At 51.3% G+C, this 133,147-nt stretch overlaps 9 protein-coding genes across 13 annotated transcripts in view; 4 read left to right on the plus strand and 5 right to left on the minus strand.

Moving 5' to 3' along the window:
* The window catches only part of LOC111142577 (leucine zipper like transcription regulator 1), a 15,106-nt gene extending 11,223 nt beyond the window's left edge, over positions 1-3,883 (plus strand). The window contains exons 12-21 of the mRNA XM_022495861.1: positions 1-14; positions 199-294; positions 374-539; positions 755-924; positions 1,094-1,250; positions 2,036-2,162; positions 2,259-2,408; positions 3,021-3,126; positions 3,219-3,299; positions 3,553-3,883. The exon at positions 1-14 is cut by the window's left edge and continues 79 nt beyond it. Coding sequence (XP_022351569.1) covers positions 1-14; positions 199-294; positions 374-539; positions 755-924; positions 1,094-1,250; positions 2,036-2,162; positions 2,259-2,408; positions 3,021-3,126; positions 3,219-3,299; positions 3,553-3,669 — 1,184 coding nt within the window. The 3' untranslated portion in view covers positions 3,670-3,883. The remainder of the gene's footprint in view (positions 15-198; positions 295-373; positions 540-754; positions 925-1,093; positions 1,251-2,035; positions 2,163-2,258; positions 2,409-3,020; positions 3,127-3,218; positions 3,300-3,552) is intronic.
* A 1,900-nt stretch (positions 3,884-5,783) lies between these two features.
* LOC111142546 (THAP domain containing 7) lies at positions 5,784-8,258 on the minus strand. The gene is made up of 5 exons (XM_022495808.1): positions 8,200-8,258; positions 7,948-8,027; positions 7,365-7,520; positions 6,684-6,824; positions 5,784-6,494 (listed from the first exon to the last, which is right to left on the minus strand). The coding sequence occupies exons 2-5, from the start codon at positions 8,025-8,027 to the stop codon at positions 5,930-5,932; spliced, it is 942 nt and encodes a 313-aa protein (XP_022351516.1). The 5' UTR covers positions 8,200-8,258; the 3' UTR covers positions 5,784-5,929.
* Positions 8,259-10,135: 1,877 nt separating this feature from the next.
* LOC111142381 (tubulin alpha-3 chain) lies at positions 10,136-20,260 on the minus strand. Its single transcript, XM_022495405.1, has 5 exons — positions 20,192-20,260; positions 15,778-16,000; positions 14,734-14,882; positions 13,745-14,425; positions 10,136-10,520 (listed from the first exon to the last, which is right to left on the minus strand). Exons 1-5 carry the CDS (start codon positions 20,192-20,194, stop codon positions 10,224-10,226), a joined length of 1,353 nt encoding a protein of 450 aa, XP_022351113.1. The 5' UTR covers positions 20,195-20,260; the 3' UTR covers positions 10,136-10,223.
* A 3,969-nt stretch (positions 20,261-24,229) lies between these two features.
* LOC111142761 (leucine rich repeat containing 74B) lies at positions 24,230-40,114 on the minus strand. The gene is made up of 9 exons (XM_022496059.1): positions 39,976-40,114; positions 39,164-39,306; positions 38,596-38,728; positions 37,470-37,676; positions 32,805-32,914; positions 31,741-31,856; positions 30,223-30,301; positions 27,854-27,949; positions 24,230-24,971 (listed from the first exon to the last, which is right to left on the minus strand). The coding sequence occupies exons 1-9, from the start codon at positions 40,112-40,114 to the stop codon at positions 24,816-24,818; spliced, it is 1,179 nt and encodes a 392-aa protein (XP_022351767.1). The 3' UTR covers positions 24,230-24,815.
* A 900-nt stretch (positions 40,115-41,014) lies between these two features.
* LOC111142726 (purinergic receptor P2X 6) lies at positions 41,015-49,186 on the plus strand. The gene is made up of 12 exons (XM_022496005.1): positions 41,015-41,172; positions 41,873-42,023; positions 43,365-43,436; positions 46,375-46,450; positions 46,657-46,750; positions 46,842-46,922; positions 47,004-47,145; positions 47,235-47,344; positions 48,514-48,607; positions 48,694-48,759; positions 48,938-49,015; positions 49,103-49,186. The coding sequence occupies exons 1-12, from the start codon at positions 41,039-41,041 to the stop codon at positions 49,184-49,186; spliced, it is 1,182 nt and encodes a 393-aa protein (XP_022351713.1). The 5' UTR covers positions 41,015-41,038.
* A 2,781-nt stretch (positions 49,187-51,967) lies between these two features.
* On the minus strand, positions 51,968-55,662 carry LOC111142752 (solute carrier family 7 member 4). Its single transcript, XM_022496048.1, has 5 exons — positions 55,645-55,662; positions 53,943-54,964; positions 52,819-53,459; positions 52,439-52,547; positions 51,968-52,330 (listed from the first exon to the last, which is right to left on the minus strand). Exons 2-5 carry the CDS (start codon positions 54,922-54,924, stop codon positions 52,140-52,142), a joined length of 1,923 nt encoding a protein of 640 aa, XP_022351756.1. The 5' UTR covers positions 54,925-54,964; positions 55,645-55,662; the 3' UTR covers positions 51,968-52,139.
* An 11,816-nt stretch (positions 55,663-67,478) lies between these two features.
* Positions 67,479-79,842, plus strand: LOC111142377 (tubulin alpha-3 chain). Its single transcript, XM_022495399.1, has 5 exons — positions 67,479-67,534; positions 75,515-75,737; positions 76,633-76,781; positions 77,090-77,770; positions 79,528-79,842. Exons 1-5 carry the CDS (start codon positions 67,532-67,534, stop codon positions 79,822-79,824), a joined length of 1,353 nt encoding a protein of 450 aa, XP_022351107.1. The 5' UTR covers positions 67,479-67,531; the 3' UTR covers positions 79,825-79,842.
* A 2,041-nt stretch (positions 79,843-81,883) lies between these two features.
* Positions 81,884-89,334, minus strand: LOC111142714 (mitotic-spindle organizing protein 2B). Of its 2 annotated transcripts, XM_022495999.1 has the most exons (4): positions 89,106-89,334; positions 88,747-88,895; positions 87,630-87,809; positions 81,895-82,145 (listed from the first exon to the last, which is right to left on the minus strand). In XM_022495999.1, exons 1-4 carry the CDS (start codon positions 89,267-89,269, stop codon positions 81,988-81,990), a joined length of 651 nt encoding a protein of 216 aa, XP_022351707.1. In that variant the 5' UTR covers positions 89,270-89,334; the 3' UTR covers positions 81,895-81,987. The 2 variants fall into 2 exon arrangements, with proteins under 2 accessions (XP_022351708.1, XP_022351707.1); XM_022496000.1 differs by lacking the exon at positions 87,630-87,809 and having other exon boundaries at positions 81,884-82,145.
* Positions 89,335-90,690: 1,356 nt separating this feature from the next.
* LOC111142501 (sphingomyelin phosphodiesterase 4) lies at positions 90,691-113,652 on the plus strand. 4 transcript variants are annotated; one of them, XM_022495719.1, is made up of 20 exons: positions 90,691-90,836; positions 93,372-93,455; positions 95,079-95,165; positions 95,787-95,929; positions 96,070-96,145; positions 96,709-96,817; positions 96,925-96,977; positions 97,455-97,606; positions 99,334-99,466; positions 101,982-102,053; positions 105,313-105,399; positions 107,922-108,067; positions 108,852-108,942; positions 109,615-109,715; positions 110,130-110,293; positions 110,712-110,917; positions 111,237-111,470; positions 111,708-111,839; positions 111,970-112,098; positions 112,192-113,652. In XM_022495719.1, the coding sequence occupies exons 1-20, from the start codon at positions 90,762-90,764 to the stop codon at positions 112,519-112,521; spliced, it is 2,604 nt and encodes an 867-aa protein (XP_022351427.1). In that variant the 5' UTR covers positions 90,691-90,761; the 3' UTR covers positions 112,522-113,652. The 4 variants fall into 4 exon arrangements, with proteins under 4 accessions (XP_022351427.1, XP_022351429.1, XP_022351428.1 ...); XM_022495720.1 differs by lacking the exon at positions 105,313-105,399 and having other exon boundaries at positions 90,727-90,836; XM_022495721.1 differs by lacking the exons at positions 95,787-95,929; positions 96,070-96,145; positions 105,313-105,399 and having other exon boundaries at positions 90,725-90,836.
* Positions 113,653-133,147: the final 19,495 nt, after the last annotated feature.

A 133,147-nucleotide genomic window follows, 5' to 3' on the forward strand; every position in this document is an offset into this window, starting at 1 on the left:
TTGTGCTGGGCGAGGTGGGTGCTTTCCCTGTGCCCAGCCTGCCTGCCACCCTGTAGGGTGAGGGCTGTGCCCCGAGGCACGACTGGCCTCCCACTCGCTCCTGAAATCCCAGGCCCCCCCAACTGGGGCTGGCGGGGCCTCCATCCCTGCCAGGAGGAGGGTCCCATGTTGCCCACCAAGGTGTCATTCTTGCTATAGAAAGAGGAGTGCGTGCAGGGCCATGTGGCCATCGTCACTGCTCGGAGCCGCTGGCTCCGCAGGAAGATCGTGCAGGCACGGGAACGGCTGGCCCAGGTGAGGTGTGGCCCTGCCCCTCTGGCCAGGGCGCCAGCAGCCCTGGGGCGCCCCTGAGCTCCCCTTCCTCTCCCTGCAGAAACTGGAGGAGGAGGCAGCCCCGGCTCCCAGGGAGGTCCCTGGTGGGGCAGCGGGGGGAGCCCGGCCACCCCTGTTGCACGTGGCCATCCGTGAGGCTGAGGCCCGGCCCTTCGAAGTGCTCATGCAGTTCCTCTACACGGACAAGATCAAGTACCCGCGGAAAGGTGCGGTGGTGAGGGGGTGCGGGGAGCAGGGTGGGCAGGTGGACAGCCTGAGGCTCAGCGGCCATGACCATCTGCGACCACTCGTGTGGTGGAGTTGCTGTCCACTGTCCCGGATGTCCACGGAAGGAGCCCCGGGCCCTGTCCTCCCTTATGCGCTGCCGCGTGCCTCCTCCCTCTCCGTGCGTCCCCGAGGCTCAGGGAGCTCTGGGCTGCAGGCCACGTAGAGGACGTGCTGCTCGTCATGGACGTGTACAAGCTGGCCCTGAGCTTCCAGCTCTGCCGCCTGGAGCAGCTGTGCCGACAGTACATCGAAGCCTCCGTGGACCTGCAGAATGTGCTGGTTGTGTGCGAGAGCGCCGCCAGGCTGCAGCTGGGCCAGTTAAAGGTGCGGCCGGCATGCAGGTCCCACCCCGCCTGCCTACCGCAGCTGGCACTCTGGCAACCCTCCCTCCCCCCATCCCCCCACCCCGCCCCTGGCAAGCCATCCCATCCGGGCTGCTGCCCCTTGGGCCAAGGCCTGACCCTGCCTGCCTGCTCCGGCTTGTGTGTCCCAGGAGCACTGCTTGAACTTCGTGGTGAAGGAGTCCCACTTCAACCAGGTGATCATGATGAAGGAGTTCGAGCGCCTCTCTTCGCCACTGATCGTGGAGATCGTGCGGCGGAAGCAGCAGCCACCTCCCCGCACCCCCTCGGAGCAGCCCATGGACATCGGTAGGGACCCAGGCCCCGTCCCTGAGAGCAGCAGACAGGGATGGATGGCATTCATCTTGGGTAGAGATGGGAGCTGTGGAAGGACCTGCCCGGCCTTCAGGGTGGGGTCTGTGTGCAGGGGACCCAGAGTGCTTCTGGGTCTCAGGGGCATAGGCAGACAGCTCGGGCTCCCTGGAAGGAAGACGCCCCGACCCACAGGGCATCCTGAGAGCGGGAATTCTCCTGAGCCTGTTTCTGAAGGTGGACACAGGGCCCCTGTCTGGCAAGGGTGGCTACCCGGACTAACATCAGGTTTGATGGCTCCCATCCACAGTCACGGTGACTAGTCCCTGAGCTACTCTTCTAGGTGTGCCCACCCTTTGGGGCCTAGTGAGGGGCAAGCACGGTCCGAACACTTCAGATGTTCTGGTGCTTCCCTTGTCCCCACCTAGCCCGGGAAGGGACAGCACAGTCTCATTCATCCCCTGACTCCCCAGGGCCTGTGCTGCCTCTGGCGGTTGGCCCTGAGTGACATGTGTCAGGACACAGTACTTTCCAGGACCAGAGGGAGCTTAATAAGCACAAGGGAAGGGAGGAGGGCTCGCAGGGCTGAGTTGGGGAGATCAGACTCTGGGGGGCAGGCCAGAGTAGGGCTTCTGCCCCCAGGGGTGGTGTTTTCAGGGCAGCAAGATGGGCAAGAAGCAGTGTCCATGGAGCCCTGAGGCCCGAATGGCTCAGGGTCTGCTGGGGGAGCAAGAGGCCTCTGCTCAAGGTCCCCCCACACTACCCCTGGGGCTCCCCACCAGGCACATCTCTGATCCAGGACATGAAGGCATACCTGGAGGGAGCAGGTGCGGAGTTCTGTGACATCACTCTGCTACTGGACGGGCACCCGAGACCGGCCCACAAGGCCATCCTGGCCGCCCGCTCCAGGTGGGTGGAGGGAGTGGTGTGTGGTGGTGGAGCTGGGCAGGCCCGCACCCTGCCTGCATTTGCTGTGAGCCAGGAACCCCCTGCCCCTGTTTGCAGCTACTTTGAGGCCATGTTCCGGTCCTTCATGCCAGAGGACGGCCAGGTGAACATCTCCATCGGGGAGATGGTGCCCAGCAGGCAGGCCTTCGAGTCCATGCTGCGCTACATCTACTACGGGGAGGTCAACATGCCGCCCGAGGACTCTCTGCATCCTCCCCGCCAGGGGGCGCACCCAGGGCCCACCTCAGGCGGCTTTGGAGACTGGCAGACTGGTCCTGGCTGCCCGCTCCAAGGATTCCCTGGTGCTCTCCCGGGGTTCCCTGAAGGGGTTGGTCGGTGGGCACAGAGGGTCTGCAGCCAGGAGGGGTGGGTGGATTCTTGACCCTCATCACTGGCCAGAGGAAGGGGTCGGTCAAGGTCCCATGTGACAGGTGAGTAGATCACCACGGTGGGATTCCTGGTCCTGTCACTCCTTAGGGGTCTGAACTGGGTGCGAGATGCCTTCCAGGGCTCTGAGGCCATGGTCAGTCCTCCAAATGGGAATGTGGGTGTTTTCTTAGGAGAGGCTTTCTGGGATTTTTTTCGGGTCTGGACGAAGCCCTGAGTACTTCAGAGTCTGTATAGAGAGCATGTTGGATGGGAGCCCTGGGCCAGCGCCTGGTGTCAGGGTGGGTTTCCTTGTTCTGAGCAGGCAGGAGGCAGCTCAGGTTTCCTCTGTCTCTGCTGGGCCTGGGGCTCCAGCTGCACCCTCCCCGGGGAGATGGGCAGGTGGCGGGAGGACAAGCTCCTTGGGCCAGCAGCTCCTTAACTAGCCCCCAGCTACCTGTTTGCGGCCCCCTACTATTACGGCTTCTACAACAACCGGCTGCAGGCGTACTGCAAGCAGAACCTGGAGATGAACGTGACTGTGCAGAATGTACTGCAGGTAGCTCACGGGTGCCCATGGGCCTCCTTGAAGCCTCGGGGGGTCGGGTGGCTGAGAGAGGGAGCAGCCCCTCAAGGAACCTGCTGTTCCAGATCCTGGAGGCGGCCGACAAGACGCAGGCGCTGGACATGAAGCGGCACTGCCTGCACATCATCGTGCACCAGTTCACCAAGGTCAGGGTCCTCTCAGCCCTGCACTGGCCACCCGGCCCTTGGCATTGGCCTTGGCCGGGTGCGGGTTGGGGCGCATGGAAGCAGCTTCTCTCCTGCGGCGGTAGGCCCCGGGGGCGGTGTGGGGGGGGCACTCAATCAACCTGTACCCTGGCTCGCGAGAGCTCGGGTGTGTGTGTGGGGGTGGACTCTGAAGGGCACCCTGGCCCTCACGGGAGTCTCGTTCCATCCAGTTCCTTCCAATTGCCTCCCGCAGGTCTCCAAGCTACCCACGCTGCGCTCGCTGAGCCAGCAGCTGCTCCTTGACATCATAGACTCCCTGGCCTCCCACATCTCTGACAAGCAGTGCGCGGAGCTGGGCGCTGACATATGAGGGCCCACGTGGTGCTGGCCCACTCAGGAATCACCGTGCTTGCTCCTGCCCTGCCCACTGCAGACTACTGGACCTGTCAGCCAAGGGGCCGGCTTCCCCGAGCCTTCAAAGGGAAAGGGAACACGGGGTCTCTGCCCCGTTTCACTGCTGAGGACACAGGTCCCACAGGGAGTGGATGTTGAAACAGATACCCTCCCCCCAACCCTGGCCAGAATCCTCTCCACAGATGGAGGTATGGGTGGAAAGCCAGGGCCCAGCAATGGGAGAGCCCATCATGGACCTGGTGTGGGGCCGCCCATCCAGCAGGGACTGCATGGCTTGTGGATTTGGCCGCTGGGTCGTAATGCCAAGGCCCCTCTGACGTGGGAGCTACACAGTACCCCCTCACCTTCACGGAAGTGGCTGTTAAGGGCCCCTACTGCCACCCACAGTTTGTGAATGGGCACATGGAATTGGACTCCAGATGAATTTTGGGGTGTGAAGGGCCCCGAGTCAACACCTAGCCTGAAGGGCCACTCTGGCCAGGGCCTGGCTTCCAGAGGAGTTGCAGGATCCCTCCCCACTGTGTGCACATCAGGGGCCCCCAGCTGCGCCAGGGAGAAGTCAGTGGAGGTGGCCCCCCCCCCGGTCCCCATGTATCCCTAATTATTTATTGTCATAGACATGCCATTAAGACCACAGTAGTGCTAATCTACTAGACACACCTCATGGGCATAGGCCCTCCCTGAGCGGGGGACAGAACATGTGTCCAAAGCGCTTGGGACACGCCAGGACTCGGGGTTGGCAACTCCCCGCCCCATCTGAGGTGTCCCAGTTGTGGGGGTGGGGGAGGGCTGTGCTTCAAGGGGAACCCTGGATTCCCAAGGCTGTCTTGCTCCCACACTGCATTAGAGGCTCCTGCCTAGGCTAGAAAGCTAAGGACTGGCCACCACATTCTTCTCATCTGTCAACAGAAGGCCCTGGGACTCCACACTAACACAGAAAGCACTATTCTGCCTCCTTTCTGGCAGCAAGAACCCCAGGGACCCTCTTGCCCTAGCTATCAGGAAGCTACTTTGGGGGAAACAATCCTTCACACCTTCCTTCCCATTGTGCCCCCATGCAAACATGGCACCTGCCATGCCTCGGCCCTTAATGACAGATGTCATATACAGACAGGTGCCTTATACAGACAGATGGGGAGCCCCAGTGACAGGGAGGCGCCCTTAGGCATGGGGAGTCCATAAGGCCGCCAGCAAACAAGGAAACGGGCCAGTGCAAGACAAGCCTCTCTGAGCCTGGAAACTCCAGGGAATGATGGGCAGACCCTGCTCTATGGTGGACCCTTATAACCAGTTGCTTGACCTCTTCTAAACCCATGAATAAATGAACTTACACACCACGGACCCTAGAAAGCCAATTTCAGGACATTGCGTGGCACTTTCCAGGACTAGGGAGATTTTAGCTATGCTCTTGGGCTATCGTGGCCGAAACCCAGCAGGGAGATTACGTGTGCAGTTAAAACCAGCCAGCACCCTGAGCCATTTGCCCATCACAGGTGTGGGGATGCCTACATTCCAGTCAACTTGAACAACAATGGGGACTCAGGTTGAGGCCAGGGTTGCTATCTGCAAGGGTGCCTCTAAGATTGCCCACCTCCTCCCAAACATCTGGGCCCAGAAGTGTCATTGCTGGGCCCTTACTACTTGCCAAGCATATAGCACCAGGTCAGAAATTGCCATCTTTGTCCGTTTTTCAGATGAGCCCAGCACAGTGGTTAAGGGGGTAGGTAGCTGGTCTGCAGGCTGGGGTTGAGGTGCCATGCTGGGCCGACCGGGCCAGCGGATGGAAGCCATGCAGGTATCCTTGCAAACTGAATCTGGCCTGGGTGTCATGAGTGTTTTTTTCAGAGAGGTGAGACTGCTTAAGTCTGGGCTGTTCAGGTACCAAGAAGAGGGTTCCTAGTGCTGCCCCTGGCCTCTGCTCACACCATCCTGTCCCTCAGAAAACCCTGGGGGGGTGGCTGGAGTTGCAGGAGGAGAGGCAGGAAAGAGTTGGGACTTCTTGCTCTCCGTAGCTGAGAGCTCAGACTCCAGGGGTAGGGCCCCAGCCCCAGCTGAGCCAGATAGCAGGGCCTCCTAGAATCCACTTTATTACATCTGGCAGGTCTGGTGGACACAGCTCAGACTGGGTCCCTTTCCAGGCGGATTCCGAGGGAGGATGAGGCTGAAGCCCCACCAGGCAGCCCTTCATGTCAGCCCTGGGGCCAACAGCCCCTCACTCATGCCATGCTGCTGCTCAGCTGCATGGCAAAGTCCTGCACATGCTCCTTCAGAGTCTGGCGAGCATCTGCCTGTGCCCGCTTCTCCCGTGCCCGCTCCTGTTGCAGTTTGCTGAGCCGTAGCCGCAGGCGCTGCTCTCGCCGCTTGCAGGCCTGCAGCTGGCGCTGGGCCTTGTCCAGGGCATCAAGTGCGGCCTCAGCCCGCCGCTTCCAGAGCAGGGCGCTGCCCACCTGGTAGCTGTGCTCGTTCTGGATGTAGGCGCCGGCCGGGGGTGGGAGGCGCAGCATATAGGCCGAGGGTGAGACAGGCCGTGGCTCAAGCGGGGACGGCTGTCTCTCTGGTTCCCGCTCCGGTGAGGGCTGGGCGCTGCAGCCTGCTTCATCTGCCTGGGCACCCAGGGGCCCCAGGAGGTCTGAGAAGGGGCTGCTGAGGCCAGCCTCCAGCCTCCCAGTAGGGGAGGCAGGCAAAGCAGCAGGGGCCGAAGCCTCTTCCACAGGAAAGCAGGTAACATCAACAGGGGGAGGTGGAGAAAATGGAGTCGTGGGCCCTCGGCCCTCAGAGCAGCTGAGAGGAGAGAGAGAGAGAGATAATAGGCCAGGCCAAGGCCATGCCAGACTCCACTTCACCAGCCCACCGAGCCCACTCTGCTGGCTCAGAACCCTGTCCAGCAAGATTGCTGGCAAACAAACTAAATAAACCCGTCTCTCAGGCTTGGGATGGGAGCAAGGCACCCTCCACCCACAGCACACATACCGCTTCCTGCATCGCCGGAGTCGGCTGACGTCGGGGGGGCCAGGTGGGTAACTGTGCCCCTTGGTCTTGGTTGTCCGGCGTAACTTGGAGAAAGACTCAAATATTGTGGGAACTGCCCCCTCCTTCAGCCTGTGATACCCGCTGTGGGGGAAAGCAGCCTGGATGAGATGGACAACACATCCTGCCACCCAGGGCAACCCGCAGGGCACAGAGCTAGCATGCCCCCAGCGCCCCAGATCGGGCTCTCCCACACTAGCGCTACAGGAGGTGGGTAGGCATGTTGCAAGCACTTAATTTAGGGAAAACCAAGTTAGATAAGAGTGACACCATTCTCTTCCTCGAAATTTCAGTGTGTAGAAAGGCTGCACCAGAGCTAGGCTGACCAGCCAAAAGTGTAATTTCACTGTGGGCTTGCTGGGAGGACTTAGGTCCTAAGGAACAACCTCTGAAAAAGCTAATGTTTTTCTCCCTTGTCACTGGCACAGTTATCCTGAGGGGACGGGTCTTAACTGTCACTGAGGTACAAAGCTGGAAAGATGCAGCCACACTGGGAACCAGGTCTGTCTGTCCCCCAGCGAGTGACTCCAGGATCCTCCTCTCCCGGCCCTAGAGCTGCCCCAATCGGCTAGCCACTCTGATGCTTCAAACCCTGCCCCAGCGATGCTTGCCAAGGAAGCTCACCTGATTCCCACCAGCTCAAAGCAGTTTTCCTCGAAGTGTTTGGAGCAGAAGTAGATGTACTCGGAAGCCGGGTCCCACAGGCCCTGGCCGCTGGGGTCCAGCCGCTGGCAGTTGGCCAGCCACAAGCCTCGCCGCGGGTTGTCCTTCTTGGGAAGTCTGTGGAGCCACAGACCAGTGAGCACCAGGGTGTCTGCAACCCTGGGCTCCAGCTGCCCAAGCTCTCCAGACGGCAAGGGCTGGTCCTGCACACGCCACCACCAGACCTCCCTTCACCTCTCCGGGTAAACACCGTCCTCCCAAGCCCAGATGAGGAAACTGAGGCCTCAAGGAGAGCAACTTCCTTAGTACCACCTAGCAGGTAAGAGTCACAGAACATAAGGCCCCAGGCTGGTGATCTCCCGTGCTTCCTCTCCCACCTAGACTCAGTCGCACCGGCACCGCCCCTTTCACCCTCTCCCATCTACAAGTACAAGCCTCGCGCCAAAGAGAAGATGGCACATGCGCAATCGTGTCTCCACGAAGAGGGGAAAAACGGGTGCATGCGCACGTTAACCTTCCCGCGCCAGCACGCACGCGCGCTGACCTGTGGAAGGAGATGCCGCGGTTGCGCGTCTCGCGCGTGTCCCGTGTGCAGCAGCCGGCGGCGGAGCAGTGACGCGGCATCTGGGGAAGAGGCGGGAGCTTGGTCGTGGGCGGCTGTCCCGGCCCCAAGGGGCCTCGCGCCCCCAGTCGCCGCTCCGCTCCAGGCGGCCCTGGCCTGCCGGGTCTCCCCCGGCCCGATCTCGCCCGAGCCCCGTCCCAGCCCGTTCGCCTGACTCCCGTCAGCGGCACTCACGATCTCGCCATTGCTGCGCCGCCGAAGTCTCGCGAGGAGTGGCGCGCGGTGGAAGTTGGTACCATAGAGACTCGGAAGAGCAGGGCGTTGGCCCGAGGGGCGGGGCGGGCCCCGGAAGCGGCGGGAGCGTAAGATCGCTGCGGGATCTGCGCTGTCCCAGCCTACCTGAACGCGTGCGCCGTCACACACAGGGACCTCTTTTTGTCTTTCCCGCTAGCTCTTGGCTCTTAGCACCTAGGCGCCGAAGGAGCGGTCTCGCTTGGCGGCGCAGAGTCCCGGCCTACAGCTCTGGCGGCGGGGAAGCGGGAAGCCGGCAGGGTCCTGGGACTCACGCTGGCTCCCGGTAAAGACTAGACTGCAAGAAAGTTAACTCCAGCGAGAACAAAGGGACCACGATGCATGATCCAAAGAACCTGACAAAGTCCAGTGCTCATAGCTTACTCCGGGAAAAACATTATAAATTGGATGGGTGTGCGGTGGGCACTGGGTCACATTTTGGGAAAATGTAAATGGGCAGAAGGTTTTCTTGTTCCTTCTGGCAGGGAGGCAGCTGAGTTAGGGATAAAAACAAAGGCTTGGGGGCACCTGGGTGGCTCAGTTGGTTGAGCAGCTGCCTTCGGCTCGGGTCATGATCCTGGACCACATCAGGCCCTCTGCTCATCGGGGAGCCTGCTTCTCCCTCTGCGCATCGACCCTTTCATGCTGTCTCTCTCAAATAAATAAAATCAAAAAAAAAAAAAAAAAAACAAACACAAAGGCTGGGTGCCTGGGTGGCTCAGTTGGTTAAGCGACTGCTTTCAGCTCAGGTCATGATCCCAGAGTCCTGGATGGGGTCCCGCATCAGGCTCCCTGCTCCATGGGAAGTCTCCTTCTCCCTCCGACCTTTTTACCTCTCATACTTTCTCAAATAAAATCTTTAAAAAGAAAAACAAAGGGGGCGCCTGGGTGGCTCAGTGGGTTAAGCCTCTGCCTTCGGCTCAGGTCATGATCTCAGGGTTCTGGGATCGAGCCCCGCATCGGGCTCTCTGCTCGGCAGGGAACCTGCTTCCCCCCCCCTCTCTGCCTGCCTCTCTGCCTACTTGTGATCTCTCTATCAAATAAATAAATTAAAAACAAAAACAAAAACAAAGGCCTTAGGAGCGCCTGGGTAGCCCAGTCAGTTGAGCATTCTGCTCTTGGTTTGGCTTAGGTCATGATCTCAGGATCCTGAGATGGAGCCCCACTTCGGGCTTTGCGGTTAGCGCAGAGTTGGCTTGGGATTTTCCCTCCCCCTTCCTCTGCCCCTCCTGCTTGGAGTCTGTTTGTTTCTGAAGTGAAGATGTATAAATCTTTAAAACAAACAGGGGCACCTGGGTGGCTCCGTCAGTTAAGTATCTGCTTTCAGCTCAGGGCCTGATCTTTGGGCTCCCTGCTCAGTAGGGAGCCTGCTTTTCCCTCTCCCCACCCACCCCCACCTTACCCCTGCTGGTGCTCACTTCCTTGCTCTCAAATAGATAATGTTAAAAAAAAAAAAAAAAAAAAAAAGATTTAAAACAAACCAATTATCCCCCCTCCCCCCTCAAAAAGACCTTGCTGCAAACAGCCTCAGTAAATGCGTTAGCGCTTGGGTGGAGCTGCCTCCTTGGTCCCTCCCACAGGACTGGGTGAAAGTAGGCGCTCCACATTTAGGGGGAAAAAAAAAAAAAACATTACTAGTTCATTCTCCAAAGGAACACCAAGAATAAGTGAAAGATTTAAGAATAACCAAAGCATTTTTCCTAATTCCCTCAGCCATGCCTTTTGAAGCCTTCCTTCGAGGGGTAAAGTGGTAACTAAACATACGAACATGCTTAATTTTTTTGAGAGGAAACATGTTTTTTACACTGGAAATGCACTTTGAAAAGGCAGGTATCTGGATCGGGCATTCTGTCAAGGTGCAGCACAAGGGACACGACCCTTCAATACAGAAACTTTAATAGGTAAACATATCTTGTAATGTTACAGTGGGGGCAATACAAAGGGATGGTAGCCAGATGCACTCCCATTCAGTATTCTTCCCCTTCTTCGGCCTCTGCTTCCACGGAATCCACACCCACCTCTTCATAATCTTTCTCCAGAGCTGCCAGGTCCTCCCGGGCCTCAGAGAACTCCCCTTCCTCCATGCCTTCCCCCACGTACCAGTGCACAAAGGCTCGCTTTGCGTACATGAGGTCAAACTTATGGTCCAGGCGGGCCCAGGCCTCGGCAATGGCGGTCGTGTTGCTCAGCATGCACACGGCCCGCTGCACCTTGGCCAGGTCACCCCCGGGGACGACAGTGGGGGGTTGGTAGTTGATGCCCACCTGCAAGAGAAAGAGAACATATGGCGATTATAATGTGGCCTCAGAAAAGGTAGCTTTTTTTTTTTTTAGATTTTATTTATCTGACAGAGCACACAGGTGGGGGAGCAGCAGGCAGAAGAAGCAGACTCCCCGATGACCAGGGAGCCCAATGTGGGGCTCCGCCAGGACCCTGGGACCACGACCTGAGCCAAAGGCAGATGCTTAACCAACTAAGCCACCCAGACACTCCAGTAGCTTGCTTTTAAAAACGAGCTGTGGACCCAGTTTAAATGATGCCCTGTATAAACTGGTACTTTATTTTTTGATAGTACTGATAAGAATTTAACATCCTTTGACTATATGCTTTCAATTCTTAGATTTACCCACACAAGAGCACAAAGCTACATGTATGAACATTTTTATATATTTAAAGTACTAATGGTGGGTGCCTGGTTGGCTCAGTGGGTTAAGCCTCTGCCTTCTGCTCAGGTCATGATCTCAGGGTCCTGGGATCAAGGCCCGCATCTAGCTCTGCTCAGTTGGGAGCCTGCTTCCCCCCCTCTCTCTGCCTGCCTCTCTGCCTACTTGTGATCTCTGTCTCTGTCAAATAAATAAATAAAATCTTTAAAGTACTAATGGCAGAACTGGAAACAATGTCCATCATGGCAAACTAAATTTTTATAGACCCATTTAGTGAAACACTGTGGTCATGAAAAAGAATGAGAACTGTGTCTTGGCATATAAACATGTTCAAGGTATATATATATATATATATATATATATATATATGTATATATATATTTTTTTTAAGATTTTATTTATTTATTTGACAGAGCAAGACACAGGGAGAGAGGGAACACAGCAGAGGGAGTGGGAGAGAGAGAAGCAGGCTCCCCGTGGAGCAGGGAGCCTGATGCGGAGAGCTTGATCCCAGGACCCTGGCATCATGACCTTAGCTGAAGGCACACACTTAACGACCAAGCCACCCAGGCACCCCTCAAGGTATATTATATACTTGGCAAAAAGACAAGTTGGTTACTATGTGAGTATTTATGCTTAGAAATAACCCTAGGTATTTTTACTCTGGGGTAACAAAACAGTCTAGAGCCATTGATGGCTAAGGCAACATCATTGTGCAGGAGGATAAACACCTGGGAGTATGCTGAGACAGTGTCTTGGTGAGCACACAGGGGGTACGGGTGCCCTCCCACAACTCTTAAGGCCAGGCCAGCTAGTCCCTCCCAAGTGGGAGCGCCACCAATTCCCTGCTTTCTTTGGCTTGTGTGTACTGAGTCAGCTCTGTCACTGACAAGAACTTGCATCCTTTGCCCCTATTGCTGGCCTCTTGACATCACCCAGAACACAAAAAGTATATATTCCCTTGAAAATACACAGAATGAAGAAGAAAGCAAGCTCCAGGGAAGGGGAAGAGGACTTTAGCTTTTCAGCCTTCTATAGTGTTTTAATATTTTGCTACATATATGCATTTTTATAATAAAAAACTGAACACATTTAAGCAGAGAATATTGTGTATCCCTGAGTAAATGGTTAGAGAACACAGAATGTAACCACACTCCAGCTGACAAAGAGCTTAGAGCAATGAGAATGCAATATAGTCCCTCTGAGGCTGGCCTGTCTTCTGCAGGAACAGTAAAAGCTATGGCTTTTACTGAGCCTTACCCAGTAAAGCTATGGCTTTACTGAGCCTGGGTGGCTCAGTGGGTTAAGCTTCTGCCTTTGGCTCAAGTCATGACCTCAGGGTCCTGGGATGGAGCCCCACATGAGGCTTCTCTGCTCAGCAGGGAGCCTGCTTCCCCCCCCTCTCTCTGCCTGCCTCTCTGCTTATGTGATCTCTCTTTGTCAAATAAATAAATAAAATCTTAAAAAAAAAAAAGAGCTATGGCTTTCTGTACCTCCTCACAGACTGGCCTTCATGCTGGTTCACAGGAGCCAGAGATTCAGGAGAGGGAGCTTGGTCACAAGGCAACCCCCACAGTGCCTCCCAGGTGAAGCTGCCTTGGATAACCTTACCTTCTGAAGGTTACAGTGACTGAAAGAGAACTTCTTCCACCCAAGTCAAGAACTTGGCAATTAGATGCATGGAATAGATTTAAACTTTGACCTCTAACTTCTAAGGTCTGTAAACTTCCCATGTAAGATTTGTGGCTATGTCCAGATTGGTGAAGCCTGTCATAAAGTTTACCCTTTCCTGTGAGTCACTTTAAATCCATCATTTTTATGCCATCAGAGATGATCTGTATCAAGTTATCTGACACAGACAAAAGTGGGGGCTGACAGGGCCAGACAGAGTCAACTTCTCTGCAGTTACAGGTAAGCTAAGCCATTCCAAGTGGGACCAGATGACACACATTTCTTCTGCTTCTCATCATTTTCAATCTGAAATGACTGGAATGTACAGCTCTCCAAACACCTTAGGAAATCATCAGGATGTACAAATAGGAGGGTCCGCAGCTTTTTCAAGTGCAGAAGCCCAAGGGTCAACAATCACTTTTAACTACAAAGGGCACAGAGTTCTCAAACCCAGGCATAGTGAGGCACTTAGCTGCATAATCATAATAGATCTAGAGCCTGATAATCTGTTATTTGACTTCCAAGACATGTTCCCTTTTTCTTGGCAGACATTTCACTGTGACACTAAACAGAGTTGAAGGAGCCACCCATTTATCATCAGTGGGGTATTACGTGGGACCCAGCATTCCCAGTGTGGTTTGGAGAAACAAGAGTGAACTCGCCAGCCCCTACAGTAAACTGTGTAACCAATTTAAAATTCTGCTTACAGACCTGTAAGTTTTGCCTAAACTGCAGTGAATAGAGGTGTCTGAAGTTATGTAAAGTCTAAAAAACACGATGTCTAATACAAAACACCACAGACCTAAAAAACTCAGGTAAGCAAAAGAAAAATGTGGAGAGAGCAGATGTACAGTCAGACTGTCTCTGATGCGCTCTGCATCACTTGCCACCCATGGGGCCTTTAAGATACTAACAGCTGCTCCAGCTCAGTCCTTACACTGTAAGATGTCAGTAATACTACCCTGGGAAACTTTATAGGGTGGTTCTAAGATATAAGGATACATGAAGTGGTTGATATGCCCTTAGCAAATTCCTAAACTTGTTTTCCTTGCAGCCCAGCTGCCATGGAACGGGGGTATTCTCCACAAAGGGCATGCTGTGCTGGGTCTGCTGCTGCTGACAGGTAAAAACCACTCTGCATCACCCAGTCCTACCTTAAATCCTGTCGGGCACCAATCCACAAATTGGATGGTGCGCTTGGTCTTGATGGTGGCGATGGCTGCGTTGACATCTTTCGGGACCACGTCCCCCCTGTACAACATGCAGCAGGCCATGTACTTGCCGTGCCGAGGGTCACACTTGACCATCTGGTTGGCCGGCTCGAAGCAGGCATTGGTGATCTCAGCCACGGACAGCTGCTCGTGGTAGGCCTTCTCGGCAGAGATGACCGGGGCGTACGTGGCCAGGGGAAAGTGGATGCGGGGGTACGGGACCAGGTTGGTCTGGAATTCCGTCAAGTCCACGTTCAGGGCCCCATCGAATCGCAGGGAGGCCGTGATGGAGGACACGATCTGCCCGATCAGACGATTGAGGTTGGTGTACGTGGGCCGCTCGATATCCAGGTTGCGCCGACAGATGTCGTAGATGGCTTCGTTGTCCACCATGAAGGCACAGTCGGAATGCTCCAGGGTCGTGTGGGTGGTCAGGATGGAGTTGTAGGGCTCCACCACGGCCGTGGACACCTGGGGAGCTGGGTAAATGGCAAATTCCAGCTTGGACTTCTTGCCGTAGTCCACCGACAGCCGCTCCATGAGCAGAGACGCGAACCCAGAGCCGGTGCCGCCCCCGAAACTGTGGAAGATGAGGAAGCCCTGCAGCCCCGTGCACAGATCCGCCTGAGAGAAATCACAGACCGTGGGTCAGCGCCTGCAGAAGCCACACCGCCGACCTCCAGCGAGCCACGGTCACTCCTCTTTTCCTCTGCAGGACGCTACGCGTTCGAATCGTCCACAGCGCACACGCGGGACACTCAGGAGCAAAGCAAGGCGGACGTTAAGATGGATGGACGATGGATGCACGAAGCCACCCGTGAAGGAAGACGGGGACTCAAGAGTCTGGCCTGGGGTTTGGCCAGAGTGGCCTCACGGTCCCCATCCCCACCCGCCCTCCCGTCCAGGGCAAAGTCCACAGGACGCCCTCTTACCAGTTTTCGGATCCGGTCCAGGACCAGGTCGACGATCTCCTTGCCGATGGTATAATGGCCTCTGGCGTAATTATTGGCTGCGTCCTCCTTCCCCGTGATCAGCTGCTCCGGGTGGAAGAGCTGCCTGTAGGTTCCCGTGCGCACTTCATCTACAAAGAGGATGCGTGGGCCGCGTGTCTTTAAGGCCTGTTGTTAACTCACCAAGAGGGAGGGATTCGGGGACCCACTGCATCTACCACGCACATGCTGGGCCTTGGGGGTCAGCAGTGTCAATGTCTCACAGGAAATGTCTCTCTGTGACATGCGGACCACAACTGCGATCTGTGGCCCTAGCACGAAAAGTCAAGTGGAGGTACAAAGTCCAATCTGACCGGTTCCCAAAGAAGGGAAAAAGCTCACACCTGCACGCACGCGATTATTTCTTCCCAGCTGTAGCTACAGCAACAGTGTGCCTAAGAAGCCCTTACATATGAGATAGTCACCAGGTCAGCGTGACTTCTGCCAGGCAGTCCCGACAGGGCACCCTAGGTGGCCTGAGGCTCACAGACTTCAGGCTGACATTCTGTCTCCTCCTGGGTTGCCACTGAAAGGTGCGTCTCTTTGCAGCTCTCCTTGGCCACCACCTCAGGCTTCTCAGCTGGTAGATCCCAAGGAATGTTCTCTCTTTACCTTCTGCGTCTAAGATGCAGGTCAAGACTCTTGTGCACCAGCAACACCTTGTGGCAGCGTTAACGAAGGACCCGTGACCGGGCACCCTGCACCCTGCTCTACACAACCACCTGCCTGGGTCTGAGAGGGCCTTGAGTGGATCTATTACCAGCCTCTTTTTCCTGGATATTAGGTTCTCCTGCATTAGGAGCCTCGGTGCCAAAGACACTTTAAGCACTCACCCTGTAGTTTCTCACCTAACACAGCCACAGGCATATACTCGCGTGTCCCATCCTTTCTGTGGAAGGATTCAAAGGAGCACAGGGGACGTGGGTGGGGCTTCAGGGAGACTCTCTCACTGTCCCAGGAAAGCTGCCCAAGTGCCCCAGTACCTACCGACCACGGTGGGTTCCAGGTCCACAAACACCGCTCTGGGCACATGCTTGCCAGCCCCAGTCTCGCTGAAGAACGTGTTGAAGGAGTCATCCCCACCGCCTATGGTTTTGTCACTTGGCATCTGACCGTCGGGCTGAATTCCATGTTCAAGGCAGTACAGTTCCCAGCAGGCATTGCCGATCTGGACACCTGCCTGCCCCACGTGGATAGAGATGCACTCGCGCTGGGAACCAGAACACAAACCTTGAGACCTCCTTGTTTTTAAGGCAATCGACACTATATGGCACGCAAAACATAATAACATATATATACATATATATATGTTTCATCATCTAAATCATTTACAAGCCTTTCCCAGAAGGCTTATGTGACCCTTTTGTCACTGTGAAAACTAAGGTGCTCTAAACCACCTAGCTACTAAGTGCCAGACTTAGCCCCTTTACAAAAGTGTTTGCGACTATATGTGTCCTGTCAATAATAAGCTCTGCATTGTCGCTAGTCATACTTAGTCTCTAAAGAACATTAGTTCTTGATGGCGTCCTGCCCAAAGACCGGGTAACAGGTAATATAGACTGAGGGAAGGATAAGTGGACTATCACACAGGTTACCACAGCTCAGGTGCCACTGGTCACTGTATGTGTGTCTTCTATCTACCCATCTACATATATCCTCTATTTTTCTCTGTCTAGGTTTGTGTTCAGGGAGGCTTACCCATGTGGACTACATTAAAAGGACTGCTTTGCCCCTGGCTTCTGGTTGCTTTAGCCAATGGCAGGCATCAGCAGGAGACAGGGAGGTTAGAGGACAGTGTGGTCAGGGTGCTCACTTCCCGGCTCCCTCCTGCCATACTTCCAAGGGTTCCTTGAGTGTTTATCAAGGCCAGGAACTAGCAGACAGTGCTTTTCATAAAGCTACCTTCTTAACTTCCAGTAACCACTCCCTCATTTCACCCTCAAAGCTAGGAGTTAAAGGCTACCAGACATCACAAGTGCTACAACATTGCACTGTCTGTTGGTGGTTTCCTTAGACCCTGCCCATAGCTTTATAGATAGTACCTTTTTAAAGATTTTCTTCAAAGTACATATTTTGACTGCATCATACCTTTCCTGCCAGGAACCTAACTGCACAGTCATTAATCATTGGTTCTATTTTAGACACATTATCCTTACAAATACATAGAAGAAATCAAATTAAATTCAAGGTGTCCTATCTACCCTAAATCCTAATGTACAATACACCAAGAACTTGAAGTCCTGTTTTCTATTACAGGAGCATCATATCTCAAATTAGGGGCACAGAAATTCACACTACGCTGCAATCCCCCAAGAATCTATCCCAGAAGGAAGCATTCAATTCCAGAAAGAACTCCAATGACAAAGAACTCATTCCTTCAGAGAAGGAAGTCAACTACACTCTGGGAAGTCTTGGACTCCACCCAATCACACCATTTGCAAATCCGTATTGTTCACTTTGCCTTACTTAAATCCAAGCAGCCTATACTTCACAGAATGCCTGACTTGGTTTTTCTACTCACTCAGCCCTGCTATGACTGCAGTAAGCTCTGTATCCTGAGAAAATCCCTCAATTTCTTCTTTTATAAAATGGGGACTGACATGGGATACCTAGATGGCTCAGTCAGTTAAGCGGCTGCCTTTGGCTCAGGTCATGATCCCAGGGTCCTGGGATAGAGTCCTGCATCAGGCTCCTTGTTTGGCAGAGAGCCTGTTTCTTCCTCTGCCTGCCACTCCCCCTGCTTGTGCTCATCCATTCACTCTGACAAATACATTTTAAAAATCTTTAAAAAGGCGGGGAGGGCGACCAATGTGCTAGGTGATCTCCAAGGCCACTTTCATCTGATTATCTAACCAATGAAACAAATAAAAAGCAGTCAGGAAATCATTCCTAGCTTTCTTTCTTTTTTTTTTTTTTTAAAGATTTTATTTAATTATTTGACAGACAGAGATCACAAGTAGGCAGAGAGGCAGGCAGAGAGAGAGGAGGGGAAACAGGCTGCTGAGCAGAGAGCCTGACATGCGATGTGTGGTTAGATCCCAGGACCCTGGGATCATTACCTGAGCTGAAAGCAGAGGCTTTAACCCACTGAGCCACCCGGGCGCCTCCATTCCTAGCTTTCAACAGAAAGCCATTATAAATTCATTGCCAACCTCAGCTGGATCATTAAAATTTTACATTTCTTTAGTCAGCTTTATCTCCTCACTGAAAAAAAATACTTGAAACTTCCTGTGTTCTTTACAAGTTCCAGCCCAACTGCTCTCTTCATATTCTTACCAGATAACCTCGTGCCCTACTTACCCAGAAGCTTCAACTTCCAACCAGCAAATGTGCAGAAGCTCTCCTCATTCCTTTACTTTACAATAAAACTATGTTTCCTCCTATAAATGATCTATTGTTTCTATTGATCCCCTACCCAGCAACAGTCCTCAAAGTTATCTGGAGTTGCCAGGCCACTGGAGATCCATACACCTGTTCAGGATACATGGAAATTAAAGCAATATCGTAGTCGGGACTGCTGAGGTGACCAGTCCTTCTCATCATGTTCACAACTGCATTGATGGTGCATAATTAGAGGTGGGTAAAACTGCTGGTGCTTGAGCACAAATCAAGGTAGTGGCACCAAACTGTACCAGTGTTCGTTAGATTTCTCACATTTATGCACTCACAGTAAAAAGACAAAAAAAAGAAGATCAATTGGCCAATTTCATTTAAGAATGTTCATAATGAAGCAAAAATGATTATTGATTTTATAAAATCTCCAACCTTGGGGCACCTGGGTGGCTCAGTTAAGCTTCTCTTTTAAATTTTTAAGCAGATTTTTAAATTTTTCTTTATTTTTTACTTTTATATTTTTAAAAGATTTTATTTATTTGACAGAGAGAGACACAATAAGAGAGGGAACACAAGCAGAGTGGGAGAGGGAGAAACAAACTTCCTGCGGAGCAGGGAGCCCAATGCAGGGCTCAATCCCAGGACCCTGGGATCATGACTGAGCCCAAGACAGACACTTGACGACTGAGCCACCTACGGTCCCATATTTTATTTATTTTAAAAGATTTACTTATTTGTCAGAGAGAGAGCACACACACAAGCAGGGGGAGCAGTAGGCAGAGCAGGCAGAGGGAGAAGCAGGGAGATGGATGTAGGGCTCAATCCCTAGACCTTGGGATCATGACCTGACCCAAAGGCAGCTACTTAACCGACTGAGACACCCAGGTGACCCAAGCATCTGACTCTTTTTTTTTTTTTTATAAAGATTTTATTTGAGAGAGAGAGAGATCACAAGTAGGCAGAGAGGCAGGCAGAGAGAGAGAGGGGTTAGCAGGCTCCCTGCTAAGCAGAGTGCCTGATGTGGGGCTCAATCCCAGGACCCTGAGACCATGACCTGAGCTGAAGGCAGAGACTTAGCCCTCTGAGTCATGCAGGCACCCGCCCCTCCAAAGCGTCTGACTCTTGATTTCAATTCAGGTAATGATCTCAGGGTCCTGGGATCCAGTCCTGTGTTCATCAGGGAGTCTGCTTGAGGAGTCTCTCTCTCCCTCCCCCTGCCACCCGCCCGCCCCTGCTCACATGTTATCTCTCTCTAAAGTTAAATATATTAAAAAAAAAATCTCTATCCTCAAGAACTGTGATAAAATGGAAAATATTCATAAAGTACTTTTGTACCTACTAAAATACAGCTGTCTTTGAGAAACGGCACTTGTGTGTTTTGAGTTGCCAACGGAACTAGCTGCTTTTCCCATGGAATGTTATTTTCCCACAAAGAGTTGACAAACTATGGCTATTCTGACTTGGATACTCGTAATTTATGTTAACATGTGCTGCCTCAAAGTGAACAAATTAGTTTCTCGTTTTAAATTTCTAACATGACAAATGCTTATCGATGTAACCCACATGAAACAAAAGCTCCTTGGAGTCCTGGATCGTTTGTAATACTGTAGGGATGTCCTGGGACCCGAAAATTTGAGAACCACCCCCCAGTCTTCAGAGGCCCAACACTATGGCTGGTCTTCTCAGAGGCTGATTTGAGGCCACCCCAAAAACCCAGCTGCCAGCCTGGCTCCTTCAAGGCACAATTTCTGAGGCGCCACCTGCACCTGCCGGCCCTCCCCCACCCCCAACCTCAGACATTCCCATGATGCAGGTCGCCGCTGCCCTTGAGGCCCACACACCCAGAAGACAAGCGAGAGGATGACGATCTGCTCGTCCCCTCAGCCCCGGACCTCCCGTGTGCACCCCAGCCCCTTCTTCAGCCGACGCCTGCCCCCCCTGCCATGGAACCCAGGTCCCAGCGTCCTTCCTAGTCTTGCCCCTCCCTGTCACCTCACGTGGCGGGCTTCGCCCACAGAGAAAGAGTGGCCGGGGTCCTGCCAATGTAGGCCAGGCCCTGGGGTCTTACCATGGTGAGCTCAGCTGCTGCCCAACGCCGCTACTCGACCTCAACTGCCGCCACAGACGCCACGCGCCCAACTGCCGCCACCGGACTGTGCACACTGCTGGGGATTGGCCCGCCGCTGCGCAGACGCCAATTGGTCGTCAGCACCTCGGGGCGGACCGAAGCCTAGAATCCCGCTTCCGATTGGCCATTGTTTGACTCACGGAGTATGGCGCCTTCAGATTGGATGCGGCTGTGGCGGGAAGGCTGCGGCCGAACCAAAGGCGGAGAGTTCTTGTGTCTCCTCGGCCTTTAGGTTGGAGTGGCCGTGGTTTTCCTTGCGTGGGGCACCTGGACATTTTCATGCGTTTAAGTCCCCAGCGTGCGAATGGCTTCAAGTCAAGATTGTGTCGCCTTCTCACTTGGAGCCTCAGGCTCATTCATCTGCCTGTTCCTGATTCAGGTCTTTGCAAACATGACCACCCTCTTGGAGGTCTTCCCATCATCTACCTGTAACCAATCCAAAGGACAGTTGCTTCACCTTGCCCAGCTAGCCAGTAAAGGACTGGCACCGAGCTTTCGCCATGAAGATAGACTATTTATTGGTGGGGTGCCACCCAGGAGAATGGGAAACCAATGCTCAAAGTCCCGAACTTCCTGATGCCTTATAAGGGAGGATTTTTAAGGGCAAAATTTGGGTCAGGGGTCTCCTGAGAAGGTGGACACTGTTGATCGGAAGCTCATGAAATCATGTTCACAGACGTTACTTTGTTACTTGAGGTGGCTTCCTCCCGTCCACGGAAGTGTGCTCTATCTCGGGGGACTTGGAATCTGAAAAACCTATTTCTTAGGTTAGAGGTTTCATTAGGAGCACCTGGTGATTGTGTGTTTGGGATAGTGCTGATTAGCTGCATCTAGATGCCTAACTGTTCCCTGAGTAAGCTAGTGGGGTCATGATCCTTTGAATAAGTGAACATTCCTGTCTCTTGGGCCTGCTCCATTCCCTAGCAGGTCCAGCTGTGCTTGCGGAGGGTTTTGACCTCTAGTGTTCATTCTTTCATCTGAACTAGCAAGATGGATGCCAGCTTTTTACCTAAAGTCTACACCCTCTTTCTTGTCCACCCCATTTCTGGTGTAGAAAGGCCTTTGCCATCCAGCACCCGGGAACCAGTTAGGATTTGGTTCCTTCTTTAATATGAACTGAGTTTCCAGAAACAAGGGAGTGGAAGGGTATACCCCAGCGTCCCCTACACCAAGAGCTGGGTTGGAGCTCAGTGTCCATTTTGGGGGACTTTGGAATAATTACCTGATTCTTTCATTCTGTAAAGCTTGACTCAACTTTCTTTAGGATCCAATGTGTATTTTTTTTTTTTTTTTTTGAGAAGAGCAGAGTAAGAGGAACTCTGGCGTACTCTCAGTTTGTCACCCAAATGCCACACCCTTTCTGGCGATTCCCCAGAGTGTATTGGAGCAGACCCTTATCTTCTTCTTAGAGAAGGATGGAGAACTCAACCCCTGCAGTGGGACACACCAGACAGAGGAGCTGGAATTTTTCTGTAGGCCTTGGGAACATGCAAACAGTATGATTAGGTCTGCCCTTAAAAAGGCAACTTTGGCAACAGGAAGGAGGGAGATGGAGGGAGGTCAGGGGAGAGTCACAGAAATTAGGAGCAATCTTCCCTGCTTCTCCCCAGGAGAGTGAATCCTTCTATCTTAGCTCACCTGCCATAACAAAACACCATAGACTGGTTAGCTTAAGCACAGAGGTTTATTTTTTCACAGTTCTGGAGGCTAGAAGTGCAATGTCAAGTTCTGGAAGGTTTGGTCTCAAGCAAGGTCTGTCTTCCTGACTTGCTAAAGCCTGCCTTCTTGCTGTATCTGCCCACAGGGGTGGAGGAGAGAGCAAGCTCTCTGGTGTTTCTTTTTTAAGGACACTAATCTTAACAGATTAGGGCCCCACTCTTATGACCTCATTTAAAATCAGTTACCTCCTATCTCCAAATACAGTCACACTTGGGGTTGGGGCTTCAACATAGGAATTGAGGGTGAAGACTCAATTCAGTCTATAGTACCCTCCCGTCTCAGGGCTCCAACTGTACCACAAAAATAATTGAATTATAGCCTCTATCACATTTTATTTTTATTTTTCAAAAAGATTTATTATTTTGGAGAGAAAGAGAGCACAAGCAGAGGGAGAGGGAGATAAGCAGACTTCCAGCTGAGTGGGGAGTCTGACCTGGGGCTCAACCCCAGGGTCATTAATAAACATTTTAATATATCAGGGGTTTTTTTTTTTAGTGTTTTTTTCCTGCATATATACACTTCTACATGTTTTTTACACAATCTGGACCCAACAATAGGGTTTGTTTTGTTTTGGTAACAGCTTTCTTGAGATATAATTCACATACTATACAATTCACCCTTTTTTTAGATTTTTTTTTTTTTAAGTAATTGTGGGGCTTGAACTCACAACCCAGAAATCAAACTCTCCCGACTGAGCCAGCCAGGCACCAGACAATTCACCCATTTAAAGTGGTATACAATCCAGTAGTTCGTAGTATATTCATACTTGTACAACCATCACCACAATCAACTTTAGAACATTTTGATCACCTCCCAAAGGAACCCCTGCCCTTTCACTGTCAGCTCCCAGTCCCTCCCATCTCCCCAACTCTAGGCAACTTCTTTATTTTTTTAAAAAGATTTTTACTTTATTTATTTGACAGAGATCACAAGTAGGCAGAGAAGCAGGCAGAGAGAGAGGGGGAAGCAGGATCCCTGCTAAACAGAGAGCCCGATGTGGGGCTCGATCCCAGGACCCTGAGATCATGACCTGAGCCGAAGGCAGAGGCTTAACCCACTGAGCCACCCAGGCACCCGTATTTTTTTTTTTAAAGATTTTATTTATTTATTTGACAGAGAGATCACAAGTAGGCAGAGAGGCAGGCAGAGAGAGAGGAGGAAGCAGGCTCCCCTAGAGAGCAGAGAGCCCGATGCGGGGCTCGATCCCAGGACTCTGAGATCATGACCTGAGCCGAAGGCAGCGGCTTAACCCACTGAGCCACCCAGGCGCCCCCCGTATTTTTTTTTAATTCATTTTATTTTTTAAAAATAATCTCTACACTCAACATGGAACTCAAACCTACAACCCTGAGATTAAGAGTCAGGCACTCTACGAACTGAGCCAGCCAGGTGGCCCCTGCCCTAGGCAACTTCTAATCTACTTTCTGTCCCTATAGGCCTGCCTATTCTGGACATTTCATATAAACAGAATCATACAATATATGGTTTTTTGTGAATGGCTTCTTTGACTTAACATGATTTCAAGGTTCCTTCATGTTGTAGCATGATACATCCTTCTTAATACATAATACATCCCTGTAGTAGTAACGTGATACCACATTCCTTTTTCTTGTAAACAGCTTTATTGAGCTACAATTCACATATCACACAATTCACCTGTTTAAAGTGTACAAATCAGGGGCACCTGGGTGGCTCAATCGGTTGAGTGTCTGACTCGTTTTTTATTCCGGTCGTGATCTCAGCATCGTGAGATCAAGTCCCTACATTGGGCTCCACACTCAACAGGGAGTCTGCTTGAGATTCTCTCTCCCTCTCCCTTTGTCCCTCCCCACCTCTAAAACAAATAAACATATCTTTTTTTTTTAAAAAGTGTACAATTCAACTACTTTTGGCATATTCAGAGTTGTGTAACCATTACCACAATCAATTTTAGAACATTTTAATCACCCCAAATTTCATGCCCTCTTATGGCCAAATTGGAGGGGTGTTCCATTGTATGGGTATACCGTAATTTATTTATCCATTTATGAGCTGGTGGACATTTGTACTTTGTGGACATTATGACTAAAGCTGTGAACATCTGTGTGCAAGTTTTTGTGTGAACATATGTTTTCCTTTCTCTGTGTTTGGAATTGCTGGGTCTGGAATAAACTACATGTTTGATCTTTTGAGGAACTATTAAACAAACCATGTGATTTTTTTATCCTGATTTTCTCCCTTAACATCAATCATGTGCATTTTCATAAATTACTAGATGGCCTTTGAACACTTGGCTTTTAATGTTCGCAGACTTCCAAATCTTAGTTAACCAATCTCCTGTTAGTGGGCATTTTGATTATTTCCAATTCTCATCATATAAACAGCATTTCATTGAACATCTCTGGGCATTGGTGTTTTTATGCAGCTCTGGTTATTTCTGCAGACCATCAAATCAATGAGCACAGGTGATTTTAAGCCCTGTGTGCATGATGATAAATCGCCTGCCAGAAAAGTTGGGTCGGTTTGCATTCTAGCAAGTTGAGTTTGTACTTTGATTGTCTCTTGAAGTCACCAGAGCAGAGACTTTGGACATCTCTGACCCCATACCCAGCTCAATATGTAGCACACAGTACAAGTTACACAAATTAGCAGGAACGAAGGAAGACCCAGTCTCTGCGCTAACAGAGGCCATGGGATGGAGAGGAGGGTACAGGTATCCAAAATTTCATCAAGATGGGCTCAACAGGACTACTGCCTGGTTGACATGGGGACTCACTGCAGACTCTAGTGGTAATAAGGCATTGTGAGGCCAAGAACCCTCGACGTTGAAGTGGCCAATGTGAGATGAGGAAGCCTCCTACCACAGTCACTTAGGGACAGAGGCTGGTAGGGACGGGGTGAAGACTGATGGTAACTCCTTTTTGTATTTCACTCTGTGGGCAGCAGTCTTTACATGGAGTGCTGGAAGCAGTACCTTCACAGAGCTGGCGAGGTCATCAAACTCTCTGTCCACTTGGATCTCCTGCGGAGAAACCCATTACAAGGCGGTACAGCATCACCTTCCGAGAACGTCACTGTTTTTTACTTATACACACAAGGTTTTGAAGAAACATCTTAGGGCAGCTTCTCTCATATGAATGACAATGTCATTACTCCCCAAAACATTAAAGTAGAAAAGGGAAGTGGTTCCAGGGGAGCTCCTTGGGGCCTGCACTATTTTTTGATCTGGGGGCTGATTGCATAAGGTATGTTCTGTCTGTGGAAATTCACAGCCCTAATCCACCTGCACTTTTCAGGATAGACCTTATTCCTCAATAACAAATGAAAAGCAAGGGTTGTGAGGGGGGAGAAAACTAGCACCAATGGGGTCTTTCTCTACACAGGCCTTTCCTATGGGGTCTGCTAGCTCATCCCCTCTTCACGATGAGCCTGGCTGTAAGATTTTAGCCCCATTTCACCTAAAGACAAGGCTGAAACCTGGGAAGGGTTTTACACGAACTGTCAGGATTCAGAAGTGTTTCCCTTAGGGGCACTTGGGTGGCTCAGTCAGTTAAGCATTTGCTTTTTTTTTTTTTAATATTTTATTTATTTATTTGACAGACAGAGATCACAAGTAGGCAGAGAGGCAGGTGGAGAGAGAGGAGGAAGCAGGTTCCCTGCCGAGCAGAGAGCCCAATGTAGGGCTCGATCCCAGGACCCTGAGATCATGACCTGAGCCGAAGGCAGAGGCTTTAACCCACTGAGCCACCCAGGCGCCCCTATGCATTTGCTTTTGGTTCAGGTCATGATCCCAGGGTCCTGGGATCAAACCCCGAGTTGGGCTCTCTGTTCAGCAAGGAGTCTGCTTGTCTCTCTCCCTCTGCCTGACACTCTGCCTGCTTGTGCTCTCTGTCTCTGTCAAATAAATAAAGAAAATCTTAAAAAAAAAAAGAAAAAGAATTATTTCCCTTAAAGATGAGGAGAAAATCTAGGCTGGGGAGATTATACTAGTAACAGTTAAGGAGTAGGAAAATAGTACATTGCATCTAGACTAGTAATACTCTTCAATTCAGAAGATCCCGTATTGGGGCACCTGGGTGGGTCAGTGGGTTAAAGCCTCTGCCTTCGGCTCAGGTCATGATCCCAGAGTCCTGGGATCAAGCCCTGCATCAGGCTCTCTCCTCAGCGGGGAGCCTGCTTCCTCCTCTCTCTCTGCCCTCCTCTCTGCCTACTTGTGATCTCTCTGTCAAATAAATAAAATAAAAAAATCTTTAAAAAAAAAAAAAAAGGGGGACGCCTGGGTGGCTCAGTTGGTTAAGCAGCTGCCTTCGGCTCAGGTCATGATCCCAGCGTCCTGGGATGGAGTCCCACATCGGGCTCCTTGCTTGGCGGGGAGCCTGCTTCTCCCTCTGTCTCTGCCTGCCATTCTGTCTGCCTGTGCTTGCTCTCTCTCCCTCTCTCTTAAAAAAAAAAAAAAAAAAAAAAGAAGATCTCGTATTGATGCCTCAGGATTTGGTCCCAGGCTTGTCTGATTCTCACCTCTGTGGTGTTTCCATTACATTAAATGCTCCTAATACTAACCATAGGTTATACTGAATAATCACATAGTTTTGCTGAACAGTTTCATATATCATTCCTTTATTAATTTTTAAAAATATTTATTTAAGTGATCTCTGCACCCAATGTGGGGCTCAAACTCACAGCCCCGAGATCAGGAGTCACATGCTCTTCTGACTGAGCCAGCCAGGTGCACCCCCCCTTTTTTTTTTAAATAATAGAAGCCAATGCTAACAGGAATTCTCAGAGCAGGAGGGACATGGTCAAGGCAAGCTAATCTTTGGTTTTGGAGCTGTAGAAACTGGGCAGGCAGAAGGAAGCAATAAGGCTGTTTGACATCAGTTGTTCCAAGCCTGAAGGATTGGAACTGTAAAAAAAAAAAAGTCTCTGGAAAGGTTTTGACTTAAATCTGGGTTGACATCAACCAGAATTAGAATAATCAAATTAGAGGGATGCCTGGGTGGCTTAGTTGGTTAAGCAGCTGCCTTCGGCTCGAGTCATGATCCCAAGATCCTGGGATCAAGTCCCATATCGGGCTCCTTGCTCAGCAGGGAGCCTACTTCTCCCTCTACCTCTGCCTGCCTCTCTGTCTGCCTCTAATCACTCTCTCTGACAAATAAATAAATAAAATCTTAAAAAAAAAAAGAATAATCAGAATTCGAATAAGACTAGACTTCCTTTTAATAACTCATATTTGGGAATTCTCTCCTTAATGTGTAATTGCTTTTAGTTTTCTATATTAAAAAGGCACAAGTGGGGGCACCTGGGTGGCTCAGTGGGTTAAAGCCTCTGCCTTCGGTTCAGGTCACGATCCCAGGGTCTGGGACTGAGTCCCACATCGGGCTCTCTGCTCAGCAGGGAGCCTGCTTCCCCCTCTCTCTCTGCCTGCCTCTCTACCCACTTGTGATCTCTCTGTCAAATAAATAAATAAAATCTTAAAAAAAAGGCACAAGTGAATGAAAAGGAGTCTTAATCTCCCTCAAGGCCACATGAGTGACTCTTCCAGCGCCACGATCTGCCTGCAGAGAGAAGAGACCAGGGGGTGGGGCAGGGACACTTTGTAAGTACTGAACCTGCAAATCCAAACATCAGTGAACAGCAGGCTTTGTGTCCTCTGAGCCACCTATTATCTCGGCCAATGAAGAACCCAGGCAGGGGGTTGGAGGTGAGACCATGGCGGTACCCCCCAGTCTGGAGTGGGAATAGAGCCAGAGTGGCTCTGTGATCCAAATTCTGGCCTGGGGGACTCAGCCACACTAAGCATCTGGGCAGGGCACTTTATTTCTCTAATCCCCACTTTCTTCCTCTAAATGATAACTCATGCAGCTGTTGCGAGGATCACAGATGAGATTAACGAAAAGCTCTTACAGAGAAATCCAGAAGTTCTAGGGCGGACGTTGGATTCTCCCGGACAGACTTTAGAACTCCAAAGCAGCCTTCGCCTCGCATGGGATTCCTGGACATCTGAGAAACACACACACAATTGAGAAAAACTGAGCCCAGGGAGGCTGGTGGGGCAACTCCAAAGGGAAGGTGGGATTCCTTATGTCTGCTGAAGTGACTCAGGACAGCCCCACTGTCTCAGCTCAGAAGTTGTCTCTGCTCACAGAATGCCCTTCAGGAAGCTCTTGGGCCAGGAAAGAGAGGAAGAGAATATACACTGGCTGAGTAGCCCCCCATGCCCAACTCTGCCAGATGTCAAAGATAGGGACACACAGGGCACATCCCTACCTTTATTTATTTACTTTTTTAAAAAAGATCTTTTTATTTATTAGAGATTATTTTATTTATTCATTTGTCAGAGAGAAAGAGAGCACAAGCAGGCAGAGAGAGAAGTCAGCTTCCTGCTGAGCAAGGAGCCCGATGCAAGACTCAATCCCAGGACCCTGGAATCATGACCCTAGCCGAAGGCAGCCACTTAACCGACTGAGCCACCCAGGCGTCCCTATTTGTTTACTTTTTAAATTTATTTATTTGACAGAGGGAGCGAGAGAGCACAAGCAAGGGGGAACAGTAGGGTGAGAGAGGGAGAAGCAGAGCTCTCCCGAACCGAGCAGGGAGCCTGATGCAGAGCTCAATCCCAGGGCCCTGGGATCGAGACCTGAGCCGAAGGCAGACGCCTAACCATCTGAGCCACCCAGGATGTCCCACATCCCTGCCTTTAATGAGCCCACCCATCTTGGGGAAGAGAGGAAAAGGAAACGTCATGAAAACCCAGTGCAGTGAGAGTGTATCACCTCTCCTTGGGAGGTAAAGGTTAGGCAGGGTTAAAACATCTGCCTTGAGCTTTACAGGGGAGGTATGCAGAGCTACATATTTCAGCAAGAAGAGCCGGAGAAGCAAAACAGAGGGAAGAGATTGCACCACGTGTAGAAAATTCAGAGCAGCTTGGGGTAAGAGAATAAGCTTCACAGGTGGAAGGCAGAGGGGTTAAAGCAGAGCTTGGAGCCTAGTGTGTAGGGAATGCCATACAACTAAGCATGGATGTACAACTAAGCCTGGTTTTACCCAGAGAGGAGCCGCCGACAGGTTTAAAGCCAGGAGGGGTGGGAGCAGGTTTCTGGTTTAGAAAGATCACCTGGTGGGTAGGAAGGAGGGGCCAGAGATGGGAAACTAGCAGGTCCACAGAACTTGAGGGGAAGTGAGAAGGAGGAGCAGGGAGCAAGATGAAGGATGGAAGGCATGGGGAAGAAAAGGAGGGGTGCGGCACCTGGGTGGCTCAGTTGGTTAAGCAGTTAAGCAGTTAAGCACCTGCCTTCGGTTGGGGTCAGGATCCTGGGATCAAGCCCCCCCCCCCCAACATTGGGCTTCCTGCTCAGCGGGGAGCCTGCTGCTCCCTCTCTGACTCCCCCTGCTTGCGGTCCCTCTCCCTGTCAAATAATAAATAGAATCTTTAAAAATTTTTCATAAAAAAGGGGGGGTGAGCACTGGGCCCCCACTTCTGACTCCATGAGGAAGTCTTCCCCACCCCCCACCCACAGGAGGCAGTCCTTAGAGAGAGATGATGTCTTCAGATTGTGCTTTGTACCCAGGGACATCCAGGGAACTGTCTAGCAGGTGGCTGGAAAGGGGGATCCAGAGCTTAAGAGAGGTCTGGATTGTAGCGGGGGTTGGGGGGCAGGGGTGGAGGGGTGGGTGGGATGGGAGTGAGTCTCAGGCTGGGGATGGGAGGACTACACCATGGCTCCTCGGCCGGCTGAGGGTGCCGAAAGCCAGGCGGGGCTGGATGCCCCCTGGACCTGGCAGCGCTGTCCACTGAGCACTTGCTGTCGGCAGAGTGGCCCTCACGGACCTGTTCCACCCCCAGTTGCACCCTCCCTTCTCTGTCCTCTGCTGTCAGCCCTGCCTAGCCGCTCCTAGCCCGCTGGCAACCCTGAAGGAAGGGAACCCCTGGTATGCACATGAGGCCTTGGGTAGGTCTGACTATGGCCAATAGTACACCTTGGCTGACCCGATGGGTTGAGAAAGAGGAATGCCAGCTGGGAGGTAGGGTGACACTGCTGGGAGGGAAGGAATGACGAGGGAGGAGTTGGAAGAAGTGCATGGGTCAGGCCAGAGATGGATGAATGAATGGCAAGGAAAAGAAGGGGGTCACAAGAGGAAGCCAGGAGGCCCCCCTCCCTTATCTGGGCTTTAGAACCTGTGCACTCCACTGCCAGAGGAGTGGAGAGATGTGGCAGGGGAGGGATCTGTGTGGATATGTACAGGGGAACCTCCCCCATCAGGCTAGCACTCACAACAAGAATCCTCAGCGTCTGATTGACCCGGAGGCCCAGGCCCAGGCTCAAGGCTCCCACTGCGGAGATGCGGTTGTTGCTGCAACAGAAAGACATGAGCATTTTGCTACTTTCCGAGAAGCTGGGCAGGTGCATGGACCCAGCTGGACTTCACATTCCAGCCTCCACTGATGCTCCAGGGACCCTGGGAAGGTCAGTATGCAAAGACTGGATAGTGACTCTGCTTCACTGGAGGCTCCCAGTGTTCAGGGAGATCACTCAGCAAACACACCTTGAGCACCGCCCCCCTCCCTAGCAGAGGCCAGCTGCTTCCCCCAGGCCCTCAGAGCTTAGCAGGTCCTCCTACATGTCCCCCCCACACCCCCGCCATCAGCACCCCATTCCTATCAGCATGACAGCATCTGTGCTGGAAACCACCCAGCTCCCTCCTCACGTCCTCTCCTCCTGCTTCTCCAGATGGACCTAAACTCTGGCCCCAGCACCTATCTTGGCCACTTTAGCTCTGAGCCAATCCCTCTCTACTCTGACTTCTCAGGCCCCAGCTCTGGCTTCGAATTCCAGCATGTCTCATAGCCTCTTCTGGCCTTAGCTCTTTCCATGGGAAGGACAGAATTGCGTCAGGCAGACCCTGCTCACTCCAGCAGCACCCCCAGTGGAAGTGCTTGGCCACACAGTCCAGGACCTACTGGGCTTCTGCCTCTCTTTTTCCCTGTGGTTTGCTGCCTCTGCTCTGGTTACTTGCCTAGGGCTGGGATGCTGCCTGAGCCTGCAGCAGCAAATCACACAGGGCAGGCCCCCAGCAGTCATCTGCTGAGCAGAACATGAGGACTCCCCCACACCAGTCTCTGCTGAAGATGATTTGTTTGTATACATGTTTGTTTGTTTGTTTTGCTTTGTTTTGAAGTAGGTTCCCAGGCCCAGCATGGAGCCCAATGCGTGGCTTGAACTCACCACCCTGAGATTGAGACCTGAACTGAGATCAAGAATCAGATGCTTAACCAACTGAGCCACCTTGGCACCCCTCTACTGAAGCTGTTTTACATATATGTTTTCAATTCTCAGCCCCTGCCTATGCAGCAGGAATTATGAGACCCAAAGTACAATGCTGAACTTGAGTGAGGGGGCCAGAGCTTGGTGCTCTTGGATTGTGGCTCAAGCCCCATCACGGTTAGATTGTGGTATGTTTGCGGATTAAGGTGGTAAACAGCAGGAAGATCTTGGAGTCCCTGAGCCCTCAGGTGACTTTGGACATGGAGGGTGTGACACAGGGACCACTTTATTTTTCTTTTTTAAAGATTGTATTTATTTATTTGTCAGAGAGAGAGAGAGAGAGAGAGCAAGCAAGCGCACAAGCAGGCAGAGTGGCAGGCAGAGGTGGAGAGAGAAGCAGACTCCCTGCCGAGCAAGGAGCCCAATGTGGGACTTGATCCCAGGACCCCGAGATCATGACCTGAGCCGAAGGCAGTGGCTTAACCGACTGAGCCACCCAGGCGCCAGGGACCATTTTATACACCTCACCTCATGCTGAGTTCCTCCAACACGTTGTTGGTCTTAAGTGCCTCACCCACCGCGGACGCTCCAGGATCTCCAAAGCCATTGTATGAGATGTCCAGGACTCTGAGGAAGATGTTTGCCTGGAATGCAAGAATGAAGCCAGGAGGCCACTCCCCCACCCCCTGCCCCCGGGAAGGTGGCCAGGGATCACAGCCTCACAGCCCAGGAGGCCTGAGGAGCAAAAAAACACGGACTGAGAGCAGAAGGTCAGAGGTTCTAGGTAAGAATCTTGTGGCTGGAATGATGGTGACCAGGAGACCTGAATGACTGGGAGCATAGCACCAAGGGTGGGTGTGGATGACCCTCAGAGACAGACTTGATGATCTGGCTCACGCCCACTTGGGGACCCAAGGGCAGGTTGTCTGAGGCACAGAGCAGGATCCCAAAGGGGCTCCAGGGAAGGGTTGTTGGGGGACTGTGATGGGGAGAAGGGCCTGAACTTGTGGCTGCACTGGGAAGACAAAGCCTGACCTGCCACTTGTGGAGCAGGATCCCCATGTCAGCCCCAGGAGAGTGGGCCAAGCAAGGCAGCTGCTGCCATTTCCTGAGGAGAACCCCACAAAGGGAGCTGGCTCCAGGGACATCCTGGCTGGGGCTAGGAGCCACCCATTCCCAAGACCTACGAACCACAAGATCCAAGGAAGCAAGTGGTATGTTTCAGAGTGTGTGCGGGACCCAAGGGTGCAGGGTGTCACCTCAGAGAAGCATCTGCATATGCCCTCAGTGAGCACCAGACCACACGACGTCCCCCACCAGCCATATTCCTATAATATCTATAATATCCAGAGAAGGTAGGCAACATTCAATCGTAGACCCTTCAGGAAGCATCACGAGAATGAGTATGGTGCTTTGGAGTCGTGAAATGGGGCTGGGAAAATTGAAACCACCAAACAAAATATTTTGCAAGCTCTTCTTAAAAGATCCAAGGCTCATTTCTGAAGATCTGTAAAGACAGGGAGCTGGTACCTGGGAGTCCTGTCCCCACAGGACAGGCCAGAAGGGTAGACAGGTTGTAGGGCTGTTCATACCTCCAATCCCCTAGCAAAGGCTACAGCTCCTGGTCCTCGAAGGTGATTCCAGCTTATATTAAGCTCAGTGAGTCCTGTATTTTCTGCCAGGGCTGGTCCAAGGATCTCCCCTTTAGAAACACCAAGACAGGCCTTACTCATTCTGTTCATTCCTTCAAAAAATGATACTAATGACAGTGGTGTGCCAGGGTCTCTGCTGGGTGGCAGGGTCACCAAGTTGAACCCAATATGGTCCTGCCCTGTCTTCAAGGAATTCACATTTAATAGGGGAGATACAGTTGATTTTATTTATTTATTTGACAGACAGAGATCACAAGTAGGCAGAGAGGAGGGGTGGGGTGGTGCATGGCGGGGAAGCAGGCTCCCTGCTGAGCAGAGAGCCTGATGTGGGGCTCGATCCCAGGACCCTAGAATCAAGACCTGAGCCGTAGGCAGAGGCTTTAACCCACCGAGCCACCCAGGCGCTCCCAGTTGATTCTTGAACAACACGGGGGTTGGGGCACCAAACCCCTGTACAGTTGAAAATCTTCATGTAACTTTGACTCCCCCAAGCCTCAACAACTGACACGTACTGTTGATCAGAAAGAAGACCTTACTGAGAACATTAAGTGTTGATTAACACATTTGGTAAGCTATATATATTAGATGCTATATTCTTAAAATAAAGTAAGCTAAAGAAAATATTATTGAGGGGCGCCTGAGTGGCTCAGTGGGTTAAGCCTCTGCCTTCGGCTCAGGTCGTGGTCCCAGGGTCCTGGGATTGAGCCCCGCATTGGGCTCTCTGTTCAGCAGGGAGCCTGCTTCCCCCTCTCTCTGCCTGCCTCTCTGCCTACTTGTAATCTCTCTCTCTGTCAAATAAAAAAAAAATATTATTGAGAAAATCATAGGGGGGCGCCTAGGTGGCTCAGTTGGTTGAGTGTCCGACCGTTGATTTCAGCTCAGGTCATGATCTCAGGGTCGTGAGATCAAGCCCCATGCCGGGCTCCACACTGGGTGTGGAGCCTGCTTGAGATTCTCTCTCTCCCTTCCCACTGCATGCTCCCAATTTCTCCATCTCTCTCTCTAAAATAAATAAATAAATCTTTAAAAAGAAAATCAACAGAGTAAATACACATATAATACTGTATTTATAAAAAACTTGCATATAAGTGGACCCATGCAGTTCAAATCCATGTCCAACTATAAATACAAATTAATGGAATATGAGCTATCATAGACTACAAACAGGGATATGTTGGAACAGGGTAGGGACAAATCCAACCTTAGCCGGGGGTGTCAGGACAGTGAGGACAGAGAGATAACCTTGAAAATTGAGGGTCTCACCACCTGTGTAGGCACACAACGGCAGAGAACACACACAGGAAACTGCAAATGTGTGGAGGCATGAGGGAGCACGGACCACTTGTGGAAATGCCCACAGGCCTGGCAGGTCGGGGGGAAGCCACTGAAATGAGGTAAGAGTGATGGGCACTAGAGAGAGGCTGAGAGGCTTCAATGCTGGGCCAAGTCTTTGGGGCACCAACCAATTAGTGGTGAGGCTTTAAGAAATGGCAAAGCTGGGGCACCTGGGTGGCTCAGTGGGTTAAGCCTCTGCCTTCAGCTCAGGTCATGATCTCAGGGTCCTGGGATCGAGCCCTGCATCGGGCTCTCTGCTCAGCAGTGAGCCTGCTTCCCTCTCTCTCTGCCTGCCTCTCTGCCTACTTGTGATCTCTCTCTCTCTCTCTCTCTCTCTGTCAAATGAATAAAAATTAAAAAAAAAAAAAGAAATGGCAAAGCTGGGCTCCTCAGTGGCAGGTGTAGGGTATGGACTGAGGTGGGCAGGGGCAGAGAGGTGAGGAGGCTGGTGCAGCTGTGTGGAGAGAAGGCACTTGTAGGAGAGAAAAGGAAGGAGCAGTGCAGGGTAAGAGACCTTGAGAGATTTTTAGCATATAAAAATGGACAGAAGTCCCACCACCCACCATGTTCTCTACTCTGTCAGGATTCAGCCAGTCTGACCTGCTCCCAGTGCTCAAAAGCACCAGCACCAATATGACTCTGGGCTGTCCCCCTGGGTAGAACTCCTGACCCCATCTTCACCTGGATAGCAGCTTCTCGTCCTTCTAACAGGGACTCACAGCAACAGGAAGCCTTGCCTGCCCAGCTGGGTTGTGCTGCCTTGAGCCCCATGTCCAATGTGCTTCCATTCTTCCAGGCCTTGGTCTAATGACCTCTCTTTGCCTGGTCAGTCTCTCCCAACAGCCCAGAAGTCTCTCAAGAATATGAACTGGGGGGCACCTGGGTGGCTCAGTGGGTTAAGGATCTGCCTTCAGCTCAGGTCATGATTCTGGGGTCCTGGGATCAAGCCCCACATCGGGCTCTCTGCTCAGTGGGGAGCCTGTTTCCTCCTCTCTCTCTCTGCCTGCCTCTCTGACTACTTGTGATTTCTGTCAAATAAATAAATAAAATCTTAAAAAAAAAAGAATATGAACTAGAACACTCTCCATGGTCTCAGCTCCTCATGTGGTTTAATAAGGCTGGTTTGAAGAAAGAGGAAAAACAGATGCTCTAACTGAGCAGAACTACCTTGCTCAGGGGTGCCTGCCTGGGTCAGTCAGTAGAGCATGCAACTCTTGATCTCGGGGTTGTGAGTTCAAGCACGAACTTGGGTGCAGAGATCGCTTAAAAATAAATTCTTAGGCTAAGAAAAGAAGAAAAGAAAGGAAAGGAAGGAAGGTAGGAAGAAAGGGAGGGAGGGAGGGAGGGAGAGAGGGAGGGAGGAAGGAAGGAAGAAAAGATAGCCTGCTTGGCCAGAACCCACGGCCGCAAGATGCTTTAGCACCTTGGAGAGCTCCCTGCAAGGCAGCAAGCTGGGACTCTCTGGGCAGCCTCCCTGAGAAGAGGACTCTGGATTCCAAACCCAGCACTGGGTCTGACACCCACAGATTCTCAGGTACAGGTATGTACTTTCCCCCTTCCTCAGATACTTCTAGTACTGGGAGGAGAGGGAGGTAGTTCCCGTTTTGTAGCTAAGCCCCTTCTTTGCTGAACAACTAGAGGGTGAAAAGTTTCCTCTACATACATGAATTGGCCTCTTGAAATTTCAATGCTTAGACTTCATGACCATGACCTCTGTAGCCAACCATGAGGTAGGTGCTACCTTTGCCTTGGATGGGGAGATCGAGACCCAACCTCTTCACCCTTCAAGGGAGTCAGCTCCACCCACAGATCCCCACTTGAGGAAACAAAATGGTCCTGCTGAGTTTGTCTTTTCTGAGCTGAAGACCGCCCTACGACATTGTGTAGCCTTCACAGGGCCTTCACAGGGCCTTAGCTTCCTGCCTTGTCTTTCCTGGTGGCCTCTCCGGTGCTCGCCTTTTCACTGTGAAGGCCCAGGGGAACACCTATACTTAGTTTGTTGGAAGTCTGAAGTGATTTTGTTTATTTATTTGAGAGAGAGAGAGAGAGAGAGAGAGAAAATTAGCAAGGGAGAGGGAGAAGCAGACTCCCCACTAAGCAGGGAATCCAACAAGGGGCTTGATCCCAGGACCCTGGGATCATGACCTGAGCTGAAGCCAGGTGCATAACTGAATGAGCCATCCAGGTCCCCTCAACTTCTTTTTTAATTTCACAGACTTCTCATAGTAATTTTCTTAGAAGGTAAACAGGCTATCTGGCAGTTAAATTCTAAGGCTGATCCTCAAAGGCCAAGGTTGGTACCACCTCTACTCTGAGCTGCTTGAGACAGAACAGTGATTCCCAAACTTTCTTGATCAGTCAAATCTCCTAAGACACCTATTAAAATGTAGATGCATGGGCTCTGCCCACCAAGATTCTGGTTCAGCAGGTTCAGGGCCCAGGAGGAATCCGTGTTCCTAACCTCTGGTTCCAACTGATTCCTATAATTGATTGGAGTGGTTGAAGACAGACAGGTAGAAGTACATGCTCCTGGCAAAGCAGATAGCCTCTGCAAAGGCCCTGGGCATGAAAGTGGTGAGATCAAGGAATCCAATCAATGTCTTCCACAGCACTTGCAATAAGATCTTCATGCCTTTTGCCAAGATTTGTAGGCCTTCAGCCCTCCACCTCTTCACCCAGAGCCCACCAGCCCCTTCACCTCACAGCACAGCCCCTCTCTCCTGGCTCACTAGCCCAGCCACACTGATATCTATCAGTCTGGGAAATAAGCCTTCATGTTCACTCTTCCTCTGCTTGCAATGCTCTCTCCCTGGTCTTGCCATGGCTGATTTTTTCCCACCCTGCACATTTCAGCTGAAATGTTATCTCACAGGGCCCTTCCCAGCCACCTAAGGCAAGGGGTCCCCATTCATCCCCATTCATCTCAATTCATCAGGGCATTCATTCATGCCCTGTTTATTTTGTTGCACCAATAATTATGGAGAATTATCTCATTAATAGGCATTCCTTGAGGCCAGGGACTCTGTCTTATTCACAACCAGGTCACTTGGGGCTAAATCAGCATCCAGCACAAGCAACAGCAGTTCATGGAAATCTGTGGGATGGATGAAGAGTTCTGTGTGGAAGGAGTGGGTTAGGGGCAGGCCAAAGTGGGACATGGGAAACAGGAGCCAGAGCATGAATGTTCAGAGAGGGCCTGTCAACCTCTACCCACCCCTGCCCCAGGAAGATGGGCTCGAGTGCCCCATGGTGGCTCTGGCTAGATGTTACCTGCATGGTCATTCAGCTGGTTATAGCTCAGATCCAAGGATTTCAGTCCTGTGTGAGCCAGCAGGAGTTCAGCAAGGTACTGGGCTGCGTGCTCCTCCAGGCCGTTCCCTGCCAGTTGTACCTTCTGCATGGTTGGGTTCACTGTGAGGGCAGCACAGATCGCCTGGGCTCCCACCACTCCCATCTGGTTCTCCGACAGGTCCACATCTAGGGGTTGGCAGCAGTCCTCCATCAGTGGGATACAAAGCCAGGTACTGCCCTCTTCCCCCTTCCTCTATCCCTGAAATCTCCAGGCCTGAGGCAGCGGAGGAGGCAAGACAGCCAGACGACCCTGGGGTTGCACAGTGACTGGGCCTCACATCAGCTAGATCCATCCCCTCAAGCCCCAGGCAGCTTCTCTGATGCCCACAACCCCTCCATGTATCCACAAGCTTCTTTGCCTCAGGGTTCAAACCGCCTACTTCATGGTCTGTATAGGATACCCGTGATGGCGAGGCGACCACCCATGGATGATTCCTGCCTGACAGCAATGTACCACACCCACAGAAGTCTTCACCGATGCGCTTCTATGAACTGGCAATGACAGCCCAGGTGACCAGTGCACGGAGCACGTACGTGAGCCAGGCTCCTTGCTGAGCCCTTCATATGCAGTTTCATTTCATACTCAGCACAACCCCAGGGGCTAAGTGTTATTGTTGGGGCCATTTCACAGATTGAAAACTAAGGCTCAGCGAGGTGGAGCAGGTTGCCTGGGGCCTCCTAGCTCGTCAGTGGTAGAGATGGCATTTTCATCCAGCCCCACTTCTTTCCACCCAGCCCTCCACTCTCTCACATTGCCCATCGCCTGTGTCTCTGTTAGAGGACCTCTCACCCAGCATTTAGGCAATAGGAGGCCACCATAAGCAGGGAGTTGTTGGCCAGAAGAGGAGGGGGTGAGGGGCAGGCCAGGTCAGGAGGGGAATAATATCCAGCATTGGGGGCACCACAGAGAGTCTAACACCACCCCGGCCCACCCCTGCCCCAGCAGCACCAGGTCATGGGTGAGAAGGCCTGGCTATGGGGGAGCCCACACCCCCAGGAAAGGGAGGACTCAAATCTGCCCACCTGCCCCAGGCTCAGCACCTACCAGAGATAATGCTGGTTTTGCTCAGGGCACCTGCCAGGGCCTCCACGCCGGCCCCACAGAGCCCATTGTCTCGAAGGTCCAGCCGCTTGACATAGGGATTGGAGGTCAATGCTGAAGCCAGAGCCCAGGCACCCTGGGATAAAGAGGAGCCTGAAGGACCTGGTCCTTCCCAGGGGTGAAGGCCCCAGACACAGCTGGCCACTACCCTGGCTCATTTCCAGGGCTCAGTCCATCCAGTGCTCTCCAACTGGATGGCCCTCTCCTCCCCACATGCCCAGGGGACACCTTCTTATCCTTCTAGACTTTACCCAGATCTCACCTTCTGGAATCTTCCCCGACTGCCCCCCCCAGCAGGTTAGGGGGTCCCCTGCAGACCCCCCCAACCATCACACTGAATTCTGTCATAGCCCTGATACCACCTGTCACCCAGATGCAGGGACGGTATATGTGTGACACACAGAAAGGCTGGGGAGTGTGTGGTATGGGCTCAGGAAGGGGCCACTCCCATGGCTGGTGTCTCACGGGTGCTGTCACTTCAAGCCTGGCTCGAGGGTCTCTCCAGGGTTACCTGGGGCCCCAGGCCACGGTGCCGCAGGTTCAGCTCTGTGGTGCTCCCCTGGCGCAGGAAACAGGAGGCCGGCACAACACTATGGGCCTGGCAAGATCTCAGGTAGAGGGTGTCCTTGGTCAGTTCTCCAGGCCCACGGATGTCTGATAGAAGACAGGGAGATGATGAATGTGGGTCCCTCTCCAGGTTGGATCCCTCCCCAGACACAGTTGCCTACTCCCTGCCCTGTGTCACTATGCAGCCTGTGTTTCCCTCTAGAAGTATTTCTTCCCGTGCTAATAGGGACACTGAAAGTCAGACAAAGCAAGTCCTTTCCCTAAAGTCACACAGCTAGTAGTTAATCCTGGCAGAGCCAGAATTAGAACCTTTCCTGTTGGACGTCAAAGTGCATGCTGTTTTTCCACTGGATTACAAAACACATATGTTTTGTGAATATTTTAAGGGGGAAGAAATCGAAACAATTCTAAGTTCTATACATTTATTAGCTTAGCTATTCCTGTGGGTTGGGAAAACGCCCTGATCCTAAACCGGGGTGGGACACCCCTTCTTACACTGTTTGGCGGGTTTAACATCACTCACTTTGGAGGCATTTTCTAAAGGTGGAACTCCTGACACCGCCAGGAGCATTGTGAGGAGGGCACGGGGCTAGCTGGAAGTGCTGCCGGCAGTCCCACAGGTGTCCCACAGAGGGGTGCGCTCCCTGCTGGACAGGGATCTCTTCCCCACTGGGCTCCAGCCTGCCCCCTCCACCCCTGCTATAGAAGCTCCCTAGGTGAGGAGACAGGCCTGCGCTCATCCCTGCCCGAGAGCACCTTCCATCTCCTGGTCGGAGTCTGAATCAACGACCGAACCCTCCTCGGTTTCTGGGGGCCCAGCAAGACGCCCAGAGGCCGCTGCCACCTCTTCCTCCTGCTCTTCCTTCTCCCCAGACCTCTCGCACGGAGCCCTCATGGTTACGCCCATCTCTCAGTCCCTGGCACTGAGGCCGGAACTGTGCCGCACAGCACCTAGAGCGCAGCCCGGGAATATGGGCGGACCCTCCGGCTGAGTTGACCAATCGAATGTGGCGCACAGCGAACAGGCGCCCGCTACAGCCAATAGAGACGCGCCTCCCCGGGAGCCGTCGCCCGGGCAACCCGGTGTTGTTGGTTGCTACAGAAACCGCCGCTGGAGTGAGCCAACCTTTAGCCTACTCAGGCTGGGCAGATGAGAGCGTGCGCCAGGGTTCCAGCATCGCCCTCACACCTTCCGCAGACTGAGGAACATGGCTGACCCCAAAGCCTCTGCTTTTTGTCCCTACGGTCCGCGGGCGCGCTGCACAAGAGAGCCTGGGTCACCCTCCTCTATGGAGCCAGAGTCACGCTCTCACTCTGGCTGCCAGTTCTCTCTCCTGCTCTAGTGTCGCCTATGCTGCTTCCTCCACCAGGACATTCCTCTCCAGCTTTGCTTGTTGAACTTCAGAATCTCCAAGTGTCAGCTCAGAGGTTACTTCTTCCTGAAGCTTTCCTTTGAGTCGTCCTCTGGGTTCCTGCAGCCCCGGTGCTGCCCTCTCACAGTACATATGACACTTGTCATCTCCTCCTCCTCCCCTCCCCCAACGAAGTGAGGCCAGAGGGTAGGGTTGCTGGGCGGGGCTTCTCCTTTCTGTGGGGCCCTGGGCACCCTCAAAGGGAGAGGGTGGGAGGTCCTGGGCAGCTAGGGCTTGGGACTGAACCCAGGGCTGGGGGGGTGGAGGCTGGATCTTGTCCCCAGTGGAAGTGTCCCTTTAATAGCTTGCTGACCTGGTCCGGGTAGGCTGCTGCTGTACCTCCTTCAGCAGTGGCTGCAGCTGTTGTGCTGACTCATGTGCTCCAGCAGCCGGCAGGAGCTGGAAGCATGGGCTCCCCAGGGGCCATGGCGGGCTGGGGGCTTCTGGATTACAAAACGGAGAAGTATGTGATGACAAGGAATTGGCGGGTGGGCGCCCTGCAGAGGCTGCTGCAGCTTGGGGTCATGGCCTACGTGGTGGGGTAAGAGAAAGGCTCCTGGGCCACGCTTGACTGGGGGGATAATGACTGGGCCTGCTGGGCTGAGGGTTGACTGTTTGACTCTTCCGGGTCTGAGCTGGTGGTAGCAGAGGGGAGCAGGTTAGGACAGGAGAGGATCTTTTTCTGCCTAGAGACCAGTGGATACAAGGGCAAGCTGTGTGCTTGTGTCCTCCTGTGTGCCCACCCGCTTCCTTTCCTGGGTCTTGTTTCCAGGCCCATATTGATCTCTGGGCCCAAAGCAAGATGGGTCTCCATCTATACCCAGGAGGCCCCTGGTGGGGCAGGAGATAGTCCTTGATGCTTGGGAGAGTTGTAGCACTAAGGTCCCTATAGGGACACCAATTTTAGCTCGGTCAGGTAAGTCTTTAAGGAGGAGTTGGGCCTAGCCAGGACAGGGGGAGGGAGTTGGTTGGTGAAGGAGCGGGTAGTGGGCATCTCTAAGCCCATGAGGGCCTGATAGGGGCACCCATGAAAGGCACTGGCTCTCCAATCATGGTTGGAGCTTCTTGCCTGTGCAGGGTGTTTGGGTGGGAAATGAGGCTGGAGGGGAGGCAGGGGCCCTAAATGCTGGACTGGAAGCACAGAGGGTATGTGAAGAGAAAGGCCGCGAGGGTGGGGCCCGTGCGGCCACTGCTCACTGTGTACCAGGGAAAGGCCACACTGCCTGTCGCTTCTTCCTAAGGTGGGCTCTCCTCGCCAAAAAAGGATACCAGGAGCGAGATCTGGACCCGCAGATTTCCGTCATCACCAAACTCAAAGGGGTTTCGGTGACTCAGATCAAGGAGCTGGGTAACCGGCTGTGGGACGTGGCGGACTTTGTGAAGCCACCACAGGTAGGTGCCTTGGTCCTGCTGCCAGGCGGTGACACTTCTGACACCCCCCTTGTGGTGAGTGTGTGCATGAGGGGCGTGTGATGCCTGAGCAGGGCGCCCGCACCTCATAGGGCCAGGCTTGGGAAGGGCCTTACAGAGGAGTGGTACCTGGGTGAGGCTTTCCAGGATGTGTAAGAGGTTTCCGGGTGGACAAGGAAAAAGACCAGGAAGCCAGGCCGGAGTAACTTGCCTTTACGAAGGCTGCCCCTGGAAGACTGGAATATTTAGGAACTCAAGGCTGGAGCATGAGGGTGGGGCAGGAGAAGCCCCTAGTGGGCAGGGGCTCAGGGTCTGGAGCTTCCTGAATGCTCCCCTCCCCGGCCTGGGGCACTGCTGTCAGGTGCCCCTCCCGTCCCTTCCACGCAGCACTTCCAGCTCCTTCTCCGACCCAGATTGTCCGTAGCCTCGGTTTCTACCTTTATCCTGCCAATGCCGAAATTGTAGCCCCAGTGACCACCTCCCCCGAGTGCAGCTGCCTCCTGGGTGAACACCTACCATGTCCAAAGAGAAATCATCTCCCTTTCCTGGTGTGGCCTCTTTTCATCCAGTGAGGCCCAGAGCTGGACCTGTGCTTCCCTTCTGTGCATTCTTTCTCCTAGCGGTGTTCACTGCTGCCTGGGTCATACCTGGATGAGGCCATGACCTTCTAGTGGGTCCCCCAGGGCACGCCACCCAACAACCAGCCTGAGCTTTCCTACGATATCAGTCAGAGCCTGCCAGCCCTTGTTTCTACTCTGGGAAGACTCCCTTTCCATGGTGGTGGCCACTAAGTCCAAATCTTGACCACTGTCATACCCACTACCTGCTTTCCTTCCTGGGTGTGCATTGCCCCAAACTTGCAGAGCTCATACACGCAGCACTTGGGTGTCAGCCACCTGTCGTTAGCCACCCTTTGCCCAGGTGGAGCTCATCACCTGCTCCCCTGGTCCCTGACCATGCATGCAATTGAAGGGGTCGAACTACCCCTAACGTGGGCAGGTCCCCTGTCCAGCTCAGCTCTGGATCTTCAGTGCCTAGAAGCAGGAAGAGCTTGGACAATTCTGGGTGAGAGAATGAGTATGAACATGAAAAATACACTCGTCTCAAAGTGGCAGCAGTGGGCTCTCAAAATGGCCAGAACCCCCCCGCCCCCCGCCCAGCCTCTTATCACTGCTTCAACTGGCCTCCCTGGAGACACTTTCCTGGGGCAGAGTTGATGATGTGTTTGGGCCAGGACCCTTTTCCCCCCAAGCTGAGGTGCCAGTTCCAGTCTCTCCTTTTGGGGGAGGGAAGCAGGGACCAACCCTGACACTTGCTTTCTAGGGAGAGAACGTGTTCTTCTTGGTGACCAATTTTCTTGTGACGCCAGAACAAGTTCAGGACAGATGCCCAGAGGTAAGGCTGCCCAGGAGCTTCCCGGCAGGTCCCTAGTTCCTCTGCCAGCCCTGGGTCACCAGCCATGTCCCTCCTTCTCCTTCCCACATAACTGAGGGTTCAGTACGTGCTACCATCTCTCAGGCACTGAGCTAACACCTTTTTCTGAATCATTCCACTTAATCTTCACAAATACCCTGCCTGGTAGGAATCACTGCAGTCCCATTTAAGATGAGAAGACAGGGTCTCAGCAAGGTAGACTCACATGCTCAAGGCTGTCCAGCCTCTGGACCACTGAGCTGTCTTCTGGAGCCTTCCACCATAGCATTCTGTGAGATGTCCAGGCCCTTCCCAACCTGTCCCACCGCTGGGCACCCACCAGCTTGTCAGTATAACACCCAGAACTGGGTATAAGGCTCAGGTGAGCTCCAATAGCAAGAGGCAAGCTTAGAAGAAGATCACCTTCTCTTTCCTTTTTTTTTTTTCTTTTTTTTTTTTTTTTTTTTGCGGGGTGGGGTAAGATTTATTTATTTACTTTTAGAGAGACAGCATGGACATGTGTGAGTTGGGGGTGGGGCACACTGATGCAGAGGGAGAGAAAGAATCCTGAAGCAGACTCGGGGCTGAGCCAGGAGTCCCACTTGGGGCTCAGTTCTAGGACCCTGAGATCATGAATTGAGCCAAAACCAAGAGCCTGCTGCTTCATCAACTGACCCCCCCCGGCGCCCGATTACCTCCTCTTTTCCATGCACAGTCTTTATTAATGTGTCCCAAGTCAGCGTCCATTTCTGTGGGCAAACACAGCACACTCCTGGTGATGCTGAGGTCAGGGTCACTTATAACCTCTGGATATTTTTCACTACAGTTCTGGTCACACCAAAGTCTCTCACTCCCTATTCTTGTCTGCTTCTCATCCGGAATCACAGGTTTTCCACCTGAAATCTCACCTTCTCTCCTTGCCTAAGGATGTCCCACAATTCCAGTGTCTGTCACAGAGCACACTTGCTCTTCTCTCCAACAGTGGGTTTTTTTTTTTCCAAAAATTTTTTTTATTGGGATAAAATGCATAGAACACAAAATTTACCTTCTTACCCATTTTTTAAGTGTCTGGTTTCTAGCTATGGATTTTGTTCGAGCGGTTGGCACCCAGGACATAGCCCTGGAAGCCTAACTCCATGGTGACCCTTTTTAAAAATCAGGATTAACATTTAATTACTTATGAGGCTGGAGAGTGACTGTGGGGTCACCTGTCCCCTGTGTCCTGGTTGTTGGTGGCACCACAGATGTTGGGGGCGTCACATGTCCCAGGTGGGCCCTGTCTGCAAAGGAGGTAAAGTGTGTGCACAAAAGATGTGCAAATGCCCATGATATCCTCCCTTTTCTAAATGTTCAGAAGATATCTAATTAATGTTCAGTGTGTAGGCTGTCCTGAAATTTTGCTGAAGCCATCCTCTGGAATCCGTGTGATTCCTCTTTGCCTTGTGTCCCGGCTTTGCAGCTTCCCATGAAACTTATGGGGCTGGGAAGAAATTCATCAGATCTGACAACATGGCTTCCTTTGATGGTCCAGCGTTCCTGCCAGCTCCTCTTGGGGGTCCTGGTCATCCGGTCCCTCCCACATGCACTGCTCTTCTTGGAGAGTAGAGCCTCTAGCAGACATCTGCTGAGCCTCAGGAGGGTTGTGTGTATGTGGCCATGGTGGGGGGAGGGCAGACCCAATGCCAGGGATGCAAAACTCCACCCCTTGTACCTAGAACAGTTCCTACACAGGGAGCCCAGCCAAGGAGGCAGTTCCTGTGATGCGGGCAGAGGCTGTAGCTGGAGACCCAGGGAAGCGTGTCTGCCAGCCCAGGGCCTCAGGAAGCGTTTCCTGCAGGACTGGAGACTCAAGTGGGCTCTTGAGCATGTCTGAGCTGAGGGAGCTGTGTGAGAGGAGGCACCTCTGGGGTCCCCTGCTGTGGAGTGGGGTTGGAGCCTAGATCTGGATTAAGGGGGCAAGGGGGTAGCCCGACATCTCAGGGGCCCTGTGAACTCTGCTGAGGAGCTGAACTTGATCATAGCAGCATGGCGGAGGCAGAGATGGTCTCTGCTGAATGAAGGGAGGCAGATGAGGCAGAGCCCAGGCCTTGTGGTGGTCATCATGGGGTCTAACTGGAGGAGCTGGTGGTCCAGCTGGGGTGGAGAAGAGGGGTGGACTCAGGACACAGGGGGCCCTACTCTGTCCTCTGCCCACTTATCACAGTCCCAACTCCCCATGGTCCCACTGTCTCATTTGGCTTGGAGTCCCTGAGCCTTTCTTGCTGGCACCGCGTTCCTCCGGCTACCTGAGCCCTGTGACCCCAACAGTGGTGTTTATTGTTGGCCTGGTGTGGAATTGTGTCTGTGAGAGTGTGCCTTCCTCTCCAGGGCTCTAGGGCCCCCAGAAAGCTTGCCACATCCCCCTTCTGACTGATCCCTAGAATATGGTGAGTGTGCAGGCACTAATGTCCCTGCTTTACAGAAGAACAAGCAGGGAAGGGACTAGTCTGTGGTCCTTCAGCAAGTGTGTGCGGTCCTACCTACTTCCCTACCCAGACCCCGCCAACCAGGGTCCTGCCCTTTGTTCCCCACACCCAGTGCCTCCACCCTGGCATGAACTTGCCCTTCCCGGAGTCCCTTCACCTTCCTTGTTCTGTCATCTGAGTTGGACCAGAGGGTCTGGGTCTCTGGCTAGGAGAGAACCATGAGGAAGGAAGGAGGCTTGCTCCGCCTTGGAATACAGCACCTGTATCTCTACCTGGCTGGGGGGGGGGGCTGCTCTTTTTATTTGTATCCCCCCCAGCTTTCCTATGTGCCCCCCCCACCCAGGCATCTTTATGGAGCTTAGGTGGGGAGGGCTGTGTCCCCACAGCCTGCAAGTCTGGGTCACAGAGGGGAGACACACCCCGGGCCCTTGGCAACTCTGCTTTCCCCATCTCAGCACCCCTCCATCCCGCTGGCTAATTGTTTGGCTGATGAGGACTGTCCTGAAGGGGAGACGGGGATCCACAGCCATGGTAACGTGGGCCCTGTCTTCCAGTGCCTCCCCTGGGTGGGGGCTCCAGAGGCTGGACTGGGACCCTGGGTGGCTCTTGAGGGCAGGCCTGGTGGCGCCTCTGTATCTCTCCTTTCTGTCAATGGCCCCCTGCCCCTGCCCGCCCCCCAACCCCAGTCCCCTGACTCTGGAAATTTGAGGGCCTGGAGTTTGTCTTGTGTTTTCAAGGCATAAAAACGGGCCAATGTGTGGAATTCAACGGGACCCACAGGACCTGTGAGATCCAGGGCTGGTGCCCCGTGGAGAGCAGCACTGTGCCCGTGTAAGTGTCCCATCCCCCCACCCCCCCACCTCCAGGGCAGGGCCCCAGAACTGCAGAGTCCGCCCTGCATGAACTTCCCCTCCACCCACAGGAAGCCCCTACTGGTCCAGGCCGAGAACTTCACCCTATTCATCAAGAACACAGTCACCTTCAGCAAGTTCAACTTCTCCAAGTAGGCGTGGGTGGATCTTGCTGGCCCCAGAGCCTGCTGGTGTCCTACCTAACCTGAACCTCCCCCTATTCCCCTCCCCAGGTCCAATGCCTTGGTCACCTGGGATGACACTTACTTCAAGCGCTGCCGCTATGACTCACGCTACAGCCCCTACTGCCCTGTGTTCCGCATTGGGGACCTCGTGGCTGCGGCTGGAGGGGTCTTTGAGGACCTGGCATTGCTGGTGGGTCCATGAGGGGCAGGGCTCCAGGAGGGCTCCGGGAGAGGGTCCGGAGCCTGTGTGCTGGTGAAGCAGTGATGTGCCGTGTGCAGGGAGGTGCCGTGGGTGTCCGAATCCACTGGAATTGTGACCTGGATGCTGGGGGTTCCGACTGCCGGCCCCACTACTCCTTCCAGCTTCAGGAGAGGAGCTACAACTTCAGGTGCAGCCCCCACTGCCCTCCTGCTCCTTGGCCAGGTCCCCCCTCATCTGTCCCCCTGTGGCAGCCAGGACCCACCACACAGCGGCCCACCCCTCCGGGCACCCTGCTGTGTGTCCAAGGAGGGTCCCAGGGACAGGAGGGGAGTTCTCAGCCCCAGGTCCCCCAGCATGGGCTCTGGTCCAGCCTCTCCCCTGATCCAGTCCCCCACTCTGTGACTCTTCACCCCCAGCCCCTCCCCCACGCCATCCCACCTCTATCTAGCATCTCCCTCCTCAGCACACAGGGGGGTTTCTTTTTTACTTTTGCCTTAGGTCTTATCTAAAAGTTCTCAAAAATCTATAGAAAAGTACAGAGATTAGTACTGTGAACACCTATAGCCATCCACCCTTCATCTGTGTCCTCTAAGGGTTTTTTTTTGTGGGGGGGGTGTTGGGTTTTATTTTTTAACATCTTGCCACATTTGCTTTCTGTCTCCCTCTCTAGAGTGAGCTGGATATATTTAGATAGATTTCAAAGGGAACTATTTGAAAGTGAGTGGCAGACATCTGACACTCTTCCTCTCGATACTGTCCTGAGAATGAGGACCTTCCCCACGTGACTGCTGACCCATTGTCACACTCAAGAAATTTAACATTGGCAGAATAAATCTAATATTTAAATTTCCCCAACTGTGCCAGTAACGGTCCTTTATCTTTATTTTTCCAATCCCGGATGGACTCAGGAACCTTGTGTTGCATTTATTGTCACATCTTTGAGTCTCCTAAACAGACCTCCCCCATCCTGCCAGAATCCTCCTGCCACTTCCTGTCACCTGGTCATTGTCACAGATCTGCACCCAACAGTCACTGGGCCTGGAGATGATGCTCCTTGATATCCCTTCCACCCTTTAGACTCACACAGCCCAGGGCCTGCCTCCCTACCTGCCCTCACCCCCACTACCAGTGCCTGTGTAGGGACCCTTTGGTCCCCTCTGCCCCCTCAGCAGGCAAGGAGCTTCCAAGAGGCGGGTAGGTCCCAATTTGTCTTTCCCCTGTGCTCCCAGCCATGACACAGGGCCGAGACAGCCCTTTTATAGAGTCAATAGATGAGTAAGAAGGAGGCCCGGGAGGACCAGGCCAGCCCAGGATTGGCAGCAGAGCAAACCACCCGACTTTCTTTCCTGCCCGCAGGACAGCCACCCACTGGTGGAAGGCCTCAGGTGGGGAGGCCCGGAGTCTGCTCAAGCTCTATGGGATCCGCTTCGACATCCTCGTCACTGGGCAGGTGGGAGGTGTTGGGTGAAGGCAATGGGGGGTAGGGGGTGGGGGAGATAGTCATAGCCCCAGAGGCTCAGTCCAGGTCTGTCTCAGGCAGGGAAGTTTGGGCTCATCCCTACGACCATCACTCTGGGCACTGGAGCAGCTTGGCTGGGCGTGGTGAGTCTGGCCAATGTGGGCTCCCTCTGGCTACAGTGACTGTGAGCCCAGTCCTGCCAGGTGCACACCAAGCACCCCAACCTCCACCGTGCATGATGTTGTTTCTGGGGTGAGGGCTGGGGAGGTGGCCAAAGGGCAGGCTGAGGGCCAAGACACAGGTCTGCCCTGCCTCTCGCAGATCACCTTCTTCTGTGACCTGCTGCTGCTGTACGTGGATGGAGAAGCCCATTTCTACTGGAGTACCAAGTATGAGGAGGTGAGCTGTGGGCCTGTCCAGACCCCGGGCTCTATATTGCTTTGCAGGATATTGACCAGAGCCCTGTTCTGATGTTCTCATCTGCAGGCAAAGGCCCCGAAGGTCACCCGCAGCCCTGAGCAGACAGAGCCAGCTTCTACACCTCTGCACGTGGCTGCCCAGCTGTCTTAGAGGGGACCCAGTCTGGGAACCAGACACCAACACCAGAGTGGCCATGCCTAGGCTCCCTGCCCCCTTGGCCCATTTCTGTGGCTGTTTCCTGCTCTTTGCAGGGTAGGGGCCCCATCTTGGGGACCTACTGGATAAAGTCCCAGCAGGAACAGGGTGGGTGTTAGGGGAGAATTCCATCCTTCCACTCCCAGACAGACTGACCATCCCCTGACTCCAGCTTCAGCAGGGAGCTGCCTGGGTCAGGGGCCACAGAAACCAGTTTTGTATATAGACTTGCAGCAGAACAGGCGCTGCAGAAAAAGGGAGGCTCTGAGGTACCCACATGGCAGGGCAGTGGACCAGTAGGGGTCCTGCTCTGTCTAGGTCTAGAGAACTCTCTCCCAGTCTCTGTCAGTAGTGTTCCCAGTTCTCTGCTTACCAGCTGTCAGCACTGGCCCTCCCACTGGCTTTGGCCAACTCCAGCCCTCCTCCCTCTGCCAGCACCCTACCCTTATTTTAGGTAGAGTGCCCCCATCTCAGTTGCCCTGCACTGGGATCTGTGTAACCCAGGTCTGAAGCAAAGTAGAAAGAAGCCTGGCAAGAGGGATTATCTCCACTGCTCTGGTGTTGGGTCGCCTTGGACATGTTCCTACCCAACTCTGGGCCTCGTCCATAGGACAAAGAGTGGGTCGGCAAATAATCTAACCCCTTGAGAACTCCAGGCAAGGGCAAGGCACCCTTTGGTCTCACACTTGCCCAATTTGTGAGCATCAGCTCATCTCTGGTGGTAACCCTTGGGCTATGGGGTTTGGGATAGGGAGGAGAGGGTAGAGGAGCTGAGATGGTGGTCACTGGGTCCTTTGGGATCTTCTATAAGCTTCCTCATTACCCACCCCCCCAGTCCAACTCCTAGAACCCACACCCTAGAGCCATGGGGGTAGGAAAGCTGTACTCTGGAATTTATTGCTGCCCAACATCATATCTAAGAACCTGTCCAGGCATCTGCTTGTCCCAGCCTGAGGCAACTGCATGCAGGAGACCTTGATCATAACCCCAGGCAGAACCCAGTGGCTAGAAGGAATGTCCCTAACAAAGGACACAAAGGCCCCCAGCAGGCTGCCTTGGTATCTTTCTGGGGTCTGAGTCCCTCCTGCTGGAGAATGTCCCCTGTCCCAGAGTCCCACAGTCAGGAAGGGAGGAACAAGGGCTGCAGGAGCCAAACTCCCTGTGGTCCCAGGGCAGAGGCAGGAATTTGGGAGTACCCACCCGAGGGAGGCGAGGGGCTCCAGGTGTGCTGGTTGCTTGGTGGCAGAACAACGAAGACCAGCTGGGGAGGGCCGGGGCTCGGGCTCAGTCTGGTCTAGCATCTGGAATCATTTGGCTTCTGGAGCCTCAGCAAAGCCTCAGGGTCTCTGCTGCTTCTCAATCCACAGAGCAGTATCCATGGGGAGGCAGGTTCAGGAGAGCCAAGGGGAAAAAACATGGCTCTGAGGCCCGGTTATTGGAGTGGGGTCCCATGTACCTGGTTGTCCTCAGGGGCCAAAAGAAAGCTGTGATAGCTGCGGAAAAAGTCAAGGAGTAAAGCCTGCTAAAGCCAGCAGCTTCCTGTGTTGTCCTTCTAGGCAGGATCGGGGACTTGGAAGCAACTCTGATGGACCTAGTGTGGCTTTAGGGAGATCACTGGGGGAAGGGGCATGGTGGGCCTGGGGACCCCCCAAGGACTGGGGCCTCACAGCCACCAGCTGGGCTTGGAGGTCCCTGGAGGCATGTATCCCATACATGGTGTACCACCCTGAGCCTTTATCGCAAAGCCCTTGAGGGACAGGGGGGAGAGGGAGGAGTGCCAGCTACGACAGACAGCTGTGGCCAGGGCCTGAGGCTGGAAGCAGCTGTTGCCTCGATCTGCCTGTGAGTGCACACCGCCAAGGAAGCTGTGCAGGCCATGTAGGTACACACCTCAGAGGAGCCCTGGGCAGGCCTCGGGGACATGCCATGCTTTCTGGGAGCCTTGGGAACCCAGGAGGACCCTGGAACTCCCCTGCCCTTCCTAGACAACCTTTCTGGGGCCCAGACTTTGCTCTCTAATCTGCCTCCCCCGACCAAGGGACATATGGGGAGAGCCTGGGGTGGGGAGAGCCTGAGTTTGCCCTTTTCAAGCACCCTTCCTCTCTTGGTGTGTGTAGGGGTATATAGAGCTCCCCTCTGAGCTGGGCTGAGGGTACTAGCCCTCCCCTAGGACCCAGGCCATGTGGTGTGTCTGATTCAGGGTAGTCCCAGAGCTGGTGCCTCCCTCTTGCCAAACCTCGGCATCTTTGCTGTGAATTGGAGACAATAACCTGCTTCTTGGGGGCTAAGGGGGTGGGCAGGAAAGCACTCAGCGCCACAAGGAATGAAACAGTGGACACAGGGCGCCTGGGTGGCTCAGTGGGTTAAAGCCTCTGCCTTCAGCTCAGGTCATGATCCCAGGGTCCTGGAATGGAGCCCGGCATGGGGCTCTCTGCTCAGCAGGGAGCCTGCTTCCCTTCCTCTTTCTCTGCCTGCCTCTCTGCCTACTTGTGATCTCTGTCTGTCAAATAAATAAGTAAAATCTTAAAAGAAAAGAAAAGAAACAGTGGACACAGCAGCAGGGCATGTGGCTGGCCAGTGGTTATTATTGTGGCTATCTGGGGCTGCGGGCCACCCCTCCCACAACCCCCCGCCACCCTCATCCACCCCACCTGCTCAGATAGCTAGACTTGCTCATGAACATGAAGGCGCTCGACAAAATATTCACCCCACCAGCAGTGGCCACGGCCCACTTCCCCAAACCCAAAACTAGGCACTTGGGCTAAGGCCCCAAGGTCTCGAGGACCCCCTCAGCATGGACAGGCCTGCAAACCCGAGCTGGGTCCGAGACGAGGGACTCCCTACCCCTCTGGGATCCTAAGGACATGGGGGAGGGGCAGAGCAAGCAAGGACAGGCCTCTTGCTTGATTCATGGACTGGTGGGCTGCTCCATGGGGCTGGGCTCCTGGGCAGGCACCTGGCTGGAGGGCTGCACTGGCTGTACCACCTCCTCTAGGCTGGTGCTGGGGAACACCACGTAACGTGTGGCAGTCAGCTCCGGCGGCTCCCGCTGGTTCTCTTTGCTGTGCCAGATGCCATAGCCAAAATACACGGTGAGTCCTGCAGGAGTTATGGGAGACTGAGGGGCGGGTCCCAGCCCTGCTTGCCCTCCTCGCTTGCCTTCTCCCGGCAGCCCTCCCGGGGCCCCCACCCTGGCCCCCCACTCACCGATCAGCAGCCAGATGGAGAAGCGCAGCCAAGTCAAGTAGCTTAGCTTCAGCATGAGGCTAACGTTGAGGAGGATGCTCAGGGCTGGAGTCAAGGGCACCATGGGGATCTGAGGGGGCAAGAGTGGGGCGGGGCTGGGCTGGGCTGTAGGGAAGGTCTGCTGGCTCAGGGCCTGATTTCTCAAGAGTCCACAGAGCCTTTCTCCATCTCTGGACATCTGGGAAATAAGAGCCCCCTTGTCATGCAGAAAGAGAGAGGGATGGGTGCATGGCCGCCCCCACCCCTGTGAACCCTGGTTCATCCTGGCACAGCAGAGGGGAGGAAGGGGCAAAAAGAGCTAGCTGGGCTGAGAGCCAGTGGCCGTTGGCTGGGGGAGGTACCTGGAAGGTGTCTTGCAGATGCTGTTGCTGGTGGGCCCCCAGGACGAGGAGGCTGAGCAGAAATGTGACAGAGCTGAGCAGGAGCAGCAGGATGTAGCCCCAGTAGGGGAGGTGCAGGGCTGAGTCCCCGAAGACCAGGACACAGGCCAGAGTGATGGCCGAGGCCACCAGGATGCCGAGTGCCCAAGCCACAGCAGCTGAAGGGCTGAACCTGCCTAGGAAGCCCAGGTAGGGCCTCAGGGCTGGCCGCAGCTGCCCGGGCTCAGGGGCTGAGGCCTGCTCAGTGCCCACCAGCTGTATGTGGTCTGAGAAAGAGTGGTACTCTTTGACCCTGGATCCAGGGCTGGCTGGGCCTGGGGAACTGGCTGGAGGGGACTTTTGGAAGCGTAGCACCAGAATGCTGGTGGCCACGAAAGTGTAGGCCAGCAGCGTGCCAATGGACAGGAACTGGACCAATGCCTCGAGGTCCAGCAGCAGCGCCAGTAAACTCATGAGGCCCCCGAATACAACGATGCCTGCCAAGGGCACCTGCGTCCGGGGGTGCACTCGGGCAAACACCTGGAAGAAGAGCCCGTCGACGGCCATGGCATAGACGATGCGTGGCAGGGAGAAGAGGCTGCTGAGCAGGACAGTGTTCATGGCTGTGGCAGAGGGTGGGTGAACTGGTCAGCATAGTGGACAGGCCCACCAGGGGCCCCCACTGGGAGCCAGGACAGGCACAACCCCTTGGGAACATGGGCATGAGTCTGTCTGGGATCTCAAAGTGAGCCTGAGTGTATGTGGGGTGTTGGATTATTACCCTCTCCATCCCTCCAACCCCCGCCACCAGGAATGGGACACCCTAGTTTAGGCGACAGGCCCATCAGAGAATTTGATGAGCGTTGAGCCCTTTTCCCAGCAAAGGACCTAGAAGCACAGGCTCAGAAGTGCTATTTTAGGTATCATTGGGGGAAGGAACAGTGAGGAGGGCCCTTCCAACAAGACTGGAGAGTCTAATGGTTAGCACCTTCTTGGACCTGTTATGCAACTGGTAACAGACTCAGATGGAGAAGTGCTCCCCAGGAAGCTTAGGGTGGGGGCCCCACTGCCCCGTTCACTCCCACTGTGCTGGAAAGGCCCCTTACCGCAGATGGAGCCAGCTGCCACGATGAAGCCAGCCCAGCTATAGCCCCGCCGGTAGAAGGCGTCCGCTAGGGCGGAGTCAGGGTTCAGGCTGTGCCATGGCACCATGAGGGTGAGCACAGTGGAGACGAGGATGTAGGCGCCAGCGGCCAGGCTAAGCGAGATGGAGATGGCTATCGGCACAGCTTGCTTCGGGTTCCTGGCCTCCTCGCTGGAGGCAGCAATGACATCAAAGCCCACGAAGGCGTAGAAGCAGGTGGCGGTGCCAGCCATGATGCCGGAGAAGCCAAAAGGCGCGAAGCCCCCCTCCTCGGCACTCCAGTTGTGCGGGCGGGCCAGGATGAAACCCAGGATGATGATAAAGATGATGAGGACCAGGCTGACCACAGAGAAGGCGTGGTTGAGCCAGGAGGAAACTCGGGCTCCGCAGGAGATGAAGGTAGAGGCCAAAAGGATGATGCCGGCAGCCAGGAAGTCTGGGTAGTGGGCCAGCAGGGGCACCTGCCAGGTTCCAATGTGGGCCTGGGTGAAGTTGTGGATGCGGTGGTTGAACATAGAGTCCAAGTAGCCACTCCAGGCACGGGCCACGGCTGCACCACCAATGAGGTACTCCAGGAGCACGTTCCAGCCGATGAGGAAGGCCCACAGCTCACCCATGGACACGTAGGTGAACAGGTAGGCAGAGCCTGTGCGGGGCAACCGGGCCCCAAATTCCGCATAGCACAGCGCAGACAGCAGGGAGGCCACGGCGGCCACCGCGAAGGACAAGAGCACCGCAGGGCCGGCCATCTCCTTTGCCACAGTGCCCGTGAGCACATAGAGGCCTGAGCCCACCATACCACCCACGCCCAGCAGGGTCAGGTCCAGCGTGGACAGGCAGCGCCGCAGGGATGTCTCCATGGTTGACTCCTCCAGCGGCTTCAGCCGGTTCAGTTTCTGGCAGAAGCGCGCCAGGCCAGCAGCGCTGGGCAACCCCCTGACCATGATGGGCAGCTGAGAGGAGCACCAGGCCAGCTGCTTGCACCTACCAGGGCCAGAGGGGAATGAAAGGTTGCCCAACCAGGTACGGACCAGGCTTCAGCCTGCTCCGTTCATCCCCCTGGGGACCCGAGTGCCTGCATAGCTAGTTTGCCTGGGGGCTGGGATCAGTCAGGAGTGGACAGAAGGTCAAACAGGGAAGAATGGAGATCCTGTCGGCCTCTGGGCAGGTGAGGGAACCTTGTGCTGCTGGACCTGGGCGCTCTAGTGTGGTGGGGGGATTCTGAGGGTGAAAAGGGTGCAGCTCTAGGAAGTGCAGTTGGGAAAGGCTCCTTGGTCGGGTAATCGGAGAGCAGGGTGGAAACCCCAGGCTTCCCGGGAGCTGGGCAGGGCCACCAGGACCCGGAATAGGAGGGGCTCTGCTGTCCTAGGCTGAACCAGGTGGCCTCCTGGGCTCAGACGGTGGCACTCACCACCGCGCGCGCGCACACACACACACACACACCACCCCGAGGGACTTGGTTATCTGCGTACCGAGCGGCCAGGAGGCGGGGCGCTCTTGGCCGAGCACCCCGAAGCCAAAGCTCCATTCCCTGCCCCCGCCCCAACAGGCCACCACCGCCCGCTGCCACTGCCACCGCCTGCGGAGCCAGTTCCACCCGGGAATCCGAGCCTTTGCCTCCTCTCAGGCTCGAGCACGTCCCTGCAGAAGTCGCCGAGACTCACCTGCTGTCACTGCTGCCACTGCTCTGCACGCTGTGCCTGCCTTGCCTGGCTGACGCCGCCTGCGCGCAGAGCCCGCCCCCACCCCTCCTGCGCCGGATCCAGCACGAAGCCCCACCCACCTCGCCGGTCGCTTAAGCACCCACATAGCCCACCATACCCATACCTCACCTGATGGAGCCCCTAAGTCACCAAATCTACGGACGTCCTGTTACTGTGTCTGGTTCACAGATGGGGAAGCCCAGGCCACCAGGTAAGTGGCTAATTCAGATCACCCCCGGGTGGCCCTGGGAGGCAGGCAAGGTTAAGGACCCAGTCTGGAGGGATCTGGAACCCTTCCCTTTGCCACTGCTTCAGTAACCCTCCTTGATTCTTCACCTCTGCACAGGTACTCCGTTCAGCTGGTCACTATTCAAGTTCTCTTTCCCCAACACTGGGGCGTTTTGGAGAGGGGGGAGTCAGGCAAACCTCTGGTAAGATAAAGTGTGGGTTTGGCTGAGTAACCCCAGGCAATCCCTGACCCATCCTGTACAGTGCGATGGCAGTAAGCCACCCTCATACATTGGCGAGGGAGTGCAGAATTTTTGGGAGGGTTCTGTGTGTTTGAAGAACTCATGCCGGATGCTCTGAGCCTTGTCCTAAAAGGCAACAATCTATAGCCTTCCAGTTCAGGGCACTCCCAGGGCCCTGCAGATGCCAGTGACGACCCCTCCTGGCCTAGGAGCACCTGTCAGGCTTGGAGAACCCTGGGGGACCCCAACAGCAGCTTCCCACTTGTGGGTATCAGTGAGAGGTCATATGCTGAGCACTACTCCATGCCACTCCCCACACCACAGGTGGTCCCCATGTCCCATCATGGAGTCCTCGAAAGTTCCCCTCAGGCTTCCTTATTCCTGGAGCTGAGGGGTCTTTGTCCTGCTTTTTTCACTTTTTGAAAATGAAAAATTTGGTGTGACATGGTGTTAACTTGTCAGCAAAATCACGGTAGTCCATGCAAGTAAAGCAAAACCAAAACGGATTTTAGGGGTACCTGCAGCCACTCTGGATCAATGAACTGGTGACAGGGTGGGGGACTCCCAGCAAGATGGCGCCACTTGGAACACTCTGCCTTGGCCAACCCCCTTGATCCCTTCTGATATTCTGTTGACGTTGTCTTGAGGAACTTCAGATGGACTCCCACTTCCTACAGGGATGACATCTCCCTTACCTTGCTCCCCTTGGTCTAAACATAAGTAAGCAGAAATGCCTCCACAAAAATCTAAAAAAATGCATTTCTTTTTAAAAATTTTTTATTTATTTATTCGACAGAGAGAGATCACAAGTAGGCAGAAAGGGAGGCAGAGAGAGATGGGGAAGCAGGCTCCCTGCTGTGCAGAGAACCTGACTGTGGGGCTCGATCCAGGACACTGAGATCATGACCTGAGCTAAAGGCAGAGGCTTAACCCACTGAGCCATCCAGACACCCTAGAAAAATGCATTTCAACCCAGGAGACTGGGGCAGGTTTGTAACAAAAGCTCTCCCCCAGTCTTCATCAACAACCACCTGAGAACTGGCACGCAGTGTTTCAGAGAACTGACTTTTTAACCATCCAGAGAAGGCTCTCCACGTGTATAAGTACATATTTGAGGGCAAACATAGCTGACACAGTGAACTGTAACCTTTGGGGATGTGACAGGGCCAAGTTCTGGGACCCCGCTGAGCAAGGCAGTTACAAAGAGCAACCTGATGAAGACACAGTGACGCTAAAGCACCAAAAAGAGGAGGAAAAAAGAGGAGGAAGAGGAGGAGGAAGGAGAGAGGGGGAGGGAATACCTCACTTATTCTGCAAAGCCAAAGGCATCACAAGAAAGAAAAACTACAGACTACTTTCTCACAAAATAATAGCAAATTGAATCCATCAACATATAAAAAGGGCCAAGTGGAATTTATCCCAGGAATGCAAGGTTTAACATAGGAAAATCAAGCAATGTAACATGCCATGCTAATAAAATAAAGAACCAAACCACATGATCATCTTAACATACACAGAAAAAAAGCACTCACCAAATGAGGAATAAAAGGGAACATCCACAGCCTGCTATGAAAAACCTATGGCTTAAAAAACCAACCAACCAACCAACCAACCAACCAACCAACCAACCAACCAACCAACCTTTGGCTTATATGCTCAATGGTAAAAAACTGAAAGCTTTCCCTTGTGATAACAACATAAGGATGTCTCCTCTCACCACTTGTACTCAACATTTTACTGGAGGTAGTAGCCATAGCAATTAGGCAAGCATGTGCAATAAAAGGAATCCAAACTGGAAAAGAAGTAAAACTATCTCTAGTCCCAGATGAAATGATCTTATGTATAGAAAATCCTAAGGAATCAACCCAATGAAATAAATAATAAGTCCAGAAAAAGTGCAGAATACAAGAGTAATATATATATATAAATCAGAGAATCTAATGTGTAATATGGTGACTATATTTGACAGCACTGTATTACATAATTGAAATTTTTGGAGAGTGGACCTTAAATGTTCTCACACCAAAAAAATAAATATGTGATGCAATGGATGTGTTAATGAACTAGATGGGAAGAAACCTTTCACAGTGTTTAAGTAATCAAATCATTGTGATGTATGCTTTAAATATCTTATAGTTTTGTTAATTATATCTCAATAAAACTGGGGAAAAATTCCAAAATCAATTGTATTCCTATATATTAGCAATGAACTCTCCAGAATGAAATTAAGAAAATAACTCTGCTTACAGAGTCTCAAAAATAAATATATTTATAAAGATATTTAGAATAATACATCAATTATATCTCATTAAAGCTGGGGAAAAGGATGCTTAGAATAAATTTAACTTAAGAAATGCAAGACTTGCACACAATTTAAAGAAGACCTAAATAAGTGGAAAGACATCTCATGTTCATAGACTGGAATACAATATTGTTAAGATGACAGCACTCCCCAAACCTGTCTGCTGATGCAGTGTAATGCCTATCGAAAACCCAACTACCTGTTTGCAGAAATTATCAAGCTGATCCTAAAATTCATATGGAGATGCAAGGGACCCAGAATAGCAAAAACAATTCTGAAAAAGAATAAAGTTGAAGGGGCGCCTTGCTAGCTCAGTTTGTGAAGCATGTGACTCTTGATCTCAGAGTTCTGAAGTGAAACCCCACGTTGGGTGGAGAGATTACTTAAAAAAAAAAAAAAAGGAATCTGGGGCCCCCGGGTGGCTCAGTTGGTTAGGTGTCTGCCTTCTGCTAAGGTCATGATCCCAGGGTCTTGGGATATAGCTCTGCATTGAGCTCCCTGCTCAGCAGCGGGCCTGCTTCTCTCTCTCCCTCTGGCCCCCACTCCTCCTGCTTGTGCTCTCTCTCTTTCTGTCAAATAAATAAATAAAATCTAAAAAATAATAATAATAAAATAATCTTGAAAAAAGAGAACAAAGTTGGGGTACTCCCACTTCTTGATTTCTAAACTGACTACAAAGCTACAGTATTCAATACAGTGTATTACAGAGAAAAGGATAGATATATGAATCAATGGAATAGGGCTGAGAATCCAGAAACATGACCAACTGATATTTTAAAATTTTAATTTTGATCTGTCCAATTTTAATCTATGGCCAATTGACCTTTATTTTTTTAAAGTATTTATTTATTTGACAGAGACAGAGATCACAAGTAGGCAGAGAGGCAAGCAGAGGGCGGGCGGGTGGGAAGCAGGCTCCCTGCTGAGCAGAGGGCCCGATGCAGGGCTCGATCCCAGGACCCTGAGATCATGACCTGAGCTGAAGCAGAGGCTTAACCCACTGAGCCACCCAGGCACCCCAACCTTTAAAATCCTTAAAAAATAGACTTTATTTTTTAGAGCAGTTTTAGGTTCATAACAAAATTGAGCAGATGGTGTAGTTCCTATATACCCCCTATCCTCACACAAGCACAGCAGCCCCCCCAAAAAATCAGTACCCCCTACAGAGTGATACATGTGTTATAATCAGTAAGCCTACATTGACACACCATTATCACTCAGGGTTCATAGTCTACACTCAGTGTCCATAGATGTCCTACATTCTATGGGTTTTGGCAAATGTATAATGTGTATCCACCATTATTATATCATACACAATTGTTTTACTGTCCTAAAAATCCTCTGTGCTTTGCCTGTTCCTCCTTTGCTCCACCCTAACCCCTGGCAACCACTGATTGCCACGGTTTTGCCTTTTCCAGAACGTCACGTAATTGGAATCATACAGTATACAGCCTTTTAAGATTTTTTTCATTTAGTACTATGCATTTAAGATTCCTCCATGTCTTTTCAGGTCTTGATAGCTCATTTCTTTTCAGTGCTGAGTAATATTACATTATCTGGGTGAACCATAGTTTATTTATCCATGCATGTACTGAAGTATATCTGGGTTGCTTCCCAGTTTGGCAATTATGAATAAAGCTACTAGACACATCCATGACCAAGTTTTGGTGTGGACATAAGCTGTCAACTCATTTGCGCAAATATGGGCATATCTTGGAGATATTGCAGGTTGATTCCACTGAATAAAATAACACAATAAAGCAAGGCAAATGAAATTTTTGGTTTCCCGGTGCATATAAAAGTTATGTTTACACTATACTGTAGTCTATTAAGTGTGCAGCAGCATTATGAAAAACAATATACATACATTAATGAAAAAGTACTACGGTGCCTGGGTAGTTCAGTTGGTTAAGCATCTGCCTTTGGCTCAGCTCATGATCGCAACAGCTTGGGATCAAGCCCCATGTTGGGGGGGTGTCCTTGCTCAGTGGGGAGTCGCGTCTCTCTCTGCCTGTTGCTCCCCCTGCTTGTGCTTGCTCTCTCTTTCTCTCTGTCAGATAGATAAATAAAACCTTTTTAAAAATTATAAAATGAAAAAATACTTTATTGCTAAAAAATGCTAAACATTGTGTGAAATTTCAATGAGTCAATCTTTTTGCTGGAGGAGAGGGTCTTGCCTTAATGTTGATGGCTGCTGAGTGACCAGGGTGGTGATTGCTGAAGGCTGGGGTGGCTGTGGCAATTTCTTTCTTTCTTTTTTTTTTTTAAAGATTTTATTTATTTATTTGACAGAGAGAGATCACAAGTAGGCAGAGAGGCAGGCAGAGAGAGAGGGGGAAGCAGGCTCCCCGCTGAGCAGAGAGCCCGATGCGGGGCTCGATCCCAGGACCCTGAGATCACAACCTGAGCCAAAGGCAGAGGCTTAACCCACTGAGCCACCCAGGCACCCCAACTGTGGCAATTTCTTAAAGTAAGACATGAAGTTTCCCGCAATGATGGACTCTTGCTTCCACAAACAATTTGTCTGTAATGTGCAATGCTGTTTGATAACATTTCACCCCCACTAAAACTTCTTTCAAAATTGGAGTGAATCCACTCAAACCCTGCCACCAATTTATCAACTAAGTTTATGATATATTCTAAATCTTTAGTTGTTGTTTCAACAATTTCCTTTTTTAAAGATTTTATTCATTTATTTATTTGAGAGAGAGAGAGAGTGGGGATGGAGGAGGAGTAGAGGGAGAGGGACAAGCAGGCTCCACACTGAGCTCAGAGCCCAGCATGGTGTTCAATCCCATGACCCCGAGATCACGACCCCTGCCAAAATCAAGAGTTGGCCGCCCAACCCACTGAGCCACTCAGTCTTCCTGTCATTTCAACAGTTTTCACAACATCTTCACCAGGAGTAGATTCTATCTCAAGAAACTACTTTCTTTGCTTATCCATAAGCAGCAACTCCTCATCTGTTCAAATGTTATCATGGAATTATAGCAATTCAGTCACATCTTCAGGCGCACTTCTAATTCTAGTTCTGTTGCTATTTCTACCACATCTGCAATTACTTCCCCCTCTGAAGTCTTGAACTCCTCAAAGTTGTGCATAAAGTTTGGAATGTACTTCTAAACTATTGTTGGTATTTTGACCTCTTCCCATGAATCATAAATGTTCTTAGTGATATCTAGGATGGTGGATCTTTTCTACAAGGTTTTCCACTTACTTTGCTTAGATCCATCAAAGGACTATCTATGGCAGTTATAGCCTTATGAAACATATTTTTTAAAAATATTTTATTTATTTATTTGAGAGAGAGACAGAGAGAGCATGAGTAGGGAAAGGGGCAGAGGGAGAGGGAGAGGGACAAGCACACTCCCTGCTGAGAGAGGGAGCCCAATGCAGGGCTTTATCCCAGGATCCTGAGGTCATGACCTGAGCTAAAGTTAGATGCTTGACTAACTGAGGCACCCAAGTGCCCTTATGAAATGTATTTCTTTTCTTTTTAAGATTTTATTAATTTATTTGACAGAGATAGACACAGTGAGAGAGGGAACACAAGCAGGGGGAGTGGGAGAGGGAGACATAGGCTTCCTGCCAAGCAGAGAGCCAGACGTGGGGCTCGATCTCAGGATCCTGATCGCAACCTGAGCCGAAGGCAGATGCTTAATGACTGAGCCACCCAGGTGCCCCATGAAATATATTTCTTAAAATAAGACTTAAAAGTTGAAATTGCTCCTTGATCCATGGGCTGCAGAATGGATGTTGTGTTAGCAGGCGTGAAACCATCATTAACCTCATTGCACACCTCCATCAGAGCTGTTGGATAACCAGGTGCATTGTCAATGAGCAGTAATATTTTGAAAGGAATCCTTTTTTTTCTGATCAGGAGGGCTCAATAGCAGGCTTAAAATATTCAGTAACCCACGTTGTAAATAGCTGTGCTGTCCTCCAGGCTTTGTTGTTCCACTTACAGAGCACAGGGAGGAGAGATTTATCATAATTCTTTTTTTAAAAAGATTTATTTATTTATTTGAGAGAGAGGGAGAGAGAGACTGTGTGTACACGTGTGGGGGAGTGGCAGGGGGAGAGAATCTTCAAGCAGACCCCCCCACTGAGTGCAGAGCCTGATGTGGGGCCCCATCTCACAGCCTGTGAGACCACGACCTGAGCCGAAACCAAGAGTCAGATGCTTAAGTGACTAAGCCACCCAGACACTCCACTTTCTTTCTTTCTTTCTTTTTTTAGTGTAATTCTTAAGGGCCATAGGATTTCTGGAATAGTAAATAAACTTTGGCTTCCACTTAAAGTCACCAGCAGCATTAGCCCCTAATAAAAGAGTCAGCCTGTCCTTTGAAGCGTTGAAGCCAAGCACGACTTCACCGTTCTATCTGTGCAAGTCCTAGAGGTCATCTTCTTCCAATAGAAAGCTGTTCCTGTCTGCATTGAAAACCTGTTGTTTAGTGTATCCCCCTTCATGAATTATCTCAGCTAATCTAGAAAACTTGCTGCAGCTTTTACATCAGCACTTGATGCTTCACCTTGCACTTTAAGTTAAACCTTAAGCCTCATGAAGCAACCTCTACTGGCTTCGAACTTTGCTTCTGCAGCTTCCTCACCTCTCTCAGCCTTCATGGAATTTAAGAGAATTAGGGGATTTCTCTGAATTAGGCTTTGACTTAAGGGAATGCTGTGGCTGGTTTGATCTTCTATCCAGACCACTAAAACTTTCTCCAGATCAGCAATAACGCTGTGTCTTCTTATTTCTCTATCATTCATGTGTCCACTGGAGTAGCACCTTTTTCAAAAAAAGGTTTTTATTTATTTGAGAGAGAGAGAGCGTATGCATGTGTGAGAGCATGAGAGGGGAAGGGCTGGAGGGAGAGGGACAAGTAGACTCCCCAGCTGAGTGGGAAGCCCAATGCATGGCTCAATCCCAGGACCCTGGGATCATGACTTGAGTCGAAGGCAGAGACTTAACTGACCGAGCTCCCAAGTGCTCCTGGAGCAGTACTTTCGACTTCCTTCAAGAACTTTTTTCTCCCACATTCTCAGCTTGGCTAACTATATGCCACAAGAAACCTAAGTTTTGGCCTATCTTGGCCTTGGGCATGACTTGCTTATTAAGCTTACTCATTTCTTCCTTTTGGTTTAAAGTGAGAGCTACATGACTCTTCACTTGAACACTTAGAAGCCATTGCAGGGTTATTAATTGGCCTAATTTCAATATTGTCATGTCTTAGGGAATAGGGAGGCCTGAGGAGAGGGAAAGAGATAGGCAAACAGCCAGTTGGTGGAGTAATCAGAACACACACAATATTTGCCCACAAAGTCTGCCATCATATATGGGCATGGTTTGTGGCACCCCGTAACTATTACAACAGTAACAGCAAAGATCACTCACAGACCACCATAACAGATACAATAATAATTAAAAAGTTTGAAATAGGGGCGCCTGGGTGGCTCAGTGGGTTAAAGCCTCTGCCTTCAGCTCAGGTCATGATCCCAGGGTTCTGGGTTTGAACCCCACATTGGGTTCTCTGCTCGGTGGGAAGCCTGCTTCCTCCTCTCTCTCTCTCTGCCTGCCTCTCTGCCTACTTGTGATCTTTGTCTGGCAAATAAATAAATAAAATCTTTAAAAAAAAGTTTGAAATATTATGAGAATTGCCAAAATGTGACAAAAGACACAAAGCGAGTAAATATGGTTGGAAAAATGACACTGATAGACTTGCTCTGTGATGGGTGGCAATGCACAATGCATTTTATAAGATTTATAAAAAACTCAATAAAGCAAAGTGCAACAAAACAAGGTATGCCTGTACCGAGGAATGTAATTCTTGTATCATATGGTAAGAATATGTTTAGTCTTTGAAGAAGCTGCCAAGCTGTACCATTTCGCATTCCTACTGGCAATGAATGAGTGTTCCTATTGCTCAGTATCCTCAGCAACATTTGGTAACGTCAGCATTTTGGATTTTTGTCATTTTAACGGGTGTGTAGTGGTATCTCATTGTTGTTTTAAGTTGCAGTTCCCTAATGACATATAATGTTGAGGGGCGCCTGTGTGGCTCAGTGGGTTAAGCCTCTGCCTTCTGCTCAGGTCATGGTCTCAGGGTCCTGGGATCGAAACCAGCATTAGGCTCTCTGCTCAGTGGGGAGCTTGCTTTCCCCTCTCTCTCTGCCTGCCTCTCTGCCTACTTATGATCTCTCTCTCTCTCTGTTGAATAAATAAATAAAATCTTTAAAAAATTTCTGTTGACATATAATGTTGAGCATTTTCATATGCATATTTGTCATGTGTATATCTTCTTTGGTAGGTGTCTGTTTGGGTCTTTTGCCCATTTTTAATGTGGTTGTTGGTTTTCTTATTGTTGAGTTTTAAGAGTTCTTTGAATACTTTGTATGATAGTCCTTTATCAGATGGCTCTTGCAAATATTTTCTTCTAGTCTGTGGCTTGTCTTCTCATTCTTTTGATGGCTAATTGATTTTTGGCAATGGTTGTGAGCCAATTCAATGCGGGAAAAGAATAGTCTTTTCAACAAACTGTGCTAGGACAACTGGTTATGCACATGTAAATAATGAAGTTGGCCCCTTACTTCACATCACACACATAAATTAACTCAAAATGGATCGAAGATCTAAATATAAGAGCTGAATTATAAAACTGTCTTGTGACTTTGTTAAACTACATTTTCCAAAAAGATTTATTTATTTATTTGAGAGGGAGAGAGGGACAGTGGGTCATGAGTGTGGCGTGAGGAGAGGGGCAGAGGGAAAGGGAAAGAGAAACTTAAGCAGACTCTAAGCTGAATGCAGAGCCCTGCATGGGGTTCAATATCATGACCTTGAGATCATAACCTGGAAGGAAACCAAGAGTGGGCCACACCACCGAGGCGTCCTTTAACATTTGTTAAGTAGAGCCCTGGAGGCACTGGATGGTGAGCCTACGTTCCACAGAAGACCATAAAAAAGTTGAAATAGAGACGTTTATTACTTACAGGTTCTAGAAGGGATACATAACATACCTTGAAGGGCCACACCAGGAGGTTAGGGCGGGGTTCAGGCAAAGAGCTTGGCAGAACCCGGGGTACATCCCTTTATTAAGGTCTACAGGTGGAGTGCTTTGAGATTCCCAGGCTAAGTCGATTCAAATTCAAAAGAATGGGTTTTGGCAAACTTTGCAGAGGTCTTATCTAAAGAGTGCACAAGGGGAAGGCCCTGGGAGGTGCCCTGAGAATGCTTATCACAAGGACAATTAAGAGTCATATCAGGGATTTACATTTACCTGTGAATCTCTGAGCTGTTATCTAGGGCATATACTCTTGCGACCGGTCAGTATCAGTTTAAGGCCACTGCAGGCTCCTTAGCCACAAAAAAATAGTTGCTGAAGCAGCAACTTTATGGATTAGTTTAGATAAACTCTCAACAAACTCTCAACAAACTCTGAGAAGGAAACAAAAGAGTACATCTTCATGACGGTGGTTTAAGGAATCGTTTTTTAAATATGACATGAAAAGTTCAAGCAACCTAAGAAAAGTATGGATAAACTGGGCTTCAGTAAAATTTAAAACTTTTGTGTTTGGAGGGACACCATCAAGAAAGTGAAAAGGCAATAATCCACAGAATGGAAGAAAATATTTGCAAATCATATATATGGTAAGGGGCTTGTATCCAAAATATATAAAGAGCTCTTACAACCCAATAATAAAAAGACAAGTATGTATTTTATGTTTCTATTACTATACATACTTTGTATTTATTTATTTATATTCTCAGTATTTAACTTCTTTTTGGTCCGGTCTTCCATATGAAAATTCTAGTTCATTCAGGTAGTACTTAGAAGAACCAAGAGAAGGGGCTCTTTTCTTCTGCAGGGTAAATACAGACTCTCCCATGGAGCAATAGCAAGAATGGGGTAGTGAACCGAGCGCATCAAACTCCCTTCCAGGAACCTTGCAAACTCTGTGTGTCCTTTCACTAAGGTGTGTGAGTGGGTGGGTGGGTAATTCTTTGGCTTTCTGCAGTGTGAGGTCTCCTGCCCCTATCCTCACCCTGTGGTCTTATGCACTCCCTAATTGGCCAATCCAGTGTGCACCTGTGGTTGGTTTCCAACCCACCCAGTAAAGCCAAACTCCTTGGTCTGGCCACAGTCATGCTGGCCCCACCCAGAACCTTCCATGCTACCCTCTTCACCGCAGTCTGCGTGCTCCTGGCTGAATCTTGCAACTCTCAGACCTCCTTGTCCCCAGGCCCTCTCTGCCCACGCCATCTAGGTCTCTTTGCTGCTTGGAAAACTCGAGATACTTTTCTTTGAGACCTAGATAAATGCTGTCTCCTAGAAGGCAGAACTAACCTTTCCCTCTTTCCTAGAGCTCCCCAGCCACTTCCCGCAGGGAACCTATCACGTGGTCCACATCATATCCTCTTCTTGCAGAAGTCCTGTTACATCTGCCCCTGAGAGATCCAGGAGTTAAAGATTCTTACCAGCCCAGGTTATTAACATCAGCATCAGTAAAAGGCTGCTAAAGAAAAACAAAAACAAAAACAAAAACAAACCACCCTAAAATGTATCTGCTCGAGCTTAAGTCTGCAAGACCCTTTCACCGTTAACAGCCCTTGTCACTTCCAATACTCCTGTAAAAGTATAAAACTAAAAATGTAGGAAGACTACATTTTACATATGAACATATGGGGCTCGGGCGATGCGAACTACGGTAGCATGGCCTCCACCCCTAACCGGGGCGCCCCGCTGCCACCCCTCTACAGTCATTCATTGGGCATTAGCCCGGCAGCTTCCTGCCAATGTTCCAAGAGACACTCAACCTCTGCATTCCCACCACCAGGTTGCTGCTTCCCGCCCAAAGTGATGACCAGTCAAAAGCGATTTCACAGGTCAAGAAAATAGTCAATCACGATTTAGATCCCGACATGGGACTCGCCCCTTCAAGTGGTCGGAGCCAATGACATTCGCGTGAGCAGTGAGCCAATCAGGACACGCGATGCGGTGTGGAGGGCAGGCAGTTGGGCGCGTGGCATTGCACTGAGAGGAGGTGAAATCCGGCGTGCGACCAGGAGGCAATCACAATGGTATGACGGGAGGCTTCGACGGGGGTGTCGGGGGCCATGGGGCTCTGGGGGGCAGATCTAGGTGGCAGTGGGGCGCGAGGGTGACCCTAACTCCGCAGGTCTGGGATGCTTGTGCTACCAGGAGCGTGCGGGTCCGGGGTTTGCGCCCGCTGCCCTCGCCCTTCCAGACTCTTCCTTCCTTGAGCACCACTAGGTGCTGCATTCGAATTCTCCGACTTGTCTCTGTTACTCTGTGGGCTCATGAGGGCGCTTACAGAAATAGGCAGTATTTACAGCGTCTTGAATTAAGGATCATAGAAAACGCATATATATGCTGAAAAATTTTGCTTCCTTCATTAGATAAGGTATTTATTTATTTATTTAAATTGGTTTATACTTCGAGTTTTCTTAGTGCAAAACCAAGCAAACGAGTAGATAGGCTTACATTCCCCTTTCTTGCACCGGAGGTAGCACACAAGGGGTGCCTGGGTAGCTCAGTGGGTTAAGCCTCTGCCTTATCCTCAAGTCTTGATCTCAGGGTCCTGGAATCGAGCCCTGCATCGGGCCCTTTGCTCGGCGGGAAGCCTGCTTCCCCCTCTCCCTCTGCCTACTTGTGATCTGTCAAATAAATAGATAAAATATATATATTTTTTAAGTAGCACACAGTATACAGTCTTGCACCTTGTTTTTGCATTGTAGAAAAAATCCAGCGCCCTCCGTATCCACCTTCAAAGATCTGCATTGTTGTTTACTGCTGCACAGTATTCTAGTGTGTGGCTCTAGATCATTCAACCTGTTTGGGGTTGCTAGATACTTGGATTTTTTTTCCAGTCTGTGCATGTGCCCTTTCTTACTGGTGTAGGTGTATATGCGATGCCAGAAGTGGATGGCTGTGATTTTGTAGATATTATCAGATGCCCTTTTATTGGCAATATATGTGAATTCCTGACTTCTACAGCAGGCTAAGCTTCTGCCTTTAAGTCATGCATTTTATATCCTCAGCTCATAGATCTACTAGGTAGTTGGTTGAATTAACACGTTAATAGTTTGCACATCGATTGAACCCAGCCAACGCCTCTGTCATTGTGTATTTCTGAACAAGCAGTGCCTAAGAGGACAGCCTTAGGTGGAGAGCAGCCAGAGCAGTCTTCAGACAGGACTTCACGTGGTCCAGTTCAAGTTTCACTTGTTCCCAGTTAACTGAGGCTGAGACTTCATCCTGTTTCCTCTGCCGATTACTGTGGTAGCTTCCAAACTTTGTGTGTGTGTGTGTGTGTGTGTGTGTGTGTGTGTGTGTGTATACAACTATATGTATATATACAAGCTATATAATAATTCACTATATAATAATTCATACTAACCTCTGCATTCTCCCTTTGTAAAAGTTGGTTTTGAGGTGTCTCTTACTGGTCATTGCACAACATGAAATCAAGCTGCTCAAATAAATTCCTTGTAGAGGTGAATTATTCCAAGTATAAAGGAAAGGTATCTTCTGTTACCATACAGGTAAAAGGAAGCTTCAAGATTAGAAGATATTTGCGCATTTCATCATTTTTAGGAGCTATTGTTTTTAGCAAAGGCTTCCTCTTAAGAGAGAAAAACACCATGATTTGTCCGAAGATTTATGATTTATCAGAATCCTGATTTATCAGAAGAGCTATTCCACCATAGTTGCTTGATATGTTACGGTCTTCTCAATTTGAAATGCCTGAAATTTGATTTTTAAAATTCCTAGTACTGGGGCGCCTGGGTGGCTCAGTGGGTTAAGCCTCTACCCAGGTCATAATCCCAGTGTCCTGGGATCGAGCCCAGCATCGGGCTCTCTGCTCAGCGGGGAGCCTGCTTCCCCCTCTCTCTCTGCATGCCTCTCTGCCTACTTGTGATCTCTGTCTGTCAAATAAATAAATAAAATATTTTAAAAAATAAATAAATAAAATTCATAGTACTTAGCTGAACAAACTAGATTGGGAAGCCACTGGGGAGGGGGAGGTGGTGGCAAGTTGGCCATTCTCGGTATTTGTGTTTATTAGAAGGGTTTGTGTCAGAAGATGAATTTATTGGGAATCCCAGCAGCAGAAATTTTGCTTAAAATCCAACTTTGTGCATCCCTGAGCCTCATCACAAAGTTGAGTACCTTCTGGAGAATTTGTCCCTGCCTCTAAAGGTAATTTTTTTTTTTTTGGCTCATTATTGCAGTCTGTTTGGAATCAGAATTAGACTTATCGGCTGTGATATAGTCCCTTGTCTTTCACTTATTAAAAACAAGGCCAAAAGCAGAATTTGGGGTCTCAGACCATCCGTCCTGAAAGCTGGGAGATTACAGTGTGGGGTCAGGAAATTAGAAACAACTTGAAGTGGTTTGAGACTTTTGTTTTAAAAGATTTTATTATTTGACAGAGAGAGAGAGTACAAGAAGGGGGAGCAGCAGGGAGAGGGAGAAGCAGGCTGCCCGCTGAGCAGACACTCAACCAGCTGAGCTACCCAGGCTCCCCTAGTTAGAGATTTCTGAACTATAGTGTGATCATAATTAGATGATGGGAAAATAATACCCATGGTTACAATGATCTGGGCTTGTTGCCAGGAGTGCTGGGGGTGGAGGCAACTGAGGGTCTTGGCCTTGCTCTTCAGGGCTATGGTGATTGTGACTGGTGGCAGGAGCAGGGCTGCTCAGGGGTCTCCTCTCGCCTCCCGCTCAAACTCTTATTTGAATAATTCGGAATTTGTTTAGACTTGTCTTATGGTTGGCGGAGAATATGGTCTGCTTGGCAAATGTTCCCTGTGCGTATGAGAAGAATGTGTATTCTGCTGTGCGGGGTGGAGTGTTTTCTAATGTAATTTAGGTCTGTGTGGTTGATGATGTTGTCCAGGTCTTCTGTGCCCTGACCGATTTCCATCTGATTCAGTTATTGAGAGAATGTTGAAGTCTTTGCCGACTGTCTCACCTTTCAGTTCTGTTTTTCTTTGTACATTTCGAAGTTCTGTATCAAGAAGCGGTGACTCTGATGATACATAACCACTGTGGACTGTTGTGCCTTCCTCTCGATCTGGTCCCCTTTACCATTATGAAATGACCCCCTTTCCTTAGTAAAATTCTTTGCTTTGAAAGCAACAGTGTTGGTCCTGGCCTGCTCTATCCCACACTGTCCCCTCCCAGGCTGAGTGCTCTCTTCTGTCGGGGCTCCTGTGAGCCATGTGCTGTCCAGCCAGGTGTGACCCAGGCAGCCCCCTCACCAGGGACAATACCAGGAACTTTGACACTCTGGGTTCCTGCCCACCGTGGTGCTCTTGGAGAAGTGGGAGACGAGTGGCAGAGTGGAAGGCTCCAGGCTCACCACCTTGTTCCCACGTGCCTGAGGGATGTGACCGCCCTGCCGCGTGCCTGCGCCCTCCTCCCAGCCCTTGTGCCCTGCCTCAGCCAGGGTGGTGTTTCCTCTAAACCTGCTTGGAGGAACACCTGATGGCCCCGTCACATCCATCCTAACTCCCTCCTGCTAGACCAAGGTCAGTCCATATGCTAATAGCAAGCCAGTGTCAGCAGAAAGTAAAATTAAATGGAAACTGCCCTGCTCATCTAGCCACTCTAGCTTGCCTTTGGTTTAGCCTTAGCACAGTATATCATTTTCCATCCTTTACTTTGGAACCTATCTCTGGGCTTCTTGCAGTTAGCTAATAGTTAGGCTTTGCTTTTTCTCTGACAATCTACCTGTTAATCAGGTATTTTCATTTAATTTGTAATGTTGTTTAATGTGATTAGTGGTGTGGTTGGGTTTAAATCTACCAGGTTGCTATTTGTTTTCTGTTTATCTCCTGTTTGTTCCCTCTTTCCTCTCTTTTCCTGCCTCTTTTGGATTGTTTTTATGATTCCATTTTATCTTTTTTATTAGCTTTGTGGCTATACCACTTCATTTAATTTTTTTGTGGTCGTCTTGGGGGTTATAGAGCACATCTTCAGTCTGTCGCAGTCTGCCCTTAAGTGCTATAATACCATGTCCCAGCCATATACTTCCATTCCTCCTTCTTGCCTCTTTGGTACTGCTGGTCATATTTTAATTTTATACAAGCTATAAATCCCACAGTAAATCATTGTTTTTGCTTTAACGTTTGATTCTATTTTTTTTAAAGACTTATTTATTTATTTATTTGACAGACAGATCACAAGTAGGCAGAGAGGCAGGCAGAGAGAGAGAGGAGGAAGCAGGCTCCCTGCTGAGCAGAGAGCCCGATGTGGGGCTCGATCTCAGGACCTTGAGACCATGACCTGAGCCAAAAGCAGAGGCTTTAACCCACTGAGCCACCCAGGCGCCCCTGATTCTATTTTTAAAATTCAACAAAAGTTCTTTTATGTTTGCCCAAGTCTTTAGTAGTTTTGGTATTCTTCGTTGCTTTGCGTAGTTCCAGTTTTCCATCTAATGCTTTCTTTCTGTCTGGTATAATTCTTTTAACATTTCTTGTTGTAATAATCTGCTTATAATTAATTCTCTCAGTTTTCGAATGTCTGACAAAGTCTTTATTTTACCTCTTTTTAGTTTTATTGACTTATCACTGTCATAAAATAAAATAAAATAAAATAAATTCTGTAATTCGATGAGGTTTAACATTTATGAATTTTTTTTAAGATTTTTAAAATTTCTTTATTTAACAGAGAGAGAGATCACAAGTAGGCAAAGAGGCAGGCAGAGAGAGAGGGGGAAGCAGGCTCCCCGCTGAGCAGAGAGCCCGATGCTGGGCTCGATCCCAGGACCCTGGGATTATGACCTGGGTAGAGGCTTAACCCGCTGAGCCACCCAGGTGCCCCTAACATTTATGTATTTTTTATTTTTATGTACCTTTTATGTATTTTTTTAACTCAATAGAATTATATCTGTTGTTGTGTTGTAATTATTTGCCAGTTAGTATTTCTGTAAAATTTTAATTTAGAAAACTGTCAATTACATGATTAAACTTCTGAATGCAGTGAAATCTAGACAGAATTAGAACAAGTCTTTCAAAACACTGATCTTGGGGCGCCTGGGTGGCTCAGTGGGTTAAGCCTCTGCCTTTGGCTCAGGTTATGGTCTCAGGGTCCTGGGATTGAGCCCCAAATCAGGCTCTCTGCTCAGCAGGGATCCTGCTTCCTCCCCCTCTCTCTCTCTGCCTGCCTCTCTGTCTACTTGTGATCTCCTTCTCTCTGTCAAATAAATAAATAAAATCTTTAAAAAAAAAAAAAACACTGATCTTTTAACAGTGCAGAGGCTCTCCCTCTGTTCTTGGTTTTTTGGGTTTTTTTTTTTTAAGGTTTAACATTTAGTAACATACTGATAATCCATGAAACCATCACCTCAGTGAAGAAAAAAAAAAAAACTCCCATTACCCCCAAAAGTTTCCTTCTACTCCTTTGAAAATCCTCCCTCTTGACACTCTTGCTCCACTACTAATCTACTTAGATGTATTTTCTAGAATTTTCTATATATGGGATTATTGAGTTCATATTTTGGTGTTTGAATTCTTTCATAGACTATAATTGTTTTGAGATTCATCCATGTTGCATGTATCAATACGGTTGCTTTTTCTTGCTGAGTATCACTTTTTTTGTGGTTAATTACACATGGCACCAAATTTACCATTTTAACCATTTAAGTATAATTCAGTCACATTAAGTATATTCATATATTCTGTAAGTATTCACTTATATTCTAGAACTTTTATGTTACCTGCACATCTTTTCATCTTTTTTTTTAAGATTTATTTTTTTTAAGATTTATTTATTTATTTGACAGAGAGAGACACAGCGAGAGAGGGAACACAAACAGTGGGAGAGGGAGAGGGAGAAGCAGGCCTCCCGACGAACAGGGAGCCTGATATGGAGCGCCTGATATGCGGCTCTGTTCCAGGACCCTGGGATCACGCGACCTGAGCCGAAGGCAGACGCTCAACCGACTGAGCCATGCAGGCGCCCCACATCTTTTCATCTTTATTATATAATCAGCTATTAATTCCACCCAGTGTATTTTGCATTTCAGGCATTCCTTTTATCATTAGCAGTTTGATATAGGTCTTTTTTATATTTCTCCTCATTGTCTCTTCTACCTTCCTGAGATATGGATACATAATAGCAATTTTTTAGAAAGATTTTATCTATTTACTTGACAGAGACAGAGAGAGACAGCAAGAGAGGGAACACAAGCAGGAGGAGTGGGAAAGGGAGAAGTAGGCTCCCTGCTGAGCAAGGAGCCTGATGCAGGACTTGATCCCAGGACCCCGGGATCATGACCTGAGCCAAAGGCAGATGCTTAACAACTGAGCTACCCAGGTGCCCCTACGTGATAACTGTTTTAATGTCCTCCTTTGCTAGTTCTGTCATCGACTAGTTCAGTCTGTTTGTATCGATTACTTTTTCTTTTCATGTATGGTTATATATTCTGTGTCTCTGTGTGTGTTTATACGTGGTAAGTTTAGATTGACATTATAAATTTTAAATTGTTGGGTGTTAGGGTTTGTTTTATGTTTTTTGCTTTGGGTTTTTTTGGTTTGGTTTGGTTTGGTGTTTTTTTTGTTTTGTTTTGTTTTGTTTTGTTTTTGTATTGACTTAACTATTCTTAGGCTTTCTTCTGGGATGCTATTAAATACCTAGAAATAATTTGATCCTTTTGAGGTGTGCTTTTAAGCTTTAGGTGAGTTCCAAACAGCCTTTAGTATAGGTCTCATTTGGCCCTACTACTGAGGACTCCTTTTGGTGCTTTGTGAGTTAGGAGGCCTTTCCTTCATGACTGACGGGAGCTCAGGAGTCCCTCACACACGGGTGCTGAGTGCCGCTCTACTGTAGACTCAAGTGGGACTCTCTGCTGACATCCTCAAGGCTCCTTGTGCAGCTTTCTCCCCACCACTGTTAGCACCATTTCTAGATGCTTTGGCCTCCCTGAACACTGAATTCTCTCTCAATTCAGGGAGGTCCCAGGGCTTTAGGTTTCTTCACCACACCCCTACTCCCTCATGCAGCCTGGAAACTCCCCATAGTCTTCTGGGGCAGTGCTAAGGCTTACATTGCTTTAATCACTGTCTTGTGCTGCCTTTTGTCCAGTGACTTTAAACTGTTATTTCAGGGGCGCCTGGGTGGCTCATTGGTTAAGCAATTGCCTTTGGCTCAGGTCATGATCCTGGAGTCCTGGGAACGAGTCCCACATGGGGCTCCCTGCTCAGCAGGGAGTCTGCTTCTCCTGCTGACCTCTCTTCTCTCATGCTCTCTCTTCCTCATTCTTTCTCTCTCTCAAATAAATAAATAAAATCTTAAACTGTTATTTCATATATTTTGTCTGATTTTTTAAGCCATGGCTTCTTTTTTTTTTAAGATTTTATTTATTTATTTGACAGAGAAGGACAGTGAGAGAGGGAACACAAGCAGGGGAAGTGGGAGAGGGAGAAGCAGTCTTTCCACCGAGCAGGCAGCCGGATGTGGGGCTTGATCCCAGGACCCTGGGATCATGACCTGAGCTGAAGATAGACACTTAACCAATGAGCCACCCAGGTGCCCCTATAAGCCATGGTTTCTACTTGTTACATTACTTACTGATGGCTTGAAAGACTAATTATAGTGACTCTATTACTATTCACAGTTTAAGTGTATGTCTGTCCATGTTGGATAGATAAGTGTTCAGATATAAAATTATTATTGGAAGCTCATGGGATATAATGTCTGAGGAGATCTTAAGACAACTGAGCCACCCAGGTGCCCACCCACTGGACACCTGGGTGGCTCAGTGGGTGAAGCATCTGCCTTCGGCTCAGCTCATGATCCCAGAGTCCTGGGATCGAGTCCCACATCTGGCTCCTTGCTTAGCAGGAAGCCAGCTGCTCCCCCTGCCTGCTTTCACCCCCCCCCCGACAAATAAATAAATACAATCTAAAAAAAAGACAACAGAATATTTTACAAATACTAACTTATGATATTAGGTCTCATTTCCATGCCATATAGCGTCGATTGCCTTAAAAACAAGGAGGTCTCAAGGTTTGTGTTCTGGTTCCCAGCGCGAGTGCATCTCTATCCACGTGGGGCAGGCAGGTGTCCAGATCGGCAATGCCTGCTGGGAACTGTACTGCCTTGAACATGGAATTCAGCCCGACGGTCAGATGCCAAGTGACAAAACCATCGGCGGTGGGGATGACTCCTTCAACACGTTCTTCAGCGAGACTGGGGCTGGCAAGCATGTGCCCAGAGCGGTGTTTGTGGACCTGGAACCCACCGTGGTCGGTAGGTACTGGGGCACTTGGGCAGCTTTCCTGGGACAGTGAGAGAGTCTCCCTGAAGCCCCACCCACGTCCCCTGTGCTCCTTTGAATCCTTCCACAGAAAGGATGGGACACGCGAGTATATGCCTGTGGCTGTGTTGGGTGAGAAACTACAGGGTGAGTGCTTAAAGTGTCTTTGGCACCGAGGCTCCTAATGCAGGAGAACCTAATATCCAGGAAAAAGAGGCTGGTAATAGAGCCACTCGAGGCCCTCTCAGACCCAGGCAGGTGGTTGTGTAGAGCAGGGTGCAGGGTGCCCGGTCACGGGTCCTTCGTTAACGCTGCCACAAGGTGTTGCTGGTGCACAAGAGTCTTGACCTGCATCTTAGACGCAGAAGGTAAATAGAGAACATTCCTTGGGATCTACCAGCTGAGAAGCCTGAGGTGGTGGCCAAGGAGAGCTGCAAAGAGACGCACCTTTCAGTGGCAACCCAGGAGGAGACAGAATGTCAGCCTGAAGTCTGTGAGCCTCGGGCCACCTAGGGTGCCCTGTCGGGACTGCCTGGCAGAAGTCACGCTGACCTGGTGACTATCTCATATGTAAGGGCTTCTTAGGCACACTGTTGCTGTAGCTACAGCTGGGAAGAAATAATCGCGTGCGTGCAGGTGTGAGCTTTTTCCCTTCTTTGGGAACCGGTCAGATTGGACTTTGTACCTCCACTTGACTTTCCGTGCTAGGGCCACAGATCGCAGTTGTGGTCCGCATGTCACAGAGAGAGATTTCCTGTGAGACACTGACACTGCTGACCCCCAAGGCCCAGCATGTGCGTGGTAGATGCAGCGGGTCCCCGAATCCCTCCCTCTTGGTGAGTTAACAACAGGCCTTAAAGACACGCGGCCCACGCATCCTCTTTGTAGATGAAGTGCGCACGGGGACCTACAGGCAGCTCTTCCACCCGGAGCAGCTGATCACGGGGAAGGAGGACGCAGCCAATAATTACGCCAGAGGCCATTATACCATCGGCAAGGAGATCGTCGACCTGGTCCTGGACCGGATCCGAAAACTGGTAAGAGGGCGTCCTGTGGACTTTGCCCTGGACGGGAGGGCGGGTGGGGATGGGGACTGTGAGGCCACTCTGGCCAAACCCCAGGCCAGACTCTTGAGTCCCCGTCTTCCTTCACGGGTGGCTTCGTGCATCCATCGTCCATCCATCTTAACGTCCGCCTTGCTTTGCTCCTGAGTGTCCCGCGTGTGCGCTGTGGACGATTCGAACGCGTAGCGTCCTGCAGAGGAAAAGAGGAGTGACCGTGGCTCGCTGGAGGTCGGCGGTGTGGCTTCTGCAGGCGCTGACCCACGGTCTGTGATTTCTCTCAGGCGGATCTGTGCACGGGGCTGCAGGGCTTCCTCATCTTCCACAGTTTCGGGGGCGGCACCGGCTCTGGGTTCGCGTCTCTGCTCATGGAGCGGCTGTCGGTGGACTACGGCAAGAAGTCCAAGCTGGAATTTGCCATTTACCCAGCTCCCCAGGTGTCCACGGCCGTGGTGGAGCCCTACAACTCCATCCTGACCACCCACACGACCCTGGAGCATTCCGACTGTGCCTTCATGGTGGACAACGAAGCCATCTACGACATCTGTCGGCGCAACCTGGATATCGAGCGGCCCACGTACACCAACCTCAATCGTCTGATCGGGCAGATCGTGTCCTCCATCACGGCCTCCCTGCGATTCGATGGGGCCCTGAACGTGGACTTGACGGAATTCCAGACCAACCTGGTCCCGTACCCCCGCATCCACTTTCCCCTGGCCACGTACGCCCCGGTCATCTCTGCCGAGAAGGCCTACCACGAGCAGCTGTCCGTGGCTGAGATCACCAATGCCTGCTTCGAGCCGGCCAACCAGATGGTCAAGTGTGACCCTCGGCACGGCAAGTACATGGCCTGCTGCATGTTGTACAGGGGGGACGTGGTCCCGAAAGATGTCAACGCAGCCATCGCCACCATCAAGACCAAGCGCACCATCCAATTTGTGGATTGGTGCCCGACAGGATTTAAGGTAGGACTGGGTGATGCAGAGTGGTTTTTACCTGTCAGCAGCAGCAGACCCAGCACAGCATGCCCTTTGTGGAGAATACCCCCGTTCCATGGCAGCCAGCCCTTTGGTCATAAATTAGCCGGAGTGATAATGTATTCATTGGTCCCTTTTGAACTTCCTTCCTGAGTTATCACACTATAATCTGTGGTGAGAATTTTTTTAAGAGAACAGGACATTTTTGGAACAATCTTTGTTCCTTTTTTGGGTGGCGAATCAGTGTGGGGAAATGTAGTCTGGATTTAGAAATGTAGAAATTTTCAAGGCATTTTGATAATTTTTGTGGATATTTGAAATTGGCATTACTATAAACACTGCTGTTGCTAAAATCTACTTCATTTCACAGGCATATAGAAATTAAACCCAATTTAAATGTCCCATGCAGTCTGATTTAAAGAAAAACTTCCACGAATATTTTTGGGGAAAAAATGGCAACATATTTATTTCTCTTTTGGTAGGCTCAGCAATTTGGCCTGAGTTTGCCTTCCACGTAGTTTTTACCAACCTTCCATTTGATACAGGATAGGAAACTTGTCACTTTGAAGCTTTGTCCAATACTTGAATACTAAGCCCTGTCAAGCTTTCTATCTGGAAAAATGAGCTTCTCTCTGCCTTGCTCTTCATGCCACCTCTGCTGGTTCAGAACTCACTGCTGGTGAGCTTACTGCACTGGGTCCTTTTTTTTTTTTTTTTAAGTTTTTATTTATTTAACAGAGATCACGAGTAGGCAGAGGCAGGCAGAAAGAGAGAGAGAGTGAAGCAGGCTCCTTGCTAAGCAGAGAGCCCAATGTGGGGCTAGATCCCAGGACCCTGTCTGGTGAAAGGCAGAGGCTTTAACCCACTGAGCCACCCAGGCACCTCTGCACTGGGTCCTTAACTAGCACTTTCTACTCTGCATTCAGGGCTCGGCATGGTTGGCAGACCAGCCACCTATCGTAAATAGTTTTATGTGAACACAGGCACACCTGGTGTGTGGTTGGGGCTGCTTTTGTGCTGCAGACAGAATGAGCATTTGTCACCGTGACCATGTGGCCTGCCCAGCTTAGGATATGTGCTGTCTTGACATTTATAGACAAAGTTTGCTGAGCCTGGTTCTAACTGACCCTGTGTATCACTGCCCAAAGCTCTGGGATACATTGTCTCCTGGTTTGGAAACTTGGAATGCCTCCCCTTTGGTCCCAGGTCTTGGATATCACCCCCCTTTCTACTCAGCACACATATAGTCCACCTCTGGTTGCAGTAGTGGCAACAGTCCTCGGACTTCTGACAGCATTCCTGTCATCCTGTGACACACAGGCTCACTCCCTTGATGGGAGATGGGGGGGTGATCTCCCCTCGTGATAAAACCATAGCACTCTGACTTGAGTGGAAGAGGTTTCAGCTACAGAAATGAATCCCCTTCGGTGGAAGCCTATGGAGAAAATTTTATCTGAAGACTAGAAAGCAGTATCCCTTTTTAGAAGAAACAGTCCTGTTACCTGAGTACCTTATGTGGCTCAAGTGCTAGGACAAAGCCCTTCCGGCAGCTTGGACCTGAGCCAGGCTGGCCGGCTCCAGGGCTCCTTTTTCCCCATTGTCCTTGTCCAGAAACCCACAGCCTGCTCACCTGACACCTTGCCTGGCATGAGGAAGGCAACTACGTGTCTTGTTTCCATGAAAGCAGTCACCATTTCTGGGTTTGGCTGAAGCTTCACAGACTTTCTTCCCCTTTTCTCTCGCAGGTGGGCATCAACTACCAACCCCCCACTGTCGTCCCCGGGGGTGACCTGGCCAAGGTGCAGCGGGCCGTGTGCATGCTGAGCAACACGACCGCCATTGCCGAGGCCTGGGCCCGCCTGGACCATAAGTTTGACCTCATGTACGCAAAGCGAGCCTTTGTGCACTGGTACGTGGGGGAAGGCATGGAGGAAGGGGAGTTCTCTGAGGCCCGGGAGGACCTGGCAGCTCTGGAGAAAGATTATGAAGAGGTGGGTGTGGATTCCGTGGAAGCAGAGGCCGAAGAAGGGGAAGAATACTGAATGGGAGTGGGGCTAGCAGGAGTTTCTCTCCCCCCACCCCCTCCTGCCACCCTGCAGCACATCTTGTTCCCAGTTGTTAACAATTAAAGCTTCTGTATGAAACCTCTATTGTGACGCACTGCTGGTACACACTTCTCTGCCTGCAGGGATGGGGGGGGAACCCCAAGGCTGGGCCACACGGAAAGCTGTCCCGGCCTGCACTGCAGGAGTGGGGTACTGCCTTGCTCACATCTGTAAGGAGCCACTGCTTATGTGACATGCCCTGAGGGGAAACAGTGTTTCCTAGATTCTAGGAATCTAGAAATTTCCTAGATTTCCTAGATTCTAGGAAAACTGAGTTCAGTTTTCAATTGTGCTTGTCATTTTTCAGGCTTCTCTGTTAATGGCACTAGGTAAGAGTTTGGAACTGGAGTTTGAACATTTGAGATCCATGGGAAGGGGATGTTGACAAATTCCCTAACACTGTGGGTCACATGTAGGGTGAGAACATTTTTTTTTTAATTTACTTTTATTTTTTTAAGGATTTATTTATTTGTTTGTCAGAGAGTGAGAACGCACATAAGCAGGGGGAGCGGCAGGCAGAGGGAGAAGCAGTGTCCCTGCTTGAGCAGGGAGCCCAATGCGGGATTCGATCTCATGACCCTGGGATCATGACCTGAGCCGAAGGCAGACGGTTAACTGAGCGAGCCACCCAGGCGTCCCTAGGGTGAGGACATTCTGGGTTGGGGGGGAAGGAGTCTTAACTGGATTTTGCTTGGCATCCACAGCTTACAGGGGGAGCTCTAGGTCACAGCACGGTTCATCCTTGACTGTGCTGTGCGGGTACTCTGTAGGACAGCCTCCCCCCTTCGTGCTCAGGCCCTTGCAGCTGAGCACCCTGGAAAGTCTCAGCAAAGGCACTGCCCCTTTCCCTTTAGCAAAACGTGTTGACGGCCGTTTATGAAAGATCTAGGAATACAGTTGACCCTTGAATAACAGGATTGTGCAGGGCCAACTGTACCTGGATTTTTTTTTTTTTTTAAAGATTTTTTTATTTATTCATTTGACAGATAGAGATCACAAGTAGGTAGAGAGACAGGCAGAGAGAGAGGAGGAAGCAGGCTCCCCGCTGAGCAGAGAGCCCGATGCGGGGCTCGATCCCAGGACCCTGGGATCATGACCTGAGCTGAAAGCAGAGGCTTTAACCCACTGAGCCACCCAGGTGCCCCTGTACCTGGATTTTTTACAGTACAGCAGTGTAAATCTGTTTCCCTTATGGGTTTTTTTTTTTTTTTTTTGTCTAGCTTCCTTTTATGGTAAGAAATACGGTATATAATACAAAGCATTTGTTAGTCAACTTTATATTACCGGTAACGCTTCCTGTTGAGAGTGGACTACTAGTAAATAAGATTTGGGGAGGGGTGCCTGGGTGGCTCAGTGGGTTAAGCCGCTGCCTTCGGCTCAGGTCATGATCTCAGAGTCCTGGGATCGAGCCCCGCATCGGGCTCTCTGCTCTCTAGGGGAGCCTGCTTCCTCCTCTCTCTCTGCCTGCTTGTGATCTCTGTGTCAAATAAATAAATAAAATCTTTAAAAAAAAAAAAAAAGATTTGGGGAGTCAAGTTATATTTGGATTTTTCAACAATGCAGGGGGGTTGGTGCCCCTAACCCTTGTGTTGTTCAAGGGCCAACTGTATAGATATTTTCTCTCCAATTTGAAAATAAGGTACAGGAGGGTGAAATCACTGGTTTAAGTCACTTGCTTAGGTCAGCTGTAGCACAGCCAGGCCCACTAGGCAGAACTGATTCTAAATCCTTGTCTTAATATATTCAAAAGGTGATAGAAAACAGCTTGGATGGGGGCACCTGGATGGCTCAGTCGTTAAGCTTCTGGCTCTGGCTCAGGTCATGATCCCAGAGTCCTGGGATCGAGCCCCGCATTGGGCTCCCTGCTCAGTGGGAAGCCTGCTTCTCCCTCTCCTGCTCCCCCTGCTTGTGTTCTCTCTCTCTTGCTGTGTCTCCTTCTGTCAAATAAATGAAATCTTAAAAAAAAAAAAAGAGAGAAAACAGCTTGGATAGACCCTTGGTTTTTCACAAAGCTTTATTACCAACTGGGGGAAGCGCAGATAGCCTCTGCTAGGAGGGTGGCAGAGCCCAGAGCTGGGGGGTATGAGAAGTCTGCCCGTCTCAGGTGCTGCTCCGTGTGGGGCTCTTGCCCGGCCCGCCCCCCTTGGGCAGCCTGGTGGCACTGGGTTGTCGGGGCATCCTTTGGCTGGATCCTTCCCGGCCACTGCGCTCTGCCAGTGCTGGGCCTCCACTCAGAGCCGCGCTGCCTTTGTTTCTCCCTGAGCAGACACAGAACACAATCTTTAGGAACCAGGGCAGACTCCACAGCTGCCACATCGACCACATTTGTGTTCCTGGCACATTACGTCTAGCACATCTCTGTCCGACCTTTCAGCCAGGAACCCTCTGTCAGCCCTGAGTTCTGAGGCTGAGGACTGCCTGGAGATGGCACATCGAAGAGAAATCCTAGGCAGAGTGCAGGGGGCCCTGGAGCATGGGTCCTATGACAGAAGCAGTACAAGGGGCAATGGGGAAAGTCCACAAGGCCCATTTCGGGAAGTGAGCTCAGCTGGTTGATCCTGCCCAGGAAAGCAAGGGACCCGGCTGGCCACCAGCACTGCAGGGGGGCTCACCAGCTGGGCTGCTGCCTCTGGCCCCCCTGGCACTCCCTGCTCCAAATCGCCCACAGCTCAACTGCTTGCAGGGATGGTGCAGGAGGCACAACCCTCAAGAATGGAAATTAGGCTTTTGGATTTGGGTCTTGGAAGCTCTTTCTCACAGGCGTTTCCTGCCTACCTCAAAGTATTTTGCAAACATTTGGTGGTCAAGCCGCTTGCACTTGAGCTCAGCTCCCGGATCCCGTAACCAGGTTCCTGCCCCTGCTGAGGGTTGAGTGCTCAAGGAGACTTGCCCTGACCACAGGTAGTCACATTCAGATGGAGACCACTGCTGCAGATACCTCCTGACTTGTAATTTACTTACCTTACCCTCTTTCTGTGAAGACAGGAAAATCTGTAACCACGCTTGGGCCAGAGCTTTATTTTAAAGGAATGGCTTCCTTGGCCTCAGGGTGTTGACAGCATTCATAAGACTGACAGGACACCAGAGGGGACAAAAGGTGCCCAGAGAGGAGGCTCATCCACTGGGTCACAGTTCCCTCATATCGGGCCTCCATTGGCCAGGGCTCTTCTCCAGTCTGGTGGGGTCCACCCTGCAGACTCTGAACAGGGTATGTGTCCCGTGTTTGACCTCAACCTCAACGTCAGTTAGTAATCAAATAAATAGCCTGCACAGGGGACTTCTAGATTTTTGGAGAAAAGACACCATGAGGTTTCTTAGGGGGCATATTAAGTCATTTCTGTTTTCCTGTCTGTCATGGTGAACAAGGGAGGCCCCTGCATTTGCAACACTGTAGACCCTGGACATCAGACTTGCTTCCCAAGCTCTGTGACACAACTACATTCTCCCCTTCTTACAGAGCATTTCTGAAAAGCTCCTCTCCAGAGAATAGGGCATCTCTGTTGCCCAGTGGGCTGGAAAGGGTGACAGTGGGAGCACATTTGAAATTCTGACAGCTCAGATTTTCCCCTGCTTTGCCACCCTGGGCTTCACACTCAAGTGTTTGCATACAGTTGATTCAACAAAGATGTAATAACAGGTTACCCAGGGCTGAGGGCATGTGGTAGGGTGAAGCCAGGCCAACTCAGCCTGCAAGTGTCTCATGGAAAAGACACAAATCCGAGAGCTGTCACCACACATTTCCTTTCTCCTGTTACAAATGCTGCTACCTGGTCCCCACTGACTGGTCAAGGGGCAAGGATCCTATCTCTTATGGGTGCATGAACCCCACCGCCTTGCAGCTCCCAACATGTTGTTGCCCACTCTGATGCCATGTCCCTCTCCAGGCTGGGCCTGGCTGCCAAGACTCATCTGTAGCACCTGGCCTAGTCCGGGGTACTTAAGTGTCCCGCAAACTCAGCTCGGTGCACTTCTGAAGGACTTGCAAGTACAGTTCACCCCTGACAAATGGCAAGGTGGATCTCAGATGTGGGCCTGAGTCTGAATGTAGCTTTTCTTCAGCACACCACACACTGGAACTTCCTCTCCCTCTCAGTATAGTGACCAGGGCCCTTCTGGAAACTCAAGGATAAGAGAAAAGGAGAAAACAGCAAATAATGCTCATCTTTAACCTTGATGAGGCTCATAATTCCTGGAAATAAGACACCGGTGTAACTTTGAGCCATAAAAGGCATTAAGAGCACTATCGAACAATGAAAGTAGACCATTTATCCAGCTCTGTGCAATTCTTAGAACCTTTGGGAATCATGTGCTCTCAGTGGGGAGACCCATGCAGGCCTCATTTTACGCAGAGCTGGGGAGGTTGAGGAGAGTGACATTCGGGTCTCAGAAGAACGGTGTACAGGGCCTATCGGTGGTCAGACCTGCTCTGCTAAGCCTGACTCAGCCATGTGCCCCTGGGCCCTGCAAGAGACTTTCTGGAGCTGGTCCTATCTGCCCCAGGTCCCTGCATGGGGTAATCAGGGTCAGAGGGAATGGAGGATGGAGCTGAGCCAAAGGTGGGAGGGGTGATATGCTACCCCAGGCCCAAAACCTGAGCGGCCCCCAGACAGTTGAAGATGACCACTGAAGACAATGACCACTGAAGGTTAAAATGTCTGTCACAACAAAATCCCAAACGCAACCCGCAACCCGCAACACATACCCTGGGGCTGGGGAGCTGACTCATTCTGGTGGGACCCACTGTGTCATTTACCTCTGGTGTGGCCCATGTGATCCTGACTCCCCATCCCCTGCGAGCCCTGTCTGCAGAGCTGGAGGGATCGAGGGGTCACAGAAAGCAGCCTGAATGTGGGCTGCTGCTCCCATCCTGCCTACGGTCCCCGGGAGCAGCCTTTCTCCATGATGCCAGTGCTCCCTTGCGCTCAAATGGGCTAATGGGGCTGCTGAGGCCAAATATTAGTGGCCGTGAGTGCACACCAGACGCATGGTGTGAGGAAGGAAAAGAACGGGGTCAACACAGCACAGCAGGCGCCCCAGTATATCCTCAAGGCTGGCTGGCAAGGCTAGTGGCCGGGGTGAGTGAGTGGCCAGGACCATCCCTCACTGCTACCACAGGCAGGTCTGCACCCAGCAGCCAGTCCTGCTGCCCCTTCCAGCCGAGTACACAGGAGCGGCTTGATCTGTGCTTCCAGAACACACACAGAATGCCAAAGACTCATGTGTACCGTGGACATGCATACACGCCTCTTCAACACAAGCCTATGCTTCCTGGGGGGGAGCGACCCCTCCTGCATGTGCACCTGCAGCCCTGATTCAGTGTTTTGGGGAAAGTGTCGCTGTGATTGTCCCTGAGCCATGCTGTCCAGTAGAGATACAATGTGAGCCACACGTGTCATTTTCTAGGAGCCACATTAAAAAGTTTAAAAACCAGGAAATTAATTTAAATAAGGTATTTTAATTAGCTCAAAATGGGCAGTGTTATCACTTCAACATGTAATCAGGATAAAAATTATTTACGAGGTATTCTCTTTTTGTGCCAGTTCTTCGGCATCTGGCCATCTGCTGTGTACTGACCTCGTGCTGAGTCTCAGCTGCCCCAGCCCTGGGGGGCCCAGGGCTTCCCTACTGGACAACGCAGCTCTGTGTAAAGCTCACAGCTTCTGCACACCAGACTTCATCTTACACCTTCTGGAGGAACATCTTTTTAAAGTATACAGTTTCCCAGGATGCCTGGGTGGCTCAGTTGGTTAAGTGTCTGCCTTTGGCTCAGGTCATAATCTCAGCGTCCTGGGATCAAGCCCCACATCGGGCTCTCTGCTCAGTGGGGAGTCTGCTTCTCCCTCAGCCTCTGTAACCCCCGACCCCCACTCATGCTCTCTTTCTCTCAAATAAATATATTTTTAAAAAAATATATATAGTTTCCCTAAACTTCAACAGAGAACACTCCATTGCATTTTATTTTTCTTTAGTGACCACACCCCCACCAAGACAAGCATTTATCCCTGTGTGCTCTTGGGGTCTTCTGCTTCTCCATTTTCTGCCTGGTAAAGGCAGAAATGAGTGAGGTTATCAGTGACAGTCCCCGCAGGCCACTTGGATGGCCAGGGGACAGGGACCCAGATGACCCGCTGTTCCTGTTGCAGCTTACCAGATCGAACTCCCGAGTGGGGCTCCAGCCCCTGGTCTGCAGCAGCTCCACACCCCGATTCCATGGGAAACCTAAGGCCAGTTCACCCCAACAGCCTCAAACCGCCATCACAACGCTAGGCTACCACAGTCCCCCAACTGATCACTCTAATGACTCTCCTCATTTTCTCCCCCCTATACCCTGCCCAAGCTCTGTGTGGAGAGATTCTGTGCACGTGGCCTCAGAGCTTTTGGGTCTCTGATGGCCTCGGCCTCTTCGCCACTGTACACTCCTGTCATGGCCTCTCATGTGCCCAGCTCCCCTTCAGTGCCTCCCCACCAAACCCCCTTCCACGCTGCACTCTCCCCTCACTGGGTATCTCCCCAGGGCCTCTGTGTCCTCATATTCCGGTTGCCATCTGCCCAACCCAGGAGACCCAAGGCCTAAGCACTTGAGAAAACCTCATGGCACCCAGCACTCCACGCACACCACTCCTATCCCTGTGCTTGGGGCTTCCTCCCCACCTCCCTCGGAACCCCTCTATGCCAGTGCTCCTGGTACTAAACCCACAGTACCCCTTGACTCTACCCTCCCCTCTTCTTTCCCCCCAACCCCAAGCTCAGGCCTGTTGCCACAGAGGCCTGGGCCTGCACCTCTCGCTGGAGCCCTCCTCACTCCCCCCCAACTCAAAGGGCTACAGGGAAACAGGACTCTGATTCCGGTTAACACTTGCTGTTCCAGCAAGGCCAGCTACACTGGCTTCCTCCCATCTCTGTCACCTTTGATTGATCCAGCCTTCTCCCTCCCTGGAAGGAAGACTTGTCCATCTCACAGCCCCTGAGTCCTCAGCCCTGAGAGCCAGCTTGGCACCCAGCCACTGGGTGAGCAAGCAGCAACGCCCCTTCAAATGAGGAGGGCTGTCCCCAGTATCTCCCTCCTTCTGTCCACTGATTCTTCAACTCAGCCTTGTAGTCTACGCATGTCTGCCCAGATCTGCCCCTTGGCCCTCCCCCACCTGGCTGGCCTGAGCTCCAGGAGGCATCCAAAACAACAAGGTGGGTGATGTGCAGAGGGACATGGAGAGGACAGCCAGGGAACCTGTGGGATCTCAGGTCCTCACACACCCCTGGCTCTGGGGCTCCAGCCTCATCACACGTGGCAATCCCTGGAAGGTACCCTTGCCTAAGAAACAGGCAGGAAAGGGCAATCACAGGTTATACTCTAAACTACCTGCCCGGGCGGGTGATGGCATCTCAGAGGCCAAGGCATTTCTCACACCTAAGGCTTTACTCTCTATATGAAAGTAAAGGCTCCCGGTCCTCTGCCTCTTGTCCTCCCACGGTGTGAGGGCACCTCCACAGAGCACAAGTCTCACCTAGCAGAGCTGGCCCCTAGGGAGTGGAGGGCTCTGGAAGTACTGCAGGTTGTCTCTAATAAACTGAGCCATGAAATCGCATCCCGGCTTCTAAGTTGTGTGGCAGGAATGGCCCATAAGGTCCTGTCCTAGCAGCTCATCGAAGCTGCTTTAACAAGCTCCCCTGATCTGGGGGCCACAGCAGTTTCCACAGAAACAAGAAAGAGCACCAACCCCCAGAGATAAACCAATAAACGCAACCTGCGAAAGGAGAGAACAGGCAGCAAGAGAACCGGAGGGAACCGGGGGGCCCTGGAGAGAGAGGCGGGTGCGTGGCAGCTGGGCCGTGGAGCAGAACCGGAGAGGCCGCAGGCCGCGGGGCCGAGGAAAAGGAGGGCCTTGCAGGGGGACTACAGTTCTTGGCAGAGAGAAAGGAGGCCTCTGGAGGTCAGAGAGAGACACAAAGAGAGTAGACAGAGCGTGGATCAGTTAGGAAGCCTGCGCTCCAGTGCCCAGGGCCTCTCAGGACAGGGGGCATGGGTACCCAGGGCCCTGGCACTTCCCCCCATGGGGGCCCAGCCTGCGCCCAACCCGAACAACAGCCCCCTCTCAGGACGTCTGTGAGAGCCTGAGGGCTTCTGGCCAAGCATCCAGAGTGTTTCTGAATTTGGGAGCAGATGCGACACACCAAGGGGATGCAGTTGGAGCTCCGCTGTGACTCCCTTGTTAGCAGCACCTGCTTACCCCTCCCCCCCCCGTTGTGACTCTCAAGAGTGAGGAGGCCCCTGAAACTTGCGCCCAGTGCCGTGCCCACTCAGGCCTCTGCACTCCATGTGTCTAGGGCAGCCCAGGGCTGCCACGCGGACCCCTGTCCTGGGATCTGAGGAAGGAAGCTTAGCTGGGTACATTCCTGAGCAGACCTGGGCCCCAGTGGGGTGCAACCAAAGAGGGGGCAGGAAGGCCTCTGCCTGACCTACTCCCTGAGCATTTTTCTGGAGGCTTGTACACACCTTGAGAACAGGAACCCAAACCACCTTGTTCCTGTCTTTGTGGAATGAAAGCACTTCTACCCAAGGAGGTAGGCAGAATCCTAGCCGAGGCCTCGCCTGCTTGGGCCACCCTGGACACCCAGCTTGCAACCGCCTGATCTGGACCTGCACATGTGCACTCTCAAGGGTAGCAACGATGCCAAAGCACTGGGGGACAGGACACCAAGAGGGGAGCCCCTGGGTGGTCCCTGCGGTCCGGGGAGAAGACCCACAGTAGGACTGGGCCACTCAGGGCCAAGTCCGCATTGCGCCTGGCGCTGCGCACTTCCCTCCCCTGCCACCCACCGCCTGAACCGCAGGGGCAAGGGAGCACCAGGCCCAGCTCTGACCTCGGGTCTCGGGCACGCTCGATGTGGGCAGAGACACGGATATAGGATCCTGGGTCTCGCCCGCCAGCCTCTGCCCAGCACACATGGACTTGAGCATCTGGAAGACGGCGAGGGGAGCCACGTTCAGCTTCAGCAGGTCCACCAAGATCCTGGAGAGAACACAGGTGGTGGGCAGTGAGCTCCCCTCGCCCGGGGCCTAGGAGGGCCACCTCCCTCAGGACCCCGATTCTACTCTGGGCACCCAAAGGGGTCCGAAAGGGGCGGGAGGTCTCCTCCAGACCAAAGGCCTGGTCGAGGAGCGGGAGAGCAGGGGCTTCTGGGGGTGGGACGAGCGCGCACTCCCGCCCGCGCGCGCTCACTTGAACACGTCGGGGTCGATGGCACCGCCCGCCGCCTGCGCCAGCTCGTACAGTTCCATCTCCTCGGCGCTCAGCACCTTCTTCCGCCGCAGCGCGAGCTTCTGCAGAGCCGCCTCTAGCCCCGGGGGCGCTCCCGGCCCGGGCCCCGCGCCCGCCGCCGCCATGTAGCCGGCCGGCGGGAAGGTGAGCGCCGCGCTCGCGGTTGTGCCTCGGCCCACGCCGCGCCCTCCGCCGCTCCCACAGCGCCCTCTACTGGCCCCCGCCGGCCCTTCCTCTCCCTGCCTTGCCGCAGAGGGCAGGGACCGGTTTGTCTTCTCTCTGCCATTCGATCTGCATTTACCTGCGGGATGAGAAGGGATACAAGCAGAAAAAATGTTCATCTTTAGCCCCCAAAGCTGACCTGTAACCTGCATAGTTTTGATAAGGATCAAATAAGTACTGGCTGCTACATTCTTAAAGGGTCTCATGATTGCCTGTACATCTCAAAGACAGTTAATAGAGAGCTGAAGGATAAGCAACAGAGTAATCTTGACGAAAGCAGCCTTAGGACTAGAAATTCCAAGAAGACATTTATGACCTATTACTCCCTGCACGGCTCCTACACCTGGAACACTTAGCATATAACCACCAGCTTCATACAGCAAAAGTAGTTTCTGCCTACAAGTCCTGTCCCTGTGCTACTTGAATGAACTTACTAAATTGCAACATAGTCTCAAGAATACTTTCCTGGGGCGCCTGGGTGGCTCAGTGGGTGAAAGCCTCTGCCTTCGGCTCGGGTCATGATCTCAGAGTCCTGGGATCGAGCCCCGCATCGGGCTCTCTGCTCAGCAGGGAGCCTGCTTCCTTCTCTCTCTCTCTCTCTGCCTGCCTCTCTGCCTACTTGTGATCTCTGTCTGTCAAATAAAAAATAAGTGAAATCTTTTTTTTAAAGATTTTATTTTATTTATTTGTCAGAGAGAGAGAGAGGGAGAGAGAGAGCAAGCACAGGCAGACAGAATGGCAGGCAGAGGCAGAGGGAGAAGCAGGCTCCCTGATGAGCAAGGAGCCCGATGTGGGACTCGATCCCAGGACGCTGGGATCATGACCTGAGCCGAAGGCAGCTGCTTAACCAACTGAGCCACCCAGGAGTCCCAAAAATAAGTGAAATCTTAAATAAATAAAAAAAAAATACTTTCCTGACGGCTGCACTCAGTGGTCCCACAATAGGGAGATGTGTTAGGCATGGGGGATACTGAGGCGGGCCGCAGAGACACATTTCTGGGCGTTCAGGGTCAGCCTTCATTGGTCATTCTCACTTGGGCAGCAGCACCCAGCGCAGTGCTTGGAATATAATAGGCGCTCAATAAATGCCTGTCGGAAAGTCAGTCATTGCGGTGTATAATTATTCTGCGCCGGTTCCCCATTAGGGGGCGCGCCTCCAGGACCCTAATAAACAGCTTCTCTTTGCGCGCACGCGCGCTCCTTACAGCTCCCACATTCGGAGAATTCAGGGTTATGGAACACTGCTGCCGCCGCTGCGCACGCGCCTTCGGAGATGTAACCCCCTAAACCCTGCCGGCTTTCATTTTGCGCATGCGCCTTTTGCGATAACTGCCCGCAGAGTTGGAGGTGCGTTTCCCGCCAGGGTAGGGGAGGCGTGATGCCAGGCGCAGCTTGATGACGACATTTCGGCGCCGGGTAGCCGAATGGCGGTCTCCGTCCCTTAGGCACGGGACTTTATGGGTCCCACAGGTGAGTGGTGGGAGCCGCGTGCGGGACGGTCTCATGTCCCGGCGATACCCCGAATCTCCGCCGAAGCCATCTCTGTTCCTACACGAGCCGTAGGCCTCAGACCGGACGTTGGCGTCTGTGCCCCGAGCCTGGCCTGCCGGCCGGCTGGAAACCCAAAAGCCGGGCTGCGCCCTCTTGGCCATCTTCCAGGGCTGCGCCCTCATGCCACCTTTTCGTGCGCCTCGCACACCCCATCCTGGTGGGTGCTCGGTTAACGTTCGTTGAACGGAGTTGGCGGAGGGAGAGATTCGAGTTAAAGTTGAGCCTTGGGCTCAACAAGCTGTGTGGGAGGAAGAGCCGAGTGTGGATTCTCACCCGACTCTTCTTCCCGGTGTGGGTCGAGCTTCCTGAGCCTCAGTTTCTTCTAATATGGAGATCTCGAGGCTCACTTCACAGGGCAGTTGTGAGCGGCAAAAGGGAGCATCTTCTGCTTCTCAGCAGCCAGAGGGAGACCGTGGCAGTAGTGTGATTTGCTTGGCTTGATCGGTGTTGCCACTCCGAGAAGAAACCTCAAAACAAGATCCGAAGCAGCCACTGAATAAAGTGGCCGTGAAGTGGCGGATGAAAGGAACACTTTGTACATAGCGGAGAAGAGTGTGATGGAGGAGCCTGGCTGTGGCAGGGTTAGAGAACAGGCATTAAGAGACACTGCCCTCTCCCGGAAAGACTCCTTGGTTTGGCGCCTCTGGCCCTCAGTCCTTGAGCTGATGCCAGTGTAGGCTTCCACCTCATCATCTCTAAAGCTCTGCCCTTTGCAAACAGGCCAGGATTTTATGCTGCTTTGATTATTTTACTTTGGTCATCTTTATCGCGCTATTCTCTTGGTTCAGGACTGAGGCCTTTTAGGTCTTCCTTAAAACTGAATCTGATAACCAGTGTCATGAAGAATTGAAAAAACCGAGGAGGTTGTTTCTATTGCCAAGAGACAGAGATGCACATCTCTCGGTTCCTCCACTGCCTCACAGCTTCCCTGCACCTGGTCTTTCCTCATCCACATGCACTTCCATTTGCCACCTCAGCACACTTACTCATGCTGTGGGCAGAGCTGTGCCAGGAAGACCATCATCAGTGGGACTCAGCGGTCTCTGTTTCTGTTCATTCACCGTCTGGATAGTTTCAGTTTCTGAACTGGGTGGGCAGAGAGATAGGAATCTAGAGAGTTGCTCCTGATTTTCTGATGGCTTGCTCAAAAACTCCCTCGGCTGCGCTTGCTGATCCCTTCCATTCATTCCATTCATTCTCGTAGAGCACAGTGACGTACTTGTCTTTGTGGAACATGTGTTAAGAGGTCCATGTATTTCAATCTTGGTTCTGCCATTTACCAGCTAAGTGAGGGCATGTGATTTACCTCCTCTTTGCTTCCACTTCTTTTTTTATCCCTGTTGACCTTGCAGGGTTGTTGTGAGGATATATGTTTTCTATTCTTCCTTAGCAAACTTAGCAGCTTGAAACTGCATCCGCTTATTATCTCACAATTATATAGTCCAGAAGTCTACACAGGCTCCACTGGGTTCTCTGCTTAGGATATCACAAGATTGAAATGGAGGTGTTGTTGGCTTTGTTCTTACCTAGAAGCCCTCAGAAATAATCTTTTTCCGAGCTTATTCAAGTTGCTTGCAGAATCTAGTTCCCTCGGGTTGCACAACTAAGGTCCCCGTTTCCTTACTGGCCAGCAGCTGGCACTGCTCTGTATCTTGTGGTCCACCCCCTTGAGACTTCAGTCTCATCTGTCAGATTCCTTCGTAACCCCTACATGAGCGTTTGACTGAATACCCAAGGATAGGAATCTTGGAGGGCTGTCTTTAAAATTCTGCCAACCCCAGAGGATTAAATGAGGAAATATATGGTGGTATCCTAGAAGCAGGTGTGGCCCCTAGCAAGTGCTGTACAAGCGTCACCAAGGATTTGCCACTGCAGGCTTGGCTCTGAAGCTGGCCATTATGGAATGTGTCAAACTGGCATTTCTTTTTTTTTTGTTTAAGATTTTTATTTATTTATTTGAAAGAGAAAGAGAACAAGTTTGGGCACAGAGGGAGAGAGAGAAGCAGAGTCCCCGCTGAGCAGGGAACCTAAGACGGGGCTCCATCCTAGCACCCGGGGATCACGCCCCAAGCCAAAGGCAGATGCTTAATCAACTGAGCCACCCAGGTGCCCCTGGACTGGTATTTCTTTCTTTCTTTTTTTTTTTTTTTTCTTTGACAGAGATCACAAGTAGGCAGAGAGGCAGGCAGAGGGTGGGGGGAAGCAGGCTCCCCACTGAGCAGAGAGCCCGATGCGGGGCCCGATCCCAGGACCCTAGGATCATGACCCGAGCCGAAGGCAGAGGCTTTAACCCACTGAGCCACCCAGGCACCCCTAGACTGGCGTTTCTATAAAACCTGGCATTTGGCAGTGTGGAGTGTGTTGAGTTCTACAAATACTCTCTTGAGCCTTGTGAGGCAATGTAACATTCTGTTTTGTGGCGGACGTTGAGATGTCACCTTTGTTTTTTCACAGTGGTTTCCTAAGACGGCCGTTGTCTGCGGGTCCCGGGAGGTTGCAATGGCGTTCCCTCACCTGCAGCAGCCCAGCTTTCTGCTGGTAAGTACCACCTGCCTCCGGGAACGTCAGCCTGATGATAGGTCTGTAGCCCAGGGACTTTCGAGTTCTTTCCCCTGACCTGAACTGTCTGCTGGTAGTTCTTTGAGGGGATGCCAAGGAAGGTGGCCTGGGGGTTAGAATCCTTAGACTTGACTCTGCCCCCTACTGGGCAGGACATTAGGTTTACTCTACCTCTGAGCCCTGGTTTTCTCACCTACAAGATGAGTTTCTCACCTCCAAGGTAAGTTGATTCAAATGCAGTTTTCATGACTTCCTGGGGCCTGGGAAGGCTCATGTGAAAGGATATACATCAGAATTTTTGCATCTCGTAGGGGCGCCTGGGTGGCTCAGTGGGTTAAGCTGCTGCCTTCGGCTCAGGTCATGATCTCAGGGTCCTGGGATCGAGCCCCACATCGGGCTCTCTGCTCAGCAGGGAGCCTGCTTCCTCCTCTCTCTCTGCCTGCTTGTGATCTCTGTCAAATAAATAAATAAAATCCTTAAAATAAAAAAAAAAAAGAATTTTTGCATCTTGTAAATCTTTACATGCTTCACAAGGTATTCTAATAATCCCAGCTGTTATCCTTAGAAAATGGCGTGACTACACTCTCAGCATTAAACATGATGCTGGGAAGTTATGTTTGAGGCAGATAGCCATGGTGAGGATTCCTTATTTCAGTTCCCGGAAGATAATTTCTATAAACATTCATTCAGAAGGACATGCTTCCTTAGTGCCCCTTCTAGAGTCAACACTTGCAGTGCTCCTGGCATCCAGTGGGTAGAGGCCAGGCATGCGGGGAGTGTTCCCACAGCACGTGGCACAACATCCCAGATCTTTGACCGCGGCACCATCCTCATTTGGAGATGGCTAAGGCCTTCGATTTCCTTGGGCATAGCCGTTTTGGTTCAAATTCTGGCATTTTTTTCCTGATCTTCATCCACACCCCATGATCTTGGATAGATTTCCTTCCTTCTTGTCTTAAATATTTCCTGGCCTGTCCAATGCCTTCACGATTAGTGTCAACATTTGGTTGAAACGGTCTGTCGTTTCTAGCCTGCCTTGTTTCTTAAGGTAATGAATTCATTTGGCCCGTTATCTACTGAACACCGGATTGCTTGGTTAAGAGGGCTTCTGCTCTCTCCCTTGTTTTGTCAGGCATTCTTACTGATGATCACAGTTGTGTCATCACAGGGAAATTTCCAGTTTGTGTGTGTGTACACTCAGGGAGTACTCTGTGGTCTGTGAGCGGTGCCCTACACAATAAGGGTCCTCTTCTGGCTGTGGGGCTGACCCTAGAACTGAGACCCTGCTCTGGATTGGGTGGAAGTCACTTCTGTCGTGAAATTGTGTAGTACCCTGCTGTAACTGGGGATGTCTGACAGAGGGTGCAGGGAAGAAGCCCGAGAGTTGGCTGTCTGGAGAGCAAAGGACCCCTACCTCTCCCAGTTGCATCCTTTAGGCCACTGACACACGCATGACCTGATGCACAAGATGTTGGGGAGCCATGCCCATGGTGTGTCTGACTCCTGCCTTTCATTCAGGTTTCTGTTTTGATTCAAGCCAGTTGGCAGAAAAGCTGCCAACTGAATGTGCTTATGATTTGTTTGGTTTATTCTGTCTTCTAGGCTAGCCTGAAAGCTGACTCTGTAAATAAGCCCTTTGCACAGCGGTGCCAAGACTTGGTTAAAGTCATTGAGGATTTTCCAGCAAAGGTACAGTTCTGCTAGCATCTCTTTGGGTCATGTCTCATATACTCTTTGAAAAAACATTCTTATGGCCCCTGATTCCCAACTCTGAGCACTGCTCTGCACAGAGGCATGACCCAGTATTGTGACTGTCACCTTTATGGACACATTTAAACATGTCAGCATGTACACCAGGGGTTCTAACCCACAGGTGCTTCTGTCCTGCACGGGACATTTGACGACGTCTAGAGATATTTTTGGTTGTCACACAGGGGAGGGTGTTACTGGAATCGAGTGGGCAGAGGCCAGTGATGCTGGTACGTTTCCAAAATTGCACAGGACACTCCACCTCAGCAAAGAAGTATCCAGCCCAAAAGATTGAGAAACCCTGGTTTTCACCCTGAAAATGTGTATTTTATTTAAGTCCTACCCAGAGTTACCAAGTAGTAAGTGTAAGCCCAGGAAGCCAGCCTGGTCAAGGATTCTCACCCTGGAAATTTCCACTTCGTGTGTACACACTCAGTGAAGAAGGAGGACAGCTTGGGGTGTAGGGCTGGACTGGGCAGGAGGCCTGCATCGCACACAGCCCAGCAGTGGGCACTGGGCCTCAGCAAGCCTACCCAAAGCCTCCCCTACACACCGTTTTAGGAGCTGCACGCCATCTTCCCATGGCTGGTGGAGAGCATTTTTGGCAGCCTGGACGGTGTCCTTCTCGGCTGGAACCTCCGCTGTTTGCAGGGACGCATGAGTCCTGTGGAATACAGCATTGTAATGGAATTTCTAGACCCCGGGTAGGTAGGTTTGTCACCTGAGAGGGGCTGGATGTTTCCTCATGGTGATCCCGTTCTTAAAACACTATATTTCTCAAAGTAAGAAGAAAGGTGGTTTACAGCTCATTGCCCTTTTTCTGTTGGTTTAATTTCATGGTCAGTGGCCCAATGATGAAGTTGGTTTATAAGCTTCAGGCCGAAGATTATAAGTTTGACTTTCCTGTCTCCTACCTGCCTGTAAGTAAACCGTGGGATGAGCTTCATGCTCAGGATAGAGTGCCCTGCACAGCGGCTGCAGTGGTGCAGGTGGGGCAGGGCTTGGGGGGCTGCAGCTGTGGGCAGAAGACCGTGGTGTCTGCTCAGGGTCTGGGGGGCATCATTCCCGACTTTGCTCAAGGAGAAGGCACAATGTGACCTGGTTTGTCCCTGGCTGAGTGGCAGGTAGGGCTGTGTGACCAGTTGCTCTGTTTTTCTGAGTTTGCAGTCCTTCGGGGGCAAATTGAGGGGAGGGTGACTTTCTTGGTGGGTATGGAAAGCAAAGAAGAGGGGGAACATGAAGCCTTTGAAGAGGCTCAGAAACTCACCCAGCTGCTGCCCTTGCTGTTTGAGGGTCTTCCTGAGGATAGCGTGAGCAATTCTGAGTGGAGGCCCTCTTACTCCAGCGCTACCCGCAGGACAGCACTGCTCCCCCAGGCAGTGTTTGTGTGCTGGTCGCCCCCGCGGCAGCCTTTCCCAGAGGCTGCACCATGTGGGGGTGCCCTGTGGAGCCTGCCCACAAGCCCAACGCCCTGTCTCCGTAGGGCCCCGTGAAGGCGTCCATCCAGGAGCACGTGCTCCCTGACAGCCCTCTGTACCACAACAAGGTCCAGTTCCCCCCGACAGGGGGCCTTGGCCTGAACTTGGCCCTCAGTATCCTTTGTCAGCTTCCCAGGACTGGGGAGGCCAAGGGGGTCTGGGAGACAGTGCTGGGGGTGGCCCGATAACCCTGCCTGTTTGCCTCCTGACGCCACCATCAGATCCGTTCGAGTACTACATGTTCTTCTTTGCTTTGAGCCTCATCACTCAAAAGGTACAAAAGGGGTGCCCCTGAGCAGCTTTTTCCCAAAGCCCCCGGGGGTGGGGGCTGTGGCTAGGACTTTCTTTACCTTCCATTTCTTCTCCCTTCTCACCTCATTTCTCCGGCTCCTCCTCTGCATCCTTCTCCAGCCTTTGTTCTTCAGACCATCCTCACTTAGGATGACAGGCCGGTGGGCACACTTGACAGGCAACATAGGGTGACCTGTGCACCCCAATTGGTTGGGGGGGCTTCCTACAGGAAGTGCTTGCTGGGCATGGGGCAGAGCAGAGGTGCCCAGGAAGCTTGCATGCTTCCCTGGCCGGGGGGAGGAACTCATCTCCTGGTACTGCCCAGGGTGCTTTGGTCCAGTCCCTGGGATGTAGCCTATGTCTAGAGCTCATGTGCAGTGACTTGAGCCCTGAGGCTGCTGGGGTCCGCAGCCAGGGGTGGCACCCAGAGCCACGCACCAACTCAGATTTGCTTTTCCAGCCGCTCCCTGGGGCTCTCCACATACGAACTTCAGACTGTGCCTATTTCATCCTCGTGGACCGGTACCTGTCATGGTTCCTGCCCACAGAAGGCAGTGTGCTCCCCCCACTCTCCTCCAGTCCTGGGGGGCCCAGCCCCTCACCAGCTCCCAGGTAAGGCTCTCTGGCTGCCCTGGCTCTTGGCCTGGGGTGCCCCATCCCTGCGGCCAGCCTGTAAAGTCTGGCCCTTCCGCAGGGGAATGGCCTGGGCAGCGGGCACTACTCACAGGGACACTAGTACCACTCTTTCTTCAGAGTGCCCCAACCCCAACAGCCCTGGCACAGACCGGAGGAGGGCAGGGTGAGGACGACGTCCGTGCCTGGGTTTTCAGTGAGCAGGTCCTGTGGCCCTATGGACAAGGCCTGGCTTTGGTTTCAGAGTGGGCTGTGTTCTCCCCCTAGCAGCCCTCCCTACAAGTGGCATCCAAGCCCCACAGGGAAGTGGTGGCAGGGGGTTCGAAGCAATGTTGCCAGAGCTGATCAGTGGCACTGAGTGGGTGGTGCTGGAGAGAAAGGGCCTATAGGCAGGTCACCACAGAGCTGACGTGTGGAGGAATAAGAATAGGAGGAATCTGTCAGACCAGGTCTTGGTCTGAGCCAGAGACCCTGGGGTAAAGAGCCTTTTGTGCCCATCCAAGCAGGCTGGGCTGTGGCTGGACCGTGTGCAGGAAGGGCGTGCGCAGCCAGCCTCAGCCCAAGGGGGAACTGAAGCCATGGGCAGCTTTTAGCCAGGAACCAATTGGCCGCCTTTCCCTGGGTGACACTAGTGACCCAGGAGCTGCCCCCTATGCTCTTTACCCTTCTCAGCCTTGCTGGTGGACCTTTTTCCTGGGGAGGTTGGTTCTTCCTGCCAGCACAGGAATGCCCCCGAGGAAAGGGGATTGAAAGGGGGACATGGGGGTGTGGAAGGAGGAGAGGCTGCCCAGGCATTGGTAATGCTGCGGCTGAGAAGGACCCAGGGTGGCCAGGTTCACGCCCTCTCAGAGGCAGGCTTCCGGGCCCGGTTTTGTTGGTTTATTCTAATCTAGAATTTCTGACCCAAGACTTGCCATGAATAACAAAAAACTTCCATAAGGTCCTTCGCCTACATTTCTGAGTTGTTTTACTCTCTATCTCTATGTGTTTTTTCTGGGTCATTTGAGTAGGTTACAGACATGGTGCCTGCTATTTTTTTAACATTTCGGAATATATTTCCTAAAAGCGAGTGCATTCTCGTACACGGCCACTGCGCGTTTATCCGAATCAGGAGATCAGCATTGCTGCCAGGCCACTATCTCATCCTCAGACCCCACTTGGGCTGCCCTGGCTATCTTTCTAGGGTCTGCTGGCCAGCTGGACTGGGGTATGCAGAATGCCCTCATCTTGAGTTCTCTGGTGTTCCCTAGCGAGTAGGCCTGGCAGCCGTGGAGTCTGTGTGCTGGTGACGTTGTCTTGATCACTGGGCCAGGGGCGTGTTGGCCAGGTTTTCCTCCTGTAAAATTAAGTGGGTACTTTGTGCCAAGTTAATTAGCAAGAGGGATTTGTTGGGAAGATAACGCTGAGCCTGTGTGATTATCAGCAGTGTTAGTGTCCCTTGATTATTGCCGGCCAAATCATTATTAATAGGCTGGTTGCCTAAGGGCGATTGTCTGCTTTCATCTCTTTACATTGATCAGGGCACGCTCTGCGGTAGGGAAGTCTTTTCCCGCTCATTGATTGTGTATGTCCATATGGATTTGGGGGCCGTCCTATGATTCAGCAGGTGGTAGTGGCTTCCATTGCCACCAATGTTCACATTCAGATTGCCACTGGTTGTGCCGGCAGGAGCCCCTAACGAAGGCCTGTTTCTGTGTGTCCCTCAGGACGCCAGCCATGCCCTTCGCTTCCTACGGCCTCCACCACACCAGCCTCCTGAAGCGACATGTCTCTCATCAGACGTCTGTGAATGCAGACCCCGCCTCCCATGAGATCTGGAGGTCCGAGACACTACTCCAGGTGAGAATAAGGAGGCTCTTTACGTCTTCTGTTTCCAGATAAACTGCCTGGCCACCTTCTGTCCCAGGAGGCAGAGGCCTAAACACCATCCTCAGCCTGAGAGCACCTCTGAATTGTTGGTGTTTTCCTGCTGTGACATGTAGAAATCAGACTAGAGGAAATGTGCCCACCCCTCTAATCTGAATGTCACTGGTAGTGCTTTCCATCCCAGGATTCACTGGCCTTGGAGTTTTGTCTTTCTCATGGTGGTGTGAGTGCTGCTTCGTTTCTAGTGGATCTGCATGAAGGCTGGCCCCACACCGCACGTCTCCGACCTGCTCTTACGTTGCTGGAGAGGTTTCCTGTGATCACCCTCATTTGGATATGAAGCCCCTGCTCCCGTAGTGTTTTTATAACACTGGCTGGAGAAGGCTTGCAAAGCCTCTCACCTTGGTTGGCCGGCAGCCCCTATCCCTTCCGGGTTGGGGGATCCACATGGGAGGCGGTAGGGCCCCTTGTCTGCCCCTGAGCAGGCTCCTGCCTCTCACACAGGCTTGGGCTGGCTCCCTCCCAGGGTGCAGTGCTGCCCACCTCCCGGGCCAGGCTGTCTCTTCCAAATACACCGTGGAGAGGTTCAGCTGGTTCTGATGCTGAACTCTGCAGCAGAGTTAGTAGCCAGGAGCATCACTTACTGGCAGCCTAGCAGGTGGATAAGATGGGATTCTGTCCTTCCTGCCTTGTACATAACTCCTGGTATGTGGGCTGCTGCACTTTCAGTGGCCTCCATGTCATTGTTAAGACAGCACTAGGAGATCAGACGGCTGGACTCATCGTCCCTGGTCGCAGAGAGGTTTTGGTGCTTCAGATGGGTCCCAGCTAATGTGGACTCTGGGGTTTGCCAGCCCGTGAGGAGGGCTGATGGCCAGGACCCGGGCTTATGGGGCAGAAATGCTGAAGTTTGTTTGTTTGAAGTTGCTTGTTTCCTGGACCAGAACACGAATGCTCTTTCTTTTTTTAATTGAAGAAAAAACTCCTTTGAATTGCAGTGAAATACACAACATAAAATTTGCCGTTTTAACTATTTCTAAGTATGCTGTTCAGAAGCATTACACATGTTCATATTGTTGTGGAAGTAATCTCCAGAACTTTCTCATGTTGTAAAACAAACTGTGCCCATTAAACAGAAGTTTCCCATACCGCCTCTTCCCAGCCCCTGGCCCCCTCCACTCTGCTTTCTGCATCTATGATTTTGATTACCCTAGAATCTCATGGAAACAGAACCATACAATACTTAAGCTTTTTATGGCTGCCTTGTTTCACGCAGCAGAGTGCCATCAAGGTTCATCCATGTGGTAGCACGTTGCCAAATTTCTTTTTAAGGCTCGGTAATGCTGTGTCATATGGATCTACCACTTTCTCTGTTTCCGTTCATCTCTGGGTGGGCACGGGATTGCTTGCACGTTTTAGCCATTGTAAATAGTTGTGTTGTGAACACGGGTGTACAGAAATCTCTTAGATGCTTTGATTTCAACTCTTTTGGGTCTATACCCTGAAGCAGAACTGCTGGATTGCATGGTAATTCTGCTTAATGCTCACCGGCTGCTGTGTTGTACGTTCCCACCAGCAGCGCAGTGTTCCCACCAAGCGTTGGGCGGCCATGCCCACGCTCATGATGTTCTGGTTTTGATTAGAGGCCCCGCCCCCAGTGGATGTGAGGTGGTATCTCCTGGTGCTTTTTTTTTTTTTTTTTTTTAAAGATTTATTTATTTGAAAGACAGAGATCACAAGTAGGCAGAGGCAGACGGAGAGAGAGCAGGAAGCAGGCTCCCCGCTGAGCAGAGAGCCCGATGCGGGGCTCGATCCCAGGACCCTGAAATCATGACCTGAGCTGAAGGCAGAGGCTTTAACCCACTGAGCCACCCAGGCGCCCCCTCCTGGTGCTTTTGATTTGCCCTTCCTTGTGGTTGGTGATGTTGAGCATCTTTTTGTGTCTTTATTGGCCATTTGTATGTCGACTGGTGAAATGTCTGTTCAAGTCCATTGCCCATTTTTTAATTGAGTGGCTTTCTTTACTTGTAGTTGGGTTGTAGGAGTTGTCTGTACATTCTGGATATCAATTCCTCCTCACATTCACAATTTGTAAATACTTTCCCCTATCCTGTGGGTGGTCTTTTTCACTCTGGATGGTGTCTTCTGTGCGCAAAAATTTTTTTAATTTTCATGAAGTCCGATTTACCTGTTTTCTTCTGTTGCCTGTGCTTTTAGAGCCCTAGCTAAGAAATGGTTGCCAAAGCCAATGTCGTAAAACCTTCTCCCCACACTTTCTTCTGAGAGTTCTATAGATTTAGATTTTACATGTAGGTTTCTGATCCATTTTGAATTATTTATTGTTTCTGGTGGAAGGTAAGGGTCCAACTTCATTCTTTTGGATGCAGATGACCAATTTTCCCAGCACTGTTTGTTGAAAAAAACTACCCTTTGAATGGTCACAACATCCTAGATGAAAATCATTTAACCACCCAGTGCTCTCTTGCAGGTTTTTGTTGAAATGTGGCTTCATCATTATTCCTTGGAGATGTACCAAAAGATGCAGTCCCCTCACGCCAAGGTACGTTGCTGTGCTTTTTCGTCCTGTCTGCTCTGGCCCTGGTGTGCCTGGTCCACCTGCTGTTCCTTGTCCTTAATCTCAGCTAGTTTTCAGGGGCTGGTTTTCAGCCACCACCCCTTACTCCAGTGCTGGGCAGTAGGCGGGTTTGGTTCTGTGGTGGGCTCCCACCATGAGGGCTGGAGGCCTGTAATCTCTGGGGTCCTCCTCATGCTCCTTCCAGAGCCCCCTCCCTGGCAGCCGGAATGGATGAGGTTGTGGTGCTCGTGCTCTGGGGGTGGGAGAGTCAGCGAGTGCCTCTGGGAGTCACAACTGGCTCTGTCTGCTCTGCCGTCACGGTGCCTCCTGCTTTCCTGCCGAGGTGGCCCCTGGCAGACTTCGCTCCCCTTGGTCCCCACACTGCCCCCTCCCTCCTTCAGAGCAGCGGCAGGCAGCCCTCTGTGCAGTGGGTGGGATCTGACGCCTTCCTGCATGAGGCCTGGCCTGTCTCCTCCTTTCCTTCCCTTCCCTCCCAGGGCAGCATGCTCATTCGCAGAGGCGTGGAGGCAGCTGTCTCCCCAAAACCTTCCCTGGGTCACTATGCCCAGGGCCAGCTGCCCCCTGGACTTGTCAGGGTAGAACAGCTCTGTCCGTAATAAGAGGCGGGGGGGGGCACCGAGGGTCACACTGCACGAAAAAGCCTGAAACACACAAACTGGGGCCCTGCTGGGAGCAGCACTGGCCTGTAATCAGGTGTGCAGTCCACGGCTTCTGTGCGCTGCTGGGCTGCCTCTTAGACGTCACTTTTGTCAGTGCCAGACAAAAAAAAACCATTCTGTGTGAATGCTTGAGAGATTCCTTAAGAATTGAGAGTCTGGGCCTGAAGTTCATACGGGTGGCCTGTGACCTTTCCTCTGCGAATCCAGCACGGAGCTGGAATTGTTTTCCTGCTGCAGAGTCTCGGCAACCAGCTCTGCTTCCCTGCCCTCCGCTGAGTACCGGTTTGGGGAGCAGCCCCCAACTGCTGCTCTCTTAAAGTGCAGAGTACCTCAGATCTCTGTCCTTGGCACCACGTGGAACGGCGGCAAAGCCAGGACTCCCTCTTGGGCCTCTCGCGTCCCTGAGGACCTGCGCTGCCATTCCTGCTTCCAGGGTGGACTTGCATGTTCCTGGCTGGTGCACGGCAGTTGGGAGGGTGGGGGCTTCCCCCTCGGGTCCCAAGGGCCTTACTCAGCCCCTGTGCATGTGGCTTGGTCTTGCAGAGGCAGAGGCTGCTTTGCTGCTTGCCTTCCAGGCTGCTCATTCTGTCTTCCGAGCTAGCGCAAGCACACTCACTGTGATTTTTAGCAGATCTGCCAGTCACAAAGGTTCTCTAAGCTGTCTTACTTGGGAGGAGTGTTGGCCCGTACCTGCTGGGGCAGGAGGGCCTTCCCCTTCTTCCCCACGTTTGCTTCCTCTTGGCCAGACCACAGGGCAGGTGAGAGCGGCCCAGAATGGCTGGTAGTGGGGGAACAACCAGGAAACCCCCACCAGGTACCCGGAGAGGGTTTGTGTTTTTTTATTGTTTGTTTGGGGTTCTTTGCCTCCTTTTGAGGCTGAACACAGAACCTAAGTAAACCCGGGAAGTGGAGAAAGACAACTGTGGACATCTCCTTCATCCGAGGCTCCTTATCATCTACCCAGGCCTGTGCTGTGCCATGTGGAGTCCTAGCCTTGAGGTCCCTGTTTCCTGACGTTGGAGATGCAAGAAGTGCAGCTCCGAGAGGTCCCGTGGTGCTTCCAGCCCACCTCCTCCCAGGTGACAGGCAGCCTGGGTCCAGAGTGGATGCCCACTCTATAGAGCCTGGGCCTCTGCCCCACCCCAGCTTACTGAGCAGGGCTTCTGGAGAAGCAGATGGTTGCTGAAGTCCACACACTTCTACAGGCCACTGCGGGGCCTGCCAGGTGTTCCTTAGGCTGGGCAGGTCCCCAGCAGGGGAACCATGTGGTCTCTGATTCCTGCCGAGCTGCGGCTGAGCCCAGGGTCTGGCCCAGAGGAAGGCCTTAAAGCGCAGCCCACTCCTTGCTGTGCTCCTTCCTGCCCTTGCTCTGCGTGTCTCTGGCTGCGCCTTTCTCCTCAAAGCCTGGCACCCACATTCTGGCCTCTCCTATGTGTAGCATGGTTCTCAGTAGGAGGCGTGGCCCTCACCGGGCAGGATATATGCCAAGGCCGGCTCTGAACTCTGCTTGGCTGAAGGGGACTGCTTTAGCAGGCCTTGTCATTACGGGGGTGGGGGCGGACAGCTATGCCAATTCAGCTGTCATCCCCCATGTCCCAGGCTGTCCAAGCCTCGGGTTCCAGCTGCCTCTGGGTGTGTGTGGCCATGGTCAGCTTCTTAGGGCCCGTTGGGGCTGGTGAAGGGCTCTGTGAGTCCAGAGTTGGGGAGTCCTGGTAAGGTGGGAGAGATGGGTCTCCCAGAATTTGAACCCATGAGTGTTTGTGCCACCTTTAATGATTTCCGGAATGTGGTTGCAGAGGGTGTCAGGCCTGGTGGACTGAGCTTTGCTTGCTTCTGTGCCACACTGGTAATCATTCCCAACAGAGACAACCATTCAGGAGGGGCCACAGATTAGATCTTTGATTCCTAGGAACTAACCGCATCATGTGTCAATTTGGTAAATTTTTCTCTGGGACAACCCAGGGAAGTCCAATAAATGACATTTTTCTTCCGTGAGCAGAGGGGTCTCCATTAGGAACGGGCTCCTCAAAAGTTTCTTTTTGGAGCCTCGGGGCCTTCAGGGCTTTGGTGGTTGGTGGTGTGTCCCAGCAAGCCTCCCAGGATCCTGGTGGGGTGCAGAGTGCACACACCGCAGCCATGGGAGTCAGGGGTCAGGGAGGGCAGGCCCCTCTGGCAGGAAAGTCAGGCTGACCTCAGGGAGCTAGAAGGACTTTCAGGCCCGGTGACTTGGAGGAGACTGCCCAAGTGTCCTTAAGCATCCGTCTGTCTATGCCTGGCAGGTGGAGGAGCAGCCCTTGGGCCTGGCTCTGGGCTGCCCACTGGGCAGGACCCTTTGGGCTGCTGAGAGGGTGGTGTCCCACTGCCTAAGGCTGCGGGGCTCTGATGGTGTGGATTGTCACTGATGTGCTTTTGTTTTTGTTTTTTGTTTTCTCTCCTTAAACTTCTGGGCTCACTTTTGTCTTTCTCTCCCTACTGTCCCCTCCCCGATCTCTCCCCTCCTGTCCCCTGCCCTGCCCTCCGCCCTCCCTGCCTCTTCTCGGCTTCTCTGCTTTGTTGTCTCTCAGCTGGAGGTTCTGCACTACCGACTCAGTGTCTCCAGCGCCCTCCACAGCCCTGCCCAACCCAGCCTCCAGGCCCTTCACGCCTACCAAGTACTGGCTGCTCTCCTATTGTTGTGTTTCACCCCTGCCCTGTGGTGTGAGCCATGGAGTGCATGACAGTGCAGTGGTAAAGCGAGGGGCCGGCAGGGGTGACTCAGACCAGTTCCAAACTGAGCCAGCCCGTGTGTGTTGGGGATCGTGGCAAGTGTCCTCTCTAGCCTGCGTTGGCCCTCCACTTGGCAAACTAGTGCAGGTTTGGGGGGGTGGAGCTGCCAGATCTGCCCACCCAAGCCCCAAGCCAACCAGAGTTTGCAAGCTCTTGGGAGTTGGTGGCTTCTCTGGCCCTGGTTGGAGGGAGTGGAAACAGTGTGGCCTTTGCAGCGGCCCTCCTCACCCACAGTGTGGGCCTGGCGCTCAGGAGCTGACTGAGCACAGGGAGGCCCCAGGGCTCAGAGTGGCATGGTTCGGCCAACCCCAAGCCTTTGTGAGCCAACGTGCAGGGAGGACAAGGGCTCAGCCCCCCAGCCTGGAGAGGCTGTCGATCCCTAAGCACGCTGGGCTCTGGCCTCTTGTGGACTTGTGCGCACTGCCAGAGGTGGGCAGAGTGGACAAGAGCCTCCTGGAGATGGGTCTGCTTTAGGCAGAGATGACCAGTGTGGGTGGATTTGAGGTTGGTAGGTGGAATTCAGACCTGCAGGCTGTTTCTGGGCTGATGGAGGCTGGTAGCTCACTGATTCATGAGATGAAGGCCAGGAATTCTGGGCAGAAAACAGGCGTCTGGATCCATGCTCAAGGCCAGGGGTCTGTCCAGTTCCCCTCGGTGGGAGCATGCCATAATACTTAACCTGATACTTGAGTACAAGATGAGAAATCAGGTTTCCTGGGATGGGGTGGTGAGCACACACAGGGTCCCCGCCCAGAAGCAGCAGCTGCTGGGTGGAAGGAAGAACATGGCCCAGGAGGGCCGGCAGAGGTGGGCCAAGCACCGAAATGGGTAGCGCTCAGGCCTATGTCGGGGTAGTTCTCACTTGGCTAACAACAGGATCCCTGGAGAAATGTCCATAGCAGGAGGGGCTGCTTAGCTAAGGGCTGGGCCCAGTGAGAAATGCCACAGGCTTTGGGACAGTGTCCCTGAAGGACATGCAGCTGGAGGAGGCCACATACAGCTGTAGCAAGGTTCCTATGGGGAGTTGGCTCTTGACCAGGGGAGGGGAGGTCGGAAGAAAGGTTTGGCTTCCCCCAGCAGGAAGATAGCCCAAGGGGCTTCCAGTGCAGTGGTAAGGGCCTGTGCAGAGGAGGAGGGGACGCAGTTCTGGTTCAACGCAGATGCTCTGTTCTCTGTTACGGAGACAGTGGCGGGGTTGGCAAGGGACCAGGAATGAGAAAGGCGGGGACTCCTGGGGAGGGGGCTCCAGCCTGGCATCAGTGCCTTCCTACTTTCATCATTAGGAAAGTATCTTACGCTTTTTTCTTCAAGAGATGCAAATTCATCACACAAAGATGTAAACATACAGAGAAGTAGCAGCAGGTCTCCTCCCGAAGCCCCGTAGCTCCCTGTGCGGGTGGACTGAGCTGTCGGCTGCGTTGCCTGGGCTCGTGCAGGCAGATCCGTGGCGGGGAGAGCTGAGAGGACAGTTCCGTGAGCAGCAGCGGTGGCTGGGTGCCCGGGCTATGCCAGGAGGCATGGCCTCTGCCAGCCGCAGCATTGCTCAGGATTGGGACTAGGCTTCCGAAAGCTCGTCCATCCAGTCTGTGGAGGCCCCAGGGGCCTGGGGGTGCTGAGTGCGGGCAGAGGAGCGTGCCTGTCTGGGCGCCCCAGAGCTGGGAGCCGGCAAGTGGCGGGGCCCGCTGGTGCTGTCCTCTACCAGTTGGAAGACCACCCTGTTCTCCATCACGGAACAGCCAACAGGCAGCCTGTCTTCTCAGGCCTGAGTCTTAAAGAGCCTACGTGAACTTGGGAATTGGAGCCTCGGCCCACAAGATCAAGAGTGCTCTTGTCTTGGGGGTCATGCTGACCACAGATCCGTCAGCAGTAGAAGGGCTGCCCTGGCCTAGCCCCCAGCTGGCGGGTCCAGGACAGGGAGTGGATGAAAGGGTGGGGGTTGCAGCAGCAGAAGGAACTGGGTAGTGTTTCTGCTTGAAATGGGAAGCCAGGGGCCCCAGGGAGCTGTCTGCACACACCCAGGAGGCCGGCGGGAGACCCCTCTAGATCTGTTGGGGGGGATGTCAGCCTGCCCTCCCCCTGCTGTTCCTCCTCGGGCTGGCCAGGAGGGGATCCCTGAGGACGGGGGCGGGCAGCAGTGACCCAAGTCAGCCACGGAGGGTACAGTAAGGGGTTCGAAGCCCACAGCGAAGCCCTTGACAGGTGTGTTTCCACTCCCCGTGCAGGCTTACTGAGCCACGGGCTATGTCACCTGGGCCTTTGGGTGCCCTGTGCAGGCTATGGTGCTCTCAGTGGGCCTCAGGGCCAGCCAGTAAGGCACAGGGAGGGCCCGGGGGGTGGCCCATGTGGCCCATGGTGGAAGAAACAGTTCTGGCCTGACTGCTGACACCGTACCCCCCCTCAATGTTAGGAGTCATTCACGCCCACCGAGGAGCACGTGCTGGTGGTGCGCCTGCTGCTCAAACACCTGCACGCCTTCTCCAACAGCCTGAAGCCCGAGCAGGTCTCTCCGTCCACCCACTCCCACGCCACCAGCCCCCTGGAGGAGTTCAAACGGTGGGTATGGGCCGTGTGCGCGGCTCCCGCACCCCGGCTACCACTGCCTCATCCCTTAACACACGTTGCCCACTGTGACCTGTCCCTGGAGCCTGAGGGATAGCCTGCAAGGCATCTGCAGGGTGGGCCAGGTGGGAAAGCACCTTGGGGTTTTCTCCCCACCCCCATTCGGGCCTCTCCTTTGGGGCCTAACGTCTTTGGTCGAAAGAGCCAGACTGCCCAGAGAAAGGCCCTGTCTTGTTGCTGCCCGGTCTTGTCCCCTCCTCCTTGGCGGTGGGCAGAGTGGGAGCTCAACAGTGACCGTGTTCCTCGGAATGCCCAGGAAAGCCAGTGGGCTGGGAGCCTCTTCGCTTCCAAGTGGCTTTTTGGTCACTGGAGACTGAGCTCTGTGCTGCGCCATCCCCTTCATCATCTTCTCTGCTCCTCTCCCTCCATCAGAAAGCCAGGGATGGTGGCCCGATTCCTAGGCTGACTGGGGCCAGCAGAGCAGGTGACTTGTATGTGGTGAGCGAAGCAGAGGGGGTCACAGGAGCCTCAGTAGGTCATCCACGTGTAGCAGAGGGGGTCACAGGAGCCTCAGTAGGTCATCCACGTGTATGCTGTGTGTCCTTGGGACATTACCTAACCTCTCTGAACTTTGGTTTCTTCTGAAAAATGGGGCCAGAAACTGGAGGCCTTACCTCCAGGGGGTGCCCACTGCTCACCCTTGGCAGGGCTGGCCCTTGCAAACCAGAGCCACTGGACTCACCTGTGAGGGTCCCCTCCCCCCTCCTCTCCCCTGCAGGGCTGCTGTCCCAAGATTTGTGCAACAGAAGCTCTACCTCTTCCTGCAGCACTGCTTCGGCCACTGGCCCCTGGATGCATCATTCAGAGCCGTGAGTGTCAGCCTCATCTCTCCACCTTTGCCCTTGCCCTGTGTGTGCCTGGTAGCGGAGGTCCCTGTGGGGTGGATGCAGGAGGGAGTCAGCTGTTACTGCCAAGGCCTGGTGAGGAGGCCTTACGGGGTAGGGGGGGTATCACATTCTGGTTGTTTGAATTCCCAAAACCAACCCTCGGGTACAGAAAAGCTCTGTTCTCCCTGGCTCTGACCCCAGGTGTCCGTGGTGGGTGTGTTCCCAGCCTCACTGAGCTGCACCTGACCCACTTGGCCGGGGAAGCATTCCATGTTCCGTGCCTCCGGAAGGCTGGCAGGAGGGCTAAGCATCACGGGCTGGCGCTAACGTAGTGTTGTGTGTCAGCTATGTGCACATTAAAAAATTGTTCTAACAAAATAAGAATTAAAAAATAAAGCTCACGGGAGGGTGTGCAGAGCTCCCTCCTGGGCCCTCTGAGGGTGGTAGGTAGGTGGGAAGAGGCCAGAACCTGGTGGCCGCCCCACCCTCCTCTCACCAGGAACCGAAGCCCCATGGTTAGACTCCCTCCTGCTCACCCACGCTGCCTCCCCGGGACTGGGCTCCAGGCCACCTGAGGATTTGGCCCAAAGCCCCAGACCCACAGCCTACCAGATTGCCAGCCACGAGGCCCTCAGCACATAAGTGTGTTGTCAGGTCCTGGAGATGTGGCTGAGCTACCTGCAGCCCTGGAGGTACGCACCCGAGAAGCCGGCTCCGAGCAGCGACTGCCAGCCCCGGGCTGTGTCAGAGAGATGGTGAGCCCCGGCCCACCGTGCTCCCAGTGCTGGGGGGACAGGCCACCCCCTCTTTGGGCCCTAGGATTGCTCTCCCACGGAAACAGCTGGTGGCCCTTCTCCATGCTGTCCCCTTGCTGCTCTCCACTCACATGTGTGTTCACACCCCATGCCGCCGCTCGACCCCCTCCACCCTCTGTGCCCTGCCACAGAGCCCTTGTCTTCTGAGGAAGGGCCTCAACCCTTGCGGGACTGTGTCCGCAGGAGGCCTGGTTCTCCCCCACCTCCCTTGGCCCTCACCCACCTGGAGGCTGTGGCTGGGGAGAGTCCAGAAGCCCGGGAAGAGCCCGGGTTGGGGGGTTCAGTAGTGGTGTAGCTGCTGATGCACCGCTGATGAGGGCGGTGTAGCCCCTGATGAACCGCCTCGTTCCCCAGGGCGCCCTTTGTGCAGGAGAACCTGCTTATGTACACCAAGCTCTTCGTGGGCTTCCTGAGCCGTGCGCTCCGCACCGACCTGGTCAGCCCCAAGAACGCACTCATGGTGTTCCGAGTGGCCAAAGTCTTTGCCCAGCCCAACCTGGCTGAGATGATCCAAAAAGGTAAGCCCTTAGCCGGCAGGAAGCAGCCCTCAGAAAGGGAACCACAGAGACTGCATGGGCCTTGCCGGCTTAGAGCAGCTCAGCCTCGGTGGCGTGGGGGCTCTGGGTGCACGGTGACGGGGTACAGGTCGGAGGTGGGCAGCACTGTGCCTGCCCTGAGGCCCAGCATGCTAGGTGGGAGCTGGGGGGCCGCTGGAGGGAGTGGAGGCAGAGTTCAGGGTGTCAGAAAGCATTCTGGGGTCCTGTCAGGTCTCAGATGGCTCTGTCGGGCATTAGCTTCTCTGGCTTTCCTTCGTGGACATCAGCCTTCCCGTGGAGACTGTCAGGCTGCAGGGGCCTCAGGAGGTGGGCCCCCGTCCCTCGGGAACCTCCCTAGGCGCCATGGAAGCTGCAACCGGACTGGCATCGTGCTTTCCAGGGGAGCAGTTGTTCCTGGAGCCTGAGCTCGTCATCCCACACCGCCAGCACCGACTCTTCACAGCGCCCCCCTTTACGGGCAGCTTCCTGTCTTCGTGGCCACCGGCCGTCACCGACACCTCCTTCAAGGTGAAGAGCCACGTCTACAGCCTGGAGGGCCAGGACTGCAAGTACACCCCGATGTTTGGGCCCGAGGTCCGGACGCTGGTGAGTTGGGGCTCCCCTGGGCCCCCCAGCTGTCCAGAAGCTGTGGGAGCGGGGTATGGGGCAGGCAGAAGGTTGGGTGTTGCCTGGATGCTGCTCTCCTCCTGCCCTTTTTTTCCATCGAGGTCTAATTTTTTTCTGATAATAAAGACAACATTTGTTGGAAAGCTTTCACATTTAGAATGTGCATGTCTTGGTCTTGAAAACTCCTCGCCCCCTCCCGGCCTGGTGGGGGCTCCCCCAGGGCTGCCTGCCAGCCTCTTGGGGGCCACCTGGGCTGGCTGACCTGCCCTCCCCCCCCCCCCCGCCCCGTGCCCCGCAGGTCCTTCGCCTGGCTCAGCTCATCACGCAGGCCAAGCAGACCGCCAAGTCCATCTCTGACCAGTGTGGGGAGAGCACCCCCGGCCACCCTTTCCTGTCGTGGCTGGGCTTCTACTCCACAGATACGAACGGCTGCTACCCATCCAACGACCTGGACGAGATGGGGCAAGACAGCGTCCGCAAGACGGACGAGTACCTAGAGAAGGCCCTGGAGTACCTGTGCCAGATGTTCCGAGTACGAGCTCTGGGGGCCATCCCCTGCCTGGTGTCTGCTCCTGTGCCCCTACCCCCTGGGGGAGCCCGCGGGAGGCATAGCCTATACTGTCGATGTCAAGTCTTCGTCCCCTTGTACTCGCTGTTCGAGGCCCAGGGGTGTAGCCCTGTCTGCTTCCTCCACCTGGGAAGCGAAAGCAGGATGTGGCACAGCCCCCTCAGAGTGCTCCTCACCCCCTCACCCCCGCTGCCCCGACAGCTCAGCGAGGCCCAGCTCGCCCAGCTCACGCTCGCCCTGGGGACGACGCAAGATGAGAACGGGAAGAAGCAGCTCCCAGACTGCATCGTGGGAGAGGATGGGCTCATCCTTACGCCCCTGGGCCGCTATCAGGTAAGGGCCATGTCCCGGACGGCTCCTCCCCATCCCCTCGTTGCCTCTGTCATGTCCCCATGAGTGCGTCTGCGGGCCTGCCCACTCAGCCCGGGTCTCCCCTTGGGCTCACTTCTCGTCCTGCTTCTAGATCATCAATGGGCTGCGGAGGTTCGACATCGAGTACCAGGGGGACTTGGAGCTGCAGCCCATCCGGAGCTACGAGATCGCCAGCCTGGTCCGCATGCTCTTCCGGCTGTCATCCGCCATCAACCAGAGGGTGAGTGCCGGGGGCAGGGCCGCCCCCGGGGAGAGGCTGGCTGAGTGCGTGGCCCTGCCCACGCCAACTCCCCACGTCTCTGTCCGTCCGCAGTTTGCAGGCCGGATGGCAGCCCTGTGCGCCCGGGCCGACTTCCTCGGCAGCTTTTGCCGCTACCACCTCACGGAGCCCGGGCCGGCGGGCAGGCGCCTGCTGAGCCCTGTGGCGCGGGGCTCTGCAGCCAGCCGGGCCCGGGGTCCGAGGCTCAGCCTGCGCTTCCTGGGCAGCTACCGGACGCTGCTGTCGCTGCTTCTAGCTTTCTTCGTGGCCTCCCTGTTCTGCGTTGGGCCCCTGACCTGTGCCCTGCTCCTCGTGCTGGGCTACCTCCTCTACGCTGTGGCCATGACGCTGCTCACGGAGCGAAGCAGGCTGCACCAGCTCTGACCTCAGGCCACACACGACCCTGGCTAGGCTGGCAGGAGGGACACGTAACCCCTCGCTTGAGCCTGGAGGTCACCTCCAAGCAACAGGGCGTTTTCCCGCAGCCACGGAGCCATGCGTAAGAGAGGCTAAAACAAGGAGGATGTGGGCCAGGCCAGGCGAGGACGAGCGTGGCATCCACTGGCCTGTTAGTCTCACAGGACAGCCCCGGACCCGGCTGCTCGATCTTCCCTGCTCCCCTCAGCCCCGGGCCCTGCCGTGACACGGCACTCGCGGCCTTCCTCTGCTCTGACCATCCTGGGTTGAGCTGTGTGAAGCTTGGGAGGCAGTGCTCCCCAGATGGGGCCTCGCCATCTGTCAGGTTGGCAGGGTGGTACGAGTCTCCTTTCCCTGGTGACAGCAGGACGGGAGCTCAGCCTCTGATTCCAGAGAAGAATCCCAAACCCTGAAGGCTCCTGAGAAAGTTAGAGGGTGGTTCTGGTTCCTGACTGTAAAGCAACGTTCTCCCATCGCATTTGGCAAAGTGAGGGTTATTCTTCACACCTTCCCGGCAGTTCCAAGGCTGGGCCATACGATTCCACTTGGTAGGAGAAAAGACCCTCCAGGAGAACAGATGCTTAGTGGGACGGAGCTTCACCTCTGCCTCCCTCTTCGCCCCCATGCCATTAAGCATGTCACTTGGTGGTGGCCCAGCCTCACTGCCCAGCCGGGACGGGCGCTCATGTCCCAGGGGCAGAGAGGATGCAGCAGGGCCATGGGAGTCGGGCAGCGTCTGGTCTGCAACCAAAGATGGTCACAGGCATTATTTGTATCTTCAGTAAAATCAGGTGCAAAGGCCCTAACTTTTTTATGACATTTAAATGTTCAATTACACATTCACGGTCAGCAGTCATCCCCACAGGGACTCAGGCACTTTTGTTCATCATACGGGTGACACACCAGAGAAAACATCTCAACAGTGATTTTAAACCAAGCCTCTGTTTCTGTTTTTATTTAAATATCAAGTTTTATATTTTTATGTAAATTCAGAATAATGGCATTCTGGGGCCTGTGACCAAAAATCAGACCAAGTTTGTAACTGACCATGGATCTGAATAAAACCTCTTTGGGCTCCTGAGTCTTCTGGTGCTGGGGCTCAGGTCCCAGCACAGTCACCCTTATTGTTCCTTCTGTTGGTTTGGGTATGTCAGCGACCTGGGAAGCCCTGCAGTCCCTACCCAGGGGGACAGCCAGTGGGTTTGTTTACAGCAGCAATAGACCAAGGCAGATGGGAGCAGTGAGGTGGCCATGATGGCAAACGGCAGGCTTCCCAGAGTGCCGACTCCCTGGAGTTGCCTTCAGCCAGCACAGGCCCAAGCTGGGTCAAAGCTGGGAGAATTTTGTCTTCCATTCAGCATATCAGAGTTGGCCTGGATATGAAAAGCAATCCTGGAATGTGAGTCAAATTTTCTGTGGCTTCCGGAAGCTCAGAGGATTGTGTATGCCCCCACCAGCCTCGTTTGGGGTGCTTAGCCAGGCGCAAGTGTCCCATGTCCCCTTGTCCCTGGATGGGATAGTTGCTTTTGTCAGATTGGTGGAAATGAGAGGTCATCATTTCTACAAGTTCATTGGTAACAGAGGAGTGGCTTTTGTCCCCAGACCTGTTAAGGGATGTGAGCACATAAAGATGATGGTCTGGGGTCCAATGTCAGTGGCACCGTCTGATCACAAGGCCTTCCCTGTTTCCCATGACATCCACCCTGCCGCCAGGGATGGGGTGTCCCCGTCACCCTCCACTTTTCCATGGCTTCCCTCGTCCACGTTTCTCTTGTGCCTTGTTTCCACCTGAAAACATTCTCCAGCACCCTAAAAGCAAAAATGGAACACTCCACCCATGTATCCGTGAACTCCGAAACAGCCGCCTGCTGTGTGCACCCTGCACAGTGCTGGGCACCCAGAAGGGACAGGGCAGAGCTCCCGTTGGCCCAGGACTTTGTGGTGCAGTCCAGCAGCCATAATGAAGGTCAAGGAGGGCCTAGTTCCTGTGGTCAGGGCCTAGGAGAGGATACCCAGGGAGCAGGCAGCGTGAGGTCAGCACGGCCCACAGTGCTCTGTGGTTCCCACCGCAGGAGCAGAGCCCATGACTGGGTGGCTGCTGTTCCAGGTCAGGGAGAAGGCTCTCAAGGTCTCAAGGAGACCTTGCCTTCACGAGGACCCCAAGTTCGTTTGCAAAGAGCTCTCACTGCACAGTTTGAGAAAAGGCTATGGGACGAGTAGAGGCTGGAAGCACAGCTGGGGGAACGGGGGCCACCAAGGTGGGGGGGCAGTGGTTCTCTCTGCAGCACAAGGAAAGGGTGAATGACACCTGAGGGCAGAGGCTACAGGGTCTAGATCGGGGGTCAGACATCATGGTTCCTGCCGCCCATTCACTCCTGCCTCCTGGAGCCTCACCTGCTAAATGGCCCCTGCCATGCCTGTTCACCCTTCCACCCCCAGGCCCAGGCCATGCGGACTGAGATGTCTGTTTGGCCCTCTGGCGGCAGTGGGTGCAGGAAGCACAGCTGCGTGATGCTCTAGAGATTTCACTTGCCCTCCTGCGCCTCTGAGACAAAACCAGCCCCTCTGGACATGGTTCCCAGGAGCCCATGCTGACCCCACTGCCTTTTGACACCAAATCCATCAGAGCCCGAGGCTTTAGCCAGCCCCACCCCTGACCCCAGGTGCCCCAGGTGGTTCAGACTCTCGTTGCTCAGTGTGAGTGACTCAAGGACAGAAGCTCTGGGTCTGGGAGGAATCCAGTACTTACTCCCTTTGATGTCCAAAAGCAAGTCAGACCCTCTGGATGACCAGGCTTTGGTGATAATTCGACAATATCAATAGAAATGAGGGGACTCGTGTAGCTTTCACTTTAAAAATTGAGTTAGCCTTGTCTGCCTCTGAAAACCAGAATTCCTAGCATAATTTTCTCAAACATCTAGTGACCAAAATAGATCAAATGATTTCCCAACCTCTCCCTCTTAAGAATTCCGACTTTGTCCCAACTGATATTCCAGCTATGAGAACAGCCAGTGACTTTAATATCCACGTGAACTGCAACTGCTTTTTTTTTAAAAAAGATTTGATTTATTGAGAGAGAAAGCACAGATGTACACAAGCGGGGGGAGGGCAGAGGGAAAAGCAGACTCCCTGCTGGGCAGGGAGCCCCACATGGGGCTCAATCCCAGAACCCTGAGATCATGACCTGGCTTGGGCACCTAGGCAACCCTGCCTCTTTTCTTTTCTTTTTTTTTTTTTAAGATTTATTTTAGAGCGGGGGATAGGGGCAGGGAGAGGGAGAGAGTCTCAAGCAGACTCTGCGCTGAGTGTGGAGCCTGACGAGGGGCTCCATCTCACAACTGTGAGATCATGGCCTGAGCCAAACCCAAGAGTCAGACACAACCTACTGAGCCACGCAGGCACCCCCGTGAGTCACTACTGCCTTAGAAGTCAGAAGGAGGCAAAGAAGCCAGAGAAAGGAGTAAATGCCTTCCAGCCATCATAAAAGGCTGGCACTTGGGAGAGCTAAGGGCTTACCGCACTCAGAACAAATGGGCAGTGGGGGAAGGTGAAGGTCAGTCAACTGGACAACTGCTTTCAGTTTCTCTTTTGGGTCATCTCACCGTTACCATCTGCAGCCGCCTTCCTTCAGCCAGCTGTGTTCACCTCTCAGAGAGCACCCTCTTTAGGGAGAATCGGACCCAGGAGACCTGCCACTTGGCACCCATGCCCCCCGAGTGCCAACATGGCATTTCCCGGTGTGTGCTCAAAGCACAGGTGAAAAGCTCCCAAACCTTCCGGAGCACTGTGGACTTCCCACAGCGGACACGGGCATCTTGTGTTCGATAGAACATGACCTGGGAGGCTCTGATTTGGTGCATCTGACATCTCTTCGTTTAGGGGTCTATGTGCCAGGCCACATAGACTTTACGCAGTAAAGTGGGTGAAGAGAGCCTTCTGCCTGGGATGGCTCCAGACAGCCGGGCACTCACTCTCTGCACCCTACCTTTCCGGGTAGGAGGACTGCTGCTGTGTTCACCCCACACAGCGTGGTGCCCCCGGCTGACGTGGACAGTCTGCTCCTCCGGCCAGGTGTCTGAGGGTCTGCTTGGTCCACACCCTTCCTCAGCCAGCTGACTCCCTCCCTTCCCGGAAGGCCATCAGCCATCGCTTCCTCTAGGAAACCTTGCCTTGCCTCCACCTCCCCTCCTCCTGGGCTGGATTTAGTGCCCTCCTTGGTACTCATCACCACCATTGGGCAAATGAAAGTGAAGAGGGATTTAGTTACCACATGCTTGGTGCCTGACATTTCAGAGTGCTGAATAAATACTTCTGAATGAATCTCTGGCTAGCATGTTTGCCCCTTGCAGACGAGCATATTTTACTCATCTTTCTGGCTCCAGCACCACGTGCGTACACAGCAGCTGCCCAATAAATACGTCTCACAAATACTATACCTATTTTTTTGAGAGGGAGGGGGAGGGGCAGAGGCAGAGGAAGAGAGACTCTTAAGCAGGGTCCACGCCCAGCATGGAGCTCAATCTCTCAAATCTCAGATCCTGACCTGAGCCAAAATCAGGAGTCGGATGTTTCACCAAATGAGCCATCCAGGGGCCCCCAGCAAATACTATACCTATTATATACACATCCAGCCCCTAACACCTCAGGAATCACAATGTAAATGACTTGGATGAATTCATTTCTACATGAGTAGAAAAGTTGGGAGGGAAGGGGCTCTTCAGTCCAAGGTTGAACAGAAATCACTGGGGAAAAACATGATCACTGCGCTGAAAGAGACCTGACCGATCGTTCAGTTCATAGACCCAGATAGAAGACCTAAAATTATAAAGCTGTTAGGAGAAAACAGAGAAGTAAATCTTCACAGCTTTGTGTTAGTCAATAGTATTTTAGTTATGGCACCAAAAGTATAAATGCCAGAAGAAAAAAATATGTAAATGGATTTTATCAAAATTTAAAAATTTTATACTGGCAAAATGACACTTTCAAAGTGAAAAGACGACCTACAGAACGGGAGAAACTGGGCGCCGGGCTGGCGCAGTGGGTTAAGCCGCTGCCTTCGGCTCGGGTCGTGATCTCAGGGTCCTGGGATGGAGCCCCGCATCGGGCTCTCTGCTCGGCGGGGAGCCTGCTTCCCCCCCCCTCTCTCTCTCTCTCTGCCTCTCTGTCTACTTGTGATCTCTCTCTGTCAAATAAATAAATAAAAATCTTTAAAAAAAAAAAGAATGGGAGAAAATATTTCCAAGTCATATATCTGATAAAGTGCTTGTATTTAGAATATGCAAGAAGTTCTGGGGCACCTGGGTGGCTCAGTGGGTTAAAGCCTCTGCCTTGGGCTCAGGTCATGATCTCAGGGTCCTAGGATGGAGCCCCACATCTGGCTCTCTGCTTAGCGGGGAGCCTGCTTCCTCCTCTCTCTCTGCCTGCCTCTCTGCATACTTGAGATCTCTGTCAAATACATAAAATCTTTTTTAAAATTTTTAAAAAAGAATATGCAAAAAGTTCTTAGAATTCAATAATAAAAAGGTAAATAATCCAAATTTAAAATGGGTGAAGGATTTTAATAGATGTCTCTCCAGGGAAGATATACGGATGGCCAAAAAGCACAAGAAAAGATACTCAGCACCAGTAGTCATCAGGAAAATACAAAGCAAAACCACAATAAGATACTACTTCACAGTCACTAGGATGGCTATAATCAAAAAGACAAGCAATAGTAAGAGTTGGTGACACGTGGAAAAGCTGGAACACTCACACGTTGCTGGTGAGATTGTAAAATGGTGCAACATTTTTTGGCAATTCCTCCAAAAGGAAACATATGGCCCAGCAATTTTGCTCCTAGGTATATAACTTGAGAGAATGGAAAATTACACAATGTTCATAGCAACATTGTTCACTGACCTCTCCATCCCGAGCCCACAGTGTCTGTTTCATCCTGACAGTAAATGTCACCGCTGTGTGTTGCTCAGCCCAGTGTGAACCTGGCCAAGCTGCTCTGAGAGCAACGCCCTACCGAATCAGTGGGTGATTTTCCCTGGAGCCTCTCCTGGCACCTTTCATTCCCCTTGGGGTACATCCTCCACTTGTGCAGAAGTTCTCTTTTGCACCTATTTTGGGTAAGGTTCCCTCTAGCCTCATTACTCCATAAATGTGACTCTGTCCGCTTTCCCTCTTTTGTGAATTTCTGTTTCTAGTGTGCTGACAACACTTTTCCACTTTCCGCATTGATGGCTTAGTGAAGTACTGTTAATCCTTGAGCAACACCGGTTTGAACTGTGTAGGTCCACTTACATGTGGATTTTTGAAAAAGATGTTATTTATTTATTTGAGGGAGAGAGAGCACAAGTGGGTGGAGGAGAAGAGGGAGAAGCAGACTCCCCACTGAGAGGAGAGCCCAAGACGGGGCTTGATCCTAGGATTCTGGGATCATGACCTGAGCTGAAAGCACATGCTTAACCTCCTGAGTCGCTCAGGTGCCCCGTGGATTTTTATATATATATATATATATATATATATATATATATATATATACACACAGTACAGTAAATGTATTTTCTCTTCCTTGTGATTTTTGTATTTTTTAAGATTTTATTGTTAAGTTAGCTCTACATCCAACGTGGGGCTTGAAGTCACAACCCCGAGATCGAGTTGCATGGTAGAGCATACAACTCTTGATCTTGGGGTTGTCATTTTGAGCCCCATCTTTGCTGTAGAGATTACTTAAAAATAAAATCTAGAGCACCTGGGTGACTCAGTGGGTTGGGCCTCTACCTTCAGCTCAGGTCATAATCTCAGGGTCCTGGGATTGAGCCCCAAATGGGGCTCTCTGTTTGGCAGGGAACCTGCCTCCCTCTCTCTCTCTGCCTGCCTCTCTGCCTACTTGTGATCTCTGTCAAATAAATAAATAAAATCTTTTAAAAATAAAATAAAATTTTGGGGGGACTCCTGCGGGGGTTGCTCAGATAGTTAATCATCCAGCTCTTGATCTCTGCTCAGGTGGTGATCTCAGCGTTGTGAGATGGAGCCCTGTGTCTGGCTCTGTGCTGGGTGTGGAGCCTGCTTAAGGTCCCTCCTTTCAGGACTCGTGGGTGGCTCAGTTGGTTAAGTGTCTGCCCTCAGCTCAGGTCATGATCCCAGGGTCCTGGAATCGAGTCCCGTGTCAGGCTCCCTGCTCCGTAGGTAGTGTGCTTCTCCCTCTGTTGCTCTTTCTCTTTCTCCCTGAGAATTAATAAATAAAGTCTTTTAAAAAATTATCTCTCTCTGGGGGCGCCTGGGTGGCTCAGTGGGTTAAGCCTCTGCCTTCGGCTCAGGTCATGATCTCAGGGTCCTGGGATCGAGCCCAGTATCAGGCTCTCTGCTCCGCGGGGAGCCTGCTTCCCCCCGCCCGACCCCCGCCTGCCTCTCTATTTACTTGTGATCTCTGTCTGTCAAATAAATAATTAAAATCTTAAAAAAAAAAATCTCTCGGCAACACCTTTTCCTGCCCACGGGTTCTGTCCCCATGCTTTAATAAAATCACCTTTCTTGTAACCCCCAAACCTTTTTTTCTCTCTCTCCCTCTCCCTCTGTTCCTTCCCACCTTTTTCTCTAGAAAAAAAAAAAAGAGAGAGGGAGAGAGACAGAGAAAATAGGATATTTATAGCTAAGTTTTGGGGGTTATATGTGGATTTTGACTGCTCATGGTGTTGGCATGCAGCCCCCCGAACCCTGTGTTGCTCAAAGGTCCACCCTTGTTTTTTCTTCAGCGATTCCAAGAGATTTTGATTGACCGGTGGAGCTAACACCATAATAAACACCATTTAAATTTCCCTTCACGCTATAGAAAAAAGTCTGGACTGTTGTGAATCTTTTGGCTCACCATGTTGACAATCACTTGGAAAGAGTGGCAGGTACTGGAAGCGCCTGGGTGGCCCCATCTGACTCTGGGTTTCAGCTCAGATTGTGATCTCAGGGTCATGAGTTTGAGCCCCACATTGGGCTCAGTGTGGAGTTTGCTTCAGACTCTCTCTCTCCATCTCTCCATCTCCCTCCCCCCTCCTCACTGTGCTCCATCTCTCTCAAATAAATACATCTACAAAAAAGGGGTGGGGGGAGTGGGACACAGCAGTTGATCAAATGGTACCAGAAAGAAAATGTTCTGCCAAAATTAACATGTCCCCTAGGAACTATCCTTGTATGCTTTTCTAGACGAGATTTCTTTGCAACATTTCACTCTAATATTTTCCAGTCTAAAGCTGTTTCTTCTATGTCAATACCCTGAGAATATAGGCTCACAATGAAGAGTTTGGGCAGCCGTTTGAGCAGATTTGATGATCTTTTTGAGAAAGAAGGGGGGAAAATCTCATTTACCTGCTTTAGGCACATAAACACACAAGTCTTTTGTTTTATCAAGAATATAACCCAATTTCTCTCTCTCTCTCTCTCTCTCTCTCTCTCTCTCGTTTTTTTAAAGACTTTATTTATTTGACAGAGGGAGCGAGAAAGCACGAATGGGAGTCGGGGATGGGCAGAGGGATAGGGAGAAGCAGGCTCTCCCCACTGAGCAGGGAGCCTGATGCAGGGCTCCATCCCTGGACCCTGGGATCATGACCTAAGTGAGCCAAATGCAGACACTTACTGACTGAGCCATCCAGGAGCCCCTATAACCCAATCTCTTAAAATGCACGCAGTGTAGCAAGTTTGCCCTCTTCCCATGTGGTACCTAAAGCATTTTGTCCTGTACTTTTAGCCTAAATGAATGCCCGCAGTCTAAGGGACTATGACCAGGGTAACCATACAATTTATTGCCCAAATGAGAACGTTTTGAGAATAAAAGTAGCTGCTGTTTGTAATTACCCCCAGAAAACGGGCAGAAATTGGGACTGCCTCAGACAAACCAGGATGTTCGGTCGCTCTGAACGAGGCCCAGGGCCATTCCAGTCTCTGATGAGAGAAGTCTGGCACGCATCTTACGTATTCTTTCTCCAACTGCCTTTCCACCTGCATCAGTCCGTAGATGAATGGAGATCGGACATCTCTGTGCAGAGCTGAGTCAGGAAACAGGAGAATGTCCTGCCAGTCGGAGGCCTGTTGCCTCTCATGGGGAAATGTTTTTATAATAGGAGTTATCTGCTTATTTATATAAAAGAATGTCAAATGGGAAAATTGCCACTCTCTTTCCAGCCACATCTTGGGGTTGCAATGGAGGTAGCTTTCTTTCTTTCTTTAAGATTTTTATTTATTTATTTGACAAAGAGAGATCACAAGCAGGCAGAGAGGCAGGCAGAGAGAGATGGGGAAGCAGGCTCCCCACTGAGCAGAGAGCCCGATGATGCAGGCCTAGATCCCAGGACCCTGAGATCATGACCTGAGCTGAACGCAGAGGCTTAACCCACTGAGCCACCCAGGCACCCTGGAGGTAGCTTTCTTACCTTTCGTTCCTTTGTGCTCATGTAAACAGTATTTAGAGTTCTCATGCATCATCTCCCTGTGTCCTTGAAATAAATTCTGCCAGGCAAGCGTTATTACGTTTCCAATTTAGTGACAAAACAAGGTGCAGAGAAGTTAAAAAAAATCTCAGCGGCACCTGGGTGGTTCAGTCGGTAAGTGTCTGCCTTTGACACAGGTCATGATCCCAGAGCCCTGGGATCAATCCCCACATCAGGCTCCCTGCTCACCCTCTGCCTCTCCCCTCTGCTTTCACATGCTCTCTCTCTCTCACTCTCTCTCTCTTGCAAAAAAGAAAAAGAAAGAAAGAAAGAAAGAAAGAAAAAGAAATTTTAAAAAAAGAAAACAAGCGAACAAAGAAAAAAAGAGACAGGGGCGCCTGGGTGGCTCAGTGGTTAAAGCCTCTGCCTTTGGCTCAGGTCATGATCCCAGGGTCCTGGGATCGAGCCCCACATCGGGCTCTCTGCTCAGCAGGGAGCCTGCCTCCTCCTCCTCTCTCTCTCTGCCTGCCTCTCTGCCTACTTGTGATCTGTCAAATAAATAAAAATCTTAAAAAAAAAAAAAAAAGAAAAGAAAAGAAAAAAAGAGACAAACACAAAAACCAGACTCTTAAATACAAAGAACAAACTGGTGGTCACCACAGAGGGGGATGCGGGTGGGGACGTGGTGAACTAGGTGAAGATTAATAGCCCACTTCTCGTGAGGACCACTGAATAATGTATAGAACTGTTGAATCACTATATTGTATGCCTGAAACTAATAGAACACTGTTTCTTAATTATATTGGAATTTTAATTTAAAAAATTTTTAATTAAAAAAAAGTCAAATAGTGCTCTGAGATTATAGGGAAAAAATAGCAGTCCAGCCTCCTACAAGCAATCCTTTCAACTCTTTAAACTGTTTCTTCTGATATTTATCTCCAGCTTTCTTTCTTATTTTATTTTTTTAAGTAATCTCTACCCCTATCCTGGGGCTCAAACTTGTGACCCTGAGATCAAGAGTTGCATCCTGTGCCAAATGAGTCAGCCAGGAGTCCCTATCTCTGTATTTCTAAATAATGTTTTTCATTTCTTACTTCTTCCGTATTTTAAATATCCTTTACTGACGTCCGAGGGAACATAAGACATCATCATCATCCCCCTTACAAAAATACCCACTCATCTCCCCGTCTCCCCCCACACTCACCCATGACCCCCTCCTCCACAGCGTGTCATAATCTCTTGTGAAATTAATATCTAGTATTGACATTACTAGAATGATGTAAATACTGGTCACTGATGAGCTATGTAGTGTGGTACAGTTATATTCCCTTCTTTTTCTTTTTTAAAGATTTTATTTATTTATTTGACAGAGAGAGACACAGCGAGAGAGGGAACACAAGCAGGGGGAGTGGGAGAGGGAGAAGCAGGCTTCCCGCTGAGCAGGGAGCCCAATGTGCGGCTCGATCCCAAGACCCTGGGATCATGACCTGAGCCAAAGGCAGAGCCCTAACCCACTGAGCCAACCAGGCACCCCATGTGACAGGAATTTAGTATAGAATTAGGAACCTCCGTGAGCGTTGGAAGAGTCTAAGGAGCAGAGGTCATGGGAGCTATGAGTCTCCAAGTTCAAAGGAGCTGTGCTAGGGATCTCAGCCTGAAGCATCAAGGTTCTTCACAATCTTGGAGAAGCTTCCTCTGCTCATCTCAGAATTCAGTGATGAAGAGGGTAATGCTCCAGGAAGCCTCTGTGAGTCTCTTTTACCCATACACTTGCCTGTGACTGATTCATCTTCATCTTCCAAATCGCAAATGACTTCCTCTCTGGCCTACTCTACCCCAAAATCATATGGGAGGGGTGCCTGGGTGGCTCAGTCGGTTAAGCATCTGACTCTTGGTTTCAGCTCGGATCATGTTCTCAGCATCCTGAGATTGAGCCCCGTGTTGGGCTCCACGCTCAGCTCGGAGTCAGCTTGTCCCTCCCCACCTCCTCTCCCATAAATAAATAAAACCTTAAAAAAAGAACAGTATAGGAAAGGAGATTATGGAAAATATAGTTCTCAGCCTCAAAAATGAATGGTGGTTGTGCTAACAGTGAACCCAGCACAGTCTATCCTTTTGTCAGCTCGGTGTCCAAATGACTCCTTTTCCACATCTCACCTCCAAGTAAAGGTACTCAGAACATCATGCTTTCACACTGTGTGATTCAGCTCTCCTTCCTACAGTCAAACCCAAACAGGAACCCCAGGGTCCTCTTTATCCATCCCTGAGCAGATGTTGCTTTCTTTTCTGATCCTGCTATCCTTTATTTTTAAAAAGATTTATTTATTTTAGAGAGGGAGGGGAGGGGCCGAGGGAGGGAGCAACTCAAGCAGACTCTGCACTGAGCATGGAGCCCAATGCAGGGCTTGATTCTACCACCCTGAGACTATGACCTGAGATGAAACCAAGAGTCAGGTGCTTAACTGACTGTGCCACCCAGGTGCCCCTGATTCTGCTATCCTATGACCTACTAATTTTTTTAAAGATCCTATTTATTTATTTGAGAGAGGGAGAAGGAACATGAGCAGGGGGGGAGTAGGAGAGAGAGAGGCAGTCTCCCTGATGAGCAGGGAGCCCGAGGTGGGGCTCCATCCCAGGACCCTGGGATCATGACCTGAGCCAAAGGCAGATGCTTAACCAACTGAGCCAACCAACTGAGCCACCCAGGAGCCCCTTTATAACCTGCTATTGAGATATAGAAAAAACCATGACTTACATATTAATACTATCAGGTAACAAGAGAATGGGAGAGGCGGAAAAGAAAAGTATCAGGTACAAAAGACGCAGGACATCTTTAACCACTGGCACGCTTGCTTCTGAGATTGGCCACAGGACGTGACTGCTCTTCTTCCACCACCTGTTTTGCCTGTCCCTAGCTGGTCATATTTTGGGGGATGGTGATGGGGGTAATATGGTGGGGTGACCTAGATCTTTATTCTTGACATTTCTGTGCCTTCCTGTTTTAGGTTCTGTGCCTGTTTTAGGTTGTTACGGTTTTCCGTAACTTTTACCACAGACTGTGGGAGTACTAAGTAAGATTACCAAGAGAGTCTCCTGGGTGCCAGGTGTTCTTTCTTGCCCCCATTGTGTAGCAAACCCATCTACCCTTGATCATCAAGACCAGTCATCGCAACCAGTAGGGCAACCCTCTTATTTGCTTGACAAAGTCACCAGGTGGCAGTCTCAGCCTCCTGTTCTGTAGGACCAGTGTGTCCCTTCCCATCCCTAGGAACCAAGACCTCGCAACCAGCAGAACCCAAAGTCGTGGGGATGGGAAGCCAAAACTCTACTGTAGGTCGTTAGATTAGTAACAGTGGAAGGAGCCACTCCCATTTCTACCCCTTGATTCCTGAAATCTTGGGGTATCTTTGCTATGGGGAAATTTCACTCTACATTAGTCCCTGGTTAGAGCACGTCTTGCATCTCGTAGGACATTATGTCAGCTCCACACAGTGATTGCACCCGGCGGGCACCATAACCAGCTCTTCAAAATCCGTTCCACCATCCTATCAGGGCAAGCTTGAGAGCAATGGGAAACACAGTAAGACCGGTGACTTCCAAACAGACGCATTGACAACATCACGCTTTCATGAGTCCGTGGCTACATTTCATTTGCTGCCAAGTAAGGTAAAACCAAAAATGAAAGTGTAAGATTACAAATATAAATAAGAGAGGAGTTAAGAATAATAATAGGACTGTATTGGAATGTGGTTTGGAAGTGAGTTAAATCCTCATCTATAAGAACAGGGAGCCAGTGAATGTGGCTCATTTTGATAAATCAAGAATGGTAGCCAAGCACATCATTGAAAGCTATGGAGAAGAAAGAGTGTCTGGATATGTAGGGTTTATGTTTGGGGAGTTGTGAATAGTGGCAGGGAAGACTGAAGCCTTTCTGTAACTGATTTTTTTTAAAGATTTTATTTATTTATTTGACAGATAGAGATCACAAGTAGGCAGAGAGGCAGGCAGAGAGAGAGAGGAGGAAGCAGGCTCCCTGCTGAGCAGAGAGCCCGATGTGGGGCTTGATCCCAGGACCCTGGGACCATGACCTGAGCCGAAGGCAGAGGCTTTAACCCACTGAGCCACCCCGGCGCCCCTGTAACTGATTTTTTTTTAAAGATCATTATTTATTTGACAGAGAGAGAGCACAAGCAGGGGGAACGGCAGACAGAGGGAGAAGCAGTGTCCCCACTGAGCAGGTAGATGATGCGAGGCTCAATCTTAGGACTCTGGGATCATGACCTGAGCCGAAGGTGGATGTTTAACCGACTGAGCCACTCAGGCACTCTGATTTTTTTTTTTTTTTTTTTAAGTAGACCCCATGCCCAACATGGAGCCCAATGCAGGGCTTGAATGCACAACCTTGAGATCAGGACCTGGGCCAAAATCAAGAATCAGAAGTTTAATCAGATGTTTAGCCACCCAGGTGTCCCACTGTAATAGTAGATTTTAAAAGATCCTCATTGGGGCACCTGGGTGGCCCAGTGGGTTAAAGCCTCTACCTTCGGTTCAGGTCATGATCCCAGGGTCTGGGGATCAAGCCCTGCATCCGGCTCTCTGCTCAGCAAGGAGCCTGCTTCCTCCTCTCTCTCTCTGCCTGCCTCTCTGCCTGCTTGTGCTCTCTGTCTGTCAAATAAATAAATAAAATCGTTAAAAAAAATAAAAGATCTTTGTTATTTCTTAATTTTATTAAAGCAATATGTAAATTTTAAAGGAAAAAAGAGAAAATGAACATCCATCTGGCTTGCCTCTCTTTTAGGAAAATATTCTTGAAGACATCATCCATTTTACTCAATAAATCAATGTTTTGTATCCAAACCACCAAAATACAAAATCCCTCCAATTTGGTTTCTGAAGAATGTACATATTTTATTTGCCAGATAAGGAAAACTCTGTTCCACAATGATTTCCTTTTGCCTTCTTAAAAAACTATAATGTTGGGGCGCCTGGGTGGCTCACTGGGTAAGCCTCTGCCTTTGGCTCGGGTCATGGTCTCAGGGTCCTGGGATCGAGCCCCACATCGGGCTCTCTGCTCAGCAGGGAGCCTGCTTCCCTTCCTCTCTCTCTCTGCCTGCCTCTCTGCCTACTTGTGATCTCTGTCTGTCAAATAAATAAATAAAACCTTTAAAAAAAACACTATAAAAACAGTCAACTGTTTGTGTTGCTTTAATAAGAAGTAAACGTGGGACGCCTGGGTGGCTCAGTTGGTTAAGCTGCTGCCTTCGGCTCAGGTCATGATCCCAGGGTCCTGGGATGGAGTCCCACATCGGGCTCCTTGCTCAGCGGGGAGCCTGCTTCTCTCTCTGCTTCTGCCTGCTGCTCTACCTGCTTGTGTTCTCTCTCTCTCTCTCTCTCTCTCTGACAAATAAATAAATAAATAAATAGAATCTTTAAAAAAAATAAGAAGTAACCTTTCTCAGGTGCCTGATACCATCTTTTTTTTTTTTTAATTTCGTTTATTTATTTGAGATGAAGAGAGCAGGAGTGGGGGGGAGGGGGAGAAGGAGATGGAGGAGAAGCAGACTCCCCACTGAACCATCCAGGTACCCCCCCATTTCTTTTCTAGCTTCTCTTGAACATGATTTCATTCACTTGTTCCTTAATCACTTTATGGGGTTAACTTTTATGTTATCATATTGTTTGTCTCTTAATATATAGGAATCGGTGATGCATTCTAGATATTAATTTTTTCTCCATTATGTATGTTGCAAATATTTTTTTCTAAGTCTGTTATTTATTTGTTTTTTTAATTTTGGACACAGGAAATTTTTATAAAGTCAGAATTATCAGTCTTCTTTGTTATGCTTCCTATCTTATTTAAGAAGATCTTCCCTAACTCAAGGTTAAAAACAAGTTTTAAAATATTTTATCTGTTCTGTACTTTTAAAATATTTTATCCGTTCTGTTCTGTATTGTATCTGTTCTGAAGGGATATTGTGTCCGTTCTTTAAAATATTTTATCCGTTCTGTATCCGTTTCCCTCTGGAAACCACTTTAACTGTATCTCCCACATTTCATTAAGTTGTATTTTCATTTTCATTTAGTTCAAAATATTTCTTTTAAGATTTTATTTATTTATTTGACAGAAGGAGACACAGCGAGAGAGGGAACACAAGCAGGGGTAGTGGGAGAGGGAGAAGCAGGCTTCCCGCTGAGCGGGGGGCCTGAAGCGGGGCTCGATCCCAGGGACCTGGTATCATGACCTGAGCCAAAGGCAGATGCTTAACAACTGAGCCACCCAGGCACCCCTAAGCCTCATTTTTTAAAAAAGATTTTATTTGACAGACAGAGATTACAAGTGGGCAGAGAGGCAGGCAGAGAGAGAGAGGAGGAAGCAGGCTCCTTGCTGAGCAGAGAGCCCGATGTGGGGCTTGATCCCAGGACCCTGGGATCATGACCTGAGCCGAAGGCAGAGGCTTTAACCCACTGAGCCACCCAGGCGCCCCCCTAAGCCTCATTTTTATCATCTACTCTGATGGTCTGTGTCTTTCAATTGGTGTAGTTATGGCATTGGTATTTAATATGATTGTTAAATAGTTGTAATACTATCTACCATATTTGTAATACTATCTACCATATTTGTTACTGTTTTCTGTTCATTGTTCTTTGTTTCTCTTTTCCTCTTCCACTCTTTTCCCATCTTGTCTGGTTTTAACTGGGCCCTTTTTTTTAAGATTATTTATTTTTAAGTACTCTCTCTACACCCAATATGGAACTCAAACTTACAACCCCAAGATCAAGAGTTGCAAGCTCTACCAATTGAGCCAGCCAGGTGTTCCTTTAACTGAGCCTTTTTTTAAAAAAAAATATTTTATTTATTTATTTGACAGACAGAGATCACAATTAGGCAGAGAGGCAGGCAGAGAGAGAGGGGGAAGCAGGCTCCCTGCTGAGCAGAGAGCCCGATGCGGGGGCTCGATTCTAGGACCCTGAGATCATGACCTGAGCCGAAGGCAGAGGCTTAATCTTCTGAGCCACCCAGGTGCCCCTTAACTGGGCCTTTTATATTATTCCATTTCTCTCTTCCCTTCACATATCAATTACACTTTTTATTTAAAACTATTTTAAGTAGTTGCCCTCAATTATACATTTACAGTGAATCCAAGTTCTCTTTAGACTAACACCTACCACTTCAAGGTAGTGCAAAACTTTAGAACATTTCCAATTTCACCCTCCCATCTCTGATAACATTGCTGTCATTCATTTCACTTATCAATAAGCTATAATTACCAAATGCATGGTTGCTATGATTAAACAACCTGGGTTATCTGTTAGATTAATTAAGAATATGGAAAAGAAGGGGCACCTGGCTGGCTCAGTTAGTGGAACATGTGACTCTTGAACTTGGGGTTGTGAGTTTGAGCCCCACATCGGGTGTGGAGCCAACTTAATAAAGTAAAAATTAGGGGCACCTGGGTGGCTCAGTTGGTTGAGTGGCTGCCTCTGGCTCAGGTCGTGATCCCAGGGTCCTGGGATGGAGCTCTACATCGGGCTCTCTGCTCAGCGGGGAGCCTGCTTCCTTCTCTCTCTCTGCCTGCCTCTCCTCCTACTTGTGATCTCTGTCTGTCAAATAAATAAATTTTTTTAAAAATTAAAAAAAATAAAGTAAAAATTAAAAAGTCTTAAGAATATGAAATCGGGGATGCCTGGGTGACTCAGTTGGTTGAGCGGCTGCCTTCAGCTCAGGTCATGATCCCAGCATCCTGGGATGGAGTCCCACATCGGGCTCCTTGCTCAGCAGGGAGCCTGCTTCTCCCTCTGCCACTCTGTCTGCCTGTGCGCTCGCTCTCTCTCTCTTTCTCTCTCTGACAAATAAATAAATAAAATCTTAAAAAAAAAAGAATATGAAAATGAAAAAAAATCTTTTACCTTACTTATTCCTTCTTTAAAGCTCTTCTTTTCTTTATTTAGATCAGAGTTTCTGACCTATGTCATTTTTCTCCTTTGTGAAGAATTTCTTCTAACATTTCTTGCAAAGCAAAGCTACTGGCAACAAAGTTCCTCAATTTTTGTTTGTTTGAGAAAGTCTTTACTATTTCTCCTTCACTTTTGAAGGCACATGTAGCTAGATACAGTACTCTAGGTTTGTGGCATTTTTCTTTCCACATGAACTATCTTCTTTTGCTCTCTCACCGTTTGCATGGTTTCTGAGAAGTCCAATGTAATTCTGTCTTTGCTTCTTTATAGGTAAGGGTTTGTTTGTTTGGGTGTTTTATTTCTCCTCCAGTTTCTTTCAAGATTTTCTCCATCTTTAATTTTCTTTAGTTGGAATATGATATGCCTAGGAGTTTAGATGTTTTATGTGTTTATTCTGCCTAGTGTTCCCCGAAACTCCTGGATCTGTGATTTTCTTTCATTAATTTTTTGAAATTATCAGTCATTATTGTTTTAAGTATTTCTTTTGTACCTTTCTCTCTTCACCTTTTGGTATTCCCAGTATGCCTATGCAACACCTTTCATAATAGTCACAAAATTTGTGGATGTTCTGTTCTGTTCTCTTCATTCATTCTTCTTTTTTTTTTTTTTAAGATTTTATTTATTTATTTGACAGAGGGAGAGAGATCACAAGTAGGCAGAGAGGCAGGCAGAGAGGGAGGAAGAAGCAGGCTCCCTGTTGAGCAGAGAGCCCGACGTGGGGCTCGATCCCAAGACCCTGGGATCATGACCTGAGCTGAAGGCAGAGGCTTAACCCACTGAGCCACCAAGGCGCCCCTTCATTCATTCTTCTATTTACACTTCAGTTTTAGAAGTTTCACAAGTCTTCAAGTTAATTGATTCTTTCCTCTGCCATGTCCAGGTCTACTGCTGAGCCCATCAAAGGTATTCTTCACTTCTGTCACAGTGTTTTTGATTTCTCACATTTCCTTTCCCTTCTGAGACTTTCCATCTCTCTGCTTACATCACCTATCTGTTCTTACATGTTGGCCACTTTTTCCATCAGAGCCATTAGCACATTCATTATAGCTTTTAAAATTCCCAATCTGAGAATCCAACATCTCTGCCAGAGCCAAGTCTAGCTCTGATGCTTGTTGTCTCTTCAAACTGTGTTTTTTGTCTTTTAGTATGCCTTGTAATTTTTTGGTTGAAAGTTGGACAGGATGCATCATGTGGAAGAAACTGAGGTAAATAGACCTTTAGTGTGAAATTTCATATTTACCTTGCTAGGGTTTAGTCCATATTCATTGTTTGCCATAGCCATAAGTGTCAGAGGCAAAATATTCCTCAGGTGCCTTCAATTTGTCTTGGTATCTTTGGGTTTTCCTAGAAACTTCTTTTTAAATTAGGTCTGAGGTGGGCAATTCTTTCACTTGTATCCCATTTTTATCCAGGAGTCCCCACTGATGTGGTGGAAAGGTGTGGAGAAAGGGGAAGGCTAGATGTGGGCTAGAGAGGTATTTCTTTCCCTCCAGGTCCGGTTTGGCATTTAGGGCCATCCTAGTTTCTTTTGAGGGCATTCTCATGAAGGTTAAACTCACAAAGGTGGGAGGATCCCTTAAGATTGGACCCCCCACCTTGTATTTTTTTAAATTTTCAAACTTGTCCACACTGAGCCACACCAGCAATTCATCAATTACAGTTTAGATCTTCCTCCCCTAGTAGTGGTTCTTACGGAGGGTTCTGCTCCAGAAAGCTGAGATTCGTTTTCTGCCTGCCTGCCTCTCCAATTTTGGGGCAAAACTTGTCCTATGATCTCAGTTCTCTGAAGGATCTAAGAAGAGTTGTTGCTTTTCAGCTGGTTGATTTCCAGTGCCAGGCCAGGAAACTAGAAGTCCAGATACATTTGTATCCGGACTGCCCCCCACACCCCCACAATACTTACTTTTTATTTTTATTTAAAAAAAGATTTATTTATTTATTTATTTGAGAGAGAGACAGTGAGAGAGAGCATGAGAGGGGAGAAGGTCAGAGGGAGAAGCAGACTCCCTGCAGAGCCGGGAGCCCAATGTGGGACTGGAGCCTGGGACTCCGGGATCATGACTCGAGCTGAAGGCTGTGGCTTAACTGACTCAGCCACCCAGGCGCCCTTCCGCCCATACTTACTATATCAATCTTTTAAAAAACTCTCCATGATCAATCACTACAGCCATCTTTTTTTTTTCTGTAGATTTTAATCATATTTAGTATAAAGTACTTTCTTATAAATTTATTATCTAGAATAGAATGTGCAGATCTATTTCTGTTGACTGCATCTGAATATTTTTTTGAATTTTTTCTCTTGACTCAGTCACATTTGTCTGTTTCTTGGCATGTTCAGTACTTATTATTTATATCAGGCATTGTGGATGATATGGTGCAGAGATTCTGGGTTCTGTTGTAATTCTCTGAAGAATGTTGAGTTTTGTTCTTCAGGTGGTTGAATTACGGAACATCACCCAAAACTTGTGGAGGCTGGGCTTTAAGTTTCACAAGGGCGGATATATTTTGATTTTGCCCTTAGTTCTAGGGCAGATCTCATCTCTAGAACGTAGTCTTCATTCCCAAGGTGTGGCCCTTTGGGGGAAAACTGGGGCCTTTACCACGCTCCTCTGTCAGACTTCAAACTCATCCCTGGAACTGATAGCAAGTGAATCTCTCCTCAGCTTTTGGCCTTCCAGCTCTTTGTCTTTCCCTGGAGTCCCTGGAATCGTTGCCCACACGTGGGCAGTTCAGGCCAGCCACATATCTGAAGTTTACAGCTTCCAGCTCCTCACCCGCAGAGGCTCCAAACTTCCCAGCGTTGTCCCCTGGGTTTCCATCTGCGGTGGCGTTCCCATCCTCTGCTCTTCAGCCATTGGGCCTGTGGCTTCCTGTTTGAGGTCTGGGAGAGAGAACCCTCAGAGAAAAGCAGCTCTTCTTCTTCTTCTTTTTTTCAAGATTTTATTTATTCATTTGACAAAGAGAGACACAGCGAGAGAGAGAACACAAGCAGAGGGAGTAGGAGAGGGAGAAGCAGGTTTCCCGTTGAGCAGGGAGCCAGCCCGTGGCGGGGCTGATCCCAGGACCCCAGGACACCGGGACCATGACCCAAGCCAAGGCAGACGCCTAATGACTGAGCCACCCAGGCGCCCCCAAAGCAGCTTTTCTTTCAAGAGCTGCTGCCTCCGTCTAGTTTCTGTCTGCTTGTTGTTCTTCTCCAGTGCTTTCAGGCAGTGGTTTCATATATTTTATCC

The sequence above is a fragment of the Enhydra lutris genome, unplaced genomic scaffold, assembly GCF_002288905.1.
Source record: "Enhydra lutris kenyoni isolate GAN:26980312 unplaced genomic scaffold, ASM228890v2 scaffoldscaffold8, whole genome shotgun sequence".
NCBI classification, from domain to species: Eukaryota; Metazoa; Chordata; class Mammalia; order Carnivora; family Mustelidae; genus Enhydra; species Enhydra lutris.

What these genes read in the sequence shown, in the direction of transcription:
- LOC111142546 (XM_022495808.1), bottom strand. Translation starts at nt 8,027, where the DNA reads ATGCCGCGTCACTGCTCCGCCGCCGGCTGCTGCACACGGGACACGCGC. An exon ending in TTTGAGCTGGTGGGAATCAG is followed by an intron (nt 6,825 to 7,364) that starts GTGAGCTTCCTT and finishes TTTCCCCCACAG; the next exon opens with CGGGTATCACAGGCTGAAGG. An exon ending in CTCCGGCGATGCAGGAAGCG is followed by an intron (nt 6,495 to 6,683) that starts GTATGTGTGCTG and finishes CTCTCCTCTCAG; the next exon opens with CTGCTCTGAGGGCCGAGGGC.
- LOC111142381 (XM_022495405.1), bottom strand. An exon ending in CCTGGAACCCACCGTGGTCG is followed by an intron (nt 14,883 to 15,777) that starts GTAGGTACTGGG and finishes TCCTCTTTGTAG; the next exon opens with ATGAAGTGCGCACGGGAACC. An exon ending in GGTGCCCGACAGGATTTAAG is followed by an intron (nt 10,521 to 13,744) that starts GTAGGACTGGGT and finishes TTTCTCTTGCAG; the next exon opens with GTGGGCATCAACTACCAACC.
- LOC111142761 (XM_022496059.1), bottom strand. Translation starts at nt 40,114, where the DNA reads ATGAGGGCTCCGTGCGAGAGGTCTGGGGAGAAGGAAGAGCAGGAGGAA. An exon ending in CTCCGACCAGGAGATGGAAG is followed by an intron (nt 39,307 to 39,975) that starts GTGCTCTCGGGC and finishes GTCTTCTATCAG; the next exon opens with ACATCCGTGGGCCTGGAGAA. An exon ending in CCAGCTGAATGACCATGCAG is followed by an intron (nt 32,915 to 37,469) that starts GTAACATCTAGC and finishes GTGTTTCTAAAG; the next exon opens with GGGAGATCCTTGGACCAGCC.
- LOC111142726 (XM_022496005.1), top strand. Translation starts at nt 41,039, where the DNA reads ATGGGCTCCCCAGGGGCCATGGCGGGCTGGGGGCTTCTGGATTACAAA. An exon ending in TTCAGGACAGATGCCCAGAG is followed by an intron (nt 43,437 to 46,374) that starts GTAAGGCTGCCC and finishes TCCCCATCTCAG; the next exon opens with CACCCCTCCATCCCGCTGGC. An exon ending in GAGAGGAGCTACAACTTCAG is followed by an intron (nt 47,345 to 48,513) that starts GTGCAGCCCCCA and finishes TCCTGCCCGCAG; the next exon opens with GACAGCCACCCACTGGTGGA.
- LOC111142752 (XM_022496048.1), bottom strand. Translation starts at nt 54,924, where the DNA reads ATGGTCAGGGGGTTGCCCAGCGCTGCTGGCCTGGCGCGCTTCTGCCAG. An exon ending in ATCTGCAAGACACCTTCCAG is followed by an intron (nt 52,548 to 52,818) that starts GTACCTCCCCCA and finishes TTGCCCCCTCAG; the next exon opens with ATCCCCATGGTGCCCTTGAC. An exon ending in CTCCATCTGGCTGCTGATCG is followed by an intron (nt 52,331 to 52,438) that starts GTGAGTGGGGGG and finishes TAACTCCTGCAG; the next exon opens with GACTCACCGTGTATTTTGGC.
- LOC111142377 (XM_022495399.1), top strand. An exon ending in CCTGGAACCCACCGTGGTCG is followed by an intron (nt 75,738 to 76,632) that starts GTAGGTACTGGG and finishes TCCTCTTTGTAG; the next exon opens with ATGAAGTGCGCACGGGGACC. An exon ending in TGGACCGGATCCGAAAACTG is followed by an intron (nt 76,782 to 77,089) that starts GTAAGAGGGCGT and finishes GATTTCTCTCAG; the next exon opens with GCGGATCTGTGCACGGGGCT.
- LOC111142714 (XM_022495999.1), bottom strand. Translation starts at nt 89,269, where the DNA reads ATGGCGGCGGCGGGCGCGGGGCCCGGGCCGGGAGCGCCCCCGGGGCTA. An exon ending in ATCGACCCCGACGTGTTCAA is followed by an intron (nt 88,896 to 89,105) that starts GTGAGCGCGCGC and finishes TGTTCTCTCCAG; the next exon opens with GATCTTGGTGGACCTGCTGA. An exon ending in CCTGTTCTCTCCTTTCGCAG is followed by an intron (nt 82,146 to 87,629) that starts GTTGCGTTTATT and finishes GTGTCTGCTCAG; the next exon opens with GGAGAAACAAAGGCAGCGCG.
- LOC111142501 (XM_022495719.1), top strand. Translation starts at nt 90,762, where the DNA reads ATGACGACATTTCGGCGCCGGGTAGCCGAATGGCGGTCTCCGTCCCTT. An exon ending in AGCAGCCCAGCTTTCTGCTG is followed by an intron (nt 93,456 to 95,078) that starts GTAAGTACCACC and finishes TCTGTCTTCTAG; the next exon opens with GCTAGCCTGAAAGCTGACTC. An exon ending in TGAGCCTCATCACTCAAAAG is followed by an intron (nt 96,978 to 97,454) that starts GTACAAAAGGGG and finishes TTGCTTTTCCAG; the next exon opens with CCGCTCCCTGGGGCTCTCCA.